Source organism: Ranitomeya imitator, chromosome 5 (assembly GCF_032444005.1).
Source record: "Ranitomeya imitator isolate aRanImi1 chromosome 5, aRanImi1.pri, whole genome shotgun sequence".
NCBI classification, from domain to species: Eukaryota; Metazoa; Chordata; class Amphibia; order Anura; family Dendrobatidae; genus Ranitomeya; species Ranitomeya imitator.
Genome location: NC_091286.1, coordinates 38,682,335 through 38,826,513, shown reverse-complemented (window position 1 = coordinate 38,826,513; position 144,179 = coordinate 38,682,335). Strand labels below are relative to the sequence as shown.

Here is a 144,179-nt window from a genome sequence, read left to right as displayed (position 1 = left end):
ATTTAGAAGTGTATTGGCACCAGTTCTTATGTTGGGCATACTCTGAATGTCAATCTCTTGTGGAATGGTTGGATCCTCATGGTGTGACAAAGCAAAAACATAACCACAGCATTCCCTTTCAAAGAACAGGTTTCTGCAGAGCTTCATCGGGTTATGCACATCTAATTTATTCATTCTCTCCAAGAGAAAGTCGAATACAGTGATCAACTATTTCTGGCAGTCTAATTGGCAATGAATGGAGTGGAGTTGCACAAGTTCTACCTCTGCTTCATTTATACATATTTCTGCAGAGACCATTTTCTAGATCGGACCCTGAGCAATCAGTATGTTATCCTCTTTTCTGTGGGTAGGAGACCACTTTCAATCATGAGAAAACCACTTAAAGCACCAGCCAATTTTAGGCCTTATTCAATAAAAATAATTTTTATTTCTCTAGCACAAACTTATTCCACAGCACTTTACATTTCAGAGGGAGATTGTGCAATCAAGATAAGACATTACAGAGTAAAGGTACCGTCACACTCAGCGATGCTGCAGCGATATAGACAACGAGCCGATCGCTGCAGCGTCGCTGTTTAGGTCGCTGTAGAGACGTCAAACACAGCAGCTCCAGAACGATGCAGGAGCGATCCAGTGACGTAACGGCGACTCACTTATCGTTCTCGCTGGTTGTTAGCTCCATGTAAAACGTTTCTGGCATCGTTGCTTTTGCTGTCAAACATGACGATACACGCCGACATGACGACGAAATAAAGTTCTGGACTTCTAGCTCCGACCAGAAATGTCACAGCGGGATCCAGATCGCTGCTGCGTGTCAAACACAACGAGATCGCTATCCAGGATGCTGCAACGTCACGGATCGCTATCGTTCTCGTTGGAAAGTTGCTGAGTGTGAAGGTACCTTAACACATAGTTGATAGCCTAGCAAATGGAGTGAGGGCAAGAGGTTGCAAGCTTACAATCTAAAGTGCTTGTTGTGTAAGGTCCCAGCCATCACTATAATAAATAAGGTATTCAAATAATGCTGCATGAAATGGTCACTGGCCAGTATCTGTACAAATACAAAGTGCTACAGATATACCAGAACCTACAGAGGGAGTACAAACTGGCCCCATATCTAGAGAAACTAGAAAACCCCAAAGAGCGACAGATCCTGAACCGATACAGACTGAGCGCCCACAGCCTATTCATTGAATTCGGGTGGCACCGACAGAACTACAAGCCCGGAGAGAGCAGACTCTGCCAGCAGTGCCCCCAGGAGGCCGTGGAGGATGAGGCCCACTTCCTGCTGAGGTGCCCCAAATACTCCGCAGTGAGGGACACTCACTTCAAGAGACTGTCTGATCTCCTCCCAGACTTCACCTCCATGGGGAAGGAAGAGAAACTACCGATAATACTGGGGAAAGATGAAAGTGCAGCGGCCATAGCAGTGGAATATGTCAGTGCCTGCCACAGACTAAGAGGAGCCTGATATGTCATGGACTCCTGTACCCCAACCCTGGACATACCCCTATCCCCCAACTAAAGAGCCCGATATGCCATGGACTCCTATACCCCACCATAGACATGTCCCCTATCCTCTAAAAGGAGCTTGATATATCCTGGACCTCTACTTTATATGCCTCCCTACCCCACCCCCTATCCCCCTATTTTTACCATATGCTTTGGCAATGCTAACATGTACTTAGTCCTGCCAATAAAGCTCATTTGAATTGAATTAAATTGAGTGCATGGGAGAGAGAACAGTGAATAGTTAGTTTTATTAGTGAGATGATATGATTGGCTAGTCTTAAGAAATGTGTTTTTAAGGCACACCTGAAACTGTGAATGCTGAGAATTTAACAGATTGTCTGGGGCATGAAATTCCAGAAAACTGGTGCAGCACGAGAGAAGTACTGGAGACGGGAATGGGACATTCGCATTATTGAGGATGTTAGTCTTAGGTCATTACCGAATGGGAGAGGACAGGTAGGGAGATAGAGTTGAGGGAGGAGATATAGGGTGGTGCTGAACCGTGGAGCGTTTTGTGGGTAAGAGTGATAAGCTTATATTGTATTCTGTAGCAGATGGGCAACCAGTGCATAGACTGGCACAGGGTAGAGGTATCAGTACAGTGGTTGGACAGAAATATGATTCTGTTTGCCGCATTCATGATAAATTGGAAAGGGGAAAGTTTAGTAAGAGGGAGAACACTGAGTAAAGATGTCCGGGCGAGAACAAACAAGAGAGACAGTAAGGGTACCGTCACACAATGCCATTTTGATCGCTACGACGGTACGATTCGTGACGTTCCAGCGATATCCATACGATATCGCTGTGTCTGACACGCAGCAGCGATCAGGGACCCTGCTGAGAATCGTACGTTTGGAACTTTCTTTCGTCGCTGGATCTCCCGCTGTCATCGCTGGATTGGTGTGTGTGACACCGATCCAGCGATGCGTTCACTTGTAACCAGGGTAAACATCGGGTTACTAAGCGCAGGGCCGCGCTTAGTAACCCGATGTTTACCCTGGTTACCATTCTAAAAGTAAAAAAAAACAAACGCTTCATACTTACCTTCGGCTGTCTGTCCCCGGCGCTCTGCTTTCCTGCACTTACTGTGAGCACAGCGGCCGGAAAGCAGAGCAGTGACATCACCGCTCTGCTTTCCGGTCGCTGCGCTCACAGACAGAGCAGAGAAGCAGAGCACCGGGGACAGACAGCGGAAGGTAAGTATGAAGCGTTTGTTTTTTTTTACTTTTAGGATGGTAACCAGGGTAAACATCGGGTTACTAAGCGCGGCCCTGCGCTTAGTAACCCGATGTTTACCCTGGTTACCGGCATCGTTGGTCGCTGGAGAGCGGTCTGTGTGACAGCTCTCCAGTGACCACACAACGACTTACCAACGATCACGGCCAGGTCGTATCGCTGGTCGTGATCGTTTGTAAATCGTATAGTGTGACGGTACCCTAAGAGTTTTTGCAGAGTCTAAAATGAGAAAAGGTCAATTTATAGAGATAATTTTGAGGTGTAAGTGACATGAGCGAGTGAGTGATCAGATATAGAAAATGAATGAAAGATCTGTTTCAAACATACTGTAATTGCAAGACAGCTAGCAGGTTAACACGATTTACTTTGCTTCTTTTTATGTTTTAGTACTTCTGCTGAACAAAAAAAATGTTTGTGTTGCCACATTTCAAAAATGTTGCTTTATAATGCCTTTTTCAGAGGGATGGGTTATTTTCCTTTGCGGCACCATTTTTGGCTAAATTACCGTAATTGCTTGGCTTTTTAAAGATGGGATATTGGGAAAAAAACAACAATTCTACCATTGTTTACATTTGTTCCCCCACAGTTACATAGTTACATAGGTTGAAAAAAGACCATCAAGTTCAACCTTTCTTCACCAATTTTGCATTTTGTCACAAATTATCTGTAACCCACAATGTTATGTGTATTGAGGAAATCATGCAGTCCTTTTTTAAAACCTGTTATATCTGTGAAGTAGCCTTTCCTATTTAGTTTCCACCGTTATTCCATCCCTACTGAGTGCCCCCTGGTCTTTAGTGTGGTCTTTGGACGGAATAAGCCATGTGCCACCCCTTTGAACTGACCGCAACAATTCCAGCTTTACCACCATCTCATCCTATGAGAGACCTCCATCCCACGTAATAATCTAGTTGTTGTCTTTGAACTGATTCTAACTTCTCAATATCCTTTTTAAATTGAGGAGCCCAAAACCGGATCCCGTATTCTAGACCTGGCTTCACCTGTGATTTATAGAGGGGTAACAATACGTTGGGATTGCGGGATTTTATCTCTTTTTATACACCCTAAAATCTTGTTTGCTTTTGCGGCTGCTGCTTGACATTGAGTACTGCTGCTCAGCTTACGTGCAACCAGAATCTCCTGTCCTTCTCCTGTTCTGTAGTCCCGAGTATACTCCCATTTAATGTATGTGCAGCAATAGGACTACTCCGTCCTAGGTTCATTACTCTACATTTATCAACATTAAATCTCATTTGCCAAGTGTTTGTCCATCCAGACATCTTATCCAGATCCTTTTGTAATATTGAAAGGTCAAGGTCAGATTTTAGTATCTTACAGAGTTTGGTGTCGTCAACAAAGACTGACACTTTACTCTCAATCACATCCACAAGGTCATTAATAAAAAAGGTTAAAAAGAATCGGTCCTAGCACAGATCCCTGCTGTCCCCACTGCTGACTAGATCCCATTTGCAGAACGTACCATTTATGATGACTCTTTGTTTCCTGCCTTTTAACGAGTTCCTTACCCATCTGTATATAGTTTTCCCTACAATGTGGTTAAAATAATTTGCTATCTTTTTTTTTACTTTATTGATCTTAGTTTTACCTTTTTTTTGTCTCACTTGTTTGACTTGAAATGTCAATCATTCTATATTTTGTCAAATATTTTTGAGGGTGACTCCTTTTTGTGTTAAAATACATACCCATGTACAGGAGTGCTGACTCTAATTATATATATAGTCTGGATTCCAGTGCCATCGAGGCTTAGTCATTGGAGCCGTGCACCTAAGACACGAGTGTCTTGCCATGGACCTAGAAAAAGAATAATATAGGGAGCAAATTAGCATAAATAATGACTTCATTGCCATAAAAACAGACTTCCAATGTTGCTTGCCCACATTCCACATCATTAGTTTATACAGTCCATCCAGCAACAAGTACCTTTATGTTACTCTACTGCATGATGTAAGTGGGATGCCAAAGGTAAGCTGCAAATATTATGTGACACGAAGACCTAAAGTGATACTGAATGACACCTATGGGACATAATTAAATGTTCCAATATCAAGATTAAAGAGAGCAATGCTTGAATTAATATATTTGGCTCAGATAAATCATAGGACTCAAAAAAGCTATAAATTCCAAAATGTTTCTGGCGTCTAACTTTTTGGGTTACTTTTTAGAGATCTCGAAGGATAGAACAAATTGGCTGTAAGTGAAAAAAATCTTTAAACTATGTCATCGCCCTGTTTGGCCAACTCTTGCATTTTTGCAGAAATGTGTTTGCGGCTGCAAAACCCGTTCAACATGACTTTATAGGATCGTTTTAATGGTCTAGCAGCAGTGAGGAACCTGTGTGAGGTTTTTGAGTGTACTCCAGAGAATTCCGAGCCAATAAAGACCTAAGAATACATAATCTGGTTACTTTGTACCGAGATGGCTCCTGGATTTTTATTACAAGGTGATACTGTAGCTCAATGTCACTTGTCGTGTGAGTAACTAACTTTGTTTGAGAGTATAACATTTGATACAGACTAAATATGATGGCGTGATCACTCAAGCACGGAGATGGTTTCAGTGGATCACCAGCTTCATTTTGATCACATAATTGTGGTTTCTTATAGCTTGCTTTTGATTCAGAAAAAAGAATCTGGTGAAACATGGCTTTGCCAAGTTTGGAAGTCTAGAAGAGATTCAAAAATAAATACAATGATGCCAAGAGAAGACCAACTTTATGATGACACCTCGTAGACAGGGAACATTAGAAACTACAAAAAGTGAGAAAAATAATTATATTTATAATGTATATTTTTTTTACCATTCATGTGGATTACGGATCAAAATGATTTAATTAATTCAAATGGTAGATTGAATTTCAAAGTTTGCACCCACAAATTGCCTCTTTAGAGAGTAAGAGGACTAGAACAACTCTAGTGCCACTTATTGGAAGGAGCAATCCTAAAAGTCGTGATTGACACTTTGTCATATGACTTAGGATAAAAGTCAAATTAGAATCTGAATTTGTAGACATGTATTTCAGGGTATACTCAAAGCCAAAACAAGTAAATTGATGGCACATGGAGCGTAATAAAAAACAATAATTTTATTCACAGAAAAAAATCCATATAAAATCATGTCAATGTGTACAGGTACCTCAAAATTTAAACTAGAGATAAGGGACGACAGGAAAAGCCATAACACAGCTATAATAAATCCAATAAACACTACCTGGCATCCATGATACTCACTGCAACTTTGTGTAAATTAACGATGATCAAAGCAATATAAATCTTTAATGCAATTAGATTGTAATCCAAGTTGTCACTGTTACAACCTTGGCATCAATAGCTAATGTTAAACTTCTGATCATAATCATCTGCTAAGCGATAAATATCATGAGACTATGAACCAATGTGCATGTATTCAGTATAATACCTCTAGCGTGCCCAAGCTCCTGTAGCTTCCCCCCCCCGACGCGCATTTTGTCTATTCTTCTTCCGTATTTTATGGTGTTGCCCCTCCTTAGTGCAAAGCATGAGATTTGACATATCTGTATGCATGAGAGGCTTCTGACTGGGGTCCATGAAGTAACGTTTCTCCTTGTGGAGAGAGACATGCCTGACATGCCAGTGTAAGGAGACTTATACTCCATGCAATGCTCCTCTGAGGAATTTAATATGCAAATTGGCTCTTTAGAGAGGAAGGGGTGCCACCTATTGGAAGTAGCAATCTTTAAAAAGTTTACACCCCAAATTTTTCCACCACTGATCCACTCAAGAGCGTACACAGCATAGAACTAGACCATGAAGCTAATATGTGGTCTTTATGAAGAGGGAGCTAGTACAATTTGGCTTTATTTTAATAGAAAGTGAGAACCTTTTTACCAAACTAGGGTGTGAGAATAACAAAAAAAATAGAGGTAGAGCAAAGTAGTAACAAGTCCCCCTATTTCAAGAAGTTTCGGAGAGCCAAGCCTATGGTCTCGTCTCATCTTCTGTTTGGCTTCCAATTATTTAGGCATATGCATTGATGTGCCCTACAGTGGCATAAGTTGGCCATTGACAATCATAAATTAATGGCCACCACAGGTACATGTTTTTTACTCTTTCCAGTGGTATACAATAAAAGAGTAGACTATGCTTTTCAATACAATAAAAAAGACCTTCTTTTGCAAGTATTTTCAGACCTATGGATATATTTGGGATATGCACTGTGAGTTTTTCTAGAGCATATATCAAGTGTGTTCACCAAAGTGAAAACTGAACCAGAAGCAGCAGTGGGTAAGTACAGCTATTTTTTGCCATTTTCATGAAGAAGACAAATGTAAACCGAACAGCTACTTTAGTATGGTAGATCCTCTATTTAGGACCCTCATAGGGACATACGGTTTGTGCACACATTTCAGCTGATCATCTGACATCACATAAACATATATCAACATTGAAGTCATAAAATCAAAGCATTCAAATTCCCCTAGAGATTGTCCAAAAAATGTCTACTTTCAGGCAGACTGGTATAAACCTTGTCCCTTTTGAGGTCAAGTTTATAGGATTATCCAACTTGCTTTTGCGACTGTTGAAAAGTATAGAAACAGGACACTTGATATGATAAATTTAATGATCAATTACATTAAAATAATCAAATGTATTAGTTGATTACATAGATACACATCGATCTGATGTATAGTGAAGGACAAGTGGACAAAACAAGACAACTATAGTAGCTAACTAATGTATGAATTATAATAAAATATTATGCATAGGTAAAAAAAAAGTGACATGGTGTCACAGATGTGCAAACAATGGAGAAAATTACATAATTACACAATTGTAAATGTGTTATGAACAGACTTAAAAAAGGCTCCAATTCTCAAAAAACTCGCAAAGCATCCTGCTCAGAACCAAAAAGGCTCTATGTCTTTCAGTTGAACATTGTTGTAAAATTGCACTGGGTGGGTGGCCCATACTATAGAGTGGGTGGGTGGCCCGTACAGTATAGTAGGTGGTGGCCCGTACTATGCAGTATGTGGGTGGCCTGTACAATATAGTAGGTGGTGGCCCATACAGAATAGTAGGTGGATGGCCCATACAATATAGTGGGTGAGTGGCCCATACAATATAGTAGGTGGTGGCCCGTACAATATAGTGGGTGAGTGGCCCATACAATATAGTAGGTGGTGGCCCGTACAATATAGTGGGAGGGTGGCCAATATTATATAGTAGGTGGTGGCCGTACAGTATAGTAGGTGGGTGGCCCATGTAATATAGTGGGTGATTGGCCCATACAATATAGTAGGTGGTGACCTGTACAATATAGTGGGAGGGTGGCCAATACTATATAGTAGGTGGTGGCCATACAGTATAGTAGGTGGGTGGTCCGTACAACATAGTGGGTGGGTGGCCCAAACACTATAGTAGGTGGGTGACCCGTACAATATAGTGGGTGGGTGGCCCGTACAATATAGTAAGTGGGTGGCATGTACAATATAGTAGATGGGTGGCCCGTACTATATAGTTGGTGGGTGGCCTGTACTATTTAGTAGGTGGGTGGCCTGTACTATATAGTAGGTGGGTGGCCCATACAATATTGTAGATGGGTGGCCCGTACTATATAGTAGGTGGGTGGCCCATACAATATAGTGGGTGGGTGGCCTGTACTATATAGTAGGTGGGTGGTCCATACAATATTGTAGATGGGTGGCCCGTACTATATAGTAGGTGGGTGGCCCATACAATATAGTGGGTGGGTGGCCTGTACTATATTGTAGATGGGTGGTCCATACAATATTGTAGATGGGTGGCCCGTACTATATAGTAGGTGGGTGGCCCGTAGTATATAGTAGATGGGTGGCCCGTACTATATAGTAGGTGGGTGGCTCGTAGTATATAGTAGATGGGTGGCCCGTACTATATAGTAGGTGGGTGGCCTGTACTATATAGTAGGTTGGTGGCCCATACAATATAGTAGGTGGGTGGCCCATACAATATAATTATATAACTGCCTGTTATATGATTGCACATACTATAGAGAAAGACCATGGTTCCATCTGTTTTTCCAATAAGATGGTGAGAACCTGTTTTGGACTCCTCTACTCAGTAGGATTGCATGAATCCATCAAAATTTAATTGCATGACATGAGTCTAATGTGTATGGGATAATTAAAGGGATTGGCATCCTCTGATTTTAAAATACCTGAAATGGTAGAATGTATTTTCTATTGGAGAAAGCTGGTGGACTGATTTTGGCATTTGCTCCTCCATCAGCAGCTTTTTTATGGATGGAACTACTGGTCAGTTTGTGAGGATAGCTACCTACAAAAGAAAATGGCCAACCCTTTTAATGCTATGTACAGTATACATGAAAAGATTTGCCTATGATGCAACCAGCTTTTCCTTTAACTACAGGAGTGCTAGGTGATCCGTTATGTCACCAGCTTTGCTCTCTCCACAAGGAGAAATGTTCCCCCTTAGCTCACCAGTCAGAGGTCTCTCACCCAGCCATAGCAGAGGAGAGGCGACCGACATCCCAAAACACGTGTCTGCAAATGGAATTTCTGGTTTGGATTTTCATCCTAAATTTTGTGGCAAGCCTCGTTAAAGGGTCAGTATTGACTTATAGGATCGCTACCCTAAATAGGTGGCACTAGAGTTCAAGTCTTCTTCCTCTAAAATGGCTGTTTTCTTTGATACATTAAAGGGATTATTCAGGCTTGGGTTTCAAGTTTGCGGTGACTCTATTTGACTGTATACAAGTGAATCCTCCCAGCGCACACAGTGCAGGCGGTCAGGATTCTCTGGTGCAAGTCCGGGAGTGGGTGGCTATGTGACTGCAAGTATGCGATTTACATACTTCCAGCCACATTTCAACAAGACATGCCTGGTTTTGATACACTCGCTTGTATTGGGCACATCTAGTCGGCATGTGACCGCATGTATGCAAATCGCATTCTTGCTGTCATCTGCCCACGTACTACCAGTACTGCTGAATCCTGACAGCAGGCACTGTGCACGCTGTGAGGATTCACAAGTCTATAGTCACATAAAGTGATGGCAGAGTTGAAGCACAAGCCTGGATATCCCATTTAAGTAATATATACAATAACAAGAAGGATTTTCCATATTATTGTCTACATGCACATTAAGGAAAAATCTCCGATAAGCCTTGGAGCATCCACTGAATCCCCAAACTAGTGGTAAATTAGATTTTGCATATTTCCCATTTGGGCGGTTTATCAAACATTTCAGATTTGTTCCAGAACTGGAATATACGCATTAAAATATTTTCATTGTTGTTGTTTAAAATGAACATGTTGCCTGGTTTGTGTCAGGAAGTCAATGGCCTACAGTATTATTTTCATTTCATTACTCAGACTCAAGTCTGTTACAAGAGTTTGCCACATATGAGGTTAGACGTACATGTGATGCCAGGTAAACATCTGCTAAAACAAAAAAGTTAGTAAAAACCTACTGTTTAAAGAGAATCTGTCGTTAGGATCAACCCTCCTAAGTCGTCTATATGATCATATAGGGCGTAAAAAGTTGAATAAAATGATACCTTGATATCTGCGATCCGATGTCTTATTCCAGAGAAATCCATATTTTTCTTATATGTAAATGAGCTGTTAAGATCTATGGGTCGGACATAGATCTTCCTGAAAATCGGCCTCCAGAGGTAATTTTAAATAATTAAATTATTAGGTTCTGTAGAAGGACGTAGATCTGGGGATTTATTATGATGGAATATAGGCTGAACTGGATGGACAAATGTCTTTTTTCGGCCTTACTAACTATGTTACTATGTTACTATGTTAGGGTTTTACCAGAATGAGATATTCATTGTGCCATAAAAACGACCTGATAACATAATTCTCCCAAATACGGAGTTACCAAATTTGTATAGTTGTTTTATTATTTTAATACCTCCCAAAAATTTGAACTTTGTGAAAAAAAAATTTGGTTTGTGTTGCCATTTTAGTTTTTATTGACACTATTTCAGGGTACATACAGTATAACATCTTGATCACTTTGTATTGCATTTTTTGTGGAGGTGTATAGACCAAAAAACAGCAATTTTGGCATTTCATTTTAATTTATTTCCTAGTTTTTAAACATAGAAATTGTGAATCTGATTTTTTTTTTTATTTCTTTATCTTTGAGTGCGGAAAATAGAGATTATTATTCAAATTTTTATATGTTTAAAATCAATTTTTAATTTCACTTATCACTATTCATGTTCTACACTTGATGATAACTTATTACATGTCTATTTAAGGCTATTTAGGTCAGAACAACATGATGTCAATAATTTATTAATTTATTTAATTTTTGTTTTGGCCTGTCTTTTAACCCCTTAGGGATGCAGACAATTTTTCAGTTTTTTTTTCTCCCAAGGTCAAGAACTTTCTTTTCTTTTAATCAATATAGCCGTATGAGGGCTTTATTTTTTTGTTTGCCATGTTGCAGTTCTGAATTAAACCATTAATATTGAAATTTAATGTCCTATAAAGCTGGCAAAAAAAATTCCAGTAAGGTGAAATAATATGAAATGATGCGATTCCAAGAAAGTGAAAATCGCGGTCTGTCCTACTCTACCTTTTGGTTGATGTAACCAACACTATGGCACCAATTTCGAAAACTGTTTCCACTACCATCCTGGTGTGAAACACTTTGATAAGTCACAAAATTGTTGTACGACTTGAAGTTGTGCAAAAATATTGTGACTTTTGGCATTTTCCTGTCGGTTTCGGCCAGCTCTGCCAACGAGAGCAAAGCTGGGAATGAACAGGGGCGGAGCAGGGGTATGACCAGATGTGGCATTGCTTATTCAACATTTTTGATGAGATGCATGTCTGTGCCCCCCAGTTTTCAGAAATGCTTGATTCCTTACGAGGCAGGATCTTAATGATTCCGGCACTTCGGTCTCAGCAAAATGGGCAAATACAATGCCGGCATTAATGAATCAGGGCTTTTTTTTCTTTAAGTTAATTGGATTATTTGTGCTCCATCAAGTGAACTTTCTCAGAGAAAATTAAAAGAACAGCTGGGAGAACCATAACAAGTAATATCTAAACAAGAGCATACGTTTTTGTAAAAGTTTCCAATTGAAACTATTTTGCTATATGTTACTTAAGAGAAAAAAAAATAATATTTCAGGGCCATCTCATTAAAGGAATGTCCATGGAATAGAAATGATAATTTTAAGGTCTCAGTCTGTCAACATGGAATGACTATTTTAGACCAAATACAGTCACTTGGTGCACCCTTGGTGTGGCCAAACAGCGCAGTACACCTTGCCACCTACTTATTTTCTATATGCCTCCAGTCTTCTCTAGCTCTACAAAGCCAGACCCTGTTAAGGTACCTTCACACTAAGCGAGGTCGCTAGCGAGATCGCTGCTGAGTCACAAGTTTTGTGACGCAACAGCGATCTCAGTAGCGATCTCGCTATGTTTGACACGTAGCAGCGACCAGGCCCCTGCTGTGAGATCGCTGGTCGTGTCGGAATGGCCTGGACCTTTTTTTGATCGTTGAGGTCCCGCTGGGTAGCACACATCGCTGTGTTTGACACCTTACCAACGACCTCGTTGACGACTCAGACACCGACACATAGGCGTGCATTTGCGTTGCCTTTTTCGCACCCCTCCGCTCCGATTGGTGGTCGCTACTGCGTTCTGATTGGCGGTCATGCCTTCAACAGAAGGCGACATAGTAGCGCTTCCATCCTAGGTGTCAGAAGAACCGTTGAAGAATAGATAAATCGAGTCGCAGGCCGGAGGACTCTACAACGATCTGCAAACCACCACGCGGTCAGGAACAAAGGACGGAAGGGCTATTGTGTTGCCTCATAAGGCAAGGCCGCCACCAATCAGAACGCAGTAGCGACCACCAATCGGAACTGAATGGGCGCGGAAAAGGCAACGCAAATGCACGCCTGTATGACTACAACGTCACACAGGACGTCCCTCATCGAGGTCTGAATCGTCATAATAGCTGCCATGTGACAGGGTCACAACGACCAACGACATCGTTGTACAGGTCGCTACAGGTCGCCGCATCGCTGCTGCGTCGTTGGGAGATCGCACTGTGTGACATCTCACCAGCGACCACATAGCGACACAGCAACGATCCCTGACAGGTCGTATCGTTGTTGGGATCGCTTTAGCGTCACTAAGTGTGACGGGGCCTTTAGTCAAAGAAGAAGATGGGGAGAGATAGAAGGAAACAAGTAGATGGGAAGCGCTTAAATGTTTGAGCAGACTCTGTTAAATAAGATTAATGCAATATTACTCCCCCTCACTGATTCCCCAAAGATTTCCTTATTTCCTTATTGTCTATACTTCATGGTCCCATTCTTGAAACCCCTAAAATGGGCAAAAATACACAGTCACTGGCATAGCCGAGGAGCTTTAAAAATAATATTTATATTGGAACCTGCCACTTCTAAAAATGCTATTTACCAATAGATAGGGTCAATCTGCAGATAAATAGCTTTTACATCCTGACAGATTACTGGAAGAGCGGCTATAGATAGAGAATTAAACTATGTTGTCACTGCAGCCACTTGCTTCCAGTCATCAGGGAGGCGCAGGAAGTTATTATAGTAACATCTCAATGTTCAATGAGGTTTTAATCACTTCCTGGTACTTTGATTGACAGCCTTCACAGCCACGTGTCTATGCAACATGTGTGTACCGAGTGGGCTGTCAATCAATGTGCTGGGAGTGATTACAGCGACCACTCCCTGCACCTCCCCGATGACTGGAAGGCAGCAGCTGCAGGGATAATGTAACTTCATGTTCTCTATGTAGCCGCTGCTCCAGTACGGCAGACAGGCATGAATTAAATGCTACTTATCTGCAGTTTGACCCCATATCTGCATGTAAATAGAGTTTCTGGGTCTGACAAGTTCTCTTTAATATAAAGTTAGCTTTTTTCCATATTTAAATAAAGTGATGCCATGTTTATTCCCTTGCTTTCCCATAGTGGCACCTACCCTTGCGTAACCACTTGAGAAAAGCCGAAATGATTTGCATGGAGGATTTGGAATGTTTGGAGGAACATAATATAAATCAGTTGCTAAATCTAGAGAGACAAGTATTGTCCTTTCACTTATTTGTTAGCAAATCCGACCTAATAATGGTAACATTTCAGTAAGTCTTTATCTAGGGATCGGGTGACAGGCAAATGCTTCAGTTGTTGTTTCTGGCCAGGAGGAAGCAGCCATTTTGAAGAGGGTTTTAGAACGTCAAAAGAAGTCTTTCAGCTGAACTATCCCGTCTGCTTTCAGCTCAGCTCCTGGGATTTGTTTGGTCTGACTCGGTTTGGTTTACTTTCCCTTTTTCATTGTTTTGAACACAAAGATGGCTGAAACCTTTCACTGTCTTTTTAACTGGTTACAAGGAAGGGAATATGAGGAATGTAAAGATCAAGAGCCGATGCTGTCAACAAAGAACATTGCTCAGACCTAATTACCCTGTTCACATTTTTTTGTGTAGAATTTTTTGGTAGAGCTAAAAGGACATCACCTGGCCTCATTCCGAAGACCACCTCTGAGAGAAGTCACGTCATAGACTATACAAGCACAAAATTATATTTATTCTCAGGACACATCCATACATTTCAAATACATTGTAGATTTTCCATCTGGATTTTCTGGATGTAATATCCACAATCCATTACAATACTTGCATATTGTAAAATCTCATCCATATATTGCGGAGAAAATTCACTGCAAAAATTGACTGCTGCAAGTTTTATATACAGTGTTAGGGCTGGCGGAATGCACTAAATAATTATTAAAATGGAATAAGGTGCATTCGCAGCCCGAGGTCCACCGTGCAGAGATGATAACTGCTGCTCGGTAATGGCGGACAGTAGATGGCGGTATAATGAGGACACACACAGGTTAGCTTCACCCGGTATGAAGGTAGCGAACCCTGTTGCGTCACAGGGCCACTATACTGCAGTGAAATCGCAAGAATAGAATCACAGGACTCTGCCCCAATATACGGGGTTAGAGTTCCTCTAGACCACTTGCGCTCGGCACCGGATCAGCGGTGCCAGGGAAAATCTAACTAAAAGATTTACCGCACTAAGTGCGTGCAGCGCCGCTCTGGCAGATGCCTCTAACCACCCTAACTAGGGCTAGGAAAGTGCACTAATTGCGTGAGGTGCCGCTCTGGCAGTCACTGCTGGTAGACGTAGTATTATCGTGCTCCTATGCAGGATAGCACTGTCTGGTGCTAGATTGCTCCATCATTTGCGACCATTCAACAACACTAGGTAGGGGTATGATTAGGAGCATTTACCAGAACAAGCATACATCCACACACACACGATATGAGGTTTATACTAGCGCATGGCCGTGAGGCCATGCAAACCTTTTATAGCGGAAGCTTTCCAGACCTTCCTAGTGGTCCAATAGGAGCTGCTACAGTACCTGAGCATGTGACCCCCGGCCTCCAATGAGAGGTCGTCCCTTGGGTATGCTCAGAAGAAGAAAAGCAGGACTTAGTCTCAGGAGTGCCTGCTCGCCGCTTATCAGTACTGGTTACAATGGCTGAGATTGGAAGGACAGCAGTAACCAGCCGCACAGTACCAGCTTAAACCAGATGCAGGGCCCGAAGTCTCTGCTGAGCAGGCTCTACTGCGGCTGGAGGAGAATGGGAGACTGCAGCGGAGATGGTTTGAGATTCCCCCTGTGCAGCGGTGGGAACTTGACACCTAACATACGGTGCATGCATATTTTTGATATATGCTAAATTAAATTTCCTTTGGTGTTTGGTCAGTGTCTGTTTTAATCATCAGAATTTCGGCCGTTTTTCATGAATGCAAAAAAGGGAGCAGTCGGATGGCAGTATGAATCATATCGAGATGGGACTGCAATGCAAGGACTGGCCATCGGTGCTCACAACCCAAGCATGACACCTTCATACTGTAGAGTTCAACTGTCATTCTTGGGTCGGGAGAGTTGCCGGCCAGGCCATGCATTGCGGTCCGATCTCGGTCCAATTTACACAGCCATTTAACAGCTCCCAATGAGTGATGCAGGTTTCCAAAACTTGTCCTAAGCAAACACCCACTTAAAATCTGGAAGCATCAGGATGCAACTCTGATGGCATCTGATTAGATATGGGTGAACCCAAACAGTAAAGCTCGGCGTCTGTATCGAACACGTACTGTTCGGGCATGGACAAAGAACACGGACTTCACCAGGAAGTGCACATTCCTATTTGGGTTCGGTTCCCTATACACATATGGCGTCTGTTCTGCCATTTCCTGTACTGCATATATCCCACCACTTAGTACTATCGGAACTAAGTTGCATGTATATTACATTACCCGTCATAGTAATAGTGCCTATGGGCTACCATATACAATTAACTAGTGTCTCACTGGGGATAGATATGCCTCTATACCAATCTTTAGTCCAACCCACACTATTGGGATCACATCATAAATAGGACAATATACATAAAAAACACATGGGCCCCAATTGGTACCTATTTTAAGAAAGCCCTGTTATATAAATATCTTAGTTTTTTCTTGAGTATTTTGCATCAATGTTTTTTCTTCGCAGTGCAGGATAAATCATAAGTTTATTGTAATTTATTATACAATAAAGCATTTTGCGAAGTAAAACAAATGTGAATTTTCTGAAGTTTGTTTTACATTTTGGAAGATTTTTGGGGGTCATTTTTTTAACTCCTACTGTCATAACTCCTGGGTATTACTGCTGCAGGGAGAGCTGCGTGCCACAGCAAGGGAGCTGAGAGCAGAGCGGCAGGGAACTCACTGGGTAGCAAACAGAAACTGAACCACGTGACAGGGAAGGAGGTGGTAGAGGACGACGCCAGACGCCAGATGCCGGGGTGCAGGGGAAACGATGTACACTGGAGAGTAGTTAAACGTGCCAAGATCAAACGTAACCAAGGGTGAGGTGGAGGGATAGTCAGAAAGGGAGCCAAAGGTCAGAAAATTAGCAGGACGCACAAGCAGAGTAACACACGGAGCGCAAAGCAGACAAATGAAAACCGAGCACACACTCAAGGGGTCAGACACACAGACTAAACGAAAGTATAGCTGACAGGGAATCCTAGTCCGGAGTGTGTATAAATACCCCTCCCAGATCCAAAAAGAGGCCAGCAACATTAACCCTGAGAGAGCAGGGCATGAACCATGTCCTATACCATGACACTACCAGTGACTTGACCATATGATTGCTTCTGTCAATTTCCCATAGGACTTTAGTGTATTATGCCTGTTGGTACAAAACTGGTTGGCAGCCTATTATGTCCCTGCCACTAGAAGAAGTAGACTTTGATTGGGTGGCCTCAGTCTGTCTAAACATTTAGATTCTTATTGACTGCAGCATCTTATTGGTTAAACAGTCGAGATAGGCGTTATCTATGATTCTGGCTGTTGCAGCTGAGAGTGAGCTGTTAAATACAGCTGATACCCACTGCAATTTTTTGGGGTCCTGTGACCGCATCATCCCTATGTTATACAGTTTTAGCATTTGTATTACATAGCGGCAATACTGTATGTTTATAAAATACGTCACCAAAAGTTTAACTTTGTCAGGCATCAGACCCACGTTTCTTGTCATTTTTCAAGTTTGACGAACGGCAAGGAAAGGTATATACCATTTGCAACTTTTTAGTGACATTTATGTGAAAACAGGTAAAAATGCTTAGTAAGGCTTAATTCACACTTCTGTATCCGTTTTATGTTTGCAAAAAAAAAACTGCCTAATTTTCATTCTTGTGGTGCGAGCATCCCTCAGATGAGGTAGCACAGAATGTTCACAGAACGTCAGGAACTCCTAATTTCCAGCAAGCGCGAGAAGCGATCTTGTTCGCAGGATCCAATATTCACGAAGAGCAATTTCATCATTTAGCCGAATCTATGACACAACACATCACTGAGGGTCTGAAGACCAAAAGAGGTTCAAGAAGCTACTAGATGGGTATCTATCCATTCAGGGTAGTCCTGCTACAGGTATGGTCAACTTTTAATCAATTTAGACCTTGTATTGACAGTCATTCAAATGGAACCCATTATTATTTCACTTTTTTACGCTGTAACAAGTTTTCTGTGTTAGTTCTAAGATACTTTTTTACAAAACATTCTGTGGGGGAGTTTTCATTTGGATTTGAGTTAAATCTTCCATCAATCACCATCAATGACAGTCAGAGGACAGAGGTCAGGCCAAGGTATCACACTGTCCAGCAGAGCAGGAAGCAGACACAGGTTTACTTAGCTCCAAAATAGTTTAAACATCCTCTGCACTTAGGTCCTGGGCACTATGGGAGATAAGGTGTTTAACTCCTTTATAACTGGATGACCAAGGAAAGGTAGGAAAGAAAGAAAGAAAGAAAGAAAGAAAGAAAGAAAGAAAGAAAGAAAGAAAGAAAGAAAGATAAAGAAATAGAGAGCAAAAGACAGAGGAAGAAAGAGAGAAAGAAAGACAGAAAGAGAGAGATAAAGAAATAGAGAAAGAAAGAAAGGAATAGAAAAGGAATGAAAGATAGAAAGAAAAAAGCGAAAAAGAAAAAAAAGAAAGAACAAAAGAAAGAAAAATAAATAAATAAAGAGAATGAAAGAAAGAAATAAAAAGAGAGAGAGAAAGACAAAGAAAGAAATAAAAAGAGAGAGAGAAAGACAAAGAAAGAAATAGAGAAATAAATAAAGAGAAAGAAAGAGAACAAGAAAGAAAGACAAAATTCTCTTCAAAACCAGGACCCTCATATCATCTGCTCACACACCCTACATACACTTAGGAGCCCAATGTGTTGGTACACATATTGGTTGGTGACTAGTGATGAGGGAATATACTTGTTACTCGAGATTTCACGAGCACGCTCGGGGGTCCTCCGAGTATTTGTAAGTACTCGGAGATTTAGTTTTCATCGCCGCAGCTGAATGATTTACATCTGTTAGCCAGCATAATTACATGTGGGGATTCCATAGCAACCAGGCAACCCCCACATGTACTTATGCTGGCTAACAGATGTAAATCATTCAGCTGCGGCGAAAAACGGAAGGAAAGAAAAACAGAAAGAAAGAAATGCGACACAAACCAGATAAACAGATAGTTACATTATATTAAAAATTTATTTTTTCTCTTGATAGCATAACATTAGCATAAGAAAGAACAAAGAAAGAAAAGAAAATAAGAAAGAATGAAAAAGGAAAAAAATAAGAAAGTAAAATGAAAGAAAGAAAGAAAAGAAAGGATGAAAGAAATTGAGGAAGAAATAGATAGATGGATAGATAGATGGATAGATAGATAGATAGATAGATAGATAGATAGATAGATAGATAGATAGATAGATAGATAGATAATAGATAGATGATAGATAGATAGATAGATAATAGATAGATAGATAGATAGATAGATAGATAGATAGATAGATAGATAGATAATAGATAGATAGATAGATAGATAGATAGATAGATAGATAGATAATAGATAGATAGATAGATAGATAGATAGATAGATAGATAGATAATAGATAGATAGATAATAGATAGATAGATAGATAATAGATAGATAGATAGATAGATAGATAGATAATAGATAGATAGATAGATAGATAGATAGATAATAGATAGATAGATAGATAGATAATAGATAGATAGATAGATAGATAGATAGATAGATAGATAGATAGATAGATAATAGATAGATAGATAGATAATAGATAGATAGATAATAGATAGATAGATAGATAGATAGATAGATAGATAGATAGATAGATAGATAGATAATAGATAGATAGATAGATAGATAGATAGATAGATAGATAATAGATAGATAGATAGATAGATAGATAGATAGATAATAGATAGATAGATAGATAGATAATAGATAGATAGATAGATAGATAATAGATAGATAGATAGATAATAGATAGATAGATAGATAGATAGATAGATAATAGATAATAGCTAGATAGATGGATAGATAGATAGATAAATAGATAGATAATAGATAGATAGATAGATAGATAATAGATAGATAGATAGATAGATAGATAGATAGATAATAGATAGATAGATAATAGATAGATAGATAGATAGATAATAGATAGATAGATAATAGATAGATAGATAGATAATGGATAGATAGATAGATAGATAGATAGATAATAGATAGATAGATAATAGATAGATAGATAGATAATAGATAGATAGATAATAGATAGATAGATAGATAATAGATAGATAGATAGATAGATAGATAGATAATAGATAGATAGATAGATAGATAGATAGATAGATAATAGATAGATAGATAGATAGATAGATAGATAGATAGATAGATAGATAGATAATGGATAGATAGATAATATCAAAAGGAAAAAAGTAGCTGCACCAAAAAGGATATGGGTCGTATTATGAGATACATTTTTTTATTTATTTTTTTTGCAGCGTCATCGGGATTAAGGCCAAATTTACCAAATGGTGCAAAAATATTTTATAATTGGGAGCATCTTAAGCTATAACACTTCTTTTTAAAATTTTGATATTTAAACAATTGATAAAACTAAAACCATTTGGAACACTAAGCCCTAAATTATAACTGAACCCCACGCAGTATTCCGAGTCTCATCTCTCCAGTCACACTATATATGGGTCCCCAGCAACACTGAGAAAACTTGACATTACTACTTTTCCCATTCACAATCCATTATGTGACTGCCGTAATATCTTTGGGAGAGACTAAAGCATGCTTATGGGTCATGGGGTCACAAAGGAACAACTATTTATGTTTGGTCCTAATTAACAGATAATTATTTTGCATGATGGATGTACTCTATTAATAGTATCCAGATAGGTAACCGGAGCCCCTGGTCCCCGTATAAAGATCTGCAACACCCTCTTAACTTCGGACCTTCACATGCCATTTTACAGTACTGCTGTCCTACTGGATATTAGGCACCAGAACTTGTCTGCAGCTGCAACCTTTGCTCCCTTAGGCCGGCGTCACACTAGCGAGTTTTACGGACGTATAAGAGAGGCGCAGAAAATACGGATTGCATACGGTACAATGCTTCTCTATGCCCCTGCTCCTATCTGCCGTATTTTACTGATCCGTATTATACGGTCTTCTACGGCCGCAGAAAATCGCAGCATGCTGCATTTGTCACCGTATTGCGCAAAAAATACACCAATGAAAGTCTATGGGGGCGAGAAAAATACGGATTACACACGGACCAACAGTGTGACTTGCGAGAAATACGCGAAAAGCCAGCAATTCAGTGCGGTGTACAGTAAAATCACAGACAGATTAGAATAGCTAAAATAAATAAAATAAATGTCTACACATAGTATAGGGGTATATATATATATATGTCAGTGAGTCAGTGATATACAGGGTGGAGCGCGGTAATTTGCTGATTTGGGAATGAAATAAAAAAATTATGATCATTAGAAAAATTTATTTTATATTTTAATTATACTGAACAGTAATGGAATTTTTAAATTACATGGTTTTAAATAGTGTATCTGGCAAATGTCGACCTTCGCTATCCACACACTGCTGCATACGTTTTCTGAAGTTTTCATGAACTCTAACAAGCATGTCCACTGGTATTCTGCCAATTTCAGCTTCAATATTGTTCCTTAGGTCTTCCAAGGTGTTGGGACGTTGATATACACCTTAGACTTCAGGTAACCCCAAAGGAAAAAATCGCATGGGGCTAAATCTGGTGAGCGTGCTGGCCAGTTCACATCTCCCCTCAAAGAGATAAGCCGTCCAGGAAACATTTGCCTCAAACAATTCATGGTAACCCTCGCTGTGTGTGCAGTGGCACCATCCTGTTGGAACCATGTATCCTCTAGTTCCATTGCCTCAAGAGCCGGCTGAAAATAATCCTGTATCATAGACAAGTACCGTTCGGAGTTCACAGTTATGGCACGACCATTATCCTGAAAAAAGTAAGGACCAATGATGCCTACTCGTGATATGGCGCACCACACAGTGACGCTGTCCGAATGCAGAGGTCTCTCGTGAACTTCTCTGGGGTTTGTTTCACTCCAGTAACGCATATTTTGTTTGTTTACACACCCACTGAGGTGAAAATGTGCCTCATCAGAAAAAAACACAATTGCGTCACGGGGTATCGTTGCTAACATGTCTTCACAAGAGGTCCGCCGTGTCAAATAGTCCCATGCTGACAAATGTTGGACCACGCACATTTTATACGGGTGAAAATTCAGTTCATCATGAAGAATCCGGTGGCGAGAACGTCTTGAAATGCCAAGAGCAAATGATTGCTTCCGAGCAGAGCGTTTCGGAGATTGCAGTACTGCTGCTCTAACTCTCTCGATGTTTTGTGGTGTTGTAATCCTTCTCTCAGGTCCCCTTCGTACACATGACACATTCCCTGCTGTTCTGAATGCATTCACCCAATTTACAATTGATTGCCGTCCAGGAACACGTCCGCGTGGAGGAACAGCGAATTGTAAACGAAAAGCACACTGCACTGCAATGATCGAGTGGGCATTTGAAAAATACGCTTCAACACAAAATGACCTCTCCTCACGTGTCCACTGCATGATGGCAACTGAAAGGCAGAGGAATACAAATCTCCCATCAGCCACTGTAAGCCACACCCACTCTCCCCTCTCTTCGACCGACAGTGCCGCCACAGCATGCAGTGCAAAAAAGCAAATTACCGCGCTCCACCCTGTATATATATATATATATATATAAATATATTTCATATAGCGCTAGATAGCAGAAAAGCCGGTAATTCAATTGCCGGCTTTTGCTATCTCCTTCTGAAACCCGACATGATATGAGACATGGTTACATACAGTAAACCATGTCATATCCCTTCTTTTATTACATATTTCTCTTTAGTAATGGAAGAAGGGTCTGTATGTTAAATTTGGTGGCTCTAGCTATTAAAATAAAGGGTTAAATCGCGGAAAAAATTGGCGTGGGCTCCCGCACAATTTTCTCCGCCAGAGTGGTAAAGCCAGTGACTGAGGGCAGATTGTTGTGAGTTCTGTTTTTGGGCTCCCTCTGGTGGTTACTGATGGTACTGGGTGATTTGTGTTCTGCTGTCTCTGGTGTCCACCTGTTCTATTAGGATTTGGGAGTTTCCTATTTAACCGGGCTTTCTTGTCATTTCCCCGCCGGCTATCAAGGTTATCAGAGTGTTTTGTTACCTCAGCTTCTGGCTTCAGTAATCTTCAGGACAAGCTAAGTTTTTGATTTTCTTGTTCCACGTTTTGATTTATTTTTGTCTTGTCCAGCTTGCATATAATTGTTTCTTTGCTGCTGGTTGCTCTAGCGGGCTGTAATTGCTCCTCATGTTCCATGAGTTGGAACATGAGTTCAAGTAATTACAGGATGGTTTTTTGAAGGGTTTTTTGCTGACCGCGCAGTTTACTTTTGTATCCTCTGCTATCTAGTTTTAGCGGGCCTCATTTTGCTGAATCTGATTTCATACTGTGTATGTGCCTTCCTCTCATTTCACCGTCATTATATGTGGGGGGCTGCTATTTCTGTGGGGTATTTCTCTGGAGGCAAGAGAGGTCTGTGTTTCTTCTAATAGGGGAAGTTAGATCTTCGGCTGGTGCGAGACGTCTAGGATCAACGTAGGCACGTTCTCCGGCTATTATTATTTGTGTGTTCAGGTTTAGGGTCGCGGTCAGCTCAGGTTCCATCACCCTAGAGCTCGTTGGTGCTTGTCCTTTTGTGATTCCCTGCCATTGGAATCATGACAGTATAGCCGGCCCAAAAATGTTTGGGCTGAAGTAGGAGGAAAAGTAGTCTGAGGAAGTTTTTTTTTTTCTCCTCTGAGGTTGCTGCCTAGCCCTAATTGCAGCCTGGCTGATTTTTTTTTTTTTTCCTCCTCTTAATCCTTGAATGGCTCTGACCTTAGCTGTTTATCATGGACGTCCAGAGTTTAGCTTCCAGCTTGAATAATCTTGCTGCTAAGGTTCAAGATATACAAGATTTTGTTGTACATGCTCCTATGTCTGAACCTAGAATTCCTATTCCAGAGTTCTTTGCTGGAGATAGATCTAGTTTTCTGAATTTTAGGAACAATTGCAAGCTGTTCCTTTCTTTGAAATCTCGCTCTTCTGGAGACCCTGCTCAGCAGGTTAAGATTATTATATCTTTCCTGCGGGGTGACCCTCAAAATTGGGCATTTGCATTGGCACCAGGGGATCCTGCGTTGCTCAATGTGGATGCGTTTTTTCTGGCATTGGGTTTGCTCTATGAGGAACCTAACCTAGAGATTCAGGCTGAAAAAGCTTTATTAGCTCTCTCTCAGGGGCAAGATGAAGCAGAAATATATTGTCAAAAATTTCGGAAATGGTCAGTGCTTACTCAGTGGAATGAGTGCGCCCTGGCTGCAAAGTTCAGAGATGGCCTTTCTGAGGCCATTAAAGATGTTATGGTGGGGTTCCCTGCGCCTACGGGTCTGAATGAGTCTATGACTATGGCTATTCAGATTGATCGGCGTTTACGGGAGCGCAAACCTGTGCACCATTTGGCGGTGTCTTCTGAACAGGCACTTGAGACAATGCAATGTGATAGAGTTCAGTCTAGAAGTGAACGGCAAAACTATAGGCGGAAAAATGGGTTGTGCTTTTATTGTGGTGATTCAGCTCATGTTATATCAGCATGCTCTAAACGCACAAAAAAGGTTGATAAGTCTGTTGCCATTAGTACGTTACAGTCTAAGTTCATTCTGTCTGTGACTCTGATTTGCTCATTATCATCCATTTCCGTCGATGCCTATGTAAATTCAGGCGCTGCCCTGAGTCTTATGGATTGGTCATTTGCCAAGCGATGTGGGTTTAGTCTTGAGCCTCTGGAAGTCCCTATTCCTTTGAAAGGAATTGACTCTACACCTTTAGCTATGAATAAACCTCAGTACTGGACACAAGTGACCATGCGTATGACTCCCGTTCATCAGGAGGTGATTCGCTTCCTGGTGTTGTATAATTTACATGATGTTCTAGTACTTGGTCTGCCATGGTTACAAACTCATAATCCAGTCCTTGACTGGAAAACAATGTCTGTGTTAAGCTGGGGATGTCAGGGGGTTCATGATGATGCACCTCCGATTTCTATCGCTTCATCTACTCCTTCTGAGGTTCCTGTATTTTTGTCGGATTATCGGGATGTTTTTGAGGAGCCTAAGCTCAGTTCGCTTCCTCCTCACAGGGATTGCGATTGTGCTATAGATTTAATTCCTGGTAGTAAATTTCCTAAAGGTCGTTTGTTCAATCTGTCAGTGCCAGAGCATACTGCTATGCGGGATTATGTTAAGAAGTCCTTGGAAAAGGGACATATCCGTCCATCTTCGTCCCCTTTGGGAGCAGGTTTTTTTTTCGTGGCCAAGAAAGATGGGTCCTTGAGACCTTGTATAGATTATCGTCTTTTGAATAAGATTACCGTAAAATATCAGTATCCTTTGCCTTTGTTGACTGATTTGTTTGCTCGCATTAAGGGGGCTAAATGGTTCACTAAGATTGATCTCCGGGGTGCGTATAATCTTATACGAATAAAGCAAGGTGATGAGTGGAAAACCGCATTTAATACGCCTGAGGGCCATTTTGAGTATTTGGTAATGCCTTTCGGACTTTCTAATGCTCCTTCAGGTTTCCAGTCCTTTATGCACGATATTTTCCGTGAATATCTGGATAAATTTATGATTGTGTATTTGGATGATATTTTGGTTTTTTCTGATGACTGGGAGTCTCATGTTCAGCAGGTCAGGAAGGTGTTTCAGGTCCTGCGGGCTAATTCCTTGTTTGTAAAGGGCTCAAAGTGTCTCTTTGGAGTCCAGAAGATTTCTTTCTTGGGGTATATTTTTTCCCCTTCTACTATTGAGATGGATCCCGTCAAGGTTCGGGCTATTTGTGACTGGACGCAGCCTGCATCTCTTAAGAGTTTGCAGAAGTTCTTGGGCTTTGCTAATTTCTATCGTCGTTTTATAACTAATTTTTCTAGTGTTGTTAAGCCTTTGACGGATTTGACTAAGAAGGGTGCTGATGTTGCTGATTGGTCTCCTGGGGCTGTGGAGGCCTTTCAGGAACTTAAACGCCGGTTTTCTTCTGCTCCTGTTTTGCGTCAGCCTGATGTTTTGCTTCCTTTCCAAGTTGAGGTTGATGCTTCCGAGATTGGAGCGGGGGCGGTTTTGTCACAGAGAAGCTCCGATTGCTCGGTGATGAAGCCATGTGCGTTCTTTTCTAGAAAATTTTCGCCCGCTGAGCGGAATTATGATGTGGGTAATCGGGAACTTTTGGCCATGAAGTGGGCATTTGAGGAGTGGCGTCATTGGCTGGAGGGTGCTAGACATCGTGTGGTGGTCTTGACTGATCACAAAAATCTGATTTACCTTGAGTCTGCCAGGCGTCTGAATCCTAGACAGGCTCGTTGGTCACTGTTTTTCTCTCGTTTCAATTTTGTGGTTTCATACCTGCCAGGTTCAAAGAATGTGAAGGCGGATGCTCTTTCTAGGAGTTTTGTGCCTGACTCCCCTGGAAATTCTGAGCCCACTGGTATCCTTAGGGATGGGGTGATTTTGTCGGCCGTCTTCCCAGACTTGCGATGTGCTTTGCAGGAGTTTCAGGCGGGTAAACCTGATCGTTGTCCGCCTAAGAGACTGTTTGTTCCGGATAGCTGGACCAGTAGAGTCATCTCTGAGGTCCATTCTTCTGTGTTGGCAGGTCATCCTGGAATATTTGGTACTAGAGACTTGGTGGCCAGGTCTTTTTGGTGGCCTTCCTTGTCTAGGGATGTGCGTTCTTTTGTGCAGTCTTGTGAGGTTTGTGCTCGGGCTAAGCCTTGCTGTTCTCGAGCCAGTGGATTGTTGTCACCTTTGCCTATCCCGAAGAGGCCTTGGACGCACATTTCCATGGACTTTATTTCGGATCTCCCTGTCTCTCAAAAAATGTCCGTCATCTGGGTTGTGTGTGACTGCTTTTCTAAAATGGTTCATCTTGTACCCTTGCCTAAGTTGCCTTCCTCCTCTGAGTTGGTCCCTCTGTTTTTCCAGAACGTGGTTCGTTTGCATGGGATTCCGGAGAACATCGTTTCTGACAGGGGATCCCAGTTTGTGTCTAGATTTTGGCGGACGTTCTGTGCTAAGATGGGCATTGATTTGTCCTTTTCGTCTGCATTCCACCCTCAGACGAATGGCCAGACGGAGCGAACTAATCAGACCTTGGAAACTTATTTGAGGTGTTTTGTTTCTGCTGATCAGGATGACTGGGTTACCTTTTTGCCGCTGGCCGAGTTTGCCCTTAATAATCGGGCTAGTTCTGCTACCTTGGTTTCTCCTTTCTTTTGTAATTCGGGGTTTCATCCTCGTTTTTCCTCTGGTCAGGTGGAGCCTTCTGATTGTCCTGGAGTGGACATGGTGGTGGATAGGTTGCATCAGATTTGGAGTCATGTGGTGGACAATTTGAAGTTGTCCCAGGAGAAGGCTCAGCAGTTTGCTAATCGCCGTCGCCGCGTGGGTCCTCGACTTCGTGTTGGGGACTTGGTGTGGTTGTCTTCTCGTTTTGTTCCTATGAAGGTCTCTTCTCCTAAGTTCAAGCCTCGGTTCATCAGTCCTTATAGGATCTTGGAAATTCTTAACCCTGTGTCGTTTCGTTTGGATCTCCCGGCATCGTTTGCTATTCATAATGTGTTCCATCGGTCGTTGTTGCGGAGGTATGAGGTACCTGTTGTTCCTTCGCCTGAGCCTCCTGCTCCGGTGCTGGTGGAGGGAGAATTGGAGTATGTTGTGGAGAAGATCTTGGATTCTCGTGTTTCCAGACGGAAACTCCAATATTTGGTCAAGTGGAAGGGTTATGGTCAGGAGGATAATTCTTGGGTGGTTGCCTCTGATGTTCATGCTGATGATTTGGTCCGCGCTTTTCATAGGGTTCATCCTGGTCACCCTGGTGGTTCTCGTGAGGGTTCGGTGACCCCTCCTCAAGGGGGGGGTACTGTTGTGAGTTCTGTTTTTGGGCTCCCTCTGGTGGTTACTGATGGTACTGGGTGATTTGTGTTCTGCTGTCTCTGGTGTCCACCTGTTCTATTAGGATTTGGGAGTTTCCTATTTAACCGGGCTTTCTTGTAATTTCCCCGCCGGCTATCAAGGTTATCAGAGTGTTTTGTTACCTCAGCTTCTGGCTTCAGTAATCTTCAGGACAAGCTAAGTTTTTGATTTTCTTGTTCCATGTTTTGATTTATTTTTGTCTTGTCCAGCTTGCATATAATTGTTTCTTTGCTGCTGGTTGCTCTAGCGGGCTGTAATTGCTCCTCATGTTCCATGAGTTGGAACATGAGTTCAAGTAATTACAGGATGGTTTTTTGAAGGGTTTTTTGCTGACCGCGCAGTTTACTTTTGTATCCTCTGCTATCTAGTTTTAGCGGGCCTCATTTTGCTGAATCTGATTTCATACTGTGTATGTGCCTTCCTCTCATTTCACCGTCATTATATGTGGGGGGCTGCTATTTCTGTGGGGTATTTCTCTGGAGGCAAGAGAGGTCTGTGTTTCTTCTAATAGGGGAAGTTAGATCTTCGGCTGGTGCGAGACGTCTAGGATCAACGTAGGCACGTTCCCCGGCTATTGTTATTTGTGTGTTCAGGTTTAGGGTCGCGGTCAGCTCAGGTTCCATCACCCTAGAGCTCGTTGGTGCTTGTCCTTTTGTGATTCCCTGCCATTGGAATCATGACAGCAGATATTAATAGCCTGGAGAGGGTCCATGGTTATTGGCCCCCCCTGGCTAAAAACATCTGCCCCCAGCCACCCCAGAAAAGGCACATCTGGAAGATGCGCCTATTCTGGCACTTGGCCACTCTCTTCCCACTCCCGTGTAGCGGTGGGATATGGGGTAATGAAGGGTTAATGTCACCTTGCTATTGTAAGGTGACATTAAGCCAGATTAATAATGGAGAGGCGTCAATTATGACACCTATCCATTATTAATCCAATAGTATGAAATGGTTAAAAAAACACACACACATTATTACAAAGTATTTTAATGAAATAAATACGCAGGTTGTTGTAATATTTTATTATACTGAAAATCCACCTGAAGACCCTTGTTACCTGAAACAAATGTAAACAAAACAAACAACAATATTCCATACCTTCCGACGATCAGTCTCGTACCACACTGTAAATCCATCTGAAAAGGTTAACTAATTTTACAAGCAGAAGCCTGCTAATGCAACCGCCCCTGCCTGTAAAAACCCGACGAATGAATGGAATGTAGGTGAATGACCTGTAGTTACCTCGAGTTGCGGTGATGTGCTGTCTGCTGGATGTCCTCATATGAACTCGAGCCTGGGAACTTTTCAGAATATTTTCCCAGGCTCGAGTTCATATGAGGACATCCAGCAGAGGGCGCATCACCGCAACTCGAGGTAACTATAGGTCATTCACCTACATTCCATTCATTCGCCGGGTTTTTACAGGAAGGGGCGGCTGCAATAGCAGGAAGCGAGAGGCTAAGTGCCAGAATAGGCACATCTTCCAGATGTGCATTTTCTGGGGTGGCTGGGGACATCTTGACCTTGTTTGGATGTTAGTCGAGGTTCTTTATCCAACATCCGCACAATCTTGCGTTGAAATCTCCACATCTAGGGAGGTTAGCCACAGTGCCATGGGCTTTAAACTTCTTGATGACACTGCGCACGGTAGACACAGGAACATTCAGGTCTTTGGAGATGGACTTGTAGCCTTGAGATTGCTCATGCTTCCTCACAATTTGGTTTCTCAAGTCCTCAGACAGTTCTTTGGTCTTCTTTCTTTTCTCCATGCTCAATGTGGTACACACAAGGACACAGGACAGAGGTTGAGTCAACTTTAATCCATGTTAACTGGCTGCAAGTGTGATTTAGTTATTGCCAACACCTGTTAGGTGCCACAAGTAAGTTACAGGTGCTGTTAATTACACAAATTAGAGAAGCATCACATGATTTTTCAGGGCCAATACTTTTGTCCACCCCCTTTTTTTTGTTTGGTGTGGAATTATATCCAATTTGGCTTTAGGACAATTCTTTTTGTGTTTTTTCATTTAAGACAAATTAAATGAAGATAATACTACCAAACAATTTGTGTTTACAATCAATTTCAGGAAGAAACTGAGTATTATCTGACAGAATTGTAGGGGTGTCAATACTTTTGGCCACAACTGTATATATACCGTATATAGACAGTATATATGTTTTTACAATTATTTGAGCTCATGGATCCATTTTATGTCCGTATTGCAAGCCTGCGAGAAAATCTCGCAGTACGGATGCCATACGGATTACATACGGAGGATGCCATGCGCAAAATACGCTGACACACCCTGCCTACGGAGGAGATACGGACCACTATTTTGGGGACTTTTCTGCGTATTAGGGCCGTAAATAACGGACCATATTTTCATATGATGAGTGTGACGCCGGCCTTATAGTTACAGACCAGATAGTATTTGTTTAGAACAGACACATATAATGAAAACATGCACACATATAGGACCTATGAAATTTCCCTGTCACCTGCTGGTCTTGTGACATTTAGAGATGAGTGGATCGGGTGAAATTCAAATTTGCCAATTTTCTCAGAATTTTCCCCCATAATTTGATTAGCGAAAAATACATTTTCCATGAGTTTATATAGTGGGGAAAGCATGTAATTGCCCGTAAAATATACATGGGGAGAGAAAAGAGAGAGAACACCACTGACCATAAGAGCTTACATTCTACAGGAGAGAGAAAAAGAGGACACCACTGACTATAAAAACTTTTATTTTACAGGCTAGAAAGAGATAAATCTGCTGACTACAAGAGCTTACCATCTACAGGAGAGAAAGAGGATCCCACTGACCACAAGAGATTACACTCTGTAGGAGAGAAAGAGAAGTGTCCCTGTTGACCATAAGAGCTTAAACTCTACAGGAGAGAGAGGACCGCGCTGATTATAAGAGCTTAGACTCTACAGGAGAGAGAGGACCGCGCTGATTATAAGAGCTTACACTCTATAAGAAAGAGCAGTAAAAGAGCCAGCTGATCATAGCAGCTTACATTCTACAGGAGAGAGAGAGGCCTCCGCTGATCATAAGAGCTTACACTCCACAGAAGGGATAAAGAGGACCCCACTGAAAATAAGAGCTTACACTCTACTCTTACACTCTTACACTTTACAGGAGGGAGAGAGAGGACCCAGCTAATCATAGCAGCTTAAAGTCTACAGGAGAGAGAGAACTCTGCTGACCAAAAGAGCCTAAAGTCTACAGAAGGGAGAAAGAGGACTCCGCTGATCATAGCAGCTTACACTCTATAGGAGAGAGATGACTCCGCTGACCATAAGAGCTTAGATTCTACTGGAGGAAGAGAGAGGACCCCACTGAAAATAAGAGCATACACTCTACAAAAGAGAGAGAGAGCTAGAGCGAGAAAGGACCCTGCTGACCATGAGATCTTACACTTTATAGGTGAGAGAGACTTACCCAGTGACTCTGGAGGTGGAAAACATCTCTGCCCTATAAACTATGCTCCATTGTGAACCACTGATCTGTAATGACCCAGGTACTGACCACCACTGTACAAGATGTGATAATCTGCTAGATGTCATAGGTGCAGGACATTATGAGGAGGCCGTGTGGCAATGCGAAATGATGTTTGCCTGCTCTCTGATGCCTCACCGGTGTGGGAAATGGTGCCGGACAAGTTTTTTTGTACTTTGCAAAATGCGAATCGAATCTCAAAATGTTTGAATTTTCAACTCAAACTCAATCCTTGATTCAATCCATTCATCTTTAGTTGCATCATTTCTCTGCCAAGTTGCTCAACTAAAAACAATTATATTGATTCAAGTAGTTATGCAATGATCTAACAGAGGGAGATCCTTCTATCAGTCCAAGCCCTTAAATGCTATGGTCACTACTAACTGCGGCATCTAAGGGGTTATATGTCTGGGATTGTAGGAATCTATGATATTGGGCATAGCAGAGGGACTCCAGGTGTCAGTCAAAGCTGGACTCCCACAAAAGTTTGTCCTTGACCTACAAATACACTGTGGAGTGAAAAAGATTTAAAGAGTTGTCTGAAGAAGACAAACTCTTTTCATAGGTTACCTTTCAGTGATCACTGGATGGGGAAGTTTTATATTGCATATCAAAAATGTAAGTGCGAGGCCAGGTAATATATGAATGGGATGTTGTTACTAACCTAACCATGTTCCAGGGTCCTGTCCAGATTGCTAGGCAAAAAGATGCTTCCTGCACAGACTTCAATTTTCCTGCAACATATTGCTGAGCCTGCACATTGGTACCAGATTGCGAGGGCAACCAGAGTCAGAAGATGATGACATACCCAATGGTAAACTTCCTGGATCAAAGTTATTTTCAACATCCACCAATTTTACAACCCTGCCATATGTTGCCCGGTGATTAAAGTTCTTCCTTCCTGGCTTCTTCTTCCAGTGCATTTGGGTTTTCTAGTATGTCTATTTTTTAGGTTTCTTATATTGACCATGTTTCCTGACTATGTTCTTGCCTTGACCCTTGAATACTCTTGATACTTGTATTGCCGTTTCAAGTCTTTTATCTTACCTTCCCAAACTTTGCTTCATCTCATTCCTAGATCTGCTATGTTTGGTCTGCCATTCCATTTATGTTCCATCAGCTCTATTCCTGACCCCATATTAACATGACAACACAACTGCTACCAATTTGTGACTAGTGGAGGGATGCTGACTTAAGAATCATTCCATTTCACCTTGCCATGGTTAAGGGTGAAGACTGGAGTATTTTACAGCCTCTGGTCTGGTCTGAGAATTGCATTTTAGAAAGTCCTCATTCTGGAAAAAGATCGTTCCAGGTTCACCAGAGCTTTAGCTCATGCAGTAGAGGACCTTCTTCTATCACATATTTATGCCCAAATATGATATGTGAATAGGAACTGTCATCTTCAATTCCATGTGTTTTACTTCAGTATAAAATAAAATATCTCAAAAACGTATATCTGAAAAAAAGCCATACAGTTATGAAGACAACCAATGATGCTGAAGGTGGAAGGTCTTCTCCGGAGGTCATATCTTAGAAACAGGATGTATTTCAATAAAATGTCTAAGCTACTGGATAATCCATTTTATTGTTGTCGGAAAGAAGACATCACATTGTAACCGGCAGATAAAAATAACAAGAGCTGCCAAACAGGTCCGAACTCGGGCGTCCTGTGCGTTTATGAAAGCCTTTAGTGTCTGCTGAATTCATCAGTCCTTATTGACAAGTCTGGTTAAATTATCAAGTTGTATTTAATTTTCTACAAGCTTAGGAAAATGAATGTTACAGCCAAGACCTTGGTGTTTTCTTTTCCTGAAATGATGATTTATACGTCTTGGCTTCGATAGATAGGGTGTCAAGGAGACTTTATACCTCTCCGTCTCTGACACATGAAGCACTTGGTTTCCAGTTGTAACTTCTAACCTCAAGCATGTTTCCCATTATACACATCCAAGTGACTGCTATCCACACTGACTCACATAGCTGTTTTACATTTTCACTAAATATATATCCCAATCAAAATAAAATACAGATGGTGTCACGGCGAACAAGCGGAGAACGGGATATTCACTTTTTCCTCCCTTGATTCTCCTTCTGTACACTGATTTGAAATCTTGTCAATTAAAACTCACTTGATAAGGGACTTAAAGAGAATTTGTCACCAGATATTTGCTACCTTATCTGCGAGCAGCATGATGTGGGGGGCAGAGACCCCGATTCCAATAATGTATCACTTAGATTACTGGATGCAGCAGTTGTGACATAATCTTGCTGTCAATCAAAGCGCTGGGGTGTGCTTACACCCAATTCTCACAGCGGTGCTATGAGCGGTGACCATACCTGCTCCCTGCATGCTTCTGCCGCTGAAAGATGGCAGCTCCCTGGAGGAAATAAGTTCATTTTCTCCCGGTTGGTGCACTTTCAATTAATCCTCGGGGCAGCATTGTAACACTATTTATTTGCAGATCACCCTATTTCTGCAGATGCATAGTGTTTTTCGGGGTGACAGGTCCCATTTAAGAATAATATCGGGAAACACGGCACTCTATAGATATGAGAGTGGGTGGTGCTCAAGTAGGGTGTCCAGCCCACAGAATAAAGTTTACTTATCCTTAGGTTCCATTTAAGGTTCTTAGTACACATTTTGATCTGCCAATGACAAGTCAACTTCAGATGAGTACCTGTACTAACACCAGTCAAAAATACAGGGGAACCCAAGTAATTTTTTTCTTCGAATTATTTATTTATAGTCCAATTGATGGGTTAATTGATGCCATTTTCCCTCATGTTCGCCTCTAAATTTAGCTGTTTTGGCAGCTTTTTGGCCCCCCTGAAGGTGTTGTCTATGCGTTTGGTTTTTCCTCCCATCAAAGTGAATGAGGTTCCTTGAAAGGTTACCTAGTTAAGATGACTGCGACAAATCCATTACAGTGTGATGTGAGAGGTTGGTTTTGTGTGCCAAAATACATATTGTTACCAGAGCCACTTTAGGCTACCAATGCCAAGAGAGGTGATCTTAAAATGGATCCGCGATTAGTACTATGCATATGTGCTGCATTGTACTGTGAAGGCGACTGATAGATTGTGTCCATGAGAAGGACATGCTGCTGAGGTGTTTGCCAGCAAAGTGTTGTAAAACAAGGAAAGTGTGGCCAGTGTTAACTTATTGCTGTATACTTATGGAGCGTGATACAATATAATCTTGGTGAAAACCTTGTTATGCCTCCAAATGAAAATAAGCCACACACGAGGCAGTTGCAAAATTAAAGGAACAAAAAGTCCTTCCAATTCTAAATATCTAGATATCAAAATCGGTCCTGGGATCAACTTCTCATATTACATCATCTACGTCAGATAAAGACTCCAGTACGTTAGACAATTGTCCAGTTGATTCACTCATAAAACTATTGATTACTGTTGGTAATTAAAAACTCATTGTAATCGGTGGAATTTAATTAATTTTAATGTAGCATACATTTATAATCAACACTTCTGGTGCTCAGCCACAATTGCCATCACTAAGCAAAATAAAACCCCTCATCTGACACTGACCTTTTGTAGCTTTGCTCTGATGGAAATGACATTTGGGTCTCTATTGCATGGCTTGTTGAAGCACAGTACCCCAAGGCAATAGAATTAATAAAGTATGGACACTCTTCCGGAAACGAATCGATAGATTGTTAGAAATAACCTTGCATAAGTCCTGCGAGGCCATACGGAGTTTGATGATAGCACTGTGGTTACTCACTGCTATCTGCTGATCACCGTTGTAGCGTTCGTTTGGGGTACACCCAGTTTGGGAGAAACAGAGTCCAGGGCAAAAAAATCACAATCTGTTTTTCTACTGTCAGTGTTGTCTATTTGTGAGCCATTCGTTTAGTAGGATGTACAAATGTACACGTGTAAGAAAAAAGAACGCAAATGTGCAATGTGTTTAAAGGGAACTTGTCACCACTTTTCTGTCCTACCAGCTAAAAATATCATTTTATTCAGTGTCAGCTATGCATTTCCTAAATACTTATGTAACCCCCTGACTCCACATTTATCAACCATAAAAACCTTTTATATTTCTCCTGCTATTTATGCTAATAGCGTCCATCCTGTTCAATGGGTGTGGCTTCGGTTCACTCACTCCACCCCTCTCTTCAGCTGCTGCACGCAGTCATTGACGTGGGTGACGCAGATCGCTGTGAGATCTTGAACCTGAGCAGTCAAATGGTTTCTCGCGTGTGCGCACTTCTGCTTTTTGGCTTGGTCTGCAGTTGGACAAAGCATAGTGCGCATGCGTGAGAAACCATTTAAGGTGCATGAAACTCGACTAACTATTGTTGCGGTAGAAATCTTGAATTTACTTTTATATGCAAGTCTCCTGGATGGAAAATCTGATCAGGGGCGTAATGACCAGAGTCACAGAGGTCGTGACTGGGCCCGTCTGGGTGGGGGCCATGCAGGTGAGGGCCGGCCGACGCCAGCAGAAATTTCAACTGGATGTGCATCTTCGAAAGCACATCCAGTTGAAGTTTCTTGCAATGCACAGACCCATCAGATCTGTGCTGGGCAATACACGCTTCCGGTCAATCAGAGGCCAGCAACTGACATCAGAGTGCACATGACTGGGAACACATGGCAATGGCATCATGCGCTCCTGTCGCATGCATGCTGAAGTAATCTGCTAGCTTCATAGGAGAACATCGCATGGTGGGGGAGCAGAGGGTAGGTGAGCGTAATTGTTTTTTTTTTCTTTAAATTAAAGAACAGCAGCAGAATGGGGCACATATACAAGCATGGGGTCGAGAATAAGGGACATATTACCAGGGTTGTGGATATATACCAGGATGGGGCCCAGGATAAGGGACATGTATACCAGGGTGGAGAATCTATATGCCAGGATGGGACCCAGGCAGAATGAGGCACATATATTCCAGAATGGGGGATATACACCAGGATGGAGGACCAGGATGATTAGTGGAGAATTACAATAGTCCAGTCAAGAAAGAATAAGAGCAACAGTGAGAGTTTTTACAGAGTCCAAAATAAGAAAGGGTCAAATTCTAGAAAGGTTTTTGAGGTGCGGATAACAAGAACAAGCCAATGATCGGATGTGGGGGGGGGGGGGGGGGGGTGAATGAAAGCTCGGAATCAAGTATGGCCCCAAGTATTTGATTAGAATTGTTTTATATTCCATTATTGTTTCATTTCATAGCATGCAGGGCCCTGTACAGTGGAGGACTTATATTCTCTGACCTTTGTCCATTATCTTTGTGGAGTTTGGATACAAGATGCCATAATTATTTATAGTAACTATACAGTATAACAGTTTTTAGGTGTTTTAATCCTTGTCTTTGTCCTTATATGTGAACTAATTTTAAATAAAGTTGTTACGTTGTGCACGTGTGCGTAACTATAGCTGTTTTTTATGTGCCACTTAGGTTTTTGGTGTATATGTATGCTTTGATGCATCTTTTCCGCATCCCTTTTTACATGTTGGTTGGTCAATGTCGTCAACACTCCTATTTTTCATGTTCAGAAGCAGCATCGTGGAGAACAATGCACCGCAGTACCGAGCAATGTAGCTGTGAATCCAGCTATAAGGTGAGATAAACACTTACTGGAAAGCAGGAACAACATCTGTGTGTGTCTCCGCTGTAATCTGATCCCTCAGTAAGCTGGCAGTTTTGGATGTATTTCTGAGTAAGTGATCAGTTCAAGAAGAGGGAAGGAAAAGAAGTATCTTTCTCAGATATATTACAAAGTTTCTTAGAATTGATTTTACTATTGATTTATTCAAAATTTGTCAAAAAAGACAGTGACCATTTAAGACATTCATCAACATTCAGCACCAAATTTTGGACCTAAGACGTAAATAGTTGTAAAGCGTGCCAAATGACTTCAAGAATGTCAGCCTCAAGATGACTTACTCACTAAACTAAGTACACCTGGTCCTACAGAGGATACTTACGGGACTTGGAATGTGCAGTCATTCCGTGGTCGTGTGCAGGTGATCACAGATCACAATTCTCCACCAGCTATTCAATACCTACTCACTTATATTACTGTCTTTATAATACTTGAGCAATTACCCTTTTCTTGGCCAAACCACATTGTTTAGAAAGCTGCACACATCTTGCCTTCGGAGATAAAAGGAGGAAGTAATGGGCTGATTGTGGTTTACTAAGCAACACGTTTTCATTGTAGGAAAATACTTTCTATTATACTTTCAGATTAAGTTCTCTATTAGTTTTGGACGTGACTGCAGGACAGAAGATGGGGAAATAATGACAATATTATTACTCAAAAATCCATTTTTTTAGGTATAGCAATTTATTGCAAAACCTTCATATATTCATGTTTATTCAGCTTTTCTAGGGATTAGTATTAGGCTTTTTTCAGACATCAGTGATTTTTCTCTTACGCAAAAAATCCAATTCCCATCAATTCCTATCAACCAAGTAATAACTGACAGTCTGCTCTCTTAATCTACATGTCTCACGCTGGTAATGTCCTCTTTCATTCAAACCCGTCACAACATATGACATAAACTTTTGTCATATGCCGTGTCCCTGTCTTTGACGCAGGCTCGCATGCCGAGCCCGCATCTTTCCCGACACATGATGGCCGATTTAATCAGCCTTTAGGTGCCTATAAGTCACAGGTGTGGTGGAGCTCCACCCATGGCTCTAACAGCGGCATTTAACATGCGTTGGAAGTGGGACGCGTCGGTGCAGCCATGACGTGATCGCCGAGTGCCAATGGTTTGTCATGACAGCTGGGGGGTCTGCAGATATTATAATAATCCTGTGAAAACTGGCTCATGGCCGGTATTCACAGGAGATCATGATTTTTACTATACATATAGTACAAGCAGCTAGCTTCAAGTACCCTAAGGAGACTTACAGTAAAAAGTGAAAAAAGAAAGTTTTTAAAAGTATGAAAAAAAACACAAAAAAAACACAAAAGTTCAAATCACCCCTGATCGACGTAACGAGAAAAAGATTCAAATTACTCTTTTTGCACTCCACAATTTAAAAAAAAATGCAATAAGCGGCAATCAAAACATCAGATCTAGCCCAAAATGGTATCAGTAAAAATTTTAGCTCAGGATGCAAAAAAAAAAAAAAAGCCATCACCCAATCTCATATCCCAAATAATTAAAACGTAATGGATCTTGGATTTTTTTTTTTTTTTTACAAATTTCTATATAAAAAAGCTTTACATGTTCTGCACACTCATAATGACTTGGAAAATCACATTGGTTGGTAAGTTTTAGCAGACAGTGACCATGGTAAATAAAATAAAATCAATTTTTTTTTTTACAATTTCACCACACTTGGAATTTTTTTCGTGTTTTCCAGTACTCTATATGATAGAATGAATGGTGTCAATCATAAGTACAACTTGTACCACAAAAAAAAAACTAAACCCAACTTTAAAAGTTATGGCTCTTGGAAGAAGGGGAGGAAAAAAAAATGAAAAAGGAAAATTGCAATGTCATGAAGGGGTTAAAATAAGCTCTAGAATTAGATTCTCAGGGAGATTTATGTCCAGCTCAAGGTTCACTTTCCCTGCCTTTGGACATATTGAACATCAAGAGGAAAAAAATAGAGTGCAGCCCTGGCTTCCTGTTGTTGTTCAATACGTCTGAAGCCAAAGAGAATGAAGTCGGAGATGACTGGGTGTAGACCTCGTGTGACGTTACAACCTCACGCGAGTCCCGGGAACGCGAGTGTCGACACCGCTGGAACGGCACTGGCACAGGAGGTGTGTAGAAATGTTTTAACAGGGCCAAACAAGAGGAATGAGAAGGGGTTGGTCAAATAGTGGACAACCCTTTTAATAAATACCGAGCTATGATTGGCTCTGTAGGTATCCTGCATATGTAGACAGGACAAGGAAGTAGACAATAGAAGAGAAGTTTTGGAGAGGGAGCTGTTGGGATTCAGTGACTAGTCTTAGCACTATAAAAAGATTCTTGGGCTCAATAACCTATTTAAAGGGAGTATGTCAGCAGAAAATGACCTACTGTTTAAATAATATTTTATGCAATATTCACACTGGCCACTAGGGCTATACTAGACTCATACTTCCTGTTTTTTCAGCGCTGGAACGTCACTGTCATGGGAGGTGAGTATAGGTGTCTCGGCACAGGAGAAGAGTATACAATAAGTGTTTTTATTTTAATGGGGTCAAACATGAGGAATGGGAAGGGTTTGTCCTAGTAGTGGACAACTCCTTTAATTTTCACCTTGTCTCTCTGCATAAAGCCAAGAAGGCTGCTACTAATCATGCAAAAAAAAAAAAAAAGAATAAAAACACACTAAAAATAAAATTATAAAAAAAGATCTAGTTTTAATGTAAATTTTTAATTAGCAAAAAAATAAAAGAAGTTATAGCTTCCCTTTAAATAGAGTTACAGGGTATAATATACTCATGCACAACAATCTGCATGGATTAAAACCACATATGCTGCATGTTAGAACATAGAGATTACATATAGCGCTGCCATATGGCTCTAATGATTTCAAGTACAAGAAAAGTGAAGGTCTCTTGACAAAATAAACACATTTAATGCATTGTGAAGGCACGAGTTACTATTCATAGATGTCTTATGTCACTTTTGTAAAATGTAATGCAGACCCAAGGAAGGAGAAAGAAGTTACAATTATTGCGAAACAACATTTTACAGTATGCAACGGCTATCTTCTATATGTATTTCCACAAATTACAGAATTGTTAAAAAATATATTAATCAATTTTAAAATATACTTTTTTAGCTTTAGAGAATATTATTTATTTTACAGAAAAAAAAGGCATACGCTTTCCTGTGCCTTGACTAACTTTAAGGTGTCAAAAATTGGCAAATTTAAAGGGACACTGTCACCTGAATTTGGATGGAACAATCTTCAGCCATGGAGGCGGAGTTTTTGGGTTTTTGATTCACCCTTTCCTTACCCGCTGTCTGCATGCTGGCTGCAATATTGGATTGAAGTTCATTCTCTGTCCTCCGTAGTACACGCCTGCACAAGGCAATCTTGCACAGCGCAGGACATTGGGGCACAGTTGAAAAATAAAATCCATTAATACTTGAAATTAAATCAAATGTAATGTATAATGGAGCATATTTTTTATGGGAAGTCTCTTCAATGAACTATAGCAACCCTAATGTACTGCTGTACTCCGAGAAAATGCTGAATTGCAATAATATATAAGATAAGGCTCTGTGTGCAGAAATCATCATCATTTTTATCTTCCATGCACCTACTGATCTTCCTCCTGTTTGTTTGTTTTTTGTTTTTTTTGTGTGTGTGTTTTTTGTGTTTTATTGTGTTTTTGTTTTTTTGTGTTTTTCTTTTTTTGTTTTTTTTGTTTGTTTGTTTGTTTACTTTTTTTTCCTCCTATGACTGCAGGCACCCTTTGAATTTCAGGACCTGTCCAGACCAAACATTATCTTTGTATTAGACAGGAAGAGGAAGCTGCAGTTATCTGCACTCTAGTTAAGAAAGCTTACTGCAGGTTGGGAATGGGAGGATAAGTAAGAGATGAGCGAGCACTAAAATGCTCGGATGCTCGTTTCTCGAACCGAGCAATTCCTAATGCTCGGATGCTCGTTTCAAGTAACAAGTATAATGGGAGTCAACCCATAGCAGAAATTTTCGGGAACTTTTCTTATCTTGGCTGAAAATCACTTGAAGAATGTAGAGCAATTTTTTTGAATTGGCTGCCATAATAATTCCCAAAGGTCTCCTCTTTTAACTACAGATTATTCACAAGACGTAACATGAAGCTATTCCATCTCATTTAACATTTTGGACTCTCTCAAACAAATAATTTCATACTTGAACTTTTGGACATAGCTGAGCTGATTTAATTAATAGTCTGACTCTTCAGAAAATCTATTTATTCCCATAGTGTATAAGTTCCGTGTGTTCTCCATCGTAATTTCCTTGTAGTTGCTTTATGATTATATGATAATTGGAGCTTATTCCGCTGGCTGTTTTCTTGATGTTTTGAGGTCACCTACTGAGAAGTGGAACTGGATCTTCTTTCACTATTTTATTGGCCTTGGTTGGATCCATGGGACTTTTAAGCTTGTTTGACCCTTGAAAATTATGAAAAAAGAAACATGTACAGTAATTTATCACCCTGAAGTTCTTGAACAATCTTTCTGCAGTCCCTTTTCAACTAGCTGCCAAAATCACGTTTTCTCAACAAATGCTCAAACCCTCCAGAAGTTGCTTTCATTCCCAACATCCTTCAAAAAAGGAGTTTATTTGGAAAGCCCTAAAAATAAAGAACAGATGGAGACGGAACTGAGGCCTGGACTAAATGTTTCATCAAAATGCTGCCTTCAGTATTCACAAGGATAGTATAAAATGCAGAGCTGTTCTATATGATATATTAAATGTAAGCAAAGGATAAAAACGTACCAGGACTGTAACATATATTGAGACTTTTTCCAAGGGCAGGTCATTATGGGAGCTCCCAAGCCAAGATTGTGTTCACAGTTTAGTCAAGTTTTTAACATTTCTCTTCCATGATACAAGCAGAAAGACAAAAATAAGGAGACCCTGATCCATCATTTGAGGGACATTAAAAATTCCTAGCAGACGACCTTATGGGGGCTGCTGGATTTTGCCAAAATGTCTGCACTATTTTTCTCATTAATGGCCGGCAAGAAAAGCTATCTTAAGGTCGGTTTCACACGTCTGTTTATTTCCGGTACCGGAAAAAAATGGTACCGGAGATAACCGTGTCTGTGTGTCCATGTGTCCGTGTGTGTTCTACGTGTGTTCTACGTGTGGCAACCGTGTGCCACCCGTGAGCCGCATCAGTACCACACAGACAGCCGCTGGGGAAGAAGCGCTACAGTAAGCGTTGTTCCCCAGCAGCAAGTGCTGAAGCCGGCTCTCATCATTCTCCCCTGCTCTGCCGATGAGCAGAGGAGAATAATAAGCATTGTATTAAAGCCCGAACGACAGCAGGTGGGGGCTTTTGGGACTCTTACAGCCATCATCTGACACCTGCTGCCGCAGTGACAGTAGGTGCGGATGATCAGGGTATTCCACAGTCGCCAGCTGCGATCTAAGGAAATAAATGAATGAAAAATCAGAGATGGGTTCCCCCTTATTTTCTTGAATCAACCAGATAAAACTCACAGCTGGGGGCTGCAACTCTCAGCTGTCAGCTTTAGCAAGGTCGGTTATCAACAATAGAGGGGTCCCCACGCTGTTTTTTAATTATTTCAATAAATAATATTAAAAAACGGTGTGGGGCCCCCCATTTTGGGCAAACAGCCTTCCTAAAGCTCACAGCTGGGGGCTGCTATTGTCAGACTGGTAAGGGGCCATTGATATAGGCCCCCAGCCTAATAACAGCAGCCCACAGCTGCCCAGAAAAGGCGCATCTATTAGATGCGCCTATTCTGGTTCTTTGCCCAGCTCTTCCCACTTGCCCTGTAGTGGTAACAAGTGGGGTTAATATTTGTGGGGTTGATGTCACCTCTGTAATGTCATGTGACATCAAGCCCACAGCTTAGTAATGGAGAGGTGTCTATTAAACACCTATCCATTGCTAATCCTATTGTTATATATTAAATAAAGACACAGCCAGAATAAAATCCTTTATTTGAAAAAATTAAAGACTCCTTTAATATTCTAAATGAAACCATACTTACTGCAACACCTAATTCCCTGAAGCCCTCAATCTCCTGTAATAAAAATAAAATAAAAAAACAATATACAATACCTGTCCGTCGTTGTGTCTCACGCTGTAATCCATGTCTGAGGCTAAATACTGTAGTATCCAACCAGGATGGTACCAAGATGTGACTGTCACGGCTGAAAACCACTGGTGAATAAGCTGCTGAGAGTGCAGTATCATTCACCAGCAGTGACATAATTTAGAATATTAAAGGAGTCTGTGTAATTTTTTTCAAATAAAGGATTTTATTCTGGTTGTGTCTTTATTTAACATATAATAATAGGATTAGTAAAGTATATGTGTCTTATAGACACCTCTCCATTACTAAGCCGTGGGCTTGATGTCACCTGACATTACAGAGGTGATATCAACCCCACAAATATTAATCCCACTTGCCACCCCTACAGGGCAAGTGGGAAGAGCTGGGCAAAGCGCCAGAATAAGCGCATCTAATAGATTCGCCTTTTCTAGGCAGCTGTGGGCTGCTGTTTTTAGGCTGGGGGGGGGCTTATATCAATGTGTGAAAAGTGTCATCACACGTAGCGGAGACACTGACGTGTGAAACCGGCCTAATAGAGGGTGGCTGTACAATCATGGCCAGTGCTTTTGACAATCTATGAAGCCTTGCCCTTACTATACTTTTATGATCCTCATCTAATTCATGTTTTATAAGTATTTTTGATGCCACCAAAAAAGAGATTGCAATGGGACATATGCGTGCCGAGGAGGACACTGTCAAAAAAGGTCCTTTATTCAAGCTATATATATGAACATATGGATCCTGCTAATTTGATGGCTGAAGGTGCATCAATCATGGTTCTTTGGAATACCATATTAGTAACAGGAGAGGTGGCGAAAATTTATCATTTAGTGCAAAGATAATTTTTGCAAATAAATTCCATTTTTTTTGGACTTTTGCTAAAAATTTGGTTGGTTTAGCACAAATGAAGTGGACAACCAGTCATTGCTCAAATCTGCTGTATATTTCATTTTCTAGACCAAAAAAATGCTCCTCTGCACCTCTTAAATGTTTTGGGCACATTATTCCAGGGATGCTTTTGGTATAAGTCCCGCTCTTAACAGGAAATTATACAAAAATTGAAAGGAACGGATGGCACTCACCGGTTAAAAAACTTCTTTATTCCAATACTTTAAAACATTGGCGTCGGGAGGATGGGAGCAGGAGTGGAATGGACGACAGTCGTTTCGCGCTGCAGTGGCGCTTCTACTGGTCACACAGGTAAGTGAGACTGACATCCCGCTCTTAGAAGGAAATGAGTCTAGACCAAAGGGAGCATTATTTTTCAAGGTAGACATGAGCCCTTTTTATCTTCATGGTCTCTTTACAGCAGTACAGGTTGCACACATGGCATTGTAATGGTTGCACTGGCCGAGATGAGCCGAGGCACAAGTGACATCTGGATAGATGGTACAGTAACTCGAGATTTACAGTATAAACAAGAAAGGATGCAATCTATTTTATAAAAAAACCTTGATTTTATTGATCAGCTGGAGGCAACATACAGTATGTAGAGAGAATGTATAGGTACATGACCTGAAAATCACATCTGTATTGAACAGAGGCACAGTTAAAGTATCCAGTAGTTATACTCATTGCCTGTCACAGGCCCTTCATTTTTCTTGATACTACTGTCCTTTCCTTCTGCCTACAGCCCACTCCCAGATGTACAACCCATGCCCAGACTTTGCCCACTAAAGTGCAAGTACAGTTTGCACTTGCCTCTGTCTCTGTCACCTTGGCCATCTTAGGATCCCATCAAACCTTTGCCCACCTCTCCAGTCCTTTGGCTCAGTAAACTGAAGTTGCTTCCTTCACATCTCTCCGAGATCTCTATCCTGGTACAGGTCTTACCAGTCTCTAATTCACATATCAGTATCGGAGTACATTTAGAAGCATGTTATCGTCATCCTTCCCTGTCTTGCACACTCTGATGTGGCCTTCTCTTTGCGTCTCAGTCTCTTACGTCCTCCCTTCTAACACACTACTCCATAACTACAGACTAGCTCTAATCAAGAAATAACTTCCATCATCTTTTTCAGCAACTAGAACCACCATCTGGGCCGGCCAGCTATGACCTCTTCTCTCCCAGACAGTGTCAGATTGAGACAACAATGGCCCACTAGTAACATTGATTCTGGGGGTCCACTGCTACATGCAAAACTAACCCGACCTTGTTTTATAATAGAAAACAAGGTATTTTGTTTAATGAAGTGTTAGATGCTGCTTTTATCTGTAAAAAGTGAGTAAAGTATATTAACACTTCTTACATAAGTGTGTGGATTGTCCACTCCTTCACAAGGGTCTACCAGGGGATTTACCTGTTCTCTGGTGGAAAAGTTCAAACCTTCTCTCATCTGTCTATTCTTCTACAGCCCCACTTAAGAAGTATCGCAGCAATCCATATTAAACAGTATATAACATTTCTATTCAAATAATTTATGAACATAACCGTGACTGGGTTGTTTGGGAAGCCTGAAGTTATGTTGCTACTGTCTCTTTAAGAACTATATAGGTGGTTACTAAAAAATATTGTTTACTAGGGAAAGATTCCTGGCTTTGGAGCCATGGGGAATTTAATTGGGAATATAAACACACTTACTTATTGGTTTTGTCTTCAGCTTAGCAAAGATATGGTAAATTCTCTTTTCACGAGCCTGTAAGATAAACTTAGCGATACATTTGTATTACGCTAAGGTTCTTTGCATGAATGATATTTATTATGTCTCTGACACAGTGGCGTAGGAAGGGGGGTGCGGGGGGGGCGGTCCGCCCCGGGCGGCACAATGCTGGGGGCGGCCGGCGCTGCAGGAGAAGAAGATAAAAAAAAAAAAAAAAAAAGACGCCCCTTTAAATCTTCGGGCGGCGCCGTCCGCCGCCACGACCAGGGCCAGCTCCCCCCACCACCGGACCCCGCCCCCCGCTCTATACTGAGTCTGACACTTCACTAATCAAAACACGTTCCCCCCTCAGAGCTTCTTGCCAAATCATATGGCTTTGTTTGCTCATGTAACATAAGAAATAAAGATTACAGAGTCCAGGATCCGTCTACTGTATGTTGGGAGTGTGGGGGAAGGGATCCAAAGGAAGCCATTCAAAAATGTTCAATAGCAAAAGGGTTGCTGCATTTTAGGTAAATACATTTCCCTTGCGCAGTCAATAGTATAGGATGCATGATTTATATGTATATACTATTTAATCATAAGTCTGTGTTTTTGAATATAGGACATGTAGTGATAGCAATACCACTTTAAAGTGAACACGTCAGCTCATTTTACATAGGGTAGTATTAAAATGGCTGTGTAGGTGCTTCCCTAAAAATAAAAATTTCGTGTTTCGGCTATTTCTGACGAAGGCAATAGCGTCAAAACGCGTGTTGGGGTGGATGCTGTCTTGGAGCCTGGGTCCCACATTATACATTGTAAGTTGCTTTTTGCACTATCGCTACCTAATTACTACCACAATTTCTCTTGACCCCGTGGTTACTACATGCTCTGCACTACTTCTCATGCGTTTATGCACATATGCCAGCACAATCTATATGATATTTTTTTTTGCCTACCCCTTCACTGTGCTAATATTTATATTTTTATTTTTATGAGTTTCACTTATTTTTGGCGAGTTAAGATTGTTTGGGCACATCTAATTTCCAGTTTTTAGGGGTTTTTTTTACCTACCACCACATATTCTGTATGTATTTTCTGTATTTTTGTATTATCTTTTTTGGATTTTAAGTCCTCCTAGCACTAAAAACACAGGCTCTTTTTATTTTATTATATTGTGCTTTTCAGGTATATAAATTCTACCTTTCACAACGTCCATTGTTTGACATTCTTGTAAATTTTCCCTTTACCATAATACTTTTAAATATTGCAATTTATCTAATAAACTTGACTTTAGTAGATTTTATGGTCGGTTCTGGTGCTTCTTTTAGGTGGTTGTTTCAATTGTTATCCAACTATCCACGTTTTTTATTCACTGGTCCAGCCTCACGCGTACCGTTCACCAATTTCGTCACTTTGAAGGTTTTATATTCATACGTGAGCATTCTCTTTTGCAATCCGTTTATTTGAACTCTGAAGGAGAGAGAGAGGACCCTGCTGACCATAAAAGCTTAAACTCTACAGGAGAGAGAGATAGAGGACCCTGCTGACCATTAGACCTTACACTCCACAGAAGAGAAGAAGAGAGAGGACCCCGCTGACCAAAAGAGCTTACACTCTACACGAGAGAAGACTCCGCTGACCATAAGAGCTTACACTCTACAGGAGAGAGAGGACCCCGCTGACCAAAAGAGCTTAAACTCTACACGAGAGAAGACTCCGCTGACCATAAGAGCTTACACTCTACAGGAGAGAGGACCCCGTTGACCATAGCAGCTTAAAATCTACAGGAGACAGAGCCAGAGCAAGAACCCCACTCATCATAAGAGCTTACAGTCTACAGAAGAGAGACTATTACCAAATGGCTCTAGAGATAGAAAGTGACTCTGCCGTACAAACTGTGCTCCACTGGGAACCGCTGATCTGTGATGGTCCTAGTACTGACCACTCCTGTACAGGGAATGATAATCCGCTAGATGTCATAGCTGAAGGGCATTTGGAGAGACTCACTTGGTAATACAAAAATAAATTAGCCCACTCTCTGATGCTTCAGTAGTGTGGGAAATGTTGCTGTGCTTTTGTGACTCTCGTATCAAATCTCAAAGTGTTCAAATTCACGTGAAGCCATATATTTTCAGGAAATTTAACTTAAACTCTTATTGATCTCCACATTGCTTTAATGATGTACCATCAATAATAACATTTAAACATTAAAATGTATTAAAAACGTTTGCAAAATGTTACTAAAAAAGACTACGAGACAACAAACGATTTTTACAAAACTTTAATTTTTTTTAGAAAAATAAACATTTTTAAAGCTGAAGTACAAAAAACAATCTAATATAATAAATGTCAGTGGCAGCTTTCACTGAAAGCAAATACGTTAGGTACCAGACGTACCTATTAAATACAACAACCTTCAGCACCAATGAGGATAAGTTAGATAGTTTACAACTTTTTCTCAAAAATATTGGAAAATGGAAAACAACTTATCAGTTACAAACTGCAATTTTACCATTTTTCTTTTGCACAAGTCTTTATGAATCTTCCCAGTTATCGTTTGGTCACTGGCTAATTCCAATCATAGATGAGCCAATGAAAACTACAGATTGTGAAAAAAAAATCAGAATCGACAAAACGTAAAAAAAAAAAAAAAAGAAATACTGTAGGTTCCAGTAGTGACAAAAAAATGTATCGTACAACAACGCAATTTCCTAATCAAATAATTTGCAACATTTAAAGATTTATTGTCAATAGATTTCCTTTGTGGACTCTTGAGTAGAATTTCCATGTAAGTCTCATGCAAAGGGAAACAATTGTGTATAGTGAAAAATTATTTTGTCTTCAACCGCCAATCTATAAAGTTTGCAGTATTACATGGATTCTTGTTCTGTGAATCATACTTCGTCAATACTCTTTCAATTCCTTTGATAGATAAAAGGGGTTGACCACTACTCGGACAACCCCTTCTTAAACTAAATGTTCAGCCTCAATAAAATAGTAAAGCTTATACTCACCTCCTGTGATGGCCCCGTTCCCACGGTGTCACCACTCGCTCTTCCCGGGGCTGTTATGCGGTGTTGTGACACATGATGCCGGTGCCCAATCAGCACTGGTGTCACTGTCTTTGCCTTCAAATGAACTGAACATGAAGAGGAAGCCAGGGATCAGCTGCAGCCCGGTCTTCCTCTTCATGTTCAGTTTGTCCAAAGGTGGAGACAGTGACGCCAGCGCTGATTAGGTGCCAGGCATCACATATCATTCCACTGTATCACAGCCCCAGGATCATGAGTGCCAAAACCGCTAGAATGTAGCCAGCACGAGACGGGAGTATAGTCTTCATAATTTTATCAGGCATAACATTTAGTTTAAGGAGAGGTTGTCCTAGTAGTGGGCAACCCGTTTAACCATGAAAATTCTGGTCACTCTTCTAACATGGTTGTCATAGAATAATACAGCTATTTTGTAGCACTACAAGATTATATATCCTATTAAATTTGTAGAGGATATAGCAAAAGCCAAATTGTTCACAAAATTTATATTATCAGATTTATCAATAAGACAAATTAAAATAACCAAAGTTTGGGTCTGGAGCAATAAAAGATGCTCAATTTGCAAATGTTTTCCAAGATTTTTCTTTGTATATTTTTGGGGCAATTTTTTTCTATGTTGAAGTGCATATGCAACATGTACATAGCTATTATTATTATTATTATTACACTATTTCCAATTATTGTTATGCTTTGTGAGATAAACCTCATATTTGGTCAGAATTATTCCACTTTAGTTTTGCCTTATAATTGGCTTTTCCATCTGTACAACCATTTTTTACATTCCCTATTAGAATATAAGGACATCATAGATAGATGATCCCGATTGGGCTTGCCTCGCTCTGGAAACTTCAATTGTCTTTCTGCTTAGCTTCAACAGTAGACTTAAAGAGGTGTTCTCAAGGGGATAACTTTTCAATCTTTGAGGGTCTGACCACCATGGTCACCCATCGATCTCAAGAATCAGAGCTTTGAAGATTCTTGGCTGAATGGAGTGATGGTTGATCATGCGCACTATTGCTCCATTTCTTTTTTAAGGGAGTGCCAGAGAATGCCAAGTAATGTGCTAATAAAGTCTTCAGCATTCCCAGTAGAATGAATTGAACGACAATATGCTTGATCAACCGCTGGTCCATTCAACCCAAATTCTCGAGCCCCCCGATGATCGGAAAGTTATCCCCTATCTCGTTCACAGGAGAAATCCTTCAAACATGTTGTGTAATCTTTTAAATGGGCACCATATAATACTACATGCCCTCTTTTGCAACATTGAGTTTACCCTCGCTAATCTGCTGACTACAGGGGCCTTGACAAACTAGCTATCTCCGAAAAGGATTAACTCTATGAAGGTGTGGTCTAGATGAGGCAGACCCTTTAACTTACGTGCAAGTTAGGGTGATTTGGTTCAAATGTTTTTGGTACAAGCGTAGTGATTACTTTGGTACACATTAAATATAACATGCATTGGTTTAGTTTCTTTTTTGTTTTGCTTTGCTTTTTTTGTATGAAATCATAAACTGTGTTGATTATTCCCTGTATAAGTTAATTTTATATTATCAGTGAGGTACATTTCTTAGACAAGGCTGAGCCATATGGCTTAGCGAGAGATGGGACAGGCCGATCATCTAATATCTACAAAATGTTTATACAGCAAAGATTGAGGGGGAAAACAGATAAATGAATTTCAATATGTCCTTTTCTTTCTCCACAAGGGAGGCAGGCCTATCATCCTCTATTCTCATGGGAAGAAAAAATTGTTCTTGAACTGAGCCTTCATATTTTTCGGGAGTATGGCTGCACTTGAATGGCAAAAAAATCTAGATTATTAACTCTAAAGTTTTGAAATGAATGTTATTGGCAAAAGTATAGATGGATGGACATACTTCGCAGCCTTGACGAAGGCAATACTTAAAGTAGAAAAATTGAAACAAAAGAACTGAAGAAGAAAGAGTGATTGAGTGAAGAAGGACAAGAGAGAAGCCTGTGTTAGGTGGAAGCCTTGTATACATAATTGCTGGTTAACAAGCCCTAACGTATCAAATAAGTTGGTTTTCTTGGAAAATTGCTTTCTTATATATTCTATTGCATTCAAAGTCCTCTATTTTCCTAGAAATTGTCTTCTGGGGAAAGAAAATGGTCAATGATGGCCATTTCATATGAAACCTTCGAAATCTTTAATTTATTGATTACTTGCTTTACATCTTCAAAATGTAAGATTTCTTGCGATGTATATGAAAGTTGTAGGTGCATTTATTAAGCACTGAGACTATTTGAAATGTGAAATAGCTTTATACCTATTTGGAAGTCTTGAAAGATATGAGCTATGGCTTTGTTTTGCTGGAATCTTTATGAATCAACATCTTAAATTAAGATGTTTTATAATTAAAATCTCATAATTTACAATTAAAGTAGCAAATATTTATGACATAAAAATAATTACTCATCCCTGTAGAAAAAAAAAGAAATATTTCACACTGGATACAAATTACCAGTGTACCATTGAAGAGTCACATAGAGTTAAAAGCCAGCAGCCTACTGACATTGGTGCACTCGAACCAATCCAAATGTCGTTCTTCTTCACCGCAGAAATAACACTATGTACAGTTTAAAGATAATCACCATATTCATTATCTTCATTTCTAACAGTGTATCACATTTTTTTGTCTTTTAAATCACATTTCAAAAAAAAAAAAAATTGCTGACTTATTGCACATCCAACCTGGTAAATTCAGGTAAATTTGAACAGCACTCTAGAAATTAGAATGAAAATTAGTGCATTTTTCTCCAATTCATTCAATACTAATGACCTCATTAGAGAACCACTTTGGTCAAACTTTGATTTTCAGGTAGGTTATTTTGTTTTCATCGGGCACAAATTTTCTTGAGCCTGTTTTGAAGAAGACAAGTTGTCGCCCTAAGGAAAAAAAGAGAGAGATAAAAATCAACAAAGCAATTATTATATGACAACATTGTAAAATATTTTTTGGTATGGAAAACTAAAAACAATTCATATTTTGGATCTAACGTAAGAAAACCTTCAGCTCAGCACCACCCGCAATCACTTCATCCAGAGTGCTCAGATGCTTGAAGTATGTGAGCAGAACCAAGTGAGAAAAAGCAAACACTCCGTCCTTCCAGAGAAAAATCTGTGTTTATTGTACCTTTATTCTATATGTGCTAAAACCACTGGAACACCGATGCTCAAACAACTGACGCATTTCAGAAATAAGCTTCCTTATACATATGAATAAGGAAGTCTACTTCAGAAACGCGCACTCCGTCCTTCTTGGGAAAACTCAGAGGTTTTTGTAACTTTATTCCATATGTGGTAAAACCACTGAAACACAAATCCTCAAACACTGATGCGTTTCGGAAGTGAACTTCCTTATTCATTCGTAAATGGAAACGTGCACTCTATTCTTTTTGAGAAAACTGTGTTTATTGTAACTTTTTTACATATATACTAAAATGACTAAAACACGAATCATCAAAATTGACGCGTTTCGGAAGCGGACTTCCTTTTTCATACATATGAATAAGGAAGTTTACTTCCGAAGCACACACTCCATACTTCTTGAGAAAACACTGTGTTTATTTTAACTTTATTCCATATGTGCTAAAACCACTGAAACACAGATCCTCAAACTGCTTACACGTTTCGGAAGTAAACTTACTTATTCATAGTAACGACGAGTAAGGAAGTTTACATCTCAAATCCATCCTTCTTGAGAAAACTTGTCATTTTATTCCATATGTGCTAACACACGAAACACAAATCCTCAAATATTTCACACATTTTGGAAGTAAACTTCCATATCCACAATTCATAAGGCAGTTTACTACCGAATCATGTCAGATGTTTTAGGATCTGCGTTTCAGTGGTTTTAGCACATACGGAATAACGGATGGTACTATAAACACAAGAGTTTTCTCAAAAAGGACATAGTGCCAGGTTTTCCTAACTTAATTTATATTTTGGGTTACAATTTTTAATCTTGCCCCCAAATAGACAAAAGGCCATGATCGATATCTCCATCTTTGACCATTCTCTACCCCAATCGGGAAAGAATGGACATCAAAATGCATATGAGATTGTCAGTTGGTCCAGCCAAAATCGAATGCTTAAGGCCAACCTTCCCATAAGCATTTGAAAGCTGTAGGCTTAATAATCACAGCGGTCTCTCCCAAAGTCCCCCATACAGAAGAATGCCCTGTCAAGCACTCCCGTGTCCTCTATGAGAGAGCCACTACTAGTCTACTTTGACAGTTGCTCATCTTGTGGAAATCCGGTGTGCTGGTTTCTTCTCGAACACTGAGACTAGTCGCAGATACAGGTACTAGTTGGCCCTTTATTCAGTGATAACATAATATATCACATTTTTTTTTTCTTTTAAGATTTATTTTGTAGCTTAGCTTCCAAGTAACCTATATTTAAAAACTATATTTAGTATTGCTATAGTTCCCTAAAATTGACATTCATAAAGCCAGTCTTTATTTTGAAATGAAGAACCAGAAATAATGACTTTCTTGTGCTCAGGTGTTGAGAGCGGCTGGCTTTCTGCTCAGCTTCAATTACACAATCAATCCTTCTTCACATTCACATTTATTTTAACCTATCTTTCAGTAAAGTGTTGTATGTTTTTCTTCCCAAGATACTTGAACTGGGCACCGATTCCATAGTCTGCATCCAAGTCAATGACTTATGCAGTGACAAAGAGGAATTCTCACCTTTTCTTGTTAGCTGGTTCATTCTTCGGGTCAAATGTTTTTGAGTTTCAAAAATACTTGGCGTCTACAATATTCTAAAGTTGGCCTATATCACATTTAGATCTGTCTCGGAAGTTTTTTTGTTTGCAAAACGCTTCTGAGACATCCAAGCAACTGAACTCAACATATATATAAAGACCACCACATCAGAAAATATGCATCTATATATAATTGTCTAAGGGGTACTTCCATCTGTCTGTCTGCAACTTCCATCACGGAAATCCCGCGTTGCTGATTGGTCTCGCCAGCTGCCTGTCCTGGCTGCCGCGACCAATCAGCGAAGGGCACAGTCCGGCCAAGAATTAGTCCCTCCCTACTCCCGTTCAGTTAGTGCCCGGCGCCCGCTCCATACTCCCCTCCAGTCTGCGCTGACACAGGGTTAATGGCAACGTTAATGGACCGCGTTATGCTGCGGTGTAACGCACTCCGTTAACGTTGCTATTAACCCTGTGTGACCAACTTTTTACTATTGATGCTGCCTATGCAGCATCAATAGTAAAAAGATCTAATGTTAAAAATTTAAAAAAAAACTGCTATTCTCACCTTCCGTCATCCGCCGAGGCGCGCGCGGCTGCCGCCAGCTTCCATTCCCAGCGATGCATTGCGAAATTACCTAGAAGACTTAGCAGTCTTGCGGGTCTTCTGGGTAATGACTCGCGAGTAGTGTTGAGCGATACCGTCCGATACTTGAAAGTATCGGTATCGGATAGTATTGGCCGATACCCGAAAAGTATCGGATATCGCCGATACTGATACCCGATACCAATACAAGTCAATGGGACACCAAGTATCGGAAGGTATCCTGATGGTTCCCAGGGTCTGAAGGAGAGGAAACTCTCCTTCAGGCCCTGGGATCCATATTAATGTGTAAAATATAGTAACATAGTAACATAGTTAGTAAGGCCGAAAAAAGACATTTGTCCATCCAGTTCAGCCTATATTCCATCATAATAAATCCCCAGATCTACGTCCTTCTGCAGAACCTAATTGTATGATACAATATTGTTCTGCTCCAGGAAGACATCCAGGCCTCTCTTGAACCCCTCGACTGAGTTCGCCATCACCACCTCCTCAGGCAAGCAATTCCAGATTCTCACTGCCCTAACAGTAAAGAATCCTCTTCTATGTTGGTGGAAAAACCTTCTCTCCTCCAGACGCAAAGAATGCCCCCTTGTGCCCGTCACCTTCCTTGGTATAAACAGATCCTCAGCGAGATATTTGTATTGTCCCCTTATATACTTATACATGGTTATACATGGTCCTAGAATGAGGAGTTTAGGGCCTGAGAATGACGTCGCGGCTTGTGATTGGTCGCGTGGCGGTCACATGAGCGGCACGCGACCAATCAGAAGCCGTGACGTCATGGAAGGCCCTAAAGGCGCTCATTTTAAGCAAAGAAGGCTGCCGGTTACCAGCGGTGATGTCCAGGGGCCTCCGGAGAGGTGAGCATATCAATATTTTTTATTTTAATTCTTTATTTTACACATTAATATGGATCCGATACCGATTCCCGATACCACAAAAGTATTGGAACTCGGTATCGGAATTCCGATACCGCAAGTATCGGCCGGTACCCGATACTTGCGGTATCGGAATGCTCAACACTACTCGCGAGACCGCTAAGTCATCTGGGTAATTTCGCAATGAATCGCTGGGAATGGAAGCTGGCGGCAGCCGCACGCACATCGACACAGCTTTGCTGGATGCCGGCGTGTGAGTATAGAACTATTTTTTTATTAAATTTTTTTTTTAACAGGGATATGGTGCCCACACTGCTATATACTACGTGGGCAGTGTTATATACTGCGTGGGCTGTGCTATATACTGCGTGGCCAGTGTTATATACTGCGTGGCCTGTGTTATATACTGCGTGGCTGCTATATACTACGTGGCCAGTGCTAGATACTACGTGGGCTGTGCTATATACTGCATGGCCAGTGTTATATACTGCGTGGCCTGTGTTATATACTGCGTGGCTGCTAGGGTTGAGCGAAGTGGAGTCGGCCATTTTCAGAAGTCGCCGACTTTTGGCAAAGTCGGGTTTCATTAAATCCGACCCGACCCCTGTGTGGGGTCGGCCATGAGGTCGGCGATCTTCTGAATCTGGTATCGGAATTCCGATACCGAGTTCTGATATGTTTGCAATATCGGAAATCGGTATCGGAATCCATATTTAAGTGTAAAATAAAGAATTAAAATAAAAAATATTGCTATACTTACCCTCTGATGCGCCCTGGTACTAACCGGCAGCCTTCCTTCCTTAGAATCAGCGCGTGAAGGACCTTAGATGACGTCGCGGCTTGTGATTGGCCGCGCCACCGCCCATGTGACCGCTCATGCGACCAAGCATGCGAAAGAAGCAGGGCGCGTCCGAGGGTGAGTATATACCTAATAGGAATATACTCACCCTCGGACGCGCCCTGCTTCTTTCCGGCAGCCTTCCTTCCTAAGAATCAGCACTTGAAGGACCTTTGGTGACGTTGCGGCTTGTGATTGGTCGCGTGAGCAGTCACATGGGCGGTCGTGCGACCAATCACAAGCCGCGACGTCATCTAAGGTACTTCACGCGCTGATTCTAAGGAAGGAAGGCTGCCGGTTAGTACCAGGGCGCGTCAGAGGGTAAGTATAGCAATATTTTTTATTTTAATTCTTTATTTTACACTTAAATATGGATCCCAGGGCCTGAAGGAGAGTTTCCTCTCCTTCAGACCCTGGGAACCATAGTATCCCATTGCACTGCATTGGGTTTCGTGTTTCGGCCGACCCCGACCCCGACTTTTCTATAAGATCGGCCGATTTCACTCGACCCAACTTTTGAGAAAGTCGGGTTTCGTGAAACCCGACCCGATCCTATAAAAGTAAAAGTCGCTCAACCCTAGTGGCTGCTATATGCTACGTGGCCAGTGTTAGATACTGCGTGGGCTGTGTTTTATACTATGTGGTCTGTGTTATGTACTGCATGGGCTGTGTTATATACTGCATAGGCTGTGCTATATACTACGTGGGCTGTGCTATATACTACGTGGGCAGTGTTATATACTACGTGGGCAATACTACGTGGGCAATGTTATATACTGCGTGGGCTGTGTTATATACTGTTTGGTACGTGGCCAGTGCTATATACTATGTGGCTGCTATATACATGCATACATACATATTCTAGAATGCCCGATGCATTAGAATCGGGCCACCATCTAGTATATATATATTAATATATTTTTACCAGTCCATGTTGTCTGATTTGTCCAGATAAAAGCTTGACACTGTGAATGACTCTCACAAACTTCTATTGCTTCATTTATATCGAATACTGAAAGGAGACATCCGTTATGATGGTAAGATGGCCAACATCTGTAGTCTTCATCAACTATCGAAACGTCTTGCACTTGCCTATATTCTGAATGACAAAAAAAACAAGATTTGTGAACTTTTCTGGTTCCAGAAATGCAAATAAATGCAAAAAAATAACTTTTGCAAATAAGTATAAATGCTAACTAATTTATGTTAAAAATCTCAAATACAGAATATTTATATATAAGCCGTACCATGAATTGCCAATAACTTCAGAAATTATATGTTAGCTGACGGTAGATTTGGTAATATGGTTTAGGCTGGTCATACACATTTGATAACTGGAAAGAGCTGTTTTAAAACCTTTAAAGAAGAGGTCACACTGTGTTTCCATAGCCTTCATATTTTCATGTTATAGATAAAAATTGTAACTTGTTCCCAGTGGCGTAACTTGAAACTCACGTGTCCAAAATTTCCAACAGCGCCAAAAGGAACTTTTTGGTTTTCACCTAGGCCCCAGTGTTTGAATGCAACTGAAACCTTTGTTTCATCCCTACTTGTATGTGTACTATCACCTACTTATAATATATACTACATAGTATAAATAAAAATTTAATGACTGCAAGGTAAATGTGCTTCTACACATTGCACATATACCAACTGGAGTTCCGGCTCATTTCTTTGGTTTTACTTCAGTTTTTTGCACTTTGTACATACAGGGGGTGTGGCTCCCCATTCTTGGGCTATTTATCTTGTCTATATAGATTTTCACAGGCAGGTGCAAAACAATCAGGCCTGGGTCCCGCTCTGCCCCCATCTATTTTGAGGTCTGTTAACAGATAGAAAAGTGAACTACCAGGGTTATTGTCCATCGTTGTTGCGGTGGGAAGGCTTTTACATTGTTTCAATCAAAATAGTGTCAGCTAAGTACCCTACTGTATCCTGTTTACGTGTACTATTACGATTAACTTATTTGCTCATTTTGTTTTCATTTTAGGTTTTGTCTTATTCCCTAAAATCTGATAGAAGCCAGTTTTCTCTTGACTGCACTGATCTTTACCTATTACAATTTTTGGGATCTTTGGTCTAGGTAAGTCGCAGTTTTTACCAAACAACTCTACACAACCCTCAACTTCCCTATCACTTGAGTGAATATGGGTGAGAAACAATACTAGACAAAACCTATGGACAAAGGTGGCACTGTTTCAGAAGAAAAATGCTTTTCTAATCTCAGAATTATATAATGCTTGAAAAACAAAAAGGATAATAAGCGATTGAGCACAAATTAAACCCTCCTAATGATCATATGACTAAAGATCACATGGTTTTCAATACCCTATTGTTACAACTTACTGTTCACTGCAAAAACAATATTTTTTAGGTTTCTGTATATAAAAACACATTTTTAATTATTTTTTAACTTCATTTAAATACTAGGTCATTTTTGCAGATACACTCACTTAAAGAACCATGCTATATTGACAATATTTTCTTTTCACAAATTGGCCGTATTCTGTAGCTAGTATAGTATAAACTGGGCTGCTGACCAGAACGTTCTTATGCAACTGAGGCCAATTTTTCCATAGACATCCATAATAAATTAGCACGAGATGCAAATTAGCCAAAGTGCTGACATCAGCTCAAGATATTTTAATGCCTGATAAACAGCCCATGGGCAAATTAGGGTGCAATATGTTTTCTCTGGTCTATAAGTATGTGCCTTCTATCCCTAAAATGTAAAAAGTAAAATGAATGTCTCAAGCTCTGCCCACGTAAAGTAATCACAGTGACTTGAGATCCCTCTCAAATGTAACAAGTCCAATAAACTCTGTTAATTAACTGAAATTTCCTAAGACTTTCATTAATAGATCATGGGGAGGACTACATGGAGCATGTCACTTAGTTTCCTCACCCTCCTTTTCTGTGCTAATATATTACCAGCTGGTCTTGGCTGCCGTTCAGTCTCCGATGGATTTTGAAAGCCACCCTCTTGTTCCCTGTTCACAGCTTCTTCAACATCCCCGGCCATCACTGAGCTTCCTTTATTTTTCCAAACCATCGGTGAATTAATCACTTTTAAATATAACAACTTAGTTCATTTATAAACATGCGATTTAGCTGTAACAACTTAGTCGAAGCAGAGGTGTATCTAGGTTTTCTGGCCCCTTGGACAAGAACTCAGCTTGGCACCCCCCACCACCCTGCTCAATCTGTTTGAGTAGTTGTCATGTGTCTGCTTATATGCCGACGAGCTGCTTTTCCTGATTCTCTTAATGTTCAGTGAAATACTACATCCCTTGCTTCGATGAGAGAAGCTAGCTGTCAAGTGACTGTAGGTATGAAAATCGCATGTGAGTGATCATGTGATGACCGCTAGAACCAGGAAACAGAGCAGAGTTCTGACAGTGAGTATATTACACGCTGTTAGGATTGGGAATGCTACAGGGCTTAATGTTACCGTATATTTAAAAGTCTGCAGCCACTGCGCTCCCAATGCGCGCACTGCACACTGTCAGGAATCAGGATCCTCTGGTGACGGTGGATGGTCATGTGAGTGCAAGTATACAATTTGCATACTTATGGCAACATTCCAACTAGACGTGTCTGGCCTCTCTCAATTCACTTGCATGCATGTCTAGTTGGCACGTGACTGCATGTATACAAATCACATACTTGCTTGACCTCTTGCTTTCACCGCTGGAATCAGAGAATCCTGACAGCGTGAAATGCATTCGCCATAAGGATTCAGAAGTATGCAGTCGCATACTTGGGACAACCCCTCCTAAAACTTGGGACAACCCCTTCTAACGTAAATAAAACATAAATAAAAACGTAGCAACCCTTAACTTGTCAGATAGTAAAACACTTTATGAAAAGAGAGCTGCCGACTCACACTCCTGGGGGCAGCAAAATGCAATTGCTGGGGAGAAACGTCAGACTGCCACATCAATTGGCATGATGGTGCCCTCCCTAGATACACTCCTGGTCAAAGGATTCATATTTTTCATGTAACATGGACCATGCAAACCACACCGCAAAAGTAAATAGTGACTTCGGTTACGCCTAAGTTTATGAAGGTTGAAATTTCATACCCACTATATTGCATGACCCCCTAGTCCAGTGTTTTAATGAGAACATATTACAGCTCCGCTACGATGGTCCTTACATCTAGTAAGGGGTTCTTATCTTGTCCAAGTTTTCCATAAATTTCAAGGTGTGTAAAGATAACTAACATGAGATTGTCATTGACCTCATTTACGAGCCATACGATGAATAGAAGTCTCAGCAGATATAGGAATGTTAAGATGTTTTTGAGTATTTGCATCTGTACCTTAGGAATTTTTGTACGTAATATTTTATAGTCTTGAAAGTATATGTTTTCTCAAAGACAAACAGACACCGGTTTTGTTTGCCTCAACGCTTGATTAGATCTAATGCACCTGACAACATAACAATATCTTAAAATATATCTCAGAGAAAAATAATAAAAAAAGAAAGCAAGAAAGAAATATTTTAGAAATTGAGGCCTGAAAGGGCATTCTTTGCTCATAATCTGTTGCCCCATAAGGAACAATATTGAGCTCTGCATTGGAACTTATATATATGTAAACAGTTATATGACAAAGATTTCCCCTAGAAGCTCTGAGATTCTGGAGGGAACCAGATCTGATATTCAGTACTGTGTAACAGTTTTAGGCAGGTGTGGAAAAAATGCTGCAAAGTAAGAACGTTTTAAAAATTAGAAATGTTAATAATTTAAATATAAATTAACATATTGCAAAGTGAGTGAACAAAATGGAAATCTAATTCAAATCTATATTTGATGTGACCACTCTTTGCCTTCAAACAACATCAAAGCATCAATTCTTCTAGGTACACTTGCACACAGTTTTTAAAGAAACTTTTCACAAAGGTTGCTCCAAACATCTTTGAGAATTAACCACAGATCCTCTGTAGATGTCGCTTGTTCAAATTCTTCTGTTTCTTCATGTTATCTCGGTCAGACTCGATAATGTTGAGATCAGGGCTCAGTGAGGCCGGAACATCACTTTCTGGACTCATAGTTCTTCCTTACACCGAAGATAGTTCTTAATGAAATTGGCTGTATGTTTGGAGTTATTGTCTGGCTGCAGAATGAACATGGAGCCAATCGGGCACCTTCCTGATGGTATTGCATCATCGATAAGTATCTTCCTGCATTTGTCAACATTGACGACACCAATAAATGGCCAAAGTTAAGGACTGTAGAAGTAGGTCAAGGAAAAAGTGCAGCAGATGAAAGATAATAATAATAATAATAACAATAATGATTTTATTTATATAGTGGCAACATATTCCGTAGCGCTTTACAAATTATAGAGGGGACTTGTACAGACAATAGACATTACAGCGTAACAGAAATCACAGTTCAAAACAGATACCAGGAGGAATGAGGGCCCTGCTGCTCGCAAGCTTACAAACTATGAGGAAGAGGGGAGACACGAAAGGTGGATGGTAACAATTGCTTTTGTTGTTATTATTATAGACGGGAGTGGGAGGTTCTGATTATTGAGGATGTTAACCTCAGGTAATTAGCAGAGCGGAGGGCACGGGTAGGGTGGTAGACTGTGACCAGAGAGGAGATGTAGGGTGGTGCTGAGCCATGGAGTGCTTTGTGGATGAGGGTAGTAGTTTTGTACTGGATTCTGGAGTGGATGGGTAGCCAGTGTAATGACTGGCACAAGGTAGAGGCATCGGTGTAACGGTTGGTGAGGAATATGATCCTGGCTGCAGCATTCAGGACAGATTGGAGCAGGGAGAGTTTGGTAAGAGGGAGGCTGATTAGTAGAGAGTTACAATAGTCCAGACGAGAATTAATAAGTGAAACAGTAAGAGTTTTTGCAGAGTTGAAAGTAAGAAAAGGGCGAATTCTAGAAATGTTTTTGAGATGCAGATATGAAGAGCGAGCCAGTGATCAGATGTGGGGGGTGAATGAAAGCTCGGAAGATACATTCATGTTTAGCTTCCTTTGAAGTCGGATGATGCTCAGCAGCGCCATCAGCTCAGAAACAAATGGGATTGAGTTATATCCATCCATTGTTTGAAGAAGTCTGACCATAAGTGGTCTTGATGGAAGTATTAAGTCCAAAGACCATACCTTCAATGTGGAAACAAGGCCATATGACTCAACTATACATGAAAGTAAATGAACTGGGGTGCAGAAAAATGGCAGCAGGTGCTCTGGACTGATGAGTCAAAATGTGAAATATTTAGCTGTAATAGAAGGTATTTTGTTGTCGAAGCGCTGGAAAGTAGTACAATAATGAGAGTCTGCAGGTAACAGTGAAGCATGGTGGAGGGTCGTTGCAAGTTTGGAGCTAAAATGAAGTTGGTGATTTGGTCAAAATTAATGGTGTCTTCGATGTTGAGATCTTGCTATACTCAATCAATACTCAATCAATACTCAATACTCAATCATGCAATACTGCAAACTTATTATTCAGCTGGACAGCGACCCCGACAATGAAGATCTGTGGTTAGTTATTTATTATATATAGAATATCCTCCCTGCCGAGTTCCTTCAAAAAACATTGTGCATGTTTACCGAGAAGAATGCATGCTTTGATGTTGTTTTGAAAGTAAAAGGTGGTCACATCTAATATTAATTGGATTTAAACATCTCTTTTGTTCACTCACCTTGCATTTTGTTAATGACAACTGACAAAACTATTAAAAATAAAAATAATATTTTTTAAAATATTCTTTCTGTGCAGCATTTTTTCACACCTACAGTACTTAAAACTTTTGCACAGTGCCGTACGTGTCATGCAAAGAATTGCGCTGCTATTTGATATCATCACACGTTAATACACTAGTATGCATTGCCCTGTTAAAATATGGCCCTATTAGAAGAGAGAAAACTTTGGTAGAGTCAAGGATCGACACGCCCATTCAAATCAATGTGTCAGTGTTAAAAATATGCCATTCATGTGTTATCTGCGGGCTATATGTAATATGTAACATTTATGGTAAAATAGATGGTCCGACAATGGAGGAAAGCTGCAGCAAATGATGCAACGCAGTTAGTTACTTCTTGGATGTAAGAAAACAGCAACAAACTTTACGAATGAGATTTTACTATCGGTAAAGGGAGCCTGACAGATGATACATGCTGCCCAATCCACAAGCAGTATGTATCAGATACTGACTGTGCAGTTTCATGTCGATCTCTGCAAGGAGAAATGATACTTTTTGGATAACGGTCTGACGCCTCTCACACAGCCAAACCAGATCTCCACTTTGCACTGACGAGGGGCAGTACCCCGAAACACAGTGTCTGCAAATTGAGATTCTGGTTTGGCTATTATCCTAAGTCATGTGACAAGGCTCGTTAAGGGTCAACATTGACTTATAGGATTGCTACCTTCCAATAGGTGGCACTAGAGTTCTAGCTCTCTTCCTCTCTAAAGAGACAATTTGCATAATTAGCATATTACCCAGAGGAGCATTGCAGCTTTAAGTCTCCTCATCTCGGCATGCTTAGCATGTCGATCTCCGCAAGGAGAAATGATACTTTTTGGATAATTTGCAATTTCAGTAAGTTATGTCTGGCACTGAAAATCTGTAATGTTTCAGAGAAAAATATACTTTAAAAGCCGCACAGGAAACTAGTCGGATAGGCGGGTCCCTGGCCACCTATACCCGCCCACTCCACTTGAGTGACAGGTCTCTCCCTATACACGTCCATAACACAGTCAGCTTCTGATACATGCTGCTTGTAAATCTGGCACCAGAGATGCCAACCATCCAGAAATTCCAGGACAGTTTCCAAAAATAAGGCACTGTTTTGCTCTGTCTATAAAAAAATTTTTTGTGGCGTCCATGATTTTATTGAAGCTGAAGAAGCTTCTACAGATTATGTTGACTACAGTTATCATCAATTTACAGTCAACAGAGAATTCAGCTAATGTCTTCAGAATTATCAATTTTAGACATGCATAACTGAATCATAATAATTTATTATGGTTTCCAATGTGTCCATAAAAAATATTGCCTATCCGTGATTTTTTGATAACCTGTCCAGAAAAAATAAAAAATCAAGTTGGCAACCCAGTACAGCACCATGTATCAACTTTCGGGTTCCCTTTTAGAAATGCTTTGACATATTGTAGTGAGATGTCAAAAGTTTTGATCAATCCCAGTTAATGGACAAAGGTTCATCCATAAATGACTAAAGCAATCATAGAATCCTAGAATGATAGCATTGGAAGGACCTCCAAAATCATCATGTCCAACCCGCTGCTCAATGCAGGAGTCACTAAACCATCTCAGACAGATGTCTGTCCAGCCTCTGTTTGAAGACTTCCATGGAAGGAGAACTCGCCACCTCTCGTGGCAGCCTGTTCCACTCATTGATCACCCTCACTGTCGAAGTCGAAAAGTTTTTTTTAATATCTTATGATATGGTATTTTGAAAGTTTGACAAGTTAGAGCTTGTTCACATGAAGTGTTTATGATTTGTGCATTTTTGTTTGCCGGAACAAAAATACATCATTTTACAGTATCATAAAGGTGAGAGCGATACCCTGATGCCATATTCTAAAAATATTTTTTTTAAAAACATATCTTTTCAACATTTTCAAAAAAAAAAAATGTGGGAAAAGTTCAGATTAAAAGTATTGTGTGACCAATGGCAGTAGACATTTTTTGGAACAGACCACTTAGAACAATGATCCCCAAATTCCAAATTGAACGGCCCCCCAAACTGATTTACGTTTTCAAGATTCCATCATTATTGCACAGGTGATGGAATATTTATCAAGGCATCATAAATTGCAACAGGTTCTCTCACATGTCCAATACTAAGGAAATCCTGAAAACGTCATCTGTTGGGGGCCCCTGAGGACTGGAGTTTGCGAAACACTGATTTAATCTTTCAACCTAAACAGTATAACAAACATAAGAAAATAGTAACATTTTAAATTCAATAAAACAACATTATATTAAAGAAATAATAATTTTTTTTTAATTTATGCACATTATTATTAATGTTATTATTAGTAGTAGTGGTATTTTATATGATGCATTACCTTAAACCACCCTAAACTATTTAGACTAATAAAACACTAGGGGTTATTACAATTCGTTGGTGAATAGCAGAAAGTTATGGCTCAGAATTAGGACATTTTGCTCCTTTTCTCCTTCCTAGAGAATCTTTACGACGTCTGTTTCTGCTTTTTATTCTGGAAGCAGAGCTGCAGCTAGGAAATGGTTTTAGATTAGATCAATATTTACCTTTTAATTTTGCCCTAAAGGCTTTCCAAATACCGTATAATTGTTTGATGCCAATTGAAAACTAATTGGAAACAAAAGTCTTGTATATTTAGACCTAGTAGCGTATGCTTCTTTTCAAGCGGCTTTGACTTGTGCCGTTGTCTATACAAATATTGGTATATATCAGTTCTGTTCACATTTTTGGCCATAATATTAGTAATAGATGCTATTGTTTTGCAAAGTTTAGATGGAGGGTGGCTAAATAAATGTTTAATACTATTATTAACATACTATAAATATATATTTGATCAGTTATTTAAAGGGGTTGTACTGGATTAAAAAAAGCCCCGCTTTATTTTCAGAAACTGTGCCAGCAGGGGCATATTGAACGTGGTCGACCGCGACCACGCTGGTGTTGAAGGAGGTCCCCCTGACAACAGTGGCTATTGGATGGGAGCCATTATGCCAGGATAGGGATCATTATACCAGAAAAGAGAGACAATATACCAGGAAGGTGTAAAGGATGGAGGACATTATGCCAAGAAAAGGACACATATCAGGAAGGGGCCCAGGATGGAAGACATTATTCCAGGCTGGGAGACGTTATTCCTGGAAGGTGCTCAGAATGGGGGTCATTATAAAAGAAAAATGCCCAGGATGGAGGACATTATAAATGGAAGGGGCCCAAGAAGGGAGACATTATACCAGGATGTGGGTATTATACCAGGAAGGGGTAAAGAATAGGGCACATTATACCTGGAAGGGGCCAGGATAGGAGACATTATATGACATCAAGACACAAGATAGGCAACATTATATCTGAAAGGGGACCAGGAGGCAGGACATTACATCAGGATGTGGGGCATTATATCAGGAAGGGCCCAGATTGGAGGATATTATTACAGGAAGGGGTCAGTATGGGGGACATTATTACAGGAAGAGACCCGGGATAGGGGACATTTTTATAGGATGGGGAGAATTGTTACATTGGGGGACAAAAACATATGTCTTCATAGAACAAGGACCCATACATCTGATGAACATGCAGGTGGGGTCCAGGTCCAAATTTGCACGAGGCCCCTCAGACTCTAGTCATGCTATTGGACAAGATCTAGGCAACCATTGGACAAGAATGTTGCTCTATTTTGGTGAAAAGTAAACCTTTAAGACCCCATGCATAGAAATGAATTTTCCTAGAACTAATCAGTCGTCTGTCAAAATAATTATTGCTCATTCGTGAAATGAACTATTGTATGTCGATAGCACCCAACAAATTACAGACTACACTGGCCAATATTGGATTTTTTGGGGAGTGATCAGAGGGGTTGGCCACTACTTTTTTTTTTTATTGATGATCTATCCTTAAGATGGGCCATCAATATCTGATCGATGGGTGTGCAGCATTCTCACTAATCACCTGTCACTGGTGCCGACCAGAAGTTCTTTGATGCTGTACATTTCCATAGTGGCAGCCGTCAGGTCCTGCAGGTCCACCTGCTATTTAAATGAATGAGTGGTGGATCTGTAGTACCCGAATGAGGGCGCTATTGTTTTGATGGAGCTCTTGTCTTCTGGCAAAAACCGAGAGCCTCTGGCCACCACCGATGCAGGTAGCAGCTGATCGATGGGGATGCCGGGTGTCACTAAAATTGCTTAGCTTCAAGGAGAAGGAACGATGTGTATAAAGCAATATAAAATTGCACTTTTTTCAATATCTTCACATATAAATAGTTTCTCACTAAATTCTTTTAGCTGTAATACATCTCAGCTCCGCATTTATGATTTGACATCTGGCTTGCTTGACATCTTGCCTTGTTAAAACATTCCAACTGCGGACTGGAAAAAATTCTTAAATATGAAAGAATCACATTCAATGTGCAGAATACAAGACAAATGTTTTGACAATTAACATTCTTTGCAAAAAAAAACCTGATATCTAAAATGTGATATAGTACTTTTTTTTTTTTTACAAAAATTTGGTTAAAATAATAATAAAAAAAAACTTTCTTCAAGGCACAATAGGGGTAAGCTGAAGAAATTGTTATCACTGTTTTTGTAAACTAAGCCCCACAGTATCCTACCACTAATGATCAAGGCTTTGTCTCCCCAGAAAGGAAGCTTACTTAGATGAAGTCAATGGAATTTGAAGTCTTTCAGCAGTAAATCACATCATCAAAAGGTCAAAGTTCTGGTCAATTTCCAGACTAATGATGTTTAACACAAATAAATACTTGCCTAATACAAGAAATGTAGTCATAAATTTAAGGGTGGCAAAACGTCAAACTGTTAACGTTCAACTGGCAAAGAAAAACAAGATGGAGAAGATCCAAAATTTGGACATGGAATTCTTGATTACTTCTTCCTTAGAAATAATATCACTTAAACTAAATGTCTTCATATGCAACACATTGTGTTACTGTTTTAATGTTTCAAAAATATTATTAAAAAATGAAGTATCTTTACATATGAGTTTAATTTTTTACCGTTTTATGTCTATTGGTTCTATGCAGACCTAAGTGTTCCCATGTTTACAAGCAAATTAACCCTGTGTACATTGATCCTTTAGTCAATTTTACATTTTTTGCAATTAAAATTAACAAGACGTTGGGGGCGAATTAAAGGAGTTAATTTTTTAGCTATGAGTCTAAGATCTTACAGGCAGGAGGTTGCTATCTACCTTTTTGTCCTGCCCAGCGTTGATCCTGTTGGCTCAGAGCGGTCTGTGACTGCCTCAACCATAGATTCCGCTGCTTCATTTGACTTCACATCAACAGAGCAGCTCTTCCTCTTCCGGGATGCTCTGTCAACAAGTCTTCCCTGTTGGCGTCATGCTGGTTGACAGCTGGCTCCCCGCAGTTAGGCAGCAGGTAGCCGGATGTCAATCAGCATGACCTCAGCAGAGTATAGAGGAAGAAATGAAACTGCTCTGTTGACATGACTTCACCGGAATCCGGAGGAGCGGTCCATGACCCCTCTTAGCCGGGAAATATTTTGGCGCAAGGCAGAACAGGCAGTTAGCAACTATCTGTCTGTTAAGTGTTAGCCCCATAGCAAAAAAAAAAAAACAAGGAAAGTCCTGGTTATCCCTTTTAATGAAAATATGAATACAGGGTTAATGGCACAGGATTACCATGGAGACACAGAATTATGCAGAGAAGTTGTAGACGCAAAATAGTAGATTAAATAATAAGTCAAGTTGGCAACCCTGGGAGCAGGCTCAGCATTGATATCACCTACTGAAATTGGTGAAACCCATATTATTTACTAAATATTGAGGTGTCATATCTGTCATTGTAATCCTGCCTCTGGTGATAAGGAGTCTACTGAAAACTCTTCTGGTAAAGTCAGGGAGGACAAGTTATCAGTGTGAAAATAACAAGATTACTAATATTGACACAAAACATTGACAGCAATATTTATAAAATATAAGGAATACGAAAACCTGTATAGGTCATTTTCTGATGACACATTCCCTTTAAGAATTTCTTAAAGGGAATGTGATCCAAGAAGTATCGCTTCTCCTTGCGGAGAATGACATGATAAGCATGTCGAGGTGAGGAGACTTAAAGCCGCAATGCTCCTCTGGGAAATTGTCTCTTCAGAGAGGAAGAGGACTAGAACTCTAGTGCCACCTATTGGAAGTAGCAATCCTATCAATCAATGTCGACTCTTTAACGAGCCTTGTCACATGACTTAGGATAAAAGCCAAACCAGAATCTCAATTTGCAAATTGAGATTCTGGTTTGGCTATTATCCTAAGTCATGTGACAAGGCTCGTTAAAGAGTCGACATTGACTGTTAGGATTGCTACTTCCAATAGTTGGCACTAGAGTTCTAGTCCTCTTGTTAAAGGGAATGTGTCATCTTTCAATTCCCCATTCAGCACACAGGGTCTAAAGATGAGTGCCTTAACCCCTTAAATGTAATGTATGTGCGCCACAGAAGTGCTGCCACAGACCTGTACTTTACTCAACCTTTGTTTTCTTTGGTTTAAATATAGAATTTACTCTAATGAGGATTTGTCTCTAAACCAAAAATGTCTTGTGACCAGATTTTCGTTGTTTTAAATAGCTGGAATTACCCTCAATCTGATTTTAATCACTCTTAATGACCAGTTATTTCAGCCCCAGCAAACCTGACCGGATTTTACTACCAATTTTAGCTACCAACTGGAAGGAAGCCCAAAATCTTATTTTCTAGTCCTGCAGGTCATTGACCCTCAAAGCCATATTGCATGCCATGTAATAACAATTCACGCTGTACTTGACTTTTTATGAAGCAACGTGAGTCCGTGAACTGTTCTTGTCATAACAAGGATTTATCTCCTATCAGATGGTATAAAAAGATATCGGTATGTCAGGGTTTATCTCCTAGCATATTCCCAAGACTGTTCCAATTTTCCATAATGTACAGCTCAGAAATATCTTCAGTGCTTTACACCATTATCTTCATGGTTCTTAAAGGGTGTTTTAATATATTAAAGTAACATCTAGTCTATTTCCATGAATAAAGCCGGGCTACAATGTCCCACACAGGCTATGAACATAGGTGGCCCTGGTAGTGAAAGTAAATAGTCACAGTTTTCTAATTTCATAGAACCCCTTTAAGATGGTCATGGTGGTCACCACAGAAAAATGCAACAACCATTAGGGAAATGAGGGAATGATCATAAAACTGAAAGTTCATTGGGTAATGATGATTGTACATATTCTGAGACTTCCGTAAGGGGTAAGCTTGTAGACCTGCTTTAAATGGAATTGTAATAAAATAGCCAAGTTATGTTAAAGCATCTATAAAATTAAAGGGAACCTGTCACCTGAATTTGGCGGGACCAGTTTTGGGTCATATGGGCGGAGTATTCAGGTGTTTGATTCACCCTTTCCTTACCCGCCGGCTGCATGCTGGCCGAAATATTGGATTGAAGTTCATTCTCTGTCCTCCGTAGTACACGCCTGTACTAGTAATCTTGCTTTGCGCAGGCGTGTACTACGGAGGACAGAGAATGAACTTCAATCCAATATTTCGGCCAGCATGCAGCCGGCGGGTAAGGAAAGGGTGAATCAAACACCTGAAAACTCCGCCCATATGACCCAAAACTGGTCCCGCCAAATTCAGGTGACAGGTTCCCTTTAAATATTTTTGAGACTATCTATTAAAAAAATCATTTTTTTATGCTGAATACTATTGCACACACAGAAGGTTGTAAATTCCAGTTTTCTGCAGGTCACTTTAAGCTTTGCTGTGTAGACGGGGATGCGATCAGCAGAGTCACTTCACTATAATTAGTGAGTGGGTTCGTTTGACAGATAATAGCCTTATCGCACTATCAAAGGCTGAAAAATATCAACACTGTATACACACAGATATGGCTTTAAATTCAGCCCCTTCATCACAGCCTCGTTTCTGAAGAAGGGCTGTAGTTTATCACTTCCTAGTGACTATATTAATCTATGAACACTTTTTTGCTCACTTTACCTTTATTTTACCAAAAGTGCAGGGGTCATGATTTTTTTGGTATTTACTAGTATATGAGTATTACATGTTTTCCAACTCTTCCTACTCTTCCTGTTACTTCTTCTCCTCCACTTCCTGATCCTTCTTCTCCTCCTCCCACTTCCTTGCAGACTGTTCAGAACTCCTTGTTATGACTGCCTAACCTCATTCACACAGGTAACGTACAAACTCAGAAGACAAATACCTGAACCTGACAGGTAGGCCAGGCTAGGTAAAGCCCTTCTCTGACCCTAGTCTGTTCCTGCCTGACCGCAGTGGTTGGCACCCTAAGGTAACACAATGACGCCCCCCACTAAATGGTGGCTTACCCAGAATGTCCCAGCAGCTCCTAGGATCACTACAGTAACAGTTCCTTAAAGTGAACCTGTCAGCAGGATTTTGCTAAGTAAACTACAGGCATTGTCAGGTTGGCGTTGTTAGACTGGTTAAATTATACCTGGAGTGAAGAAATCCGTCTTGTGGTTCTTGTGTAATCAGCGATAGACGTTTTCAGTTAATGAGTTGTTTGTTCTCTGGGTTGGGACCATAGGCAGAGTCTTATCTTAGTGCTCTAGGCCAGAGAAACCAAGGAAAGTCCTCCCTACACGCCACCAAGAAACAGAAACATGTTCTTCATCATAGATATAGAGAGACAGACTGTGCTTTGGGGCGGCCTGTGGGCAGGTCTTTTCTTTATTTCTTTGGCCTAGAGCACCAAAATAAGACTCTGCCTACAGTCCTGTGGCGGAGCAAGAGCATCTTATTAACTGAAAATTTCTGACACTGATTACACAAGAACCAGAAGACAGATTTCTTCACCCCAGGTATCATTTTAATCAGTGTAACAACGCCAACCTGACAATGCTGTAGTTTACTTAGCAAAATTCTGCTGACAGGTTCACTTTACAGAATAAAGAAATCCTACACAAAGCAACTGCAACCAACAAAAACTACAGCAAAGTGAATGAATCCAACAAAGTCTATCACCAGCAGGATCACCAGTAGGGTAAGGTATTTAGAGCTGCACCCAAAAGCTGATAGGACAGAAAAATAGAGCACATGAAAATCATCTGTTACCCAAAACCGACAGAAACAAAGTCAACGGAACTAAAATAACCAAAGAAAAAGTGCATTAGTTGTGGTAGAGATGCTGACCACATAATCAAGGGTTCAAATCTTCAACCATGACGCTCCTGTGACAGGTTTGGTGACATGCTTCTCCATCAACTGCCATTTTGATAAGAGGAGAGCTATCATGCAGGTGGTATATCACAATGGTGAAGAACCTGTAATACTTATATATTACAAAGTGCCATCAAATCTTGTCCCTTTTATTAAAAATAAGGATAAAGTGGACAATTCCTTTAAGCGCCTATTCATTTTATTTGCCATAAAGCACACGTTTCCTTTGCAGATACATAAATATTATCCAAATTTCACATTGGTAAAGCAATATGAAATTTCTAAAATAATAAAGTATTATAGAAATAAAACATTCCCGCGTCCCAGAAATAAAACTTATCATATTGCGCTGCTTGGCACATCAATGTCTTTATTACAAAGGAAAAACGAACAATAGGCTCCTAAATCTCTCCCTTTGGATCGGCGGTTCCGCAGATTTGCAGCCTAGTGCGCCTGCTCCGTACAGTGCGCCAGAGCTGCTGCTGTAACAACGCTCCGAGTACATTAGAATTTAAAGCGCTATAAACGTTTTACAACTCAAACATTTTGAAAGCTTAAAGACCTACATTTTTTTGTAACCCGATCAGGGTTCACCTTGTTAAACCTTGTTTTATGTGAACGCTGGGCTTCACATGCTGTTTCACTGGATTTTCAGAGTAATTGTTAATATCACTTTTCGCACTTGGTGTTGTTCAAAGAAATCACTTTTTTCCTATCGAAAACAGTGGGGTGACGCGTGAAGGGCAACTGCTCCACATGTTATACTTGCTAGCTTTAATTTATTTTTTCTTCTTCCTTTGGTACATGAGAAGAAAACACTAGAGGGAGGATAAATCAGCCTTTAAAAGGGACGTGTCCTCCTAAGTACAAGCCATTTAATTTCCTCTGATTAGAATTTTTTTGTAATTTTGACACACAGAAGGATAACTGGACCCCAATAAAAATTCCACAACGGCCCACCCCTCTCTCCTATGTAATGCCTAACACTAGGATCCTCAAATGAGAACCTTAAAGAGTAACCGTCATTTTATTATTTTTTTAATTTTCATAAATCAATAGTACACATGAAAGTAAGAAACTTTGTAAGATGTCTTATCAATGAAATCAATTTCTCCTGGACTGATCTTTCATTCTCAAAAATTCTCAATTCACAGGTAAAATCTGTCATAGGTGAAAACAGATTTTACCATCGCTGAGGAGGAAATGACAATTGGTGCTCATAAAGTTCTATGGAGAAGCGTAAGGCTATGTTCACACTTTGCGGATTCCACTGCGGATTTTTCCGCAGCAGAATTCCAAAATCCGCAGTGAAAACCCGTTGCGGTTTTTACTGCGGATTTATCGCGGTTTTTACTGCGTTTTCTTCTGCGGATTTTCATCTGCAGTTTTCTATTGGAGCAGGTGAAAATCCGCAGAAAAGAAGTGACATGCTGCGGAATGTAATCCGCAGCGTTTCCGCGCGGATTTTTCTGCAGCATGTGCACAGCGTTTTTTGTTTCCCATAGGTTTACATTGTAATGTAAACTCATGGGAAACTGCTGCGGATCCGCAGCGGTCAAATCCGCTGCGGATCCGCAGCAAAATCCGCAAAGTGTGAACATAGCCTAAGTGTCGTTTCAGCAGAATGTCTGGCTCCGCCTCTAGCTCCTCCTCCTCCATAGAATGTTAAAAGCACCAACTGTCATCTCCTCTCTCAGTAAGGGGAAAATCTGTCTTCACTGAATATGGATTTTACCCAGGAATTAAGAGTCAAAGATCAGTCCAGGAGGCGAAAGAAGCAGATTTCTCCTATAAGGCTACTTTCACACTGGCGTTTTTTGCAATACGTCGCAATGCGTCGTTTATGGGAAAAAAAACGCATCCTGCAAAGTTGTTTGCAGGATGCGTTTTTGCCCCATAGATTAACATTAGCGACGCATTGCGACGCATTGACACACGTCGCAACCATTGTGCGACGGTTGCGCCGTGTTGTGGCGGACCGCCAGGAGCAAAAAACGTTACATGTAACATTTTTTGCTGCCGATGGACCGCTTTTTCTGACCACGCATGCGCGGCCGGCACTCCGCCTTCACCCCCCCGCACCTTACAATGGGGCAGCGGATGCGCAGGAAAAATGCATCTGCTGCCTCCGTTGTGCGGCGCATTCACTGCTAGCGTCGGAACCTCAGCCCGAGGCATTGTGACGGGCCGAGTCCGACGCTAGTGTGAAAGTAGCCTAAGATACATCACAGAGTTGCTTATTTTCACGTGCATGAAATGACGATAAAAACAAACACACTTTAAGGTGGCTGCCATCTCCTATCTCAGCAATGTAAAAATTTGTCTTAATCGAATACAGATTTTACCCCGAAATTGAGAATTTTTAAAATTAGTGATCAGTAGGGTTGAGCGAAACGGGTCGAAAATTTTCAAAAGTCGCCGACTTTTGGCAAGGTCGGGTTTCATGAAACCCGACCCGACCACTGTGTGGGGTCGGCCATGAAGTCGGCGATCTTTTGAATCTGGAATCGGAATTCCGATACCGATTCCCGATATGTTTAAGATATCGGGAATTGGTATCGGAATTCAGATTTAAGTGTAAAATAAAGAATTAAAATAAAAAATATCGCAATACTTACCCTCTGACGCGCCCTGGTACTAACCGGGAACCTTCCTCCTTCGAATCAGCGCTTCCAGGAACTTGCGGTGACGTCGCGGTGACGTCGCGGCTTGTGATTGGTCGCGCGGCCGCCCATGTGACCGCTCGCGCGACCAATCAGAAGCCGTGACGTCACCGCGACGTCACCGAAGGTCCTGCAAGCACTGATTCTTAGGAAGGAAGGATGTCGGAAAGAAGCAGGGCGCGTCCGAGGGTGAGTATATACCTAATAGGAATATACTCACCCTCGGACGCGCCCTGCTTCTTTCCGGCAGCCTTCCTTCCTAAGAATCAGCGCTTGCAGGACCTTCGGTGACGTCGAGGTGACGTCACGGCTTCTGATTGGTCGCGCGAGCGGTCACATGGGCGGCCGCGCGACCAATCACAAGCCGCGACGACACCGCGACGTCACCGCAAGTTCCTGGAAGCACTGATTCGAAGGAGGAAGGTTCCCGGTTAGTACCAGGGCGCGTCAGAGGGTAAGTATTGCGATATTTTTTATTTTGATTCTTTATTTTACACTAAAATATGGATCGCAGGGCCTGAAGGAGAGTTTCCTCTCCTTCAGACCCTGGGAACCATGGAAACCCAATGCACTGCATTGGGTTTCGGGTTTCGGCCGACCCCGACCCCGACTTTTTTATAGGATCGGCCGATTTCACTCGACCCGACTTTTGAAAAAGTCGGGTTTCGTGAAACCCGACCCGATCCTATAAAAGTAAAGGTCGCTCAACCCTAGTGATCAGTCCTGGAGGACAAAAAAAGCAGATTTCTCTGATAAATATATTGCAAAGTTTCTTATTTTCACATGTCTTAGAAGCAAGAAAATAATGTGGTAAGTTCACACAGGACTTTTTTGCTGCGTATTTTTGCTGCTTTTTTATGCTAATTTTCAGCTACTTTTTACAGTACCAGCAAAGCCTATGAGATTTCAGAAATCTCATGCACGCACATTGGTTTTTTGTTTGATCAGTATTTTGTGCTTTGCTGCGTTTTTTTTTACATAGAGCATGTCACTTCTTTCAGCGTTTTTGCTGCGTTTTTTCACCCAATGACTTGAATGGGTGTTGAAAAAAATGCAGCAAAAATGCAGGTATCATTATTTGCTGCGTTTTTGCTGCTGAAAATCCAAGGACATTAGCCTGGAAAAAGAGAAAAAAAAACGCACCAAAAAATGCACCAAAAACGCACCTAAATTAGCATTAAAAAACGCAGTTTTAACTTAAGTTAACTTTTACTAGTGTTTTTAAAACGCCATAGATAAAGACAACCATGTATAAAATGCCTTTGTATCAGTAGTATTTCCAAATAAATGCATGTGCGTCTATGTGTATGGCCTTTAAAAAACACTAGTTAAAGTTAAAGGGGTTGTCTGGCTTTGGAGTACACTCTGTGACTGCAGATTGTGAATACTCACATCACTGGGCACTGTGAGGATTCTCCAGAGCGATTTGCCTACTTCCAGCCACATACCAACTAGACGTGTCCGGCCTCATTCAATGCGCTTGCATTGGTCGAGGCTGCGTATGTCTAGTCGGCCTGTGACCGCATATATGCAATTCGCACCGGCGAATCCTCACAGCCATCAGGACGCACGATGTGAGGATTTACAAAAGAACCTGAAGACTCATCTCTTCCGACAAGCCTACAGCCTGCAGTGATCCTCAACCTACTGAACAGCCGCACAGCCAGCTCTTCCCTCTCCTAGTGTATCCTCACCCACCCCCTGCAGACTGTGAGCCCTCGCGGGCAGGGTCCTCCCTCCTTATGTACTCGTGTGCCTTGTTATCTGCTCATGTTTAATGTATTTGTCTATATTTGCCCCGTATTCACATGTAAAGCGCCATGGAATAAATGGCGCTATAAAAATGTATAATAATAATAATAATAATAATAATAATAAAAATTTACAAGCCTGCTGTCAGATAAAATGACTGCAGACTGGTACCCCAAGGCCGGACAACCCCTTAAGTTTCAGACTTCTCACATTATTTGCTTGTTTCTAATAATCATTTTTTTGACCCATTCCTAATTGGGACGGTGGTCGTTTTGTATGCTTGTATATTTTCACATGTACTATTAACTTATCAAATAAAAATGAAAGTGACATTTACACCAGATCTGTAATCATGTGGACCTATCCTTTTAACTTACTACATTATATATACATTTGTTTTTATTATAATTTTTTTTATTTTTCACCATCTTTATTTTTTCTCATTATGATAATTGTAATTATCTTTTAATTAAGCTGAATTTCCACCAGCGCGCCCATAATAAACTGGATACTTTCCTCCCGTCTGCCTTTACTATATAAACTCCCTACAATGGAATGTTTGTATTGTGGCGGACGTAATGACACGCTGACGACAGCTTCCACTCGGCGGACAATGAAATGAGTAAATCCTTACCGGCTCTAGGTACATATGTCACATTTGACAGATATAAGCCGCTCTTGTATAAGTAAAGGACCTTTTCAAACTGTGCGGCGGTTTCATCAATGCCCCAGCGAAGTTCACCTGGAAAACACGGAAGAGAAGAGAAACAAATTTACATGTATCTTCTATATTCACAGCATTCCATGTAATCAGTCTCAGTATATTCTTAGGGATTGATCTAGTAATAATAATAATAATAAATGGAGGGGGGGGCAACATATTAGTAATGGGAATAGGCTAAATTATAGGTGTAAAATGTCTCTGGCATATTTATAAAAGGCTGCGCACCATATATAGGGTAAAAGAAATCCATTAGTGGGTGTGCGTTTTCTACATCAGCTGATGTACTTACTCAGGTCAGAATGGCTGCACAATCCTGATATTAAGATGAGCATTTTAGAAGTCCGTAAAATGTTTAACTTTAATATCAGTAAAAAAAAAAACTTTCAAAAAGCATTAAACAACCATTCTGATACGGATTTTTCGTTGTGAGTACACTTGTATCATCAGGTCCAAGAAATCTTTTTCAGAGGGTTATTCTGATGATTGCTTTCAGGAGCGCATCGCTTTCTTGTCTCCTGGCTTAATGCTTCCAGGGGTCGGTGCGCTCCTGATGGTTGACGGTTTGCGCAAGGGTCGAGGCTGGAACTATTCAATTTCCACTGCCTAATGTAGAGGCGGTTTTGCCTATGCAGCATCAGAGGAGTGCCAGGGCATCGGTTACAGTTACGGATAGGTTTTCTATGCAGGCAAAGAGCCTTCGTAGGGAACTGTCCACTTCTGATAGACTGCAGAGGTGGGCGAATGAGCAGTAAGCAATAACAATAAAAATTCTTCTGTTCTTGAGGATTTTTAATCTATACAAACACTTTGCAATTTTGCCTAATTACGATAAGGAGAAATAATGAATATAGTTTGTTTTGTGACAGATCCGCTTTACAGTAGACCATCGTAATCTCAGAGGCCGACCCCCAATGATCAGCAGAAGCAGAGAGTCACCACACTGGGGACATAGTCATTCACTTATGATGGGGTGCACATGGTCGGCACTGTGTCCGTAGGGGTCCTGGAGATTAGACCTCCCATGGTGGATGCATTATTAACCTTACAATCGTACAGCTCACCATTAGAGAGGAGTGAACCCAAACTGTCCGATGCTGAACTCCGAACACGGACATCTCCAGGAAGCCCATTGTAGCGTTTGTAGTTCGGATGTGGAGAGAGATGGAGACCTTTTACAGCACCAAAGTTTGGTTGCCATTGACTCCTATGGGGCTCAGGTTCAAGTTCGGGTAGTGTTCTGGTACCTGAACCAAACATTGCACTAAAGTTTGGTCAAATCCGAATATCCCTGGGTCCGCTCACCAGGTATGGACTGGGGCTGAAATTTAGCCCTGGCCTTTGAAATCACACAGGCCCATGTTGTCCCCGTCCCCATGAACCAGATGGGATATATTACTAATATTACCCTGGATGGAGGACAGGAAGATTTTCTACAAGACCAATATTTCTAGTGATACCCGTGGCCTGTTGGGGTAAGTGGCGGAGTCAGCGACTTTGTGCTCCATCACAACTCTTAACAGTATGGGTATCTTGAGAACACCGATTCTGTTAACAACATAGCAGACAAGGCAGCCCATGACCAGACAGGCCCTTCTGGCATCTGCCAGAATTGCCAGATAGCCAGTCCGGCCCTGCCGCTCACCCCTACTCACAATGTATGATGCCCCTCACCATTAGACTCTACACTTGGCACAACAAACCAGGCTTCATTTTATTACTCCTTATGGGCTTTGCTATTAGAGGTGCCGAGTTGGATGGGGTCCAAAGGCCACTTGGCTGCATAAGAAGACCCCAATATTATAAATGCCGCCCTCCTAAATGTAACAATGCTTCCATCTCAGTCCTGCACCCACCTGTTGCATTCACTATCGCGTCCAACAATGGCCTGAGAGAAGACGGTGCGCTGTGAGGGAGAAGGTAAGTGAAGAAAAACCTAAAAAAAAAATAAAAAAAAATCCACATTTATTAATATAATAAAATTTATACAGATTTACAACTTACAGTTTAAGAGCTCACGATAAAATTCCAACAGGCAGTAAAAGGCTAAACTCTCCGGGAAACATGGTCCTATGTCATAACGAGAGAAGAAATACATAAGTGACCGTAACCCAGGGCCGGCAGGACACAAAGCTGCCTTGTAATCACCTGTGAAGGCCCTATTAACACAGCAGCCCGCTCCGGAGCTTAGAGGATTGCGGCTGTTTGTAGGGATGTCTGGTACTTGGAGAAAATTTACGGCACTTGGATCACCAATGGAAGACGTTTGCTTTTTGGGGTATTTTCCGCAGCTACAGAGTTTGTGGCTACTGGGACCAGAAATCTTGGAGAAGGATATGGAAATTATAAACACACAAGCAAAACACATATAAATCAGAGAACAAGGGAGCAAAAACGGATGACTTTTCTGGAAAAAAAAAAGATTTGGGGGTCAATTCATCATTGCTTTTTTTTCTGGATTACTAATGGTGCTAATAGTGATGCTTTTCATTTACAACTTATTCATTATCTAATTTACACCTTTTTTAAAGGTAACTTTACTTGCTTTTGTCTATTTTTTGCTTGTTTTGCATTTTTGGCAAAGTTTTGGCTATGAGTTGTTGTTTGAGCCTAGGACCGGGTGCATTCTGCATTTTACTCTTGTGTCTGTGGCTCCATCAAAGCTTAAAGAGGTATTCCTATCCCAATATGTAGTAGGTGTAATATTAATGTTAGAAAATACCTCCAATTAGAAATGTAGTATAGTTCTTCAGATTCGCTATTTCTCTTTCCAGGCATTGCAGGACCTTAGATATCCATGGTTACGACCACTAGCAACTAGCTAACAGTTGCTCTATCAGTGGTCATATCCATGGATACCTAAGGTCCTGCAATGCCTGCACATGAGCATAGAGACATAGCGAATTAGAAGAACTATACTAGAAGAACTATACTACATTTTATTAGTTTATTAGTTTATTGTATTGGATGTATTTGCTAATATTATTATTATTACACCTACTACATATTGGGATTGGATCTTGGAGTTGAGAATACCCTTTTAAGCCCTGGAAAATGGCATTCAGTGTAAGCCATGATGTGTCCATTGACTGTAAAATTGTAGATGGAGTCACCGTGCGATCTATCAGACATCATTTTCGGACTTATTCACCTATTTCAGGTGGGCCCCATGACATCGCAGACTCAAATAGGACAATATAGCCTAAAATGATGTCTGAAAGAGCATATAGTGACCCCGTCTGCGTCATTACAGTTAATGGCCCGTCAACACATACGCCCAAATCCCATTTTCCAGATCTAAGCTTCGAAGGAAACACTGACGTGACGATAAAACACAATGTGAAAATAGCCTCATCCAAAAATGATTACCCTTCTAAATGTAACAAAATTTGTAAACTAGTGGAGTATAAAAACTGACAATTTTTTTTTATTTCAGCCGTTGGAGAATATGTGACATTGTGATTGTTATTAAAATGATCTTTTTATTTGAAAAGACTAAAAAAGTAATTACAAAAATTAAACACTGAGTTTTTGTCATGTCGGACGTTATTCATACCAGGGCGTCCGACAGACAGCGGTAATTCCACATTCGTCCACTATACGCTCAGTTGCACCGGCTAGACTTGATCCAGGTTGCCCGGGGTTAATCTAGCTAGTACTCGGGTTGGAGGCTGGGTCACGCCCACGGCCTTTAAATAGTCGTGCTGGTCCTGCTGGACTTTGGGTGTTGCCGATTATAGCTTGTGCCTCGTCTGGAGTGGTGGTCTTGGAGGAAAATATCGTATCTGGTGGTGTATGATCCTTCGTTACATTTCTCCTTCCTATATTTGTATTTGTTTTGCCCAGTGCACATTATTGTGTTTTCCTGTGTGCCTGCGGCGTGGTGCATTTTTAGTTTTCCCTGTCTGTGCTTTCTGTGTGGATTGGTATGTGGTCTCTTCACTGGGTGGCGGGTGGTGGTTTCAGCATAGGGCTGAAACAGGAGTCAGGGTCAGGCCTGGCGGCCCAGACAAGCACATCATTAGTGTAAATTCTGGGAGAGGGACAGACAGGGTTTCCCCTAGTCTGAGGGATATCGCAGGGGCAGGGGTAACCAGCCTTAGTCTTCCAAGGCTCCCCGTGACAGTTTTTGATATTTTTGGTGCAAAATCCAATGATTATATGAAGACAAAAAAAAAATAACTTAAAAAATGCAAATAATGAATCTGGACCTTTTCATGAATTTAAAGGGATTTTGGTTAATTTTTGGAAGAAACCTCTTATCTGGCTGCTAAAATGTCACAAAGTAATAGTTCTATTTTTCTCTTTCCCAGTGCAATCAGTGTTTGCCATTCAATGTCACCTCCTGTTTTCTCTTTTTCTCACACAGAAGACATTACCTGCCCACAGTAACCACCTGTAGGCTCCTTTCTGGTATGTGTCATCAGTATGGAACACTTACAGTAATAATTGGCGGGAATCAGCTACTTATATATACCTTGGCCTTATATACAATATGGTTAGCTTTGTCCTATTGCAGACAGGAAAAAGGGGAGAGGCTTCTGCTGAAGCCAATTTAAAGGGGACTATTGGCTTTTACTATGGGCCTAAAAACTGACTATCTGCCTGTGTCATTGACCACTCCTGCTGGCAATTGAGCTGCTCCACATCAACAGAGCAGCTCTTTCTCTTCTGGGCTGCTCTGCTGATGGGGCGTGACTGCTGATGTCATGCTGATTGACAGCTGGCTCCCCGCAGTTAGACAGTGGGGAGACAGCTGTCAATCAGCATGGCCCTGGCATTCACACAAGAAAAGCTGCTGCTCTGCACCCAACTGCTCCTGAATACCTGTCAGGAGCAGTCTGGGGGCACAACAGACAGGTGACAACTACATGCCTGTTAGATCTTAGGCCCATAGTCTCAGATGACGCCTTTATCTGCCACACATAGAACAGTGAAGTGCATGAAGGTAACACTGCTGAGCTCCTGAAACATACATAGATGCACAGAGATGTCGGGTCCTCCAAAGACATTCTTAGTAGTCACTCTGAATAACTAATAGAAGATCTTGGTAATAAAACTACATTATGGAATTGCTTTTCAAGCATTTCTTGAATTTTTGAACATTTTTAACTATAGTTTGTAGCATAGTTTTGTAGACTTTGGCAAATACTGTACAAAAGTTATAAAGTTATTTTACCCATCGCGGGTCATTTTTCCACAATTATTTAGGAGTGTTTACAAAGTGAATATAATATATATATATAAGTTCCAAGAACTTTTTTTTACTTAGTTTTTGTTAAAGGTCTCCCAGCGCTTTTAAATGAAAGCCTCGGCCTATTGTTGCCTCCAGCCTCGTATCCCTTTGAAAGAAAGTTTACGAGTTGGGCCAGAGTTTTGATATGCCATGACTTGCCAAGTACCCCTATAATCTGTTTACTAGCGGTTGGGTTGCGACGAATAAAGAGTTTCCACAAGGAGTCCATTTGCTGCAGTTCATTTTCATCATGGCCTTTTAGCTTGTTGAAATCATCAACCTTGTCCTAATGCAAAGTGTCATAAATTATCACACGCTCGCTGTCTGTTGAAAGGAAGAGCGAGGATTCTGGCCACAAACCCTCTGACTTAGGAGCACGGATTTAGCCGCAACAAGGACGGCTTCTGTAAGTTCAAAGGGGATTGGGAAAACACAGCAGATTAAAAGGACAAGTAAAGGAAAGTTCACCGGGTCGTGTGTTAATCATGAAGTAAACTATGTAAGGTCAACAGCGGATTCCAAATGTCCTCTACATCTAGAACACAAAGAAGGAAAGAGAAAAAATCTAACCTGCCTTAGAAAAATCTATTTCACAATCACACATTAACTACTAAAAATGTGAAAACACCCATTATCTATCTATATTATCTATCTATATTATCTATCTATCATCTATCTATATTATCTACCTATTATCTATCTATCTATCTATCTATTATATATCTATTATCTATCTATCTATCTATCTATCTATCTATCTATCTATCTATCTATCTATCTATCTATCTATCTAAGAAATATTATTATGAGAAACATGACATACAGGAGGTTTCCTGGAAAGATTCCCAGCCAGTCCCTTCTTGAAGACATCTTGCTGTGGCCATACACGTGGCCTCTTACCTGTAGGCATTGTAGAGGTTCCGCTTCTCATTCATGTTTTGACATTTGCTATCAACAGAACATTGAAGTGTAAAGTTCCTGGCAGGGAATTCCATAAAGCAGTTCTCATGGCTTGTACAAGGTGTCTCCTCCATGCTCGCATCATCTAAGTCAGTCACTTTCAGTTCACCATCAACGATCACAAACTGACGAGGACGGAAATCCAGTAATGTTATGGAGCCAAGCGGGGAATGGGCGAGGTAATGCAGCAGTCGTACTAAGCTGAGGCAAATCTGCAATATGCAACATTGTGGAAATGAACAGGATCACAGCGCTATCTCACAATCGCTTTACTTTCCACAAAGCACAGTGAACAGTGAAGACATACTTATTGTGGTATTGTTGGTCTTGACTAAGCCTCACATAATGTTTCGTCATTGTACCTTTGTGTATTTTTTCATCTCGCTTTGCCCCTCTGTATCTGCCAAAGATACATTTCCCAGCATCACCTTGCTTCTCTTCAGTGCTGCAGATCCTCCCCCTCTTCTCTGTGCTCCTGATATTCTAAAGGTAGCATTCACCATATGTTTCTATGCATTCTCTGCTATTGTAGAAGTACCCTGCCTGACTGATTTTACCTTCTTCCATCTACATCACTATAGCTGCAGTGTGGCTTAACAGAATTATTAGCTGCTTTATAGAAGAGCTCAACTCTCCTGCCCTTCTCCACAGTAGAATTTGTAATTACTATGCAGTGAAGAGTGCTGTTTTTTGTCTGCTGCTGAGAAGTGAATAATGTGAAACTGCAAATGCAGTATGGTGCATCAACAGAAGAACATTTACAATTTCACATCACTGAACTCTCAGCAGCAGGCAACAAACAGCTCCAACTCCTCTCAGTTCCTCTATATACGGCCCCATTCTGCAGAATGTCACTCCTCTCAGCCCCTCTACTTACAGACACATCCTGCAGTATATCATTCCTTTCAGTTATTTTATCTACAGCTCCATACTGCAGTATATCACTCATCTCAGCCCCCTATATACAGCCTCATTCTGCATTATACTGTATCACTACTTGCAGCCCCACTATACACTGCTCCATCCTGCAGTATATACCGGTAAATCTTTTCAGCCCCATCTATACACAGCCCCAACTTGCTATATATAACTTCTCTCAACCCCTCTAAACACAGCCCCATCCTGCAGTATATCTCTCCTCTCAGTCCCTCTATGCACAGCCCCTTTCTGCAGTATATCACTCCTTTCCATTGTTTTATCTACAGCTCCATACTGAAGTATGTCACTCATCTCAGCCCCACTATACACTGCTCCATTCAGCAGTATGTAAATCTTTTCAGCCCCATCTACACACAGCCCCAACTTGCTATATATAACTTCTCTCAACCCCTCTAAACACAGCCCCATCCTGCAATATATCTCTCCTCTCAGTCCCTCTATGCACAGCCCCATCCTGCAGAACATGTCCTCTTTCAGCCTCTCTATAACAGTAATATTCTCCAGCATATTTCACCTCTCAGCCTCTCTATATATCATACCTCTCAGCCTCTCTATATATCACACCTCTCAGCCCCTCTATATATCATACCTCTCAGCATTTCTATATATTTGGGGAATAACCATTTATATACTATGCTCTCTTTTATATTTTTAGGCTACATTATTATTCATAAGCAAGCACAATACAAAAAGTAATGCATTGTGGGAAAACAGGATAACGTCATGTGCGCAACAGATTTGGGCTTATTTGTCAGTGCTGTCTAAATCTTAAAGATTGCCAACTTTGACCAGACAGTCTTAAAATGCATCAAATGTATACTGTTCGATAAATCTGGCACATTTTAGGAGCACTGTGCTGAACTTTAGGCCATGCCCCTTCCCTGGTAAATCACATCTCTTTTCGACGAGGTCATGATCCACAGTCTGACAAGTTGTAAAAAGGGCCTAAAACACTAAATATAATAAAATAATAATAAAAACGGTGCAGGTTATGAAAGACAGCGCTTTGCTGCAAGTTTGACAAAAATTCGGGCATATTTAGCTTGATAAATATAACTGGAAATAACACAAAACCAGCACACTCCTATTTCCAGTTGCCATTACATAAAGCTTTCGGCAAAAGTAAACTAGTCTTTTCTTCTTGACACTGCCGCCACGTTCTTGCTACCTGATTAGCACACCAACGATCCTTTACTATGCTGCTTGCTATAGTTTTGATAAAACAGTGTTCTATCAGCAGGAGATAATTAAAGAGAAGACTAGCAAATCTACAGCAATGTAGTCAAATCTTTACTAACCAACTGTAATACTTCATCTGTCCTGTAGGAGTGCTGTAATTCATGCAGTCTATTACCTTGTGGAAAATGTGATATCTCCTGCAGTTGGCTATGTGCATCCCTTTTCGAATGGATGAATGAAATTATTACATTAAATCTTTTCCTGAGATTTCTTTTTGCAATGTAGGAACTCTGAAGAATTTTTTTTTGTTACAATAAAAGAAAAGGGAATCTTTTTTAGAATCAAATTAAACCGTTCACTTACCCGGAATCTGTCCTCCCAAGAGGATTGTAAAAGCTGAATCATCTCTAGAGGGGAACCCAGTTCAATGATGGTTGTCAGGGTGTCAGATATGTCGTTGCTGTCTTGGTAACAATATCCATAAAGCTGAAAAATCACAATACAATCAGATGAGATCAATCTGTATTTCAGGGGAGCAATAGCAAAACGTGTATATTGTATACAGGTGTGACAACTTGTGCACCAATTACTTTTAATAAATATCTTAAACCTCTAGTTCAAACATCGATGAAAGGTGTTTCTGCTAAATTTGTCACTTCCAAATCAGCTGGTGAAAGTAATCCACTGGATCTCAATATTATTCATCTTATATGTACCTGAATAAGAGACCCAATGGATGACTTCAAATAGAATATTAGGGCAGGTGCAGGCGAGTGCATTTTTGGTCCTAATGAGAACCGATAAAATATCGGATTGCAATCGGACCAATATAGTCTATGGGGCCGTGAACATGTTCAATTATTTCCTCTGGCAGAGTCTGTCGGAAGAAAAAAATCAGTGCATGCCCAAGTTTTTATCTGATGTTCGGATAACACTCTGCCATGCAAGTCAATGAGTGCGTGGGAAACATCGGACTGCACTCGGATGACATCTGAGTGCGGTCCAATTTCCACGCATTGAGAGACAGGAAAAGATGGATAATTTTTTTCTCCATCTTCTCCTCATCCGAGAGAATTGGATCACACTATGATCACACTCTGGTCAAACTGTGATCAGAGTGTCATTTGATGGGAGAATCTACGGCCATCTGCACCTGGCCATAGTGAAAATCAGATAAGACAAGAGGATCTTTGTGACGGTAATTTCTACTGAGTGTGTATGTGTTATAGTAATAATAGCGATGCGTGCAAGTGCTCGTTACTCGAGTTTCCAGAGGGTGCTCGGGAATTCCCCGAGTATCGCGGGTTCTTGAGTGACATTTTCGAGTCCCTGCGGCCACATGTTTTGAGGCTGTTACACAGGCACAAAACATGTGGCCGCAGGGACTCGAACATGTCAGTTGAGCACCCGTGAAACTTGGTGCATACTCGAGCACCCTTGGCAAACTAGAGTAACGAGCACTAGCACTTATCACTAAGGCTACTTTCACATCGGTACGAAGCCGTCGCCATGCATCGGCCTGACGTACCGACGCAAACTGCAAAAAATGAACAACGGGGGCAGCGGATGCAGTTTTACAACGCATCCACTGACCCATTGTAAGGTCCGGGGAGGAGGGGGTGGAGTTCCGGCCACCCATGCGCGGTTGGAAATGGCGGACTCGACGCACAAAAAAAAGTTACATGTAACTTTTTTGTGCCGACGGTGCGCCAAAACACGACACATCCATCACATGACGGATGCGACGTGTGGCGATACGTCTCAATGCGTCGCTAATGAAAGTCTATGGAGAAAAAACGCATCCTGCGGGCAACTTTGCAGGATGCATTTTTACTCCAAAACGACGCATTGCGACGTACAGCAAAAAATGCTAGTGTGAAAGTAGCCTAATTAAGTCAGACTTCTCTGTAGGTGGTTCATTTTCCCTGAGTACAAAAGGGTCAGGCATGTTGAATTCTAACTACCTTATCCGTCACTCTATCCTCGACGGCTATCTTTCCTAAATCTGGCATACACAGGAACCCTTCACTCAGCCAAACTTTCCTTTGTTTTCTGTCTGACTGTCTGTCCACAGTCTCCAACATCATGTCCGCTCTCTATCTGAAACTCAACCTCTCCAAAGCTGAACTTCTTCTGCTCCCGCTATCTTCTAACCTCCTTCACCTCCCATATACAATCTCTTGCCCGCTCGTGCCACTTACACCTAAAGAACATCTCTAGAATCCGCCCTTTTCTCACCATGGAAACAACAAAAACCCTCACTGTCGCCCTGATCCACTCCCGCCTGGATTACTGTAACGCTCTATTAATTGGCCTCCCCCTCACTCGACTTTCCCCTCTCCAGTCCATCCTTAATGCAGCAGCCAGGGTCGTCCATCTGGCTAATCGTTACTCGGACGCGTCCGCTCTTTGCCAGTCGTTACACTGGCTGCCCATTCATTACAGGATACAATTCAAAGTACTTGTTCTCACCCACAAAGCTCTCCACAGTGCGGCACCCCCTTGCATCTCCTCCCTCATTTCTGTCTATCGGCCTAACCGACCGCTGCGCTCTGCAAATGACTTTCGACTAACCTCTGCACTAATCCATACCTCCCACTCCCGGCTTCTCCCGTGCTGTGCCAATCCTCTGGATTGCTCTATCCCAAGATATTAGGATCATCCACAATTTGTATAGTTTTAGGCGCTCTCCCTCAAAACACATTTGTTCAGAGCAGCCTATCATGTTCACTATCATGCAGCCTATCATGTTATGTTTGTGTGTGTGTAGCCCATTCACTATCCCCATCTATCCCCCACCCCCTGAAGATGGCTGGACCATCATTGTAAATACATCATTGTAAATTACACACCTGTGCTTTGTATCTCCCCGACCTCATTGTAGATTGTAAGCTCTCGCGAGCAGGGTCGTCTTATTTTGTTTTACTTATTGTATTGTTAACGTTGTTACTTATGACTATTGTGTGAAACTGTTAAACTGTAAAGTGCTGCGGAATATGTTGGCGCTATATATATAAAGATTATTATTATTTTTATTTTTCTATTAATCCAATCGTCTGATCCTTACGTTCTCCAATGTAATTTTTTGGGGGGACAGTCGGAAAGCTTCCATACACCTTAACTGGTCGAATGATCCCCTCAAAATTGGCAAGCTCAGACAACTTTTAATTATTGATGTGCATAGGGGCCTTAAGACAAAGCAAGTTAAATAGATTTACGATAATTGAGGTTAGATGTTTTACCAATATTACCAATAAATAAAATAAAATTTAAATTTAAATTTTTTTAAGTATTATTCTATCATTAATTTAATGTAGTTTATGGTGGATCCTTGTGAATCAATGTAAACGCATTAAAGAAAAAGATTCATTAACATTTTTATGTTGGAATTCCTCTTAGTTACCTACGTAATTCTGTGCAAGTGCATTAAAATACTTATTATTCGACGTCTTCTCTGGGTTTCCAGTCCGTTCCTGTCCCATGTGACCGCTCTTCAGCTTTGCTGGCGCACACAGGGGAAAGGGTTCACTATAAAACCCCTGTATTAACCATTTAGTCTGTTATTAGGTCACATGGGCCAGAAGACGACCGGAGCGGCGCTGGGAACTGGTGAAGACGGCAATCGGTAAGTTCTGCGACGCAACAACATCTTCTTTAATATTCTTTATGGGAAGTTTCTGTAAAAATCAGAATGTTCCTGCTTTGTTGCATTGTGTATTTTAGGCTATAACAATCTTTGGCATTTATGCAATAAAACTAAAATACTCTGTTAATACCTGACTCCTCTATGTATAACACTGAGGAATATGCTGTCGCAGTATATAAATACATGATAATTGGATAAATAATCAGACTCATAAAAATGTAATTGTTGGCGAAACCCAAATTCTATGCTTTTGATATTTTGTATTAAATGTGACAGTACAGAAGCATTCCCTTCAGTTTGGTAATCTGAAATTAATTGCACCAGTGATCGGCTGCTGGGATTTCTAGTAACCTCTATTTTTGTTTCTTTCCTACATCTGTTTCAAGTACTGGGAAGTGTTTGCAGAGCAAATGAACGGTGGGTGTGCGCTCTTTTCTTTGGCTAATACCTGCAGAATAATTGTTTTAGATGTACTTTGAGATGGAGCAGTAATCACCGTATAGCAGAACAAGACAGAAAATGGCCAAGAAATTCCCATCATGGTCATTTCTCGTTGACAAATAAAGTGGCATGTAAACGTTTGGACACCCCTTGTCAAAATTACTGTTATTGTGAAGAGTTAAGCAAGTTGAATATTAAATTACCGTATATCTAAAAGGCCTAAAGTTAAAGATGACACATTTCCATTGTATTTTAGGCACAAAAAATATACTGTATGTTGTCATTTTTTACAATTTAAAAATTACAAAAAGGAAAATGGTACGCTGTAAAAGTCTGGAGATTTGTGTGTTCAGATAACTTTGACCAAGGTTTCAGACCTTAATTAGCCTGTTAGAGTTATGGCTTGTTCACTATCATCATTAGGAAAGGCTAGGTGGCGCAAATTTCCAAGCTTTATAAAACCCAGCCTCTTCTAACCTGGTACCAAAAAGCAATAGCCATGGGTTCTTCTAAGCAGCAGCCTAGCACTCTGAAAATGAAGAAGGTTGAGGCCCACAAAGCAGGAGAGAGGAGATTGCTATAAGAAGATAGCAAAACGTTTTCAAGTTGGCCTTTCCTCTGTTCAAAATACAGTATAATTAAGAAATGGCAGTTAACAGGAACAGTGGAGGTCAAGATATGATCTGGAAAACCAGGCAAAATTTCAGTGAGAGTTGCTTGTAGGATTGCTAGAGAGGCAAATCAGAACTCCCGCTTGAAAGCAAGAGACCTTCAAAAAGATTTAGCAGACTCTGGAGCTGTGGTACAATGTTCTACTGGTCAGAGGCACCTGGACAAATATGGCCTTCATGGAAGAGTCATCAGAAGAAAACCTCTCCTGCGTCCTCACCATAAAATTCATGTCAGAAGTATGCGAAAGAACATGTAAACAAGCCTGATGCATTTTGGAAACAAATCCTGTGGGTCGATGAGGTTAAAATAGAACTCTTCGGCTACGATGATCAAAGGTACATGTGGAGAAAAAAGGGCACAGGATTTCAGGAAAATAATATCTTGCCAGCCATTAAGCATGGGGGTGGATCAATCATGCTTTGAGGTTGTGTTGCAGTCCATAGCCCAGGGAACATTTCACGGGTAGAGGGAAGAATGGATTCAATAAAATTTCAACAACTTCTTGATGCAAACATAACACCACCATCTGTAAAACAACTGAAGTTGAAAAGAGGATGGCTTCTTCAAATAGATATTGATCCTAAACACATGTCAAAATCCACAATAGACTACCTCAAAAGGTGCAAACAGAAGGTTTTACAATGGCCCTCACAGTCCCCTGATCTGAACTTCATTGAAAATCTGTGGCTAAACCTCAAAATCGCAGTGTCTGCAAGATGACCCAGGAATCTCACAGAACTGGAAGAATTTTCCAAGGAAGAATGAATGAAAGTCCCTCAAACAAGAATTTAAAGACTCTTGTCCTGCTACAAAAAGCATTTACAAGCTATGATACTTGCAAAATGGGGTGCTACTAGGTACTAACCATGCAGGTTGCCTAAGATTTTGCATCGGCACAGTTTCCTTTTTGTAATTTTTAAAATGTAAAAGATGAAAATATCTTTTTTTGCCTAAAATACAAAGTAAATGTGTTATCTTTAACTGTATGCCTTTTAGAGAGTATTTCATCTTCAACTTGCTAAAATGTTCACAATAAAAGAGAATAGAATTTGTATAAGGGTCTTCAGATTCTCCCATGACAGATGGTGATGGAGGAAATAAGAATCGGATAGACTGTATAAAAATTGTAGAGGTGTCTAGGTGAATCAGGAAAGATAGGAATCGGGAGAGATAGGTGAACGCAATCTGATGTGTATAGCTAATCTTAAAGTGGTTACTTTCAAGGGTGTAAATATCACAGTGTTACACGCCTGTGCTGGATTTAGGCTTTGGCCATCTCATTCCGGTCCACTGAATTTTGTTGTACTCAATGTCAAGGCTTTGTAGGTGGCCCGGCGCGCTCCCATGTGATTATTTGTATTGGTCTATTCATAGCATACCAAGACATATCTGTGTCTTGATATTAAGACTTTTAGTGTTCTTGAGTCCTGTCTTTCTGTGCCCTTCAGTACCTCTGCTACCGGCTTCCTGGTCTTCTGTCTGCCTGCGGCCTACAGTACCTCTGCTATGTGCTTCCTGGTCTTCTGTCTGCCTGTATCCTCCAGTGCTTCTACTACCTATTTCTCAGGTTCCTCACTCGCCTGCAGCTCTGATACCCATTGCCTGTGTGCAACTTTGGGCTTGGAGGATCCACCTCACCAGATGAGCCAACGCATACCATGCCTTTGGTGATCATAACAGAGGGGGTTCTGTCCTGGTTGGTCCTTGGCTTTTCACAAATGAGTTGCGAGAACCCTAGTAAGCAAACGAGGTGGTGGAAATTGGACCAAGAGTCATTTAAAAGGAAACAAATAGTAATCACTTTATTCATGGGCGGAAAAGTCTACCACCAAAATGTCAAGCACTGTTTGATCACATTCTACAGAGAGTAGTTCTTTACCAACAAAGTCCAAATCTAGTTTAAATTATGGCACTTCAATCAATAATACAGTCAAATAAGCAATTTTCCTCAGGTGTATATTTACCGTAATTCCTACCCAAGAAATAGAAGAGATCCATAATGATTAAAATATAAATAGTTTAGTAGACAAATATATATATGAAAATATATATATAGGGAATGCCTCAAAAAAGGAATACACTACGTGCTTAACATTAATCATAATAAGCTCTTAGATATAGCAGATGCTAGGCAAAACGTGCGTCAGTGTGAAGGACAAAGCGCCTGACATTGTCTTTGACTGTATGGCTAAGGTAACATTAGATAATATTAACAAACTTGTATTTTGGATCCACTTTGGGCCGGATGATGACAGATGATCTTAGGTTGTAACAGGTGTCTTGGAAGGGGAACTAAGCATGAATGAATACTTGGTCTATTATATAACGATCCCTTCTGTTCTAACACTATGCTATATCTAATTGAGTAGAATTGATGTTAGCAATGTAGTGTGTCCTTTTTTTAAGGCATTCCCTAGATTTATTTTTCATATATACTCAGCAAATAAACTATTTATATTTTAATCTTTGTGGATCTCTTCTATGTCTTGGGTAAGAAATATACACCTGGGGGAAACTGATTATTTTAGGAGAGTAGTAATTTGTAGAGTAGTATATAGGGAGTACTTCTCTGTAATAGTGCACTACTCTGGCTACTTAAAGGGGTGTTGCTATTCCCCGGCTACAGTTTGTCTACGCACCCTTCCCAGATCCTGCACTGAGTCTCCACCACTGCTCCCATTGCCTACTATTGTCTCCAGTGTTTACATCATGTTGACAGCACTGCTGCCAATCATTGAGCTCAGTGGCTCCTTCCGTCAACTCGGGCAGAGCTGCTGCGTTCACTCATTGGCTGCAGCGCTGTTGATGTGACGTTAGTGCTGCCGGCAATAACAGAGACAGTGGTCAAGACTCAGCACCGACCAGGTCAGAGGGAGTAAAGTGCCGTTTGTTATTTTTAAAACAAACTGCAATTGGGGGATAGGTTTTCTTTTCAAAACTGGAAATCCCTTTTAATAGGGCTCCCAAACTAAAGAACCCCCTTTATTAACTGAAAAAGCCCTAATAGGGCATATGAATTTGGGTTGTCTAAACTCAACCATCCCAAGTGGCAAACAGCTGGTCGTCTTGTGACCTGCTCCCAGCACCTCCAACAAAAGCCCATTTTTCATGGCCAACCAGGCGACTGAAATAAAAATGCAGTATGACTTGGTAGCCATTTAGATCTCATCCCAGCATCCCCTGCAAACAACTAGATACAAGTGGCAGTCCGCCGGGCATTTCCATATATGCCCAAAGGAGCATATGGACAGGGGTTCACTTTTTGAGACAACCCCTACTAAAGTATTATTACAATATCTTGAACAGGCGTTACTCAATGATTTGAATTTAAAAGAACAACTAACGGAAAATTAGAATTGTAGAATATGGGTGCGGCCATAGTACATTTCCCAAATTATATCCGTACAGCCTTACGTGAAGCCAATTTACTTTTTATGTGCGCAGTTCTCTGGGATGACAGTGATTTCCCCGCACTGCTTTTGCCTTTAGCACTTTTCGAGAAGTAAATAAAAAGCACTTAGTGGCTAGTAAACTACTCCATTAAGCAGTGTTTTATTAAGCAAATAACTACCCATATGGGACAAAGGTGTTTTAGTGCATATTCACATTGTTAGGCCTTTTTCTATTACCCTCTTATTATTACTTTACTGCAGTAATGGCACCTGTCTGGGGTGGCTTCCATTATTTTGGTGGCATATTGGACCATTAAATTCATATTTACTCATCAAACAAGATGGCTGCATCATAGTTTCACAGGTGACAGGTGCACTTTAAGATAGTGATTATATAGTATGCCATGAACCTAAGGGGACTGTAAAATAACAACCAAGAAAAAGATATGAAAGTTCAACGTACTTTTAGTTATTCCCATGGCAGGAAATCTATTGTGTAAGAACATATATCAGCTCTACTTATCATCACAGCGGCTGTCTATAAAACACTAACCAGAAACATAAAAATACGGAGAGCAAACACTGAATAATAAAAACATAATGTAAGGACAGATTGCACCAAGATCCTCAGCAGGCAGCTACAATAAACACATGATCACATCACTTTTTTCATCTGTGACTCATGGTTGGATGTTATTATTGTTGCCAGTTAGCTCCTCTACCTATATAAAAATACGGTATGTGCCCTCCCCAAGATTTATAAATCATTGGTCCTTTCCTATAAAGTAGTCAAAAACATCCATTTATTTGTTACTGAATCAATTAGACTATTAAAGAAGCACTCCCATCAAAGTTTTTATCCTCCTAATATATTACAGTCATCATATTATATAGCACTGTTTACTTACAATTGCTCATTTTGCCTTTCTACCCAGTTAATTTTTCTCTTTTCTCTGCTCTATCTAGAAACAGGAAGTCTCTTGTCCCTGCATTTATCATGTCCCTCTTCAACTCCTGACCCTACCGCTCTCTCTTCCCCACTGCCAGAGACTATTACAGTGACTCATAAGTTATGCAGGGAAAATTGACCTCCTGTTTCTACATAGAGCTTAGTAGGATTCAACGAGTCGGTTATTAATCGCATGATGTCATAGACCTAATGGAAAAGAGAAGAATTAAGTGGGTCGAAGGGCAAAATGAGAAATTGTAAGTGCAAAGTGTTATAAAATGATGAAGATACAAATTTTGACGGGAGTGTTTAGTTCCCGCTAGGGTGAGCAGCCCCTCTTAAAGGTTTTTGGGGGATTTTTAAAAAATGGGTAAATGTCAGGAAATCATTCCTCCACTAAATCCCCTGTGTTCCCGTACTGCAGGTCCCGTGACAATTACATCATGTCCATCACATGATGTATGCATGACACATGACCACTGAGGTAAGCATTAGCTGCAATGGTGACAAACATGTTACAAACATGTGCATACATAGAAATTTGGGCCTCAAATTGGAATCCATTTATATGCCCGAAACTACCATTAAACAACCCATCAAGTCCCTGGGGTACAATTGAGGTGGCAAAGTTTCCAATTTACCAACCTAGATGCCATAGTCTTTGTTTCCTCTGGTATAAAAGGGTTGAAATGCTGCAATCAGAGCTAGTTCTAATTGCAGCAGTTACTGGTGGGTGGCTGCTGTGTAAAACAGATATGTGAACCTGCTCCATACAAATCTTATTAACTTATCTTGCAAATTTATATGGCGGATGTCGAGATACGTTGGAGGAAGCCAGGCAGGAGGAGCTGCATTCAGCATTGGGACCTTCCCGCATATGGACCTCTTAAGGCCCCTTCACATTAAGCGACGCTGCAGCGATACCGACAACGATCCGGATCGCTGCAGCGTCGCTGTTTGGTCGCTGGAGAGCTGTCACACAGACAGCTCTCCAGCGACCAACGATGCCGGTAACCAGGGTAAACATCGGGTTACTAAGCGCAGGGCCGCGCTTAGTAACCCGATGTTTACCCTGGTTACCAGCGTAAAAGTGAAAAAAAACAAACACTACATACTTACCTACCGCAGTCTGTCCCCGGCGCTCTTCTTCTCTGCACTCCTCCTGCACTGGCTGTGAGCACAGCGGCCGGAAAGCAGAGCGGTGACGTCACCGCTCTGCTTTCCGGCTGACCGACGCTCACAGCCAGTACAGGAGGAGTGCAGAGCACAGCGCCGGGGACAGACAGCGGTAGGTAAGTATGTAGTGTTTGTTTTTTTTTACTTTTACGCTGGTAACCAGGGTAAACATCAGGTTACTAAGCGCGGCCCTGCGCTTATTAACCCGATGTTTACCCTGGTTACCAGTGAAGACATCGCTGGATCGGTGTCACACACGCCGATCCAGCGATGTCCACGGGAGATCCAGCGACGAAATAAAGTTCTGGACTTTCCTCAGCGACCAACGATCTCCCAGCAGGGGCCTGATCGTTGGTCGCTGTCACACATAACGATTTCCTTAACAATATCGTTGCTACGTCACAAAAAGCAACGATATCGTTAACGATATCGTTATGTGTGAAGGTACCTTTAGTGTTCATGTGTTTTGATGCCATTGGCGGAATGCCAATGGTCACATGAATAATGAGCTTCATTGCTGCAGGACTGGAAGAGACCACCGAATTGCTAAAGCAATGATGGATTGAATGGGTGAGAATTGGCATGTTATATTATTTTAATGCTTTTCCTTCCCTTAGCCCATTTAAAAAATTTTTTGAACAATCTGTTGAAGATGGCTTTACACAAAAGATAGATTTTGACTGACCAATGAGCAAAAAATCTCTCCTACGACCTTCCAATAAACATGCAAGCTCAATCGGACAGTTTACTTCAGAAAGGATTAAAGGACTGGCAAAAATCTAATATTTGGATGACTGCTGTGATGCTTGCCTATTTTGACTCATCATACGAAGAGCACAATCACTGGAGAAGGACATCATGGTTGGAAGAATAGAAGAAACAAGGTGAAGAGAAAGACCGGCACACGTTGGCTTGTTACTATCAAGATAACAGCGGAGAAGACTCTGGTGGATCGATCTTCCTACAGATGGTTCCTCCATCAAGTCACCATGGTTCAAGATCGAGCCGAAGGCAGAATCAAAATAAAAAAACTGTGATGCAATCATACTATTTTGATTGCTGACCAATCACCCCCCATCAAATTGACAGATTTCGAGTACAATCTAATCTAATGATTGGGACTTTAGAATTTTTGATAACCTAGGTGAGAATTTAGCCACCCTAATCCAAAGCCATGAAAATGGCATGTAGAAAATCGGTATCGATATTATAGCAGTAGAGATGAAAAAAAAATCAATTTTCAGGACCCAGGACCAGCGGCCATATCAATATTCTGTGGCTGCCAGTTCGGACCCCTGTGTACTGCCTCCTTCTTGCTGGCATTCATAGCTCATTTCTTGGTTAGTCGGCCTGTGTGTGTCCGGCCACAATGATGACGTCACATCAGACCAGGTAATACTGATGTGGCAACTAGACCAGGATCCTGCATATATATTCCCTCATCTCTATAGAGTGGTGACTCTAAACAAACGGAGCATGGAGGTCACATTCATATACCCAGCTCTGTTTTGTATGAATTTACTATTTATTTTTTCTTGGTAAAAAAATTAGGCAATTTCCCACAATTTCGTAATGGACTTATATCCTTATAATCATTTCTATTGTACATTATATCCTTATAATCCGATCCGGCATAATGATTATATTTCCACCAAGTAACGGGCCTCTTGGAGGTTTTGCTAAATTTAATCCAGGAAGAGTACAGTATTTATACAGCCGTGAATTATTAAGGGGAGGTGAAGGTTTGTGTGCTGCGCACTGTCCCATGTTAAACCTAATCTAGCGCTGACACAACTAAAAATGATTAGTAAAAACTTCAAGTCTAATACGCGATCTATTACCTGGTTAGAACAAAAAATTCTCCAGTGCCCTTATTTTCTAACGTTTCTGTCTGGTTTCACTTGTCTGGTAATATGAACGCTATATTCATTTTATTAATCCTACGTTATTGTCTGGAAACTATTGCTACTGTAGAAGTCAAATGGAATAATACCCCAAAAAGCCATTAATGGAACATATACATAGCAAAGGAAGGCAAGAATATGAACAGTTGTCTGCACAATGTCAGTGTGCAGCAGCCTAAGCCTGGTATTTTTTGGGATTTGCTATTTTTTGCTAATTTCTGCTGTGTCTGCCCGCATCTCGTCGCTCTATTTCAAGGCGTCTTCAGACACGGACGGTAATATTAATTCCAAAGGTTTAAGTTATGATAGCAAATAATACACGATGTTCAAGTGAACGTCTCGTAAGTCTTCTCGCAGCCATAACCAGCCATTTCATGTCAATCCGGCATTCCACGTTACTGCAAATTAAAATGACACAGCTGCCCTTACATGACACAAAAAAAGCAAAGGTCAGACTCCACACAAAGGGCCAACAAGTCTTTTGAACAAAGCGCAAAATAGACTTCATTATTCAGCTGTCATCGGCCTGCGACATCCCTTATTCCACTAGGGCTACGTTACGTAGGGATCTGGTGATTTTATTTTGCAGCAGCACACAAAATAATAAAAGCAACCGCAAAAGTAAAAAGTTTATCTAATTCAATGGGTAAGAATCCAAAAGCAAACCTTATAAAGTCAGAAAACCTTCATGGTTTACAGAGCAATGTGTACACAATATTCCCTACATGTCCACTGACTCACTATTCATATCATACATCTTTATAGCCTTTGAATGCCACACTAAACAAAAAAAGATTAAAAAAAAATATATTAACATAAAATTATTAAAATTATAAAATTGTGTAATTAATATAGGAAATAAACTTAGAAATAGATTATATTTTTAGATGACTCCAAAATAAGTATTATTATTATTATTATTATTATTATTATTATTATTATTATTATTATTATCACCATGTCTCTACCATTGGGCCAACACAATGTAGATTTAAACTGAAATTATTCAATTTTACAGAGATTATTATGTTTATGATTAGTTTATTTTTTCAGCCCCCCCCCAAAAAAAAAATAAAATATAATCTAAACATTAAAGAAAATTAATTTATGAATTACATTGTTCTTTAAAAATAAGTTTCAAAAATGAAATATTTTATTTTCATTTTTTCCCCATTTTTTTTTCCCTTTGGTCGTATTGATATGGAATCATATATCTGGAGACATACTTCCAACATATGTTTAACTGCTCAAACCGTTACATTGAAAGGGCTAATTTAGGAAAGCAGAAGGACGCAGACGACTGCATGCTGATTCCATTACAGGATTTATCGGAAGCTAATTGGCAACTGAAGTAGAAAGGCATGGGAAATATATTAGAGCAGTGAAGTATTAAGATAGCAAAAAAAAAAGACATTCAGAAGCCAAATGGAACCTATATACTATATATCACCTCCCCCCCCAAAAAAAAAAAAGTAAATAATCCCCCAAAATAATTAAAAATATAATAGATACAAAAAATATAAAATACAAAAATTGGTCCATGCTTGGAAGGTCTGGAACCCATTTTTCACATACTGCTTGCAAGTGTTGCTTTTCAACTTTCTGTTATGTTTATGTAGATGTACAGTATATATATATATTATTATATATGTGCACATATAGACATATTTATATACATATTGTTTTGTTATATATATATCTAAAGATACTGTAGATATATACAATAAAATAGCAATATATATATATATTATTTTTAACATACCGTATATGTGTGTACATAATATAACACACACATATATATATATAAATATATATATATATATATATATATATATATATATATATATATATAAATTATACCAGAAAAATTTTAATGGTGACTGTTTGTGTGACGAATTTTTGTGATATACAATATCACATCAGAATTGATAGCAATAATAATAATAATTTTAACAATAATCTTATTTAGATAGTGCCAACATATTCTGTAGCAGTTTACACTTTATAATAGCAATGACACAAAATGACAAACAATTCTATTTTATTAGCGCACAAACATAGAGCCATATTCAGGTTAGGACGTGGCGTTGCAGTTTGATATCTAGTTTCCTTCTATATCCTTGTTGACACACGACATCATGCCAAAAATTTACTCTTTCATCATTGTGTCGAAATTTTTCCTGGAGAAGACATTCTCAGCTTATCTCTGTGTCCATTTTCTGTTATCTGGGAAATGTTCTGCTCTTCTCCCGGCTGATTCTGTCGTTGGGCACAAGTCCTGTAATTCCCCCCCGCCTCTCACATCCTCATTCTGGGCTCTTTACTCAATAGCCTGGACTTTTCCTTCCTTGACATGTCGTATCTGTCCTGTATTATCTGTAATCGCAGACACCACTCTCTCGCACTGTCCAGGCTTTGACATCTAATGCCTCTCCTTCTGACTCCAAGTATTTCCTTGAGCTGCCAATTGCCAGAGACCCCATCACTGCCAGCTTCTTGTAAATGCCACGAGAAGCGGCCAATGTTTTAAATTATTTTTAGAAACCCTCCACTTGACAAGGTGTCTCATTGACCTCCCTAAAATACGAGAACTTCAATGCAACCTTATCCAAGATCTCCAGATTTACTTCTGCTTTGGATTGTACACTTATGGAGAGTGACATACCATCTCTGGCTTGTCAAGGTAAGGAGGCTTATTCGCCATGCAATGCTCCTCTGGGAAATATAATATGCAAATTGCCTCTTCTGAGAAAAAGAGGACTTAAACTCTATAGCGCCACCTGTTGGAAGTAGCGACCCCAGTAGTAGTAGACCCCAGTCCAGAGCCTCTCACCTAGCCAAATCAGTTCTCATGCTTCGCACTGACGAGGGCCAACAGCCCGAAACACCGTGTCTGCGAATTGAGATACTGATTTGGCTTTTATCCTAAGTCATATTGCACGACTCGTTAAAGGGTTGATTGTGACTTGTAGGATCGCTACTTCCAACAGGTGGCGCTATAGAGTTTAAGTCTTTTTTTTCTCAGAAGAGGCAATTTGCACATTAGATTGTACAAAAATGGATAACGTCAGTTGAGGGCAGATGACTTTTGGACTGGACTTTTGCAATACAGCCTAAGCTATCTTATCAATTTTGGATCTATTGTATATACTTCTGTGCAATAAAGACTACTGTCCTAAATTTTACAGAACTATTAGATGAAAACTCCTGCAAGGAGCCACAAAAATACAGCAGATATTTCAAAAATTTTCAATATAAACCCTTTTATTAATGCCAATTAAAATAAATATGGGATGGAAATGTTCACCTCATTGGCCTTGCTAAGACATGTTGAAGACATGAATAGTCTTCTATTGCAGACCCTGATGATTACTCATTACTAGACGTTTATAGTTTTATACTATAATTCAAGTCTAGTTTTATATAGTTCTATATTATTTTTATTCTATAGTTTTATACTAATATCATACAGTTGTAGTGTATAGTAGTTTAATCTTTAGTTATGTACAAACCTAATATATTTGTATGCTAATTTTTTTTATTATATTTTTATAATTCTCCCGAATATCCCCCATCCTCTGGAACTCTCTGCCCCAACACGTCCGACTATCAACCACAGTCGGATCCTTCAGACGGAACCTGAAAACTCATCTCTTCAGGAAAGCCTACAGCCTGCACTGACATCGCTGCCGCCTCATCACTATCGAAGCTACCACCTCACCAACACCGGAGCTCCTGCAACCCTCAACCTACTGTCTCCTTCCCCACCATTCTGTAGAATGTAAGCCCGCAAGGGCAGGGTCCTCGCCCCTCTGTATCAGTCCGTCATTGTTAGTTTGTTTACTGTATTTGATATCTCTAACTTGTATCCATTCTCATGTACAGCACCATGGAATCAATGGTGCTATATAAATAAATAATAATAATAATAGTAGTTTCATGCTATCATTTTATACTGGTAATTTATAGTTACATACTAGTTTCATTATATAGTTATACACAGGTTTAATATAGTTTTCAATTGGTTTTATACTTTTTTTATGCCATAGTATTACTCTAGATTTATAGAATTCTATATGTTATAATGTTATACTAATTTTATATAGTTGTACTGTGTACTATTTTTTTGTGCCATAGTTTGTTACCATTGTTATATAGTTATATACTAGTTTTATGAAGTAGTTGTATGTTACTTTAAAGGGAACCTGTTAATGCAGTTTATGCTTCCCAAGCCGTGGGCAGCATGAATCAGAACCTGGCTACATAATTGCAGACAGGTATATTATTATATTCTTCAACATTTCATAGAAAATAGAGTTAGACCCAAGCCAGTGATGAGACTAGTCCGCTCCTGGCAGGCTCAGGGTGTTCCAGGAGATTGACAGGTATCTTCCATATGTGCACTTAGCAATAGACCTGTCAATCACCTGTAGCGGCTAGAAGAAGCCGGCCAGGGGCGGCACCAGACTAGTCTGATCTGTGGCTATGGTCGCTCGCCGGATCTTCTAATTGTTTTTCTTCTGAAACACCAAAGTGTTTTGAAGACAAATAAACCTGACGGCAGTCATGCAGCCGGGCTTTGATTCAGTCTGCCTATGATTTTGGTATCCTGAATCAAACAGGTTCTCTTTAAAATTAATTATTATGCTTATTTATATAGCGCCATCGAATTCCGCAGTGCTTTACAGACAACGTTATTATTGTCCCTATTGGGGCTCACAATCTAAATTCCCTATGCACTGTATGTCTTCAGAGTGTGGAAGAAAATCAAAGAACCCAGAGGAAACCCAGGAAAATACAGGAGAACATACAAACTCTCTGCCGATGCTGTCTTTTCTGAAATTTTAACCCAGGACCCCAGGGCTGCAATGCAACAGTGCTAACCACTGAGCCATCATTACATAGTTGTATTCTAGCTTTATACTATTGTTTTAAGCTAGTTTGATGCTATAGTTTTATAATAGTTTTACATAGTTGTATACTATTTTAACTCTAGCTTTGTGATAGTGATTTTTAGTTGGATACTACTTTTATGCTAGCCCTACAATAGTCTTATAAAGTTGTGTTCTATTAATATGTGTGGTCTTAATTTAATACTAGTTTAAACGACTCATCAATTTATTCCATTTAAATATATGATTAATTGGTATAAGATAAAATTAAAAACGAAAAAAGTTGAGGTGGCCATACACAGTTGAGTAGTGATGGCCAAAGTCATCGGCCATCAAATCTGTATAGAGACCTCTTGACTCTCCCCTAACAGAAGAAGTTGGGGGAGAGAAGAATAAGGCAGTCGGATTCCAACATACCCTTTGTTTTTGGGAGGTAACCTGCCACTCATGGTGTCCAACCAAAGCCTACTTCCCTATATTCATTCTGAACTCATGCACATTGGGATATCTAGGCCAAGAAGGAGATTATCCTTTGAACATCTTTAAACTGAGTTTATTGATCCCAGGGTTGACTAAATAAATGGGTCTCTTAAACACTAAAAATTATTTTAGAACCACTTATTAATTTCAAACTACTGAGTACTCCCAGAGCTTTTGGCCATGAGCATTCAAAGACTGTCCAAAAGCCTTATTGGTCAGTCTGCCTTTACGTAACCTATTAAGTTCAAACATAATTCAACTTTCAAAAAATATCATTAAAGGGAACCTGTCACCTGAATTTGGCGGGACTGGTTTTTGGTAATATGGGCGGAGTTTTCGGGTGTTTGATTCACCCTTTCCTTACCCGCTGGCTGCATGCTGGCCGCAATATTGTATTGATGTTCATTCTCTGTCCTCCGTAGTACACGCCTGCACAAGGCAATCTTGCCTTGCGCAGGCGTGTACTACGGAGGACATAGCATGAACTTCAACCCAATATTGAGGCCAGCATGCAGCCAGCGGGTAAGTAAAGGGTGAATCAAACACCCGAAACCTCCGCCCATATGACCAAAAACTGGTCCCGCCAAATTCAGGTGACAGGTTCCCTTTAAGCAAAATTGCCAGGAGAGTTTGAGAAACCTGGGTTGCCACCCTTGTGGTAATTTTAATGACAGACATATTGACCATTGGATTACTAACCGATAAACAGATGCAGCTTAGAAGCAGCTGAACAGAATGACTATTTGAGGATGATTCATGCACGGACTGTCTTAGGCATTGTATCTGTATTCTAGATTCAGACCCTCCGGCACTTGTATGGTCTGTGCAAAACAAAATTATATACCAGGGTGATTTATCATTATAGAATCTAAAGGAGGGATAAAGCTATATCTGTTTAAGGGGCTGAAATTATGGAATTAGCCGTCCTCAGAAGTAGTAAATGCCAAATATGATTACAGTAAATAAGTAACTAATCATATTAGACGTGCTCAGGCTATAGCATTACTTCATCCTTAACCTCTTATAGCAAAAGAAACTGTATTCCAAAAACCCAGCGTAAAGCCGAAGCCGACAGACAGAGGACTAATATGTAACGGATGAAGGATTGTTTCCCTAACAAAATCATTGCAGATCTGGATGTGGGAACGTTCACTTTTATGAGCATGTCATAACATTTGATGGACAATTACTGCAAAACACAAACATGCACTTTACAAGCGGCTTCTAATGCTTTTTACATGCATGCAGGTCAAAGGCAAGGTGTGGGAAACACAGCAAGGTAACTGGAGGTAAGGGAAAAGGCTTCACCTGCAGATATCCAAACCTGTGCCACCATTTCTCTTAAAATATACCAGTATACTGAGCTATCCTCTTTGATCATATTTTAATTTTATTCTGAGGCTCAAAAAGCTGGTGGTACATCTCTGGTGGTATCTTGAAGAAGAAAGGATAGGTCATGTAATAAAAGCCAAATACATGAAATACCTGATGGTATCTATCTCCCCTACTCACCCATAAGTATGCATGTTTTCAGCTTACATCTGTTTTCCACCCATTGTGCCACTCATCTCCTGGGGGAACAAAGAATCTCCAATGTGAAAATCCCAAATAATTGACCATGTTTTACTCCTGGCATCATATATCAGTAGACAGTTGGTGTGCCATGTACACATTAAGATGGTTTCCTAATGGTTGGATCTGTTTTTCGGGAAACTGGTTTTCAATCAACATGGCCAGTGCCACCAATACAACTCCAAAAGATTTATTCATCCCATGGGAAAATCTTCTTAGACAGTGATGACATTAAGGGATGTACCATTCCATAGTAAGGTTGCATTCACATATCCATGTTTCGTGGTCCATGACAGATCAAGATTTCCAGAACCCAAATTCAGCAATCTCTGATTTCATATAGAAACATATGGGGATTTGTATTCGCAATCAGGAGATGCTAGCAACAATTCTGAAATGCCACGCTTTGATAAGGTTTCCAATCCAATTGTCTTTCTTCCACAACGCGATAGTCACCTTTAGATCTGCGCCCAAGTGAACCTTGTCAGAGTCAACCAAAATCAAGCATACCATGATTATAGCCAGAGAAAGAGGTCTAAGACCATTAGAGCACTCATTTACCTTCAATGCCTTTCAACTAAATTCTCATAGACTCATAGCATCATAGGATGCTGAGTTTGAATCAGGAGACCTGCCGTCAGTCTGTCAAACAGGTCCATGCATGGACTGTGAGACACAGATGTGTGATTGCAAACCTTGGTGTTAAGGATCACAAAAGCTGTATGTCAAATCCCCCTGAAGCCAGGGGTAGTCATATTATTGGTGTAATCTGTGCAACCATACAGAGACCCAAGAGGTAAGGGGGCTCATTTCCACCTCCAAACCAGGTGAAATTGTGTAAAATGATGTACTATTGTGCTGAAAAGGCCAATGCATCGTTCTTGCATGAAGCAATAATGTTGGCCATATCAGGGGCAGCCTGAGAGTATTCTGGACCACCAGAGACTATAGGTGGCCCTGTACGTTAGAATTATATTACATTGGCTAAACTCATCAGTTTAGCAAGACAGGTGAATCTTCTTACAATTGAAATGTACTGCTGAAATTCAGGGAGAAAAAACATTGGACATTTTGAATTACGGTATAAGGGTGGTAACCTATCACTAGAGCTGTTAATTCTGAGAACAAGAGAACAATTGGTGGAACCATGTCTACTTGTGCATAGAAGGCTCGTTGGCCAAACGAGCATTCAATCGTCAGCTACTGAAAGTTAATGGCCACCCAATCACTATAATCATGATATACTTGATTTAGTCAGGTCAATTTAGCACCCCAAAAAACATAACCTAAAACAAATTCCAACAAAAGGTCTGTGAATGTTTTGTGTCTCTACCAAGTCTAGTGATCAACCGAAAAAAAAGTCTACCAAGATCTGCCAACCGGAAGTGGGTTAATTTCAAGATGGCTGTTGAAAACCGTCAAAATTGGCAATTTTTCTAACAATCTTATTTTTAAGCATCTTCTCCTTTCTTACTGTTTTTCAACTCTCTTATTTTATCAGGCCACGCATTTTATGGTATTAATTAACTGTATGTTTTCATTGGTTCCAGGTTTGAAAAATGAGTACTAAGCTCAGTGAGAAGTGTCCCATCGGCAAAGAAAGTTTGGCAGACGGCGCTATAATGCAAGTTCTTGAGAAGGGCACTGATTGCATAAATGCAGCAAGTATTCTGAGAGGTGACAGTGTTGTCACTGCTAAGTGTAAAGGGCATGTGAAATTAATTAAACATTAATTCCATGAAATGTGATTCCAATAAACTGAGACAAAGTGAACGAGTGTCTGCCTGGCCTTTCATGAGTAGGCGTGATTGTCTTTTCTGTGGGACATTTGTTTCCCTTGAAGGGCCCGAGAACAGCTACATAAAGACAGATACATTGGCCAGGACCATGAAGGAGGGCTGTGAAAGTCGTTTAGATGACTGGTCATTGAAAATAAAGGGGAGAATTGAGTACTATGGTGGAAATCTTCATGCAACTGAGTGCATATACAATCATGTATGTAGTATACATTTTCACACTAGATATGATCTGCCACACCAATTTCGGGATGCTGCATCTGTTTCTGTGGAAAAGCATAGGAAATATGGGGGTCTTAAAGGGAATCTGTCACCACTTTTTTGGGATATCAGGTAAAAATATCATTCAATTCAGTGTCACCTATGCATTATACCAGTACTTTTGATACCCCTTGACTCCCCACCTATGTTCTATAAATACCGTTTTTATTCCTCTCGCAGTGTATGTAAATCAGCTCGGTCTGGTTCGATGGGGAGGGCTTATTACCCATCTCTCCTTCCCTCCTGGCTTGCTCTATGCATTCTTTTCAGAGAATTTTTGCTTTTGCGTATAGTTTTGGTGCGTGCGCATTCAAATGGCCTCTCACACGTGTGCAGTATGCTTTGCCCAACTGTAGCCAAAGCCGAAAAAACAGTATTGCACATGCACCGGCATACGCAATTGTGTTCTGTGGCCCGGAGGTATACTTGTATACTTTCAGGCCATAGAAAGCCATGGCATATGCCGGCGCATGCTCAATAATGATTTTATGCTTTGCCCACATGCGCGAGAGGCCATTTCAATGCGCACAGGCCAAAACTATATGCAAACGCAGAAATTCCCCAAAAAGAATGCGTAGAGCAAGCCAGGAGGGAAGAAGAGATGGACAATAAGCTCCCGCCCATTGGACAGGACTGAGCTGATTTACATACACCGTGGGAGGTATAAAAACGGTATTTATGGATCATAGGTGGGGAGTCAAGGGGTATCAAAAGTTCTGGTATAATGCATAGGGGACACTGAATTGAATATTTTTACCTGATATCCCAAAAAAGTGGTGACAGATTCCCTTTCAAGATATTGCCCCAAAAATGATTTTTTTTAAATGTGTGCTTATCTTTAAGAAAATGATGAAGAATAGTTGACCATTTCAGACCTTCAAGAAAAAATGAAGGAGTTCTTGAATAACGTCGGCAATTAATCTTCTTATAGCAGAATATACAGTATCTTAAAAAGAAGCTCATAGAACATTACGGAGTTACAATGTTAGACGCTGAAGGTTTCAGCTTAAACAACATTGTCACATTTAACCCCTTAGTGACAGAGCCAATTTGGTACTTAATGACCGAGGCAATTTTTACAATTCTGACCACTGTCACTTTATGAGGTTATAACTCTGGAACGCTTTAACGGATCCCGCTGATTCTGAGAATGTTTTTTCGTGACATATTGTACTTCATGTAAGTGGTAACATTTCTTCAATATTACTTGCGATTACTTATGAAAAAAATGGAAATATGGCGAAAATGTTTAAAATGTTGCAATTTTCAAACTTTGTATTTTTATGCCCTTAAATCAGAGAGATATGTCACAAAAAATAGTTAATAAATGACATTTCCCACATGTCTACCTTACATCAGCACAATTTTGGAAACAAAATTTTTTTGTGTTAGGGAGTTATAAGGGTTAAAAGTTGACCAGCAATTTCTCATTTTTACAACACCATTTTTTTTTAGGGACCACATCACATTTAAAGTCATTTTGAGGGGTCTATATGATAGAAAATAACCAAGTGTGACACCATTCTAAAAACAGGACCCGTCAAGGTTCTCTAAACCACATTCAAGAAGTTTATTAACCCTTTACGTGCTTCACAGAAACTGAAAAAATGTGGAAGAAAAAATGAATATTTAACTTTTTTCGCAAACATTTTACTTCAGAACCATTTTTTTTATTTTCACAAGTGTAAAAACAGAAATTAAACAATAAATTTTGTTGTGCAATTTCTTCTGAATATGCCAATACCCCATATGTGGGGCTAAACCACTGTTTCGGCGCAACGCAGAGCTTGGAAGTGAAGGAGCGCCGTTTGACTTTTTCAATGTAGAATTGGCTGGACTTGAGATTGGATGCCATGTCACGTTTAGAGAGCCCCTGATGTGCCAAAACAGTGGAAACCCCCCACAAGTGACACCATTTTGGAAACTAGACCCTTAAGGAACTTATTTAGATGTGTGGTGAGCACTTTGAGCCCCCAAGTGCTTCACAGAAGTTTATAACGTAGAGCCGTGAAAATAAAAAATCGCATTTGTTTACACAAAAATGATCTTTTCGCCCACAAATTCTTATTTTCACAAGGGTAACAGGAGAAATTAGATGACAAAAGTTGTTGTGCAATTTCTCCTGAGTACGTTGATACCCCATATGTGGGGGTAAACCACTGTTTGGGCGCACCGCAGAGCTTGGAAGAGAAGGAGTGCCGTTTTACTTTTTCAATGTAGAATTGGCTGGAATTGAGATTGGACGCCATGTCAGTTTGGAGAGCCCCTGATGTGCCTAAACAATGGAAACCCCCCACAAGTGACACCATTTTGGAAACTAGACCCCTTAAAGAACTTATCTAGATGTGTGGTGGGCACTTTAAACCCACAGGTGCTTCCCAGAAGTTTATAACGCAGAGCCGTGAAAATAAAAAATCGCATTTTTTCTAAAAAATGATCTTTTTGCCCCAAATTTTTATTTTCACAACAGTAACAGGAGAAATTAGACGACAAAAGTTGTTCTGCAATTTCTCCTGAGTACGTCAATACCCCATATGTGGGGGTAAACCACTGTTTGGGCGCACCGCAGAGCTTGTAGTGCCGTTTTACTTTTTCAATGTAGAATTGGCTGGAATTGAGATCGGACGCCATGTCGCGTTTGGAGAGCCCCTGATGTACCTAAGCAGTAGAAACCCCTGACAAGTGACCCCATTTTGGAAACTAGACCCCCCATGGAACTTATCTAGATGAGTGGTGAGAACTTTGAATACCCAAGAGCTTCACAGAAGTTTATAAAGCAGAGTCGTGAAAATAAAAAATATTTTTTTCCACAAAAAAGATATTGTAGCCCCCAAGATTTTATTTTCACAAGGGTAACAGGAGAAATTGGACCCTAAAAGTTGTTGTCCAATTTATTCAGAGTACGCTGATGCCCCATATGTGGGGGTAACCCACTGTTTGGGCGCACGGCAGAGCTCAGAAGTGAGGGAGCACCATTTGACTTTTTGAGCGCAAAATTGGCTGTCATGTTTGGAGACCCCCTGATGTACCTAAACAGTGGAGACCCCCCATTTCTAACTCCAACCCTAACCCCAACACACCCCTAACCCTAATCCCAATCCGATCCATAATCCTAATCACAACCCTACCGATAATCACAACCCTAACCCCAAAACAACCCTAATGTCATTCCTAACGATAACCCTAATCAAAACCCTAAATCCAACACACCCCTAATCCTAATCTCAATCCTAACCTCAAACCTAACCCTAATCCCAATACACCCTTAATCCCAACCCTAACCTTAACCCTAATCCCAAACCTAACCCTAATCCCAAGCATAACCCTAATGCCAACCCTAACCCTAATACCAACCCTAATCCAAACCCTAACCCTAATCCCAACTCTAACCTTAACTTTAGCCCCAACCCTAGCCCTAACCCTAAATTTAGCCCCAACCCTAACCCTAGCCCTAACTTTAGCTCCAACCCTAACCCTAGCCCTAACTTTAGCCCCAACCCTAACCCTAGCCCTAGGGCTACTTTCACACTTGCATCATTTGGCATCCGTTGCAATCCGTCATTTTGGACAAAAAATGGATCCTGCAAATGTGCCCGCAGGATGAGTTTTTTTGCCTATAGACTTGTATTGCCGATGGATCGCAACGGATGGCCACACGTCACGTCCGTCGTGCACTGGATCAGTTGTGTTTTGGCAGACCGTCGGCACAAAAAAGCGTTCAATGTAACGTTTTTTTGTACGTCGCGTCCGCCATTTCCGACCGCGCATGCGTGGCCCTAACTCCGCCCCCTCCTCCCCAGGACATAGACTGGGCAGCGGATGCGTTGAAAAACTGCATCCGCTGCCCACGTTGTGCACAATTTTCACAACATGCGTCGATATGTCGGTCCGACGCATTGCGACGGCCCCGTACCGATGCAAGTGTGAAAGAAGCCTAACCCTAAATTTAGCCCCAACCCTAACCCTATATTTAGCCCCAACCCTAACCCTAACCCTAAATTTAGCTCCAACCCAACTCTAACCCTAATTTTAGCCCCAACTGCTTTCTCCTGCCGGCCAGCAGATGGCGACAGATGGCGGGCGCACTGCGCATGCGCCCGCCATTTTGTTTCCCGATGAAGACGCCGGCGGGAAGGAGAGGACGCAGGAGGACCCAGGGACACTGTTAAGTATAATAGGGTCCCCGAATCCCCCTATTTCTCTGTCCTCTGATGTGCGATCACATCAGAGGACAGAGAATTACACATCGCTTTTTTTTTTTGCGATCGCCAGTAAACAGTTAATTACCGGCGATCGCAAAACAGGGGTCGGTTTTACCGACCCGATCATGTTCTTTGGGGTCTCGGCTACCCCCGGCAGCCGAGACCCCAAAAATCCTCCCGGTGCCGGCCGGCGAGCGCACTGCGCATGCGCCCGCCATTTTTTTGCCGGAAAAAGATGGCGGCGCCCATCGGGAGCCATGAGGAGCACCGGGGGAGACAGGTGAGTATTGGGGGGCTATCGGGACCCCATTTCTCTGTCCTCTGATGTGCGATCACATCGGAGGACAGAGAAATTAAAAGGGAAATCGCGTTTTGTTATTTTTTGTGATTGCCGGTAAACGGTTAATTACCGGCGATCGCAACTCGGTGGTCGGTAAAAAAAAACCTGAATCATGTTCTCTGGGGTCTCGGCTACCCCCAGCAACCGAGACCCCAGAGAAAATCCGACTCTGGGGGGCGCTATTCACTTTTTCCACAGCACAGTTAATTAATGGCGCTGTGGTTTAAGTACCCTTAACTGCCGCCGTTAAAAGGCGTATCGGCAGTCGTTAAGGGGTTAAAGAGAAGAACTCAAATATACTTTGTTCATTCTACCAAGATTCACCACCAGTACATCATGATGAAGAAGCAGCACAAAAGAAAGCCATAACTGATACGGCAGCAAGGCTGATTATGAGCAAAATTAAAGAGAATGCTGTGTTTGCTATTAATTTCAACCCACAGGTTTAGGATCTGACAAGCCACTCTGCACTCGAATTACCAGAAACATTATGAAACCTGTTGAACCAAATGTTTGTGGAGAAACAAATTCAACAGAAAGTTCCCAGTATAGGGCAAGCCTTCGTACAAGCAGCAAGGCCAAGAGTTGTCATTGCAAAATTGCCAATTGGTTTAGCAGTACAGATGCACCGCCACTATCAGTCTAAGTTCCTCTCGGGCATGCTTAGTAAGATGTGGTATAGCTCATTATATAATGAACTGCTCAGATATGAAAGGAATGCCGCTAGCTTTGGCACACCAGACTCTCTTTTTGAAGGTATTGAGCTATTCGATTATCCTTGGTTGTCTGCTGGTGACAATTCTATGACAATAGCTGGCAAAGGAACATTTCATGGGATGGGCATATATTATGAAAAGGGCAAAAAATTCGGAAAACTGTATAGCAGAGATGACAAATAATAATGTATTAATGTAGTCGAGTGCAGTTTTGGCAAAAATACATTACGAGAAATAAAGTTTAAAGATCTTGCGTGTTTTCAAGATTGTAACATTACAGCTTATATAGAAATTTTGTTGGAACTTTCATTCTGTTTTAAGCAGCATGTGCCAAATTGGCAGGGAATGATGCATGTAATTCACAAGGTGAATACTCATGCTGGCCAGTCCTCCATCCTCGTTTTACCCATGATCGATATGTGACCTGATGACAAAACCTGTATTCTATCAACATTAGAATTCAACAATAACTTAGCCAGCAAACATTATTTGCCTCCTATGATAGCTATTGATCAACCCCTGTACTTGAAACTAGTGAAATGATCAAAGCTACCCCACAGGATTCCCATTTGAAAAAAAATCACTTATACTTCGTAATTTCCACACTTTTATCAATCTGCTTGGAGCCATACGTATACTAATGGATGGTACGGGTCTGAAAAGCATTTTAGAAGCTGTGTATAGTGAAAATGCTGTAGTGCATATGCTTCATGGTAAAGCAGTTCCAAAGGCTTTCAGATGCCATCTTCTACTGGACAAATGTCTTCATCAACAACTTGCGCAATCTATTCTAGATGACAATCCTGAACTGACTGCACTAATAGATGAAACTGAGATTATTTATTCTTCATGTGTCGTAAAGGGAGGAACAACTATTGAAGCTGTTGTCGCATTTAGCGATCATTGAGGTACCTCACAAGAAGAAACCTGAAGTTCTTGAAAAATCTAAAACTAGTAAGTTGTGACTAACATATCACCAAATGATAAGTATTACTTGAGTGCTGCTGAAAGCTAATCGTACTGGGTCTTGGATTAATCATTTGCATGCGATTTACAATGCAATTCCGACATTTGCAGCAGCAGGGCACCACACCTATCTGAAGTCATCTTATCTGTACCTTCAAGAAATTATCGAATTGCAAAACAATTAACAATTAGGTCTACACGATGTTTCAAAATGGGTTACATGTCACCCAAGGAACAAATCAGTTTTGGGCTAGTCTGGGTTGTGACCTTGTGATTGAACAAACACTTATGAGTTCAATCAAAACCTCAGATAGTTTAACTCATGGAAGCAAGATGACCAGGTGTGGACATATCATTGGTGCAACCTGTGCAGCCGCACAAGGGCCCAGGGGTTAAAGGGGCCTATTTCTACCTCCAATGCAGGTACAATTTTGTATTTTTAGGAGCTCTGGGCTACAAAGGGTGTTCTTGTATACGCCAGTGAAGATGACGCAAGATCAGAGAGCGTTGTGGACAATGTCTGCCACCATAACGTCTGACTACAATCTTGTAATGCAGGACTTTAATGGAAACACTTACATCACAAGTGAACAACATAAAGATTCCACTGTGTCAAGAATTGAAAGAGAAACTCTAGACATTTCAAAAATGCATGCAAACGATGCCACGATGTTCACCTTTCTCAGCTGACTCCTCATTTAGAAATATCACCAATGGTATTGTGGCAAAGGAAGATGTCAATACACATGAGTACAAGCCAGTGGGAAGGAGAGTTGTGCATGGTATGATTGAATAAAATGTATTTTTATTCGCTTTTAAGAGGACTGACAAAGTAAAGACCCTGAGTAGTTCTTCTGAAATCACAGTCACATTCCCTCACATTGCTGCACAATTTCATAATTTAATTTAAAGTTCACCTTATTAAAATAGGTATTTTGTATTAAAAATAGTCCTCTTTACAATATAGTTAAAATTTGTTGTGATAAAAAATACCACAAAATGCTGCATATTTAGGCATAATAACAGGTACGGTACCTATATTATTCACTGTTGGTCACAATTTTGATCCTATAGGAAAAATCTGTTGGCTTAAATGAATTTGTTGACAATAAAAAACATAAATTTGATGAATAAATAATTGTACTCTTAGAAATAAGAAAGTTATAAAACTTTGTCTGTTTTTAAAGGTTTTTGACGGCCATCTTGAAAATAACTGACTTCCTGTTGGAAGATTTTGTTAGATTTTTTTGCTAATCTATGCACTTGGTAGAGACAAAAAACATTCACATACCTTGTGTTGGAATTTGTTTTAGGTCTAATGTTATATTCACCCTATTAATTTGCTTGGACACTGCTCTAAAGGTCAATATGTGATTGTCACTATCATATTATGGGAGAAAGACGATTGGATTAGGAATCACTAACATAGCACGGCATTTCATGATTACCTATGCAAATCCCTAAAAGTCTCTGTAGGAAATCAGAGTTATTCAGAACGAGCCTATAGACTTCATGGCTCGGAGTTTGTGTAGACCATAATGACCCATGTCAATGATCCCTACGTCAAGCAATGAGTAGATGTAAATGTGTTTGCATTGCGGCAGTCACACCAAGATCTCTTTTTTTGGAAAAAATAAGCATTTGAGCAGTTGCTATTTGGGCATGAGATAAGCAGAAAACAATAACAGTTTTGTTTTCAGTATTTCTGTTTATGAGAACGAAATATTAATTCCCGGGAACATTATTATTATTGATTTCAGAACATATAATTTGAAGGCATACGACTATGGCAATGATGTGCATGAGAGGAGAAGAAGGAGAGAGATTAAAAGGTGATGAAAACTCCATGGATGGAAGCGTCGAACTTTCCGTAAAGCTCGACTGTCCAAATGAAAGATGTCAATTACTTCACAAAGCAGACTTTTGTATTCAGTAATGGGGGAGCGCAGTATTTACAAAGTGACTAGACAGACGTCTGTTTCATCCAGGACACCTAAAGAACATGGCGACATGTAGATTTCCATTTATAAAAAGGTCAGTCTAATCATTTTCCATTTTTAATTTTTCCATGATGTCCTAGTCATTGCTCATTACAACTCCTCCTAGTAGACAAAAAATCATGCATGTACAATACCATTATATGTGTATAAGGGGGACTCTAACAGAGCAAAGCTGTGTAAGAAAAGCCCGTACATGGGAGCACAGAGTTGCTGTGACGCTATACTCCTCAGTTTATCGCCATATGTACCTGTGTTTTGCACTGTATAATGGAGATATTCTTACTTAGATTTAAAGGGGTTTCCCGGACTGTACAAAATTGGCTGTAAGGTAGTGTATGTTATTAAATTTAAAAAAATATATATGTTTATCTCTTTAACTTATTGCTACTTCTGTGACACTTCTCTGGAGGTCCTCTTTGGTGACTAGAAAAGATAAAAATCTGTCCTTCAGTTGACACTGCAGCCAATCACTGGCTTTGGTGGTCATATGCTGTAAATGCAAATGTCACCGCCGAGGCTAGTGATTGGTAGATGAATGATGGATAGGGCATGAACACTTACAATACCAAAGAGGACCAACAAAATGGTTGTAATGGATTGGCAGGGTAAGAAGAGGTAAGTAGTTGCTATTCTACTATTTTATATACTGTTCTATTCATAATCATGCCATCCAAACATGTAAAAGTATTAATAAAGGGTAGGCTGAACACCCTACAACATAAATAAGGTCTTGTTGCTGCCGCTATAGGTTTCCATTGCGTCCAATGGGCAACTATTCAACCTACCCTTCTTCAAAGCCTGAAGTTTAATTTGGAGTATATGATGTGAATGTTATAATAATAATAATAATTTTATGTTCATCATTACCTATAGCACGTTGTTGGATTGGCATCGGTGGCTCAGTGGTTAGCACTGTGGCTTTGCAGCACTGGGGTCCCGGCTTCAAATCCCACCAACAACATCTGCAAGGAGTTTGTATGTCTTCCTCACAGTTGCATGGGTTTCCACTAGGTACTTTGGCTTCCTCCCTCGCTCCAAAGACATACTGAAAGGGAATTTAGCTTGTGAACCCCAATGGTGACAGTGATGATGATGTCTGTAAAGTGCTGCAGAATTAATGACACTATTTAAGTGAGTGAAATAAGTAAATGAATCAATTATAAACCCACTCACACGCTGCCCAGCTCTGGATCGCTCTCACAGATATTGAGAAATATTCTTTAAATATTACTATACAGATATGTTGATTGTTTGTTGTCATCTACGATGTTAGATATGATATATTTGCTTTTCTGTAATGTATAAAAAGGTCCTAACATTCAACGACATCACATTGAGGGTGGACTGGCCCACAAGAGAACCTGAGAATCCTTGATTACCCTTCACAGACTTCAATAGTGGCAGACTTTGCAGCCAATATGGGGCCCAATAGTTGGGGAGAACCTAGCACCACCATTTTTATTTAAAAATCATCTTAGCAATTTCGGTACGTGATAATCAAATCAGCAAGCAGAGCCAAATCCTATCATTGTGTATCTTATTGCTATACCGTAAGATATGGTGCCTGATGAAACTTGGTCCTGGCCTGAAAACCCACTTTAATGATAATTAATTGGTTTTGTATAGATGTAAGGTGGGCCCTCAGACTCAAGTCCTCTGGTGGGCCCAATGTTGCTCAGTCTGACACTGATCACAATCCCTAGGTGTAGGCAATGACGTCACATTTACCACCTTGAGGCTATGACATCACTGAACACATTCGGGGGACATATTACCATTTACAAGGGTTTATGGGGGGAACGTTTGGTTATATGTATTGTCATGTTACCCTATTTTCTGCAGAAGGAACTGTGCACTGTAGCTATAAGAGTATTGTCTCTGTCTCACATTTTCCTACTTTGCTACTGTTTATATTAGCTATTAATGGGTCTTCAGATAGGGTTTAAATACACTACATAGGATATTTTTTGTTCGCATGTACAATTATTTATTGGAAGCCTATGGGAAACGTTTAAGAGGGTTCTCTCTCAGACGCATGAATGGAGAACAGATTTATTATGCAGAGTCCTTTAAGTAATACAAACAGCACAATTACCCCTCATAAGTATGTATGAGCCAGTACACAATAAAGTTACCCCGTCACATGACTTGTTCTTAGAAGTGAGCTCATCAGACACAAATGTCACACAGATAAAATCATAAAAAGATCTTTGTCAAAAAATTAAAAATCTATAATTAAACTACTTTTCTAGATTCGATTTTTGTATTTCTTTCTTATTCTTAAAACACAGATAGTATTTTGCTAAAAAAAATCAACTCTAAAAATTCTTTTTGTCCATAAATCATTTTGAAAATATTTATCAATCACCTCTTCTTCTCAATGTGCTATATGACATGTGGCTACTGTACATGAAAGCGGCCAGATGGCCGTGGCCCGATTCAACTGTTGGTTGAGAATCCAATTTTGAGTTTCCAAGGATCAGAAGTATCCAATACTTAGATATGATATTTATTCGTATTTATCTTACTCACTCATATAGCTCCATCATATTCCACAGTGCTTTGCAGACATCATTATCACGGTCCCCATCAAGAGATTGGTGTGGAGGACTTGCAAGTACGATTTAACATATACGGAATCCATATAATCCAATGGTGCTCAGCTACAAAACTATCATACCTGTTCCCATTGGGGATCACAATCTTAATTCCCCGATAGAAAAAAATGGACTACTGTAGGGTGCTGCAGGTGGAATTGTTAGACAGTAATTGTTACGTTCACTGGAAGAGGCTAGGCTCACCTCAATGGTTGCAATGGCTCTTTTTATTATTACAAAACTAATTTTTGTTAAAAGAGTACAAAAGTCAAAACTCTTCAAGTTTTGAAGCCATAACGAACTCTTCCTTAAAATTCTATATAATCTAAATTACCTATCAGTTTGTCTTTGTAGTGAGGGAGGAAACTGGAGAACCATAGAAAACTTGAGGAGAACCTTCAAGTTCTGATGTTTATTTTGAATATGTATCAACTAGTCTTCCATAACCTGCTGTAAATTAAAGATTAAAAAAATATGAAGCTCAATTTAATTCTACATTAGAAAAAAATTAAAGAAAATCAGAGAAAGTTTTGTTGTTTTCGATAATAAGGGTCTACCAAACAATTTTCTCTTGTAGTCTTGCGGCCTTTATTGTACAAAACAGTTTTGTTTAGGAAATTATTTCTTTCTAGGTAAATTTTAATTATTATTATTTGTTTTAAAACAAAAATCTAATTTCGACTTCATAATGAAAAGTTGTGCCTTTATTTTGAGACCTATATAAAATTAATTAAGTAAAGTTTAGGTCTTGTAAATTCAATTAGACGACTAGATGTTGAAGGTCACCAACGATGGGAAAGGACAAAGGTTTTTTTTTTTTTTTTTCATTTTTCACTCGAAACATGAGAATGAAAATGACCGTTTAACTTTCAAGTTGGGAAACAAAAAGTTCTTCCTGACAGAGGCAACCATCAAGAGTATTTGATACATAGCAACTGGGAGGCAATTAGTGGGCTGCTAAGTCTTGTGTTAAAGTAAATCAGTGACCCAAATCCCCCTCTTTCCCAAATGCCCCCTCATTATTAAATCTACTTTAATGAACAAGCCTCTTCACCAAATACATTTCCATCTTAATGGGAATGCACCTGCCCATCACAATGGCTTTTTTTTCTAGAAAAAAGATATATATCTTTCTTTTTTCTAGAAAGGAATTTCCGAAAAGCCAAGAATATGTATCTAAAACGGGTGGACGATGTTATTTCGTGAGGTTGAATTTTTTCAGATATTCTACTTTTTTTGTCGAAAAAGTTTTATTTTCTTTTTAAACTTCTATTTTACTTTCCGGGATACAAAGGTTATGTAGATGTCTCCTCACCTCTGTGAAGTCCATTGTTTTCTTTCCTCATTTTACAGTGTAGAATGGTGCAGATTACATGATAATACCTTCTAATCCATCTTATTTTGACAGAAGGAGGTACAAAACATGCTGTGCTAGCAAAAGTAGTCAAAGACTTCCAATAAGTCACTTACACTTTATGAAAGTTCTGCTCTATCTAAGAAAGCTTTCTCAATCAACTGACATTAAAAATAGTTGATATATTTTTCCATAGATGCATTATTTAATTCTGACGGCTTTAACCCTTTAAGCTTCAGCCCAGAAGGTAGCTCCATTGCTACTTGAAAACGGACACGTCCACACTTTTTGGACCAGTGGAATAAAAAAAAACATACCGGTATATAGTTAAACTCTGGGTTCCTAAAATGTAATATATGAACCCTATAAAATCAAAATGACTAGGATTTAATACTAAATATAAAAAGCCAAGCCGTGCTTAAATCATACAAATGTAGCAAAAAGTGTATAATAAATTTAAAAAAATTATTACACAATTTTACAAAATTGATTCCCAGTGACTGATCGGCATAAGCACACAAAATGTTGAAGGTAATGTTTCAATGTATACTAATTTTTGGAAAAATATAAAAAAAAAAAAAAAAATTAATGTATAGAGAGGATGGGGGATATTTTAATGAAAAAGTTGCAAATAATGATCACCCTTCACCGTATGTTTAGGTTAGAGAAAATGTGATATGCCGATTTGATTTTTCAGTACTAAATAGATCTCAGCTGTACACGTCGCATACAGAACTGCACAAAGAAGAGATTTTAAGCCACTGCTAAATTATTAATAATATAATTTTCTGTCGGGCCTCAGGCTTTTTATACAAATATTTATTTAGGCATAAAAATAAAAACAGAAATAAATAAAGTTTAAAATAATATTATTGAAGCATAATTACATTTTTTTGCTTAGCGTTTTCTTGGCAGAAAAATATTTCCTGGCATTTTTCCAAAAACCACAATTACTAAATATGGTGAAAACACTGCAGAAAATGACACCTGTTTACATATCTATGGAGTATAAGAAAAAATAGAAACATAGCGGGCATTAAGTAGGACACATGTAGATGTGACCATATTAATTTTGACTGTAGCTTTCACTATATACATATATACATACTGTATATATATGCCAAAGGAAGAGAATAAAGGAGTATATAGGTATAAAAGATTAGATTTTATTCAGAATACATACTAAAATAAAATAGAAAAGTACAAAATCAGTAAGGTGCACAAAGATGGAATAAGGAAGGAACCCCGATGTGAGTGGCCGGCTCAATTAATAAATATCTGGGCAGAGAGCTGCTCAATATAGTGTCAGTGCCAGTCAAACAAGTAAAGAATCACAACAAAGGCATGCTGGGCATAAAGAGCAGCACTTACCAATGTATATAGCAGGCATGAGATACCAAGTTGGATCCAAAATAGCCCCGACGCACGTTTCGTTTCTTTAGTACTTGCTTTCTCAAGGGGATGTGCTATATATATATACATATATATATGCATTAAACATTTGCAGAAGTTAAGTGTATCCCAAAAGCTGTGAAGATACGCAACTCTCATAAGAAAACCTGCGTACCAAAAATGAATAATAAATATTTACATAAATTGAGAGAATTACAAGTAATCTCCCGTGATAAAGCGAGGCAAAACGACGTGTGTCAGGATTTGTCTCACCGCCACGGGGTCTGTATGGATATTCTGACCACTATTTTGTATTTTGGCGACTTGTGTATGCTGAGTAGTATCTGATAGAGGTTGCTCACTATTTATCTTATGGGGCATTATTTGGAAGTTTTACCCCACTCATTTTTACAGTTACCTACTTTAGCGCTGATGTATACACATAATGTATGACCTGGGTTGTCAGGAGTAGGTTACAATTTTATTTCATCTTCTTTCTTTTTATCCTATGCAACTCTTTAGTACATTTCTTTGTTTAATTCTCCAAAATGTAGGCAATTATTTTCATTGTTACTATTTATTAATAAAGATAAGATCAATTTATATATATTTTTGGTATTATAGTGCGAGGGTCGGACACGGCAACCATTTACTATATCTCCTTTAAGTACCTGGATATTTATGGGTCATCTTACTAAAAATAAAATATATAAAATGAGCAATAAAATACCAAAACACAAAAAAGTTAATAATGATAGTTAAATGTAACATTATTTTGAAAGGTGTTTCCTTATGATTGGGAGGCATAAGACATTGTAAAAATGTAAAAATTCAAACTTTAACGCAAAACTCTGAAAACTTTTTCAACTACAGTTTGTCTGATCATTAAGAAAACGTGATGAAATTTTCCGTTCCGAAGTTTCAAAAGCGTATTTTTCTTGTCTCTATTGGCAAAAAAATGCTTTTTTTGGAAGTCTGTTTTTTTTTTTGGAGCCACAGCTAGCATCACCTACACATGGAGACGGCCGGTGATTTGTGACTGCTAATTTATGACATAATTGCTGTGTACTGAGTCCTGTGAACCATAATCTGTTTCTAATGAACCTCTCCTTCGACCATTGGCTGGGAATGAAGCTGCTGCTTCAGAGGAGATGAAATGCATTGCTTCTGCTAAGTCATGGTTTTCAGGGCAGGCTCGGAGATGGCTATCATGAAAGCCTGCATGTATCTGTCTGTTTTGTGTTAGTGTGTTGGTGCCTCTCAGCAATGACATATTAACAAGCCAGCTTGATGATCGTAGATGGTTGTAATAAGCTCTGTTATAATGTTATTCTTTGCCTGGCTGAATGGAAACCGTCAACTGTTTAAATCATTGCAATCTGTTTCCACTATCGGCCTGTGCGCAGAGATCAGGTCACCTTGACACAATCAGTTCACTTGCAAAACAAATATCAGGTATTAAATCGATGAAATAGACACAGTACATTATAGATTTAATAGTGCAATTATGAAGTTTGCAAGCAGAAGGAAACGTAATCAAATTCCATCCACACCTCTAGAAGTCCTTCCCTTGGGGACGCAAAGATTATTTTAGAACTGGATTCATTTTTTTTTTTAAAGTCACTTTTTTCAATTCATCAAAACAGAGAACGACCTTTGATTAATTTTTGCATCATTTGACATTTTTTTTAAGGCTCTTTTGCTTGTTTTTTTTTTGCACCTGTTTGTAGAGTTAAAATTAAGCACTTTCATCTACAACTGTGCAAAAAATAAAAAATAAAATAATAATAATAATATAAACAATATTCCAGGGGGTTACCAGAGTATATTTGCAACTATAGTTAAAAAAAATTAGATGAAAACATGGCAAATTGGCTAACTACACCATCATTGATGAACAAAAGTAGTAAAAGGAAAAAGGGGCAAGGGGAAAAAAGGGAGCAAAATGGACAATGAATTGGGCGGGGGGGGGGGGGAGCCTAAAAGAAAAAATCAGCCAAAAAAGAGTAGCAAAGGGTTTCATAAAGGCACAAAAAGCTCAAAACAAAAATATGAATTTGGTGAAAAAATAGCAAAAAAAAAAAAAGAGAAAATCAGTCAAAAAAATGCATATTTAGTGATGATTCGGCACTTAGTTCAGTGCCCTAGCTCTACCCTGGCTTGGGCAGAGTAACTTGTAACACCCAGCATCCGATGCCCCTCCAGAATGGGGTATGTGTCACTACTGCCCGTTATGTATCAGTATAAGACCGGGGTAATACTTGCGAGTGCAATGCGAGAAACTTGCATGAGTCTCTCGCATCAATACCCGGCACTGCCGCCGCCACTCGGGACTGGAGTGTGCGGCTACATGTATTTCTATGCAGCTGAACGCTCCGGTCCCGAATACCGGCGGCAGTGCCGGGTACTGATGAGAGAGACTCATGCAAGTTTCTTGCATTGCACTCGCATGTGTGACCCCGGCCTAAGGCCACATTCCCATAATCAGTATTTGGTCAGTATTTTACATCAGTATTTGTAAGCCAAAACCAGGAGTTGGTGAAAAATGCAGACGTGGTGACGTGTTACTATTATACTTTTCCTCTGATTGTTCCACTCCTGTTTTGTATTACAAATACTGATGCAAAATATTGTCCAAATAATGAACGTGTGAATGTGACCTATTACAGGTGGTTTATGGAAAGTTGCGTTTTGGGATTGGAGTAGAAAGCATAGTTTCATACAAGCACTTTTTTTTCTAAAATGTGTTGGATTTGGTAAGGTTACGTTACCACGATGAGGTTTTGGTGAGTTTTTGACATTGCAGATTTTCAGCACCATTTTTGCACCCATTAAGTATATTAGGTTACTTGCATTCTTTTAAAAAATACACAGCGTAAAAAACTCATCTAATGCCACGTTCAATATTTGGTCAGTATTTTACATCAGAATTTATAAGCCAAAATTAGGAGTCAAACAATCAGAGGAAAAGTATAATAGAAACATGTCTCCACTTCTGAACTTTTCACCCACTCCTGGTTTTGGCTTACAAACACTGAGGTAAAATAGTGACCAAGTACTGAACATGTGAACATGACTTAAAGCTTAACATGGGAATGTAGCCTAATTGTTTCTGTCATTTTTTGCCACTTATTTTTGTTGTTGAAACAGATGTTGGCTTTTATCAGTAGGAACAGTATAACAAAAGACAAACAAAAAAGTACTTTTTGCATTGGCCGTAGATTTGTCGAAGTAAAAAATAAACACATGAACAAACGAATGTGTATGTAAAAAAGGCCGCAACAAATTAACTAGGGCTTTAGGCCTCATTCAGGCGTCCATTTTTCACGTATGAGTTTTCTACGTGTTTCTCACAAATTTTCCAATATAGTTTATGTCAGACATGTCCGTTTTTGATCCAAGCCATGAATCAAGCTAGCCAATTCAATACTATGGGTCTGTGAAAAATCATACTGGCCATTTTTAGCATCGTAACGGGTCGAAGAAGCTTTGCAATTTATTTTTTTTTCATAAGAGAAAAACACTGAAAAAACACGTACGGTACAAACTGAATCACGGGCCAAACAGTGATCAGATTAAAAATACTGACACTTTTATTGTGGATCAGAAAAATTATGGACCTCTCAATGAGGCCTTAACTAGCAAAACTGTCTAAAGGAAAACAATCTTAGTTGCCAGTAGCAACCAATCAAAGCTCAACTTTCATTTTGTAAACAGCCCTGGTAAAATGAAAGCTGCACTGTGATTGGTTGCCATCAGAGACAAAGATGGCTTTTACTTTTAGACAGGGTTCATAATGTTTAAAAAAGGCCTTAGGCCTTGATTTCTCAGCCGCTGACCTAACTAATTTTAGGGAGCGGTTAATAAGGGAAATACATAAAGGAACTGCTTTTTAATTATCTTTTTTATTTACCGTATATCCTAGGTACACGTAAAATGCAGATGTTGGGACAACATGGTAGCAGTCCTATGTAAAATAGCACATAGCGAAAAGGAAAGATGAATTGTAATAATTTGGCCTATAGGACAAAACTGAGATCTGCTACATTTGACATGATAATTCTGTAATTATAAAGCCTAGGGGGAGGTTTTAGAATAGACATATCTCAGTTGGGCCTGCGTAATGGCTGGTCTGAAGATGAAATGTATTTATTTGTGTTTGGCACTGGCGTACAACCTTGTAAATGTCATTACTGTCAGTGCAGCCATGATTACAGCTCTTCATAGTAACGGCTGTACGTTTAGCCTGTAGTAGGTCAAACAGTGTTAACGCTGTAATGAATGGATATTAAAATCTTATAAAGTATCACATGTCGGGCTTTGATCTCCAGAAGGTCAGCAATGCGTCTGATCTCCTGACAACTGAATTACGTTTGTTGTGGTTAATGCTAAATTAAGAAAAGCCGGCTATGTTTAGATAATCTGAACTATACAATGAAATCGCAGAGATTATCTAGATAACAGTATCATCGTGACGCATGAACAGTGCTCAGAGATTATCTGGGCCCCGGAATAAAACCATCAGTTTTCTCCTAAACTACTGTAAAGTCACTACTGTGCAGTAAGGGAACGTTTTATTGAAGAATGAAACTGGAAAAATTCAGTTTTGCTCCAATTTGGTCTGGAAATTCCAATAAATTTAGTGCGAAACGAATCTGCCAGCAATGGGTGGAAAAAAAATTTGTACACACCTTTCCTCGGCCATGCCCATACCTCTGCCACCGCTACCGATCCTCCGATCGGCACCTCTGTCTTCCAGCTTCTATTTTCTTTTAGTTCTTTGCTTCCAGCGCTGCCATTCTTCACTAGGCCCTACATTGACGCATGGGGCATGGCACACCTCATTAACATATACAATGTGCGTAGAGTTGCACGCAGATATAATTAATGTCAATGACATGAGTCGCAACCCACATGAAGTGGGTTTAGAATGGTGGGGCTGGAGACCCAAAATGAGAATGCCAAAGAGGAGCGATCAGAGGGCTGGATAGTGGTGGTACTGATTTGGAGAGGGCCAATAAAAGGTGAGTATAATAATTTTCGGTTTTTCTAACTCTTTCCTGGCCCTTAAAATCCAGCAAAATCGAATCCTTAGAAATTCTGGATTGTTATAATCCAAATTTGGGGGGAAAATTCATAATAAATTTGATAAGCTTTGAATTGGTTCGCTTATAATTGCATTGTTTTGCAATACACTCAGATACAATATCATCATTACAATGCAAACAGATGGTACATACTATATCTCATGCTACTATAATATCAGATTACAAGACAGATTACCCATTGATTAGCCATACAGAAGGGTTAATGTGATCACAATCCACAGAGTTTATCCATCCTTTATCTACCACTGCTTCAGTACCAATGCAATGCAACCACACTGTGCACAAATTTTCTACCGCTACCATAATATCATCCGAATACAGCCACAATATTCATAGATTAGTTACCACAATAGAGGAAGATTTCATAAAATCAACTACCTCTACTTTAGTTTCAATGTAAGGCAACCAAATTATACACAAAGTAGCTGCCAGTTGTATAACATTATCAAAATACATATAGAATATCTATGAAATATATCTACTTATATCTTAATGCTGCCGATTATGTATCAGTTTTCTACATCTACCAAAATATTATCACATTGTAATCAGATAATCCATGGAATATCTATATAGCACAAAATATCATCACAATGCAGGTATACCGGACACAGTTTATCCACTACTAATTTGAAATTTTCACAATTTAACCAGATTATCCGTGAATTAGCTATAACATAAACCTATAAACCCCAGCATCATCACAATAGACCCAGATTATATATAGTTTATCTACAGATTATACTTTATCTAAACTCCGATATCCATACAGTGCCACACAGATTCACAATCAAGTCACAATCCAGTCTCCAATATAGAGTTCAATTAAAAGCCAATCTGTTTGTCCAGACATTATGTAGAGTATTTAATCCTATCCCAATTTGATCTGATAGTAATCATCACACTGCAAATTAGGGCGGCACGGTGGCTCAGTGGTTAGCACTGCAGCCTTGCAAATCCCACCAAGGACAACATGTACAAAGAGTTTGTATGTTCTCCCCGTGTTTGCGTGGGTTTCCTCCGGGCACTCCGGTTTCCTCCCACATTCCAAAGACATACTGATAGGGAATTTAGATTGTGAGCCATTGGGGACAGAGATGATAAGGTGTGCAAACTGTAAAGCGCTGTGAAATATGTTAGCGCTATATAAAGATTATTATTATTACAACTGGGTCCCCCCCAATTGACCAAGTACGATTGTCTAGGTGTTGCCCATATACACAGAGATATCCTGCTAAGATTGGGCTAGTTTTTAGACAACGTATTCCAATTTTAGCATTACCAATCACACACTGTAATAATTGTGATTGAAAATATTTGACCACTTCATTGAATTATTGCAAACTTCGTTAAAGTTGGCTACATTGTATATCAAGTTGTCTTGGACTACTAAGGTATGACGTGCCAAAGTCATGCAATTTTCAAAGTAGTGTGACAATGGCAGAGAGTTAGGCTATTCGGATCTGGGTCAATCCAAAGCAATGACTCATGAGTAAGATTGCCTAGTGCAGTCGAAACGCGTCGACTGGGTCATGTCAACCATGTAAATTTTTCTTTTGTATGCACCATATTTTCTTTTGAAAGAGAAAAAGGAAAATCCTGTACTGTTGAGCCGGACTCCAATTTTTTTCTATTTTCCAAAGCAATGACTGGTTGTAACAATCTTTTCACAAGATTGTGTGATCTTACAATGCTACCCAAGACGTGTCTGGCATGACAAATTCACCATGAAGCTATGAATCAAAGCATTATCATCTAAGGCTGAAAGGGGATGTCTTATGGTGCATTTACATTGGCCGCTTATGAACGTTCCTTTCCCGATAATTGGTCAATGTAAACAGGCTACCAATTATCCAATGAATGAGCAAAGCAGAACATAAGGTGCCTAGAGAAATGAAATTACCTACTATTGGGTATTATGGATTATTCTGTGTGCATTGGAATTACAGTCAGCCTGTCTAAAAAGAGTAAAAAACGATTGCCGATCCGCAAACAGATAGCCGATCGGCTGACGTTGAATAGTATAAACCCACCCTTAGGATCTGCTATCAACTTATAAGAGTATCAACACGCTGGCATTTCAACAGTAAAGCAAATAAAGCAAAACATCAGCCCTTACTATCTCCACAACATGGGAATCTACCAGAAACCATAACGTGTAGGAAAGGTGTCTTTCAGAAAATAATTTGATCTGATTAGAACATTGTCGGAGCTTTTTCTCCACGACTGAATCAACAATGTGGCACTTGTTCTTCACGAGAGGAAACTGTTCCGCACAATATTTTTATAATTATCAATAGTGCTAAAGATTCTACACACCGGATCCGTGTTGTTCGGGCACACAGATAGCCTTGTTTTCTCTCTTGAAAGACTGAGCTTGATTTACACTTTTCCTGCTCTAAGTAAATGAGCTGAGGCACAGGCTTCTCACTGCATATAATAAACCTCAAGGATTGACTTCTTGTTTAGAGTTCTTGGGGAGATGGGGGGGGGGTGATGTGACTCTTTAAAACACTTGGATTGTCCTTGTAGAGCAATTTTGGAAACATAAAGTAGTTAGCTAGGCCATGTGCTACTGCTACACTACATAACACTTTTAATAAACCATATGAGCCATTTACACACAACGTTGTTACAAACATAGCTGACGGGTGGTCATACAAATTTTTATGTCTACATCTAGTATACCTGAGTTTGTTTGATGTACATTTGACACAGGTCAGAAAGATTTTAGTTTTCGTTGTACATGGCACTGCCAGTAAAGCTACTATGGTAGTTTTACTCAGCAATCCTAAAGTGTTAAGGTGGCCGTACACATGTGATAGACGTAGATTGACGTTTGAACAACCATTGAATGAATGATCAACATTCTGACTCACGGTCATTCATGCTGGCGAAATATATTCATTGACATCAAGCGAAGGGCAAACAATCTTTTTTGAGACTGTTCTTTCAAGGACTAACAACTATCGGATTAAATTTTTAAACATGGACGACTTCTTATCGATGATGACAGATGATGACATCTGTCATTGATGGGCTAAAAAGATTAAGAACTTTATCCAAAAAGCAATCATTTCAGTTAGACTAAAAGATTTTTTTTAAAGTTTAGACTGTTATTAAATCAGTAAAATGTTACGTCAATTTTTTAACAGGGTAGAGGGTATTATTATTACAAGAGCATACCTAAATGATGGCTCAGCATAATCGATATTGGGTAAGCTCAAAGGGTGATATGTTTTCCTTAGCATCTATCCCAAAGGGGGCATTTGTACTATGATGCCTGATATATGCATCAGCTTGCATTTCTTAAGCTTGTCTCCAGAAAACATAAGTCAACAGAGAAAATGTGTTTCATATCCAAGGCATACGAAGAGCGCATCTGGAAAGAGCAATCCAAATACATAACTAAAAATGAAGAATGATTTGTATCATAGTACAAAAAAAAATCTCTGGAGTCCTGTGAATGATTCAGGAAGAAAAAGTAAGTCTGCTTGTAAATAAGGCTGTCTGGAATTGCAGGAAGAACTTAGCAGAAGGCAGAGCATCTCACTGCAAACAGAAACTTTGGAGGACCACTGGCAAATCTTCATTTTTTTTTTAAAATAAGTCTTTATTTGAATTTTACATAATTTTTTAAATGAAAAATATGAATTCTAAGAATATTTTTATCCCTTCGCCCCCTTTTAAAATCAAAGGTCTACCTATGTCAGATAAAAATACATATTGCAATAAATTGGATGCATTGATTTGTAATTCCATGTGAAAAAAAGAATAATTTTTTAAACAAACAGATAAAAGAGGAAGAAAAAGTTCCAAAAAACACAATCTTACATGGACTATTCAATCATGTTGATGCTCAGTCTTACCTGTAAGATGTTTGGATGCTGAAGTCTTTGCAGTAAGATCATTTCTTTGACAATTTTGAAGGATGCCAACCTATAGCAATCGTCCAAAGTTCTATACTGTTTAAGGCAATTTTGCATGTCGTGTCCCCCAAAATCGACAGATTTCAGAGCCACCGACACCGTGTCATTCAACACCAATTTATAAACAGCTTTCGTGTAGCCCGAGCCAAGATAACGCACGTTGGTTCCCTTACTGATGTCCTGGCAACCCAACAAAGGTGGCCGTAGGGACAGATCTATTTTTGAACTTGGATGTGACAGAGATAATATGTCAGGCTCAAAACTGGATCTCTTAGGTTTTTCCCATTTTTGATTGTGTTCAGATGAAGATTGCTGGGCCAGGTCCATCAGTCTCCTCTCCAAGGGTCTCAGAAGCCTTTCCGTAGCTGACACTGGGATTTGGTGTTCTCTATAGCGGATCACCTCCTGATACCTGTCTTGGAGTTGCTTCAGTAGGTCCTTAGATGCCTCATTGTCATGCCATGATTGTCCAAGGGGTTCAGGAGTCCCTCTATCCAGTAAGCGATGGTTATGATCGAAGCCTGGCACACAGAGTAAATTTAGCAAAGTGCCAAGGAAGAAGGACAGACAGAATCCGCCTGCAACTACAATTTTTCTTCTTCTCATTTTCAGATGCTGTTCGGATCTCCAGTCTTCAGCACTTCTGTTTAGGTGGAAGGATGGGAGTTGATGAAGAATTCTTCTTTCACATTGTATTCCTAAATCTTTGCACAGTTGGACATCTTCACTCATCGAAGGCGGACACGTTAAAGGTTCCCTGAGACCGAACTTTATTTTCTTCTTCGCTTGGCACTTCAACCTCTGTCCCTGTTCTCGTAAGTTGGTGCCTTTACTTCTCTGCAGCTCCTTATCCTACACAGAATGGATGTTCACTGCAGGACTGTCAGAGAAGGAATGAGGGGGAAGGCGTGTTTTCAGACGGATCTTCTAAGGCCAGCCTCTTGCTGAGTGACAGCATCAGTCATTCATGGAGGGATAAAACACTTCCTCTTGTCCTGGATTGTTCAAGGCTCCTACATTAGCATCAGGACATGTGGCTCATTGCATTTTCCTTGTCTCAAAACTTGAGGATGAGCTGTGATTAGGCTACTGCTTCACATATATATATATTTTTTATATGCAGAGAGGCCACAGTCTGCGAAACACTAGGAGACTCGAATTGCAGATCATCGGGTGCCCCCAGCAGTTTAACTCCTAGTAAAGCAGGCAGGATTTTACACAGGCAATCTCTGTGGTGCACATATGTACAATAAGCAAGGTGTCCCAGAGTCTTGATTACTACCGCACTTCTCTCTGCAGACTGATTCCATTGCCATATTACCCTGGAAAGTATCATATTACCTGGCTATCCCTCACCTCCCTCTCCAGTGCACAGCAGTTGTATGTTATTTTACTCACCACAGGGAAACATAGTCAATGGGAAACATAGGGAAGAATTAACCCCTTTTCTCCGGGATCCATTTACCCATCTGTATGTTAGCGCAAAGCAAGAAAATTTAATGTAAACTTTCAGGAACGAAAATTTCCAGATTTAATAAATATATTTTTAGAGTAATAAAATTATAATATGAATACTATTGCAATAAAGTTGTAAATTATGTGTTAGAAATAATTATTATTTTATTGGGAAATTTGGTGACAACCAGAGATTAGACATTAAAGGTGTTGTGGTATCAGTGAAGAGCACATCTGCCAAAATTCAAATTCGGCAATATGCCTGGATTTCGCCCAGAAATTTGACTTGCATCAATCTTATTCAGTTTGAATGTTCCCTATTATGTTCTGGAGTCTTTGAGCATAATAAAGTAAGGTAAAAAAAAAAATATATATATATATATATATATATATATATATGTGTGTGTTAGTGATGAGCGAACGTGCTCGGATAAGGTGTTATCCGAGCATGCTCTGTGTGTCTTCGGCATGCTCGAAAAATATGTTTGAGTCCCAGTGGCTGCATGTCACGTGGCTGTTAGACAGCCGCAACATATGCAGGGATTGTCTAATAAATGGGCAATCCCTGTATGTGTTGCAGCTGTTGAACAGCCACGTGACATGCAGGCACGGGGACTCACACATATTTTTGGAGCAGACCCTGGTTACCACCCGAGAATGCTCGGATCACACCTTATCTGAGCACGTTCGTTCATCACTTATCTTTGTCTCACTACTCATTTGGCCCGTTATGACCACGAGCCCTCCCTGGTACTCCTGAGTCTTGATGTCAGAGGAATAAGCCCAGAGAAAACATCATATGACAAAGCAAAAAGGAGGCCGGATGGAGGGCTACAGGGGCACATGTTAGTTTCGAGGTATCAGTTTTACTAAAACCTTTCCCTTCCTTTTAGAATTTAGCAAAATGACTGGTGAAAACCATTTTGCTGAATTTGAAAAAAGCAAATCACAAAAGATTTGAATTCAGGAGAATCCAATTTTTTTTTAAAATTCAAGGCGAATTCAAGTTGTTTCAAATCAATCCACTCATTTCTACTTCTTATTCAACTTTTCAAGTCTACTAGACGTCAGACTGGCGTAATTGTGTGCAGTATATTTCCTCAATACATAATGATGCATAACTAATCAGATTTGGCATTCCAGATCCTAAGAAAGTAGGATAGCAACATGTTAGGTAGATGTAATAGTGACTGTGACATGATACAAACAGATAAAATTAAAAGATATGAATACATAGGCCTGGATTGAGACTGCCATATTGTAAGATGCGCCACATTCATTAAGATGTGCATGCCACTTAATGAATTTTCCATATTATATTATTATTAATATAATATTATATATTAGTGGTGTGAGCCTCCATGCACGGCTTCAGAAATGTTACTCCAGCCTGTGACTGGAGTAACTTTTATGGTGTGAGAAATGCTGCCACTGTGGATGAATTTGACAGATGGGTGTAGCCACGCCCCATCCCTTATCCTTTCCAGCTCTGCCAATTTTGACATAGCTGACTGAAGTTTGCCAAAACTAACAAAATTTGTGCGCCAGTCAGCTTAGTGCAATAGTTTTGTACACACTTTGATGAGTCAGGGCCAAAGAGTTTATTGGTGCAGATTTTGATAATGCTCTCCTACAAAATCCATGTCAAAAACTTAAGTCTGAGCATATCCTAAGGGCATATTCATTGAAAGAGTACATTACTATAAGTGAACCAGAGGTTAGACAGCAGTGAACATTATACAGGATTTTCTATTAGAGCCAGGAGACACTTATCAAGCTTCTCCATGTGAGAGCAATGGCATTGTCTCAGCAGGGATAAAATGAAATAGACTTTGGGTGTAGAACTGCTGGAATAGCATTTAGTGCATTCATGACATTAATATGCAACTACCACATGGTAAATGTATCATTTTTTGCAGGAGGAGACATATACAGACTTGGGCCCAAGTGTCCAAGCTTGTAACGTGGCATGGTGTGGTAGATACTCTAGGGCTTTCAAGGCACCCTGTTTGTCCCTACTTCACCGCAACCCAGTTTTAACGCTACAGTCCTGATTCATAAGCCTTCTGTTAGGAGTCGAGTTTCCTCTGCTGCACAGGGGGAATCTCGATCCGTGTCTGCTGCGGTCTCCCATTCGGTATCGGCCGCAGTGGGCTCTGCTCAGCGGAGACGTCGCTCCCAGCGTCTCGCTGGGGCTGATTCGGTGCATAGGGTCACTACTGCCTTTTCTGGCTTTGCTATGGTACCCTGCACTGATCTGCGGCGAGCGAGCCTCTCTGGGACTAAGTCCTTGTTTACTCACACTGAGCATGCCCAGGGCAGGGTCTCCCACTGGAGGTCGAGGGCCACATGTTCGGTCACATGCTCAGGTGCTGCAGTACATTCCATTGGTCCTTCTGGAAGGTCCTGAAAGGGCAAAACATGCTCAGGTACTGCAGCACTTTCCGTTGGTCCTTCTGGAAGGTCCTGAAAGGGCAAAAACTTCAGTAGCAGCTTCCTGTGCTGCAACTATATAAACTGCGCATGACCGCACGGCCATGCGCTAGTATCGTCTTTTGCTATATGCTTTGCGCCAATGTGGTCATGTGTTTGTATGTGTTCAGGGACCCGGCTGAAATAAGCCCCTAGAATGCTGGCTCCTCCGGCGAGGAGATTGAGTATGCATGCATGACCACTCACTGCTCACATCTGGGTAGTTGGCCTGTGCCTCTGTGAAAGTCTAACAGGGCACAGAGCTCACCTCTCGCGGTTACTCTGTGAAGCTAACAGAGTTAGTATATACCGCCATATAGAGCCGCCATTATTTAGCAGCAGGTACTTTCCTGCACGGTGGATCCCGGGTTGCGAACGCACCAATTCCTTTTAATAAACAATATATTTGGTGCGTTCCGCCAACCCTAACAGTATACTAGCGCCAGGATCTGGCTAAGTAATGGCGGATGAACAGCGATTGCAGGGGTACATCCAGCTGCTGGAGGGCCGGTTGGCGTCTCTTGAGCGTGCAACCTCGGCGGTGGATGTTACCGCAATAGCTGTTCAGGCTGCTAGCGTGGCTGCAGCAGCTTTACCCACTGCCTCCTCTGTTCCGACCCTATCTCACCTTCCTTTGCCTGAGAGATACTCTGTGGACAGTAAGTCCTGTAGGGGTTTCGTGAGCCAATGTGGTATACACCTCGAGCTTCTGGCTGCACGTTTCCCTACTGAGCGGGCAAAGGTGGGATTCATAATCTCTCTCCTGTCGGACAGAGCGTTGGAGTGGGCTACGCCGCTGTGGGAGCACAACGATCATGTGGTGCGGAGTGTTCCTAGGTTTCTGGACACTCTGAAACAGGTCTTTTTAGGACCTCAAGTCACCCATGATACAGCGCTCCAACTGCTGGCTTTGACTCAGGGTTCAACCATGGTCAGCCATTTTGCTGTTCACTTCCGGACATTAGCGTCTGAGTTGGAATGGCCAGATAAAACCCTCATTCCCGTATTTTGGAGGGGGCTGGCTGACCATGTGAAGGACGCTTTGGCCACTAGGGAGATTCCCGCCACACTGGAGGAGCTCATAGCCGTATCTACTCGTATTGACCTCCGTTTTAACGAGCGGAGGTTGGAGCGAGCCCAGTGTAGGCAGAGGTTTCGGCTGGCTCCCACCTTCGCCAAACCTTTGGAATCTCCAGTCCAGGCATCCGAGTCACATGAGGCCTTAGAGGTGACACGAGCAGGATCCAAGTCTCAGTCTGCCCGTGCACATAAGGTTCGTCATGTTTGCCAGCAGTCAGGACACCTTGCCTCCAAGGGTCCTCAGCGGTCGGGGAAACGTCAGCGTCTATTGGCAGTTGGAGGAGGTACACTAGACACGGCGACGTTTGCCTCAAAGTTGTCCTTCAAGGGGACAATTACCATAGGCCCATCCACTCTTATGGTCGAGCTATGCGTGGATTCTGGGGCAGAGGGTAACTTTATGTCTTCCGCTTTTGCCCAGCATCACGCAATACCCTTGGTGATGCTCGCCAAGCCGGTAACCGTTCGAGTGGTAAATGGGTCAACACTACCTTCACAGATTACCCACCAAACCATTCCTTTCACGCTATCTGTGTCTCCATCACATCAGGAGATAATCTCCCTATTAGTCATTCCTGAGGGAATTGATGAGGTCCTGTTGGGGATACCATGGCTTCCCTACCATTCTCCTCATATTGAGTGGTCCTCTGGGAAAATTTTGGGTTGGAGTAAATCTTGCGAGGGTAGATGTCTGAGGGAGTGCGTTCAGGTTGCTACTACACAGGTACCCGCAGATCTTTCCTCTCTCCCCAAGCACTATTGGCCCTATGCAGACGTGTTCTCCAAAAGAGCTGCGGTGACCCTTCCGCCTCACCGCCCCTATGACTGTCCTATTGACCTCTTGCCTGGTGCTGAGCCTCCCCGGGGTCGAGTCTATCCGTTATCTCTCCCGGAGACGGAGGCAATGTCCCAGTACATCCAGGAGAATCTGGCAAGAGGATTCATTAGGAAGTCAGTGTCACCGGCAGGGGCAAGGTTCTTCTTCGTACAGAAGAAGACTGGAGACTTACGTCCATGCATAGACTACAGGGGTCTTAACGCCATCACCGTTAAGAACAAGTACCCACTACTCCTGATATCTGAGCTGTTTGATAGGCTACGGGGAGCAAGGGTATTTACAAAGTTAGATCTGCGGGGTGCTTACAACCTGATTCGCATCCGTGAGGGGGATGAATGGAAGACGGCTTTTAACACCAGGGATGGGCACTATGAATATCTGGTGATGCCCTTCGGGCTCTGTAATGCCCCAGCCGCTTTCCAAGACTTTGTGCACGACATCTTCCGGGATATGCTCACCACCTCGGTCGTAGTCTATCTGGATGATATTCTCATCTTCTCTCCAGATATTGACTCCTATCGGAGAGATGTTCGCAAAGTCTTCGACCTCTTACGGGCAAACTCCCTCTACGCCAAGTTGGAGAAGTGTGTGTTTGAGCAGGAGTCCTTGCCTTTCCTTGGTTATATCATCTCTGCCCAGGGTTTGGCTATGGATCCTGCCAAGCTACAAGCTGTAATGGACTGGCAGGAACCCCATCCTCTTAAAGCGGTGCAGCGCTTTATGAGGTTCATTAATTACTATCGCCAGTTCATTCCACACTTCTCAACTTTGGTAGCTCCCTTGGTTGCCCTCACCAAGAAGGGAGCAAATCCCAAGTTGTGGTCAGAGGAGGTCTCCAAAGCCTTTCTCTCGATCAAGTCACACTTCGCTAGCGCTCCCATCCTACATCGCCCGATGTTGATAAGCCATTTATCTTGGAGGTGGATGCCTCATCCGTTGGTGCTGGAGCAGTCCTTTTCCAAAAGGATGCTCAAGGTCGGAAGCATCCTTGCTTCTTCTTCTCCAAGACCTTCACACCAGCGGAGAGGAATTATTCCATCGGGGACAGGGAGTTGCTGGCCATGAAGTTGGCTTTTTTGGAGTGGAGACATCTCTTGGAGGGAGCTCGCTTTCCCTTCCAAGTCTTCACTGACCACAAGAACTTGGTGTATCTGCAAACGGCCCAGCGGCTGAATTCTCGCCAGGCTAGATGGTCCCTGTTCTTCCCCCGGTTCCATTTTACTCTCCATTTCCTCTCCGGGGAGAAGAACGTTCGTGCTGATGCTCTCTCCCGCTCCGTGGTGTCATCGGAGGAGGAGGAGGAGCCTCGGCTTATTGTCCCTTCTGAGAGCCTGAGAACTGTAGCTCCGGTTTCGCTAGAGTCTGTGCCCCCGGGCAAGACTTTCGTACCAGCTAACTTGCGACCGGAGGTTCTCTCTTGGGCTCACTCCTCCAGAGTGGGTGGGCATTTTGGGACCAAGAGGACATCTGAGCTTCTGGCGAGAACATACTGGTGGCCGCATATGGCCCGAGATGTCAAGGACTATATTCAGGCGTGCGTTTCTTGCGCCCAGAATCGGTCTCCTCGGCAACGGCCTGCTGGGTTGCTTTACCCTCTACCGGTGGCAGACAGGCCCTGGGAGATGGTCGGGATGGACTTTGTGGTGGGTCTACCCAAGTCGCGTGGCTGCTCCATTATTTGGGTTGTCACTGACCATTTCTCCAAGATGGTGCATTTGGTGCCGCTTCCTCGGTTACCCTCAGCACGGGCCTTGGCGGTGTTGTTCATTAAACATGTTTTCCGTTTGCATGGTATGCCTGATAAGATTGTCAGCGATCGGGGTCCCCAGTTCGCATCTCGGTTTTGGAGAGAGCTCTGCCGTTTACTCAGCATAGAGTTAAACCTCTCCTCTGCATACCATCCCGAGACGAATGGGTTGGTGGAGAGAACCAACCAGACTCTGGTGACATATTTGCGACATTTCGGCTCTGCTAGGCAGGATGACTGGGCATTTTTGCTACCTTGGGCGGAATTTGCCCTGAACAACGCCGTAGCCGATTCCACTGGTCAAACTCCTTTTCTCCTTAATTACGGCCAGCATCCGCGTGTCCCTGTGCCCATGCCCGTGTCATCCAACGATTCTAGGGTGGCAGACTGGGCGGTGGAGGCACGTGACATCTGGGACCGCACACAGGATGCCATCCGGGCCTCCAAGGAGAGAATGAGGGTTTCGGCTGATACACATCGGCGCCCCGCTCCGGTCTTTGCTCCTGGCGACTTAGTGTGGCTCTCCGCCCGTAACATCAGGCTGCGAGTTGAGTCCACTAAGTTTGCTCCTCGCTACATTGGCCCGTTTAAGGTTCTGGAACAGGTCAACCCTGTGGTCTACCGTTTGGCTATTCCTCCACGCCTTGGTATCACCGATACTTTCCACGTTTCCCTCTTAAAGCCCGTTCATTTGTCCCGGTTTTCCGAGTCATCTGCTGGGACATCGGGTTCATCCACGGATGAGTTTGAGGTGAATGCTATTGTGGGGTGCAAGGTGGTACGTGGCAAGAAATTTTATCTGGTGGACTGGAAGGGTCACGGCCCAGAGGATAGAACCTGGGAGCCTGTGGAGCACATTCGGGCTCCGCTGCTTATCGCAGCTTTTGAGCGTAGTGAGGCTCAAGGAGGGGGGGGGCCCTAGGAGGGGGGGGTAATATTAGGAGTCGAGTTTCCTCTGCTGCACAGGGGGAATCTCGATCCGTGTCTGCTGCGGTCTCCCATTCGGTATCGGCTGCAGTGGGCTCTGCTCAGCGGAGACATCGCTCCCAGCATCTCGCTGGGGCTGATTCGGTGCATAGGGTCACTACTGCCTTTTCTGGTTTTCCTATGGTACCCTGCACTGATCTGCGGCGAGCGAGCCTCTCTGGGACTAAGTCCTTGTTTACTCACACTGAGCATGCCCAGGGCAGGGTCTCCCATTGGAGGTCGAGGGCCACATGTTCGGTCACATGCTCAGGTGCTGCAGTACATTCCATTGGTCCTTCTAGAAGGTCCTGAAAGGGCAAAACATGCTCAGGTACTGCAGCACTTTCCATTGGTCCTTCTGGAAGGTCCTGAAAGGGCAAAAACTTCAGTAGCAGCTTCCTGTGCTGCAACTATATAAACTGCGCATGACCGCACGGCCATGCGCTAGTATCGTCTTTTGCTATATGCTTTGCGCCAATGTGGTCATGTGTTTGTATGTGTTCAGGGACCCGGCTGAAATGAGCCCCTAGAATGCTGGCACCTCCGGCGAGGAGATTGTGTATAAGTGTGTTCAGGGACCCGGCTGAAATAAGCCCCTAGAATGCTGGCTCCTCCGTCGAGGAGATTGAGTATGCATGCATGACCACTCACTGCTCACATCTGGGTAGTTGGCCTGTGCCTCTGTGAAAGTCTAACAGGGCACACAGCTCACCTTTCGCGGTTACTCTGTGAAGCTAACAGAGTTAGTATATACCGCCATATAGAGCCGCCATTATTTAGCAGCAGGTACTTTCCTGCACGGTGGATCCCGGATTGCGAACGCACCAATTCCTTTTAATAAACAATATATTTGGTGCGTTCCGCCAACCCTAACACCTTCTTTACGTGCTCAGCGGGTCCCTGCCCTATTTCTTCCACTACTGGAGGCCTAGATCTAACACTCGGGATTCTTCACTAGCCCCTTTCTCGCAGTACTGCTAAAGCCTGTCACCTTCTGCGTTACAAGGTCTAGGTCTCGTGGCTAGGCATCCTCTCCTAGGACCAGTCTTCAAAAGGCCACTTTGTCTTGTTGGTCACTTTTTTGATCAAGCTATCCCTCTTCATTCAGTCTCCTCTCAATCGAGGTCACCCTTTGATAGAGCTCTGCTGACTTCACACTCAAAACTCTATCTCCTCTTCTATGCAGGAAACAATCACTCTCCCTAGCACTAACCCCTCCCACTGTTGGTTAGTCCCAATCATTAACTCATAACTTACCCTGTAGTCAATTATCTACACCACTTATCCTATACATTGCACTACCTATCTTACAACACTATATTTACAAAAGAGACAGGATATTTTTCATGTTACAATGCAACACATAAAGCGATTGGTATCTTCATGGGTAAGAACGCAACAGTCTTTGTACACAACCCTTACAAGCTCATCACAATTCCACCTGCTTTTGGAGGTGGTAGTGGGCTCCCTTAGCTATTGGACCAATGTGCACCTGTACAGGTTGCACCAATGGTTTGTCAACGCCTGATTGTTTAATCATTTGTTTTGGTTATTATCTTTTTACCCTCCAATATACAGTGGGGCAAAAAAGTATTTAGTCAGTCAGCAATAGTGCAAGTTCCACCACTTAAAAAGATGAGAGGCGTCTGTAATTTACATCATAGGTAGACCTCAACTATGGGAGACAAACTGAGAAAAAAAAATCCAGAAAATCACATTGTCTGTTTTTTTAACATTTTATTTGCATATTATGGTGGAAAATAAGTATTTGGTCAGAAACAAAATTTCATCTCAATACTTTGTAATATATCCTTTGTTGGCAATGACAGAGGTCAAACGTTTTCTGTAAGTCTTCACAAGGTTGCCACACACTGTTGTTGGTATGTTGGCCCATTCCTCCATGCAGATCTCCTCTAGAGCAGTGATGTTTTTGGCTTTTCGCTTGGCAACACGGACTTTCAACTCCCTCCAAAGGTTTTCTATAGGGTTGAGATCTGGAGACTGGCTAGGCCACTCCAGGACCTTGAAATGCTTCTTCCGAAGCCACTCCTTCGTTGCCCTGGCGGTGTGCTTTGGATCATTGTCATGTTGAAAGACCCAGCCACGTTTCATCTTCAATGCCCTTGCTGATGGAAGGAGGTTTGCACTCAAAATCTCACGATACATGGCCCCATTCATTCTTTCATGTACCCGGATCAGTCGTCCTGGCCCCTTTGCAGAGAAACAGCCCCAAAGCATGATGTTTCCACCACCATGCTTTACAGTAGGTATGGTGTTTGATGGATGCAACTCAGTATTCTTTTTCCTCCAAACACGACAAGTTGTGTTTCTACCAAACAGTTCCAGTTTGGTTTCATCAGACCATAGGACATTCTCCCAAAACTCCTCTGGATCATCCAAATGCTCTCTAGCAAACTTCAGAAGGGCCCGGACATGTACTGGCTTAAGCAGTGGGACACGTCTGGCACTGCAGGATCTGAGTCCATGGTGGCGTAGTGTGTTACTTATGGTAGGCCTTGTTACATTGGTCCCAGCTCTCTGCAGTTCATTCACTAGGTCCCCCCGCGTGGTTCTGGGATTTTTGCTCACCGTTCTTGTGATCATTCTGACCCCACGGGGTGGGATTTTGCGTGGAGCCCCAGATCGAGGGAGATTATCAGTGGTCTTGTATGTCTTCCATTTTCTAATTATTGCTCCCACTGTTGATTTCTTCACTCCAAGCTGGTTGGCTATTGCAGATTCAGTCTTCCCAGCCTGGTGCAGGGCTACAATTTTGTTTCTGGTGTCCTTTGACAGCTCTTTGGTCTTCACCATAGTGGAGTTTGGAGTCAGACTGTTTGAGGGTGTGCACAGGTGTCTTTTTATACTGATAACAAGTTTAAACAGGTGCCATTACTATAGGTAATGAGTGGAGGAAAGAGGAGACTCTTAAAGAAGAAGTTACAGGTCTGTGAGAGCCAGAAATCTTGATTGTTTGTTTCTGACCAAATACTTATTTTCCACCATAATATGCACATAAAATGTTAAAAAAACAGACAATGTGATTTTCTGGATTTTTTTTTCTCAGTTTGTCTCCCATAGTTGAGGTCTACCTATGATGTAAATTACAGACGCCTCTCATCTTTTTAAGTAGTGGAACTTGCACTATTGCTGACTGACTAAATACTTTTTTGCCCCACTGTATTCATCATAATTCATAGTTATAATATTCATGCCTAATATGTATTACTGCTTATGATACCTTTCCTCCCTCTGAAATATAGAACATTAGCTAACTTAAAGGATTTGTCCAGTGAAAACGAGCTATACACACCTATACGACCGCTGGGACCCTCAAATGCAGAATTTATATCCTTAACAGGGTACTTTTATCGCTATTACAAAATGGAGTAGCAAATCAGAAGCCTGACCACTGCTCCATTAATTCTCTATGACGCTGTCGGAAAAATCTACCCCGAAGGGCGTGAATGGAGCAGTGTTCAAGCATGCGCACTTCTGCTCTATTACAGTAAGGGTAAAAGGTCCCCATTTTGCTGATCAGTGTCGGTCCCAGTGGTCGTACCCCCACAATCAACAAATTATCATCTATTCGCAAGATAGTGCTCCTAAATTAAGTGATGCAAATTGTGCCGATTTCTAAAAGTTTGGAACACTCACTAGACTTTTGGTGCACTCAATGTTCAAATGGACAGAAACATTTACCCGTTCTTCCAAAATGCACACTAACATTATTAGAACATCACTTTTACTAGGCATTATTTAAAATGAATGATGTGATATATCCAACACTAGAGATGAGTGGATCGTTTGAAGTTCTAATCTGCAGGCTTCGTCAAAATTTCTCCAAAAATTTGATTTGCGTAGACTAAATTTGCAGCGAATTGCATTGCTGGAAAGTTTCTAATTGCTCGCAAAATACATGCATAATACTCTTAGCTTTTGTAAGGAAAAGAGAGCGAGAGAAGTAGAATGTTCCAATATTGCTGTCTAAATGGCAGCACTATTGCTCAACTTTCCTTTAGCTGCAATAGTTGTATTGATGATATATATGCCGTACACACTGCCTTAGGCTGGTTTCACACGTCAGTGGCTCCGGTACGTGAAGTGACAGTTTCCTCACGTACCGGAGCCACTGGCACATGTAGACACATAAAAATCAATGCATCTGTTCAGATGTCATTGAATTTTTGCGGACCGTGTCTCCGTGTGCCAAACACGGAGACATGTCAGTGTTCGTGGGAGCGCACGGATTACACGGACCCATTAAAGTCAATGGTTCCATGTAAAACACGTACCGCAGACGGATGTTGTCCGTGTGCAGTCCATGTGCCGTGCAGGAGACAGCGCTACATTAAGCGCTGTCCCCCCCACTGGTGCTGAAGCCGTGCTTCACATCTTCCCTGCAGCAGCGTTTGCTGCAGAGAAGATATGAATAAGTGTGTATAAAATAAAGATCTATGTGCCCCCCGCCCTCCCACCCCCTGTGCGCCCCACTTTCCCGCTGTTCTGAAAATACTCACCCGGCTCGCTCCCTCGCCGGCGCTGCTTCCTCTCCTGGCCGCATCTTCTCCTGTATGCGGTCACGTGGGGCCGCCGATTACAATCATGAATATGCGGCTCCACCTCCCATAGGGGTGGAGCAGCATATTAATTACTGTAAATGGGCGGCCCAACGTGACCACTCATACAGTACAAGGTGCAGCCAGGACAGGACGCTGCGAGGGATCCGGAAGCTAGGTGAGTATTTTAATCAGAGCGGGGGGGCGCACAGGGGGTGGGAGGGGGGTGATGACCTGGATATTGATTTTACACACTAATATTCATATCTTCTCTACAGCAAACGCTGCTGCAGGGAAGATATGAATGGGGCTTCAGCACGATGCCGGGACAGCGCTAAACTTTAGCACTGTCTCCGGCACGGTGCGTGTGGTACCCAGTGGGCACACGGGCGGCACACGTGTGCCACACTGATGTGCCACAGAAACGCACCGGCACACGGACACAGATAATTCCGGTACCGATTTTTCCGGTACCGGAATTATCTGGACGTGTGAGACTGGCCTTATTTGTGCTAAGGGCAGCCAGCATAATTGCTAAAACCTATCACACAAGCCAATGTGGATTTGTTACTCGGCAGACCAGCAGTGTACGGCTTGCAAAATCCCAGGTGCAGCACCTGAAACAATCAAGTTCAAGTCCACCTGGACCTGGTGAAGCATCTAATTGACACAAATCGACACAGTCGTCCTCCCCTGCACCTGCTCCCCTGCATCCATGTACTACTTGTATTTAATAAAGATAGGATTGTTTTAATGCATCATGTAGTGCCACCTATTTTATCGTCTTTGGTCTGGACTAGTGATGAGCGAATATACTCGTTACTCGAGATTTCCCTAGCACGCTTGGGTGTCCTCCGAGTATTTTTTAGTGCTCGGAGATTTAGTTTTCATTGCCGCAGCTGAATGATTTACATCTGTCAGCCAGCATAAGTACATGTGGGGGTTGCCTGGTTGCTAGGGAATCCCCACATGTAATCAAGCTGGCTAACAGATGTAAATCATTAAACTGAGATGAGGCAAACTAAATCTCCGAGTACTTACAAATACTCGGAGGACACACGAGCGTGCTCCGGAAATCTCGAGTAACGAGTATATTCGCTCATCACTAGTCTGGACCTATCACTCAAGCCCCATCTGACATGTTTCTCCGCTAGTTTAATTCCTTCAGGGGTAGAGGGCTTATAGGTTATAGCCTTGGAGATGTGTTTGATCCAAGTCAGGGATCAAACTCATCCATTCAAATCAATGGGTTCATGGAAAGAACAGAGAGTACAAATATGTTATTCCTGAGCCATCCAAGTGCTATACTTTTTTTTCAATATTTACTGGGTAGGAGAAGCTTGGAAATATTTGTTTTGTATATGAGTGAAACAGATGCCTCACCAATGGTAAAAATGGACACATGGATCAAAAATTGATAAAAATTGGAAGTAGTACCCTAAGAAAATAGTCTGTTTTTTCACACACCAGAAATAACACATCCATCTGAATGACGTCTTAGAAAAAAATCACCTTATTTTGTTAACCACAGGACCACAGACTTCATGTTCCATTTTACATTTTAGCTCACACAGTAAAGGTCGCCATACACAATAGGCTAATGTTAACCAAACCATCCGATGTTGATGGGTTGGCTGATAGCTATTCTAATGTGTATCGGGTCACCCTTCCCTTTAAGGAACAGAAAGGTCTGGCATGTCCGATATCAAACTGACAATCATTTTGTTTTATAAAGCTGGCCATACACATTAGATGGCCAATAGATGGACATCAGTCAAAAGATTGTTTCACCAAAAGCCATCTTAACTGACTCACCCATGACACACTGGCCAACGTCTTATCTCAGAGAGTACACTGCGACCGGCAATGTGCAATCAGGCATGCCTGAACTATAGGTCTCCCAACCTTCAGTCAGGCGGCAAACCCATACACCTTAGACCACTAGCGGAACCAATAGATATTGGCGGATTCGGCCGACATAAGTGTAATGTGAATGGCCAGCTTTTGAGATAAGACGCCACCACAATGACTTTTTCATAAAGAATCCCTTATAGGGAAGAGTCAGAGGAGATTGGCCAGCCTCTCTCTAAAGATTATGGAGGACTTAAAGGGAACCTGTCACCTGAATTTGGCGGGACTGGTTTTGGGTCATATGGGCGGAGTTTTCAGGTGTTTGATTCACCCTTTCTTTACC

General features: G+C 40.8%; 1 protein-coding gene across 1 annotated transcript; it reads right to left on the bottom strand.

Annotated features, from left to right (window-relative positions):
- Positions 1 to 49,247: 49,247 nt before the first annotated feature.
- Positions 49,248 to 129,764, bottom strand: PKDCC (protein kinase domain containing, cytoplasmic). Its single transcript, XM_069768583.1, has 7 exons — positions 128,809 to 129,764; positions 85,447 to 85,569; positions 82,906 to 83,177; positions 78,626 to 78,705; positions 76,683 to 76,790; positions 56,638 to 56,811; positions 49,248 to 51,561 (listed from the first exon to the last, which is right to left on the bottom strand). The coding sequence occupies exons 1-7, from the start codon at positions 129,598 to 129,600 to the stop codon at positions 51,476 to 51,478; spliced, it is 1,635 nt and encodes a 544-aa protein (XP_069624684.1). The 5' UTR covers positions 129,601 to 129,764; the 3' UTR covers positions 49,248 to 51,475.
- Between the last annotated feature and the right edge of the window lie 14,415 nt (positions 129,765 to 144,179).

Coding starts and splice junctions, on each gene's coding strand:
- PKDCC (XM_069768583.1), bottom strand. CDS start 129,600: ATGAGTGAAGATGTCCAACTGTGCAAAGATTTAGGAATACAATGTGAA. Junction 76,791..78,625: donor CGCGATAGTGAATGCAACAG/GTGGGTGCAGGA, acceptor CGTGTTTTCCAG/GTGAACTTCGCTGGGGCATT. Junction 56,812..76,682: donor GACATATGTACCTAGAGCCG/GTAAGGATTTAC, acceptor TTTGTCATTCAG/AATATAGGCAAGTGCAAGAC.